This window comes from Carassius gibelio, chromosome A5 (genome assembly GCF_023724105.1).
Source record: "Carassius gibelio isolate Cgi1373 ecotype wild population from Czech Republic chromosome A5, carGib1.2-hapl.c, whole genome shotgun sequence".
Classification (NCBI taxonomy): Eukaryota; Metazoa; Chordata; class Actinopteri; order Cypriniformes; family Cyprinidae; genus Carassius; species Carassius gibelio.
In genome coordinates, this window is record NC_068375.1 from 7,731,379 (window position 1) to 7,852,650 (window position 121,272).

Here is a 121,272-nt window from a genome sequence, read left to right on the forward strand (position 1 = left end):
CAGTGCTCAGACAGCGGGCTATAATCAATATCAGACAGACTCAGAGGAACGCCAGGATCCTGTCCTCGTCCTCAGAACGCCTCTGTCCTCTGACAGATTAACACATTCAGAGAGTAACACCATACGGTACAATTATGAAAGATACCATTGTTCAAATGCATGTGGTTCTTCTCGTTTCTTTTTGCTTTACTGATTTTTATTAAGCAGATGTAAAAAAAAAAAATATCTTATGTTGCTTATTTAGATACATCCATGACTGATAAAACAAAAACAAACAAAACAAACTGTCTAATCTCAATAAAAGCTGCATTTATTAAAAAAAAAAAAAATCTAACATTTTTCTTTTTACAAATACAGGCTTTATTTACAATCTGGAAAACATAAAACAGGAAATTACAAAACGCTTCAATTTAATGACAAAAAAAGGACAAGACAAAGTAGACAATGTTAAATAAGGCTACATTAATATATTTAGACACTTACTCTGATATAAAACACATCTAAAGATTTATAGATCAACTCATCTAGATATTTTAAACATGATGTCATTTAGTATGAACAGAAATGCAGTATGCCTGTGTTATATACACTTTCAGCTCTGACAGGCTACTACTGCTTTACAACGCTTCTTCTTCAAACAGTAGAACACTACAGTCATGTAGTAAACATGAACCATCTACCAGGAGATCTGGGGTAAATCAAATAAGAGAAAAAAACAAATAAAATCACTACAGGTTTTTTCATCAGCGGACGTCATTCAAAGATTAACTGATGAATGCAGCATTGTGATTATATCAGAACAACTAACTCTTAAAACAAGCGTTCAGATCAGATTTAAGGGCAGTAAACGCGATGACGATAACGAAGCAGTGTGACGTGGGAATGTCCCGAGCGCGTGGCTCTTCATTCAACAAACAGTTCAAAACTTTCTGCTTCCTCAAACTCTGCATTCATCTCCGCGGCAAGAAGGTCCAGCTCCGACATCTGAAAGAGCAGGACAAAAATCACAACGGATCAGAGCAAATAAACAGGTGTTTGTGAAGAGAGAGTGCTGTTTGAAAGGCAGTCCTGCAATTCTATTGGCTGAAGTAGAAATGAGAGATGTGTGCTGCATCTGTGCTTCACATCCAGGAAACCCTGCGCTGCACTACAGCTTCATTACATGTGTTTCATCTTGTGTCTTCTCCAGATGTTCACTGATGGACTGGAGTGCTGTGGATTATTGGGATGTTTTTATCAGACTCTCATTCTGACGGCACCCATTCACTGCAGAGCATCCATTGATGAGACACTGATGCAGTGCTACATTTCTACAAACCTGATGAAGAAACAAACTCATCTACATCTCAGATGATCTGAAGGCGTGTATACATTTTCAGAAAATGCCCTAAATTATTTGGAGTTGAACTATTCCTTAAAGAGCACACACATCACCTTTAAACCATGTCCTCACCTTCATCTGTTGGACACGCTTCCTCCTGGCCGTCTTCTTCCCCAGACACACACCGGGGATGTTAGGATCGATCTCTGGAGGCTGGGACACGTTGTCATCCGCAGCGGAGAGGTGGAAGGAGCCCACAGCAGCAGTGCGCATCACCTCTGGCGTCTGAAGCCTCTCGAAACCAAACAGGGTGTCTGGGGTGTTGTGAGAAGAGGGAGGAGCAGGACGGGCGTTTGGGCTGCCGAAGGACCGGTCCCCCGGACTCTGGCGACTGTAGGAGCGCCGCACTCGTAGGGGCCAGACGGGGTCCTGCTCCGGCTCTCTGTGCAGAGCAGACACAGATGATGGAGACGGAGGAGGCGGGACGGGCGAGAGGACCGATGCTGCAGCTGGAGACGACTTCACCACTGCAGATGATCCAGACACATTCTCCTTGTTACTGTCACACAGCGCCTACAGGAACATTTCCACCAGATCACATCAGGCACTTGAGCTACAGCCCCAAAACTAAACAATCATGACACTGGGAAGGGTTTGAGAGACTGACCTGAGTTTTCCTGGGAGCAATCTTCCTGACAGTGATTGACCGCTTCACAGCCACAGCTGGAGCCTTACGAGCGACAGACCAGACATTATAATATTACACACATCCATTATCATGAGCCAAACCAGTTCACCGCTGCAGGATTCACTAACACCTCATAGCACTTACAGAACATCTGAAAACAGTTTTTAAAGTGTAGTCTCTACATTGTTGACCCTTGTGCGTTGTTCAAATTCACTACCCTTTCGTTATGTTCAGGATGAAATAATCATTTTTTTTTTTTTTACCTTGAATAACAGTCTTGGGCATGTCAAAGATTAATAAAAAAATTGACTTGGATGCATTGTAAATTTTTGTGCAACGTTAGATTTAAAACATTTTCTCTCTCATTTATTGTTGGTGGCGGTTTTTGCTCCATTGACTTCCATTATAACGACATTTTTTGATTGCAAAGTCATGACACCATATAATCAGTATTCTTGATGTTTGGTGGTTTTCCCTTTTGGGAAGAGGTAAAATATTTTCCTTTTTCAGTTGATCACAAGGTGGGTACTTCAACCCTTTAGATAGACCTTTCTGGCGTGTACAGGTCCTTCTCAAAAATTTGCATATTGTGACAAAGTTCATTATTTTCCATAATGTAATGATAAAAATTTAACTTTCATATATTTTAGATTCATTGCACACCAACTTAAATATTTCAGGTCTTTTATTCTTTTAATACTGATGATTTTAGCATACAGCTCATGAAAACCCAAAATTCCTATCTCAAAAAATTAGCATATTTCATCCAACCAATAAAAGAAAAGTGTTTTTAATTCAAAAAAAGTCAACCTTCAAATAATTATGTTCAGTTATGCACTCAATACTTGGTGGGAAATCCTTTTGCAGAAATGACTGCTTCAATGCGGCGTGGCATGGAGGCAATCAGCCTGTGGCGCTGCTGAGGTGTTATGGAGGCCCAGGATGCTTCGGTAGCGGCCTTAGGGTGTACTCACACTAGGCACGGTTGCCATGAACCAGGCCCGAGTACGATTGTCCCCCCTCCCCACTCCCCCTCTGGCCTGCACTCACATATAGCGTTTCAGCATTCGTGCCGGAGCACGCTTACGTCATTATGGTGCGATGGTTTCGGGATAAACAGGAAGAGCGGCGCTCTCTGAACGCAATGGAGTACATCGCTCTGTTTTCTTTGTGGATAATTTTGTGTCGTTTGGTCCACAGCCCTCTCACAGCCTGTTGTTAAACAGATGTGTCGCCTTAGTGGCGCGAAAATTTTCACGTAATCGCGCTGCTCGTATGAGGATGTTTGCAATGTACCAGCTGAAGTGCAGCAAGGATTTTGCAGTTTTTAGTTTTTATGCGTTTTGCACCTCTGCCGTAGACCAAAGCGACCCTTTCCCTGTCATGTTGGTTTTGGAGCGTCGCAAAACCGTGACGCAACGCGTCCTTTTCCGTGCTCCAGCACGGTTAGCGCTAACACTGCATGCGAACCGCGCCCGAGTCCAACTGAACCGTGCCCTGGCCCACCTCTTCCAAGCGGGCCAGGGCCGGCTAATCGAGCCGCGCCCGGGCACGATTCGGAGCACTCACACTAGGTCAAACGAACCGCGCTTTGGTGGTCAAACGCACCCGGGCACGGTTCAAACTGGCTAGTGTGAGTACACCCTTAACCTCATCCAGAGTGTTGGGTCTTTTGTCTCTCAACTTTCTCTTCACAATATCCCACAGATTCTCTATGGGGTTCAGGTCAGGAGAGTTGGCAGGCCAATTGAGCACAGTAATACCATGGTCAGTAAACCATTTACCAGTGGTTTTGGCACTGTGAGCAGGTGCCAGGACGTGCTGAAAAACGAAATCTTCATCTCCATAAAGCTTTTCAGCAGATGGAAGCATGAAGTGCTCCAAAATCTCCTGATAACTAGCTGCATTGACCCTGCCCTTGATAAAACACAGTGGAGCAACACCAGCAGCTGACATGGCACCCCAGACCATCACTGACTGTGGGTACTTGACACTGGACTTCAGGCATTTTGGCATTTCCTTCTCCCCAGTCTTCCTCCAGACTCTGGCACCTTGATTTCCGAATGACATGGAAAATTTGTCCAAAAGTCCAGTGCTGCTTCTCTGTAGCCCAGGTCAGGCTCTTCTGCCGCTGTTTCTGGTTCAAAAGTGGCTTGACCTGGGGAATGCGGCACCTGTAGCCCATGTCCTGCACACACCTGTGCACGGTGGCTCTGGATGTTTCTACTCCAGACTCAGTCCACTGCTTCCGCAGGTTCCCCAAGGTCTGGAATCGGTCCTTCTCCACAATCTTCCTCAGGGTCCGGTCACCTCTTCTCGTTGTGCAGCGTTTTTTGCCACACTTTTTCCTTCCCACAGACTTCCCACTGAGGTGCCTTGATACAGCACTCTGGGAACAGCCTATTCATTCAGAAATTTCTTTCTGTGTCTTACCCTCTCGCTTGAGGGGGTCAATGATGGCCTTCTGGACAGCAGTCAGGTCAGTCTTACCCATGATTGCGGTTTTGAGTAATGAACCAGGCTGGGAGTTTGTAAAAGCCTCAGGAATATTTTGCAGGTGTTTAGAGTTAATTAGTTGACTCAGATGATTAGGTTAATAGCTCGTTTAGAGAACCTTTTCATGATATGCTAATTTTTTGAGATAGGAATTTTGGGTTTTCATGAGCTGTATGCCAAAATCATCAGTATTAAACAATAAAAGACCTGAAATAGTTCAGTTGGTGTGCAATGAATATAAAATATATGAAAGTTTAATTTTTATCATTACATTACGGAAAATAATGAACTTTATCACAATATGCTAATTTTTTTAGAAGGACCTGTATATGGAGTATAACAGCAAATTATAGTGTGTGTGTGTGTGTGAGAGAGAGTGAGAGAGAGACAGAGAGAGAGAGAGTATGTGTGTGTGTGTGTGTGTGTGTGTGTGTGAGAGAGAGAGAGTGAGAGAGGTTGTGAGGGAGACCTTTGCACACTTACCTTGATGTATCTGAAAAAATCTAAAAATGCACCTCAGCTCTCAGAACTACATGGAGAAAATAAAAACAAAGTGTATTTATGCACCTGCTGCCTTTTGATGGTGGTGAGAAGTACGGACTAAACAAAAACAAGGTAAGTGGATTTAAACACCTCTGTGAAGTTGGCACCCCATAAAAAGATATAATCACCAAAACTATGCCATTCGTTTGTGCTGATTTGTGCCGCAGAAACGAACGTTTGTGCTGGTTTGGTGTTTGAGATATAAAACATTCTTTTTTTGACCGTGTGGCGTCACTCTCCTTCCAATGTCACCCAAATCGCTCCAAACCAGGGCAGTTTGTTTGTGCCCATTTGTGCCGTTAAAACAAACACTGTTTTCCTTCTGTAGATACATACACTCAGCCCCCCACATACTCCAAATCCACTCCAAATAGACTCGTTTGTTTGTGCCTCTTTCTGCTGGTTTGTGCCAGTAATATTTTCGTTTGTGCTGCTTCGGTTTTTAAAATATTAGACATTGAATTATAGATGATGACGTCACTCAGCCCCATACTCCTAATCCATGAAAGTGGTCTTGTTTGTGCGTCATTTGTGCCATGTAAAAACATTTGTTTGTGCTGCTTAGGTTTTTATGATATTACAATAATGTTTAGTGGTCATTTTCTGATGTCAATCAGCACCCAAAATCTTCTTTGTTTGTGCTTCGTTTGCCCTGTTAATATTTTCGTTTTTGCTACTGTTTAAAAAAAAAAAAAAACAGTAGCAAAAACAAAAATATTACCAGCACAAACAAAGCACAAATAAATAAGATTTGGGTAAATTTGGAGCATGTGTGGGGTGGAGTGACGCCACAGTCTATTTAATATCTTAAAAACTGAAGCAGCACAAACAAAAATATTACTGGCACAAACCAGCACAAACGAGGCACAAACCAACGAGTCTATTTGGGGTGGATTTGGAGTATGTGGGGGGCTTTATGATGGTTCTTTCTAAGGCACAAACAGCACAAATCGAGCACGAAGAAAATGCACCACCGGTTTGGGGCGATTTGGACGGCATGGGGTGGAGAATGACGTCACTTTCCTGAATCCAAAGTGTTATTTCTAAGGAAGAGGACAAGATGCAATCTTTATCGTAACAGCACAAACCGGCACAAACGAATGACAATCCATGCGATTTTGATGAGCTGGGGTGGAGAGTGACATCACAGCCAGAAACATCTGTTTCTGCGGCACAAATCAGCACAATCGTAGCACAAACGAATGGCATAGTTTTGGTAATTATTTCTTTTTATGGGGTGCAAACTTCACAGAGGTGGTTTAAACACTTGTATGCCATCGTGCTGGTCATTTAATGGTGAGAAGAGCAGCAAGCAACATGAGAAAGGGCTTGACTTGTACCGAAGTTTTAGAAATGATTATGCAGCTTGACCCCTCCAGCGAGCTACAGCTTATTTTGAAGTTGGTGTTGCATTTTGGTTCATAATACATTATGTTCATAAATCTGATGCAAAGTAGATTTCTTTTTTACAGAAAAACTGAAAGTGTATCATTGAAGGATTTTTAGGTTTTAAACTGGCTTTACCATCAAGCAAAGACGAGCATTTCACACACAAGTGTTTAAATCCACTTGTTTTTGTTTAGCCTGTACTTCTAACCATCAAAGCAGGTGCATAAATACACTTATTTTGTTATTGTTTACTCCATGTAGTTCTGAGAGCTGAGCTGCATATTTTGATTTTTTTTTCAGATACATCAAGGTAAGTGCACAAAGTTCTCTCTCTATCACATAATCTCTCTCTCTCTATCACACACACACACACACACACACACACTATAATTTGCTGTTATACTTCATATACAAACCAGAAGCTAAGTTTTAGTTTTTTGCACAGGTCTATCTAAAGGGTTGAAGTACCCATCTAGTTATCAACCGTAAAAATTACAAATTTGACCTCTTCCCAAAAGGGAAAACCACCAAACAATCAAGAATGCATGATTTTATGGTGTCATGGCTTTGCAATGACAAAATGTCATTATAATGGAAGTCAATGGGGCAAAAACAGCCACGGACAGTAAATGAGGGAGAAAAAAAAAAAAGTAATCTAATGCTGCACAAAAACTAACAATGCATCAAAGCCAATGTTGCTACTAATCTTTGACCTGCCCAAGACTGTGATAAAAGGTAAAAAAAAAAATCCAGTCCATTACACAATCACTTTTTATATTGAAAATAAGTTATTGTGTGTGTGTGTGTCCCCAAATCAGTGACATCATTTATGAACTTGGTAATTAAAGAGTTAAAATCTTGGGATTGAAAAAAAAAAAACATTTTGTAGTTTTGATCAGGACTGAGGTTGATTAATAGATTTATGCAAAAAAAGTTTGAAAATAATATTTATCTGACACATTTTTACAGCAGTTTAATTTAGTGGATGTTTTCATCCCGAACATAACGAAAGGGTAGTGAATATGCCCACAGTGTACTGTTGAGTTTTCACAAAATGTGTCAAAATAAGATGTCACCAACAATCATTCCATTAGTTGAAACACAGAGAAAGTTGTTGCCAAAATAGACTCAACTTTACACACTAGTGGACGAAAACGTCCCCAACAACGCTTAAAGAGCCACTAAGATGAAAATTCGAAGCTTCCTATCACTGTTTATAAGTCCTGTACATTAGGTTTAAATCCATCCAAGGTTAAAAAACATTGTCATTTTGTCAAAATATCATTTTAAAATTACCTCAATTGTCAGAGATCCCCAAACGGGATCACACAAAGCTGTTCAAAAGATTCAGTTTCCTTAAACCCCACCTTTCGGTAGCATACTGTGTTCTGATTGGTCAACTAACATAGTCAGGTTTGATTGGTTGCTCCGCACTCACCTCTACGGTAAACTATGCGTTAGCATCTGTTTGGGGTGAATTATGTCTTATTCCTCTCACCGCGAAGCAAACAGTAAAATAAAAAACTTGAACAGTCTCACTGCTTTTTCTTCTGTGTGTGTGTATTCAAGCCACGCACTTCAGTTTGAATCTGAATAGAGCGTTCGGCGCGGGGGCGTGGTCACATTAGATATAATGAAGGGGACATGAAAAACGGACATCGCGTTGTTTTCATATGGATTACTTTATCACAGAATATCTGTTTTCGGCAGCACTTGTTTAGTTTTAAAGTAGACATGTCAAGCTTTCTAAAGATATCTCTCTCATGTCTCTTCGTTGAGTATTCACAGAGTTACACTTCATTTTAATGACGTGTTTGTAAATGAAGATCAGCACAGACAAAGGCTGCAGACAGCACACATACTGATAAGACGCTCGGGAGAAAACAAACACATAACTTCATAATCATACTTCACGTTGTGATTCGGAGATGCTCGTTGTTAATGAACCATCTTTTATGGCCAAACGCTTTGAAAATCCCGCTGTACTCACCGAGATTAGAAAAGCAGTCATCAGTGAAATGTTGTGAACACAACAAAAGGGATTTGTTGTACTGCTCTGGTATTGTGGTAAACATGAATTTTAGCCATTGGTTCTTCTGATCTTCATTCTTTAGCAGTGAAAATAAAACAAACTTGCCTTTACAATTAAAAACACACTGTCTCCTCGACATGATGCTCTCACACCAACCAGAGCGTCTGTGTGTGTGTGTGTGTGTGGGGGGGGGGGGGGGCAGAGATTATTATGCAAAGTGCTCCTAGTGACGTACATAGAGATGGGCAAAAGATTTGAAATCTATAACGACTCGTTTCAGTGATTCAGAGTCGACTCCTTACTTTAGAAGCCAATAACTTTATAAATCGTGTACTTTTTGGTTTAATTGTTTGCACATTGTTTACACAGATGGACAGCTACATCATACACTGTAATACAGGTCATTTTTGATTTCCCATCTGTGTGGCTCTTTAAGGGTTAATTTTGGCAATAAACAAACAGTGAGTTCTTCATTCACTGTCACTTTAATTAACTGATTATTATTCATATATTATACACAATCAAACCAAAAATCATTAAAACACCATATATATATATTATTATTATGGTAACACTTTAGAATAAGGTTCCATTAGTTAATGTTAGTTAATGTATTAATTAACATGAACAAACAATGAATAATACATTTATTACTGTATTTATTAATCTTTGTTAATGTTAGTTAATGAAAATACAGTCATTATTTTTATGTGTTTTACTAGTGGGTAAATGACTCTAAATTTAATTTCTATAAGTGAGGAAAGCGAATACAGTTTCATACAGTGGACTACCAGTAACATTTAGGAGCAGAAATGCTTCAGAAACTTTGACATGAGCAAGTTCATCTGACATCATAGAGATGAATTTGTTCTGACTCGGAGTTCTTCTCATATGTTATGACCATTTTCTAAACTACAGAAAATAAACCGTGACATGATGAAGGCGTCTGAATAAATGTTGGTTTGACTCTACAAGCAAAAATGAACTACTATTATATACATATATTGATACCGACATATCGAGAGCTTCTAAACTATAAACTCATGTCTATTGTATATGTTCTGATCACCAGAGACTGGGTTTGTGCTGAAGAACTGAACTCACCTCAGCTTCAGGAGACAGGGATAATAACCTGCTGGATCTTCTTCCATCTGAATCTACGAACAAGAAGCACTGATCTCAGACTGTAATCAGATCGGATCAGATGAGAGAGTCACAGTAAACACACTCACTTCTGCTTCCAGCGCCGCTCTTCATCGATACTCGCTCGGCTTTGATGCTCATCTTGCTAAGCTAAACGAAGCTAAGCTAACGATCACAACATACAAGAGCTGCGCATTTGTTTTCCTAACACTGACCAATCCGTTAAACGTTCTGTCAACGTTATGTGGAATTACATAAAAACAAGTTTCTCTGTTTTCGAGTGTAAACGAATCTGCTCTTCTTTCAAATTCGCCCGCGCGGGGTGGAACTACACCTTCTACTTCCGGTACACGAGTCTTCCTCCGGGTCGCCTTTAAATGTTTGGACTGAACAGATGTATAGTGTTTTTTACATAGACAGTAAAAGAAATGCACACAGCGACCCCATTGGAACTCAATTGAGACAAATGAAGCCCAGTTTTAGCATTTTTTAGCACTTCCGTTTCTGACGCGCAGACTCAAACGAAGCTTGACGACGTCAGCAACCTGTCTGACAGATGTAAATCTTCTAGTAGCTGTGCGTGCAAACTGCCATCGTTAATCTTGCAGAGACGGCGAGCTTGAGCGGGGAGTTCTTTGTTGTGAGTGAGCAGGAGTAAGTATTCTGATTAATTATTTTGTATAGTATTTTAAAATGTAACGCCAGTACGTCATATTAAGTTAATTGCCTGCGAGCTTCTCCTCCTGTCTGTACGGTAATGCGACAGAGAGCCGAGTGGTTATGACGCAATCGTTAGCCTATTTTTTACAAAAACTGTTTATACGGGGCCATAATGTAACATAGAAGGTAATGGAGCCCTTTATACATTGTCGTGTATCTTTAGAAATAAATAATGGACAAACAGAGTCTTTAAACGCCTCAGATGTAAAGTTATTCGCTGTCAAAATGACGCCAAAATGAATGGGAGTCAATGGGAATGCTAACGCAAGTGAAGTTCTGCTAAAAGATGGCAGCCCCCACCCGACTTCAACTTCCGATTGAGTTCCTTGCCCCTTGGTTTTTTAGCTGTAATATACAGAGGTGAACAAAGTACACAGCTCCATTACTTGAGTGACAGCTGGTCAGATATTACTCCATCAGCAGTAACAGATATTTACTGAAGACAAAGTACAGATGTAGACTTATGCTCTGCAATAATACCAGTCATGAGAAACTGGTAATCCTTACATTAGTACATGATTCAGTCATCATATCAGCAGCTGCTTTAGTATCTATTAAACCAGCTGTACTGTATTAATGATGTTAATGATATCCAGTGTAAGAGGAGCTGAGAGGAACACATATCTGGGAAATGAAGAAGGGTTCACACACTCTTGAGTGTACACTGGAGAATACAGGTCGAGAAACATCACACAATATGACATTTATTAGAAAACAGTGTTTATTGTAACTCACTGCTTCATTCAGCACACCGTTTCATTTTCAAAAACAATGTCTGGCTTGAACAAGAGCCAAATACAGTACATTCTGCAGACAGGTCAGGAGGATCTTTAGGGCCGTACACAAGGTTTAAAAAATATATATATTTATATATATGTTTATTTCCATAAAACCTTTGATCTTTATAAAAATAACCATCTCACAAACCACCTGCGAAACATGTGCCGACTTTAATAAAAACATACTCATCAGATCTCTACAACTTAATAATAATAATACAGTAATACAGTAATAAAAACAGCAAGATGGATTTTTTAACAAAAGTTGTGAACATCTTACCAATAGTCATTCTGAAAGATACTAAATAACAGAAAAATACTCTTTTATTTTATTTACTTTGTTTAGAAATGACTACATTTTCACAAATCTAGAATAATTAACTCTTTCTATTAATTCTTCTCTCGCTGACATGTGAAAGGCTGAGAAATCGAGTCTCCCTTCCACTAGAGGTCAGCACTCAAGACCAGAAACCTGAAACAAAGACATTTAAGCACCCTTTAAAGAATGAACCTTTATAAAACCCTCTTCCCTTCTGACGGAGTAATCTACAGGAGCCTGTTTAAAGAGACTGAAAGGTTTCGGCTCATACAGTGATAAACACGCAGACTCACAACAGTGTTCAGTGCCCGGTGTGGTGATTCAGGGACTCTAGAAGGTCTGGTCATCATTGCAGGAGTCTGTCCAGTGTCCGAAGGCCTCACAGATGTCACAGTAGGGCCGCTGAAGGCTGGCGTGTCCGTGGCGGGAGTGTGGAGCGTCCGGCGTCTGCTGCTGCGTGGGACAGTCCTCGGACTCGTGCAGGTCAAAGCAGTCACAGATGTCACAGAAGAGACGCGGAGCGGGCTTCTTCTTCAGCACCGGCTCGGACGCACTGCAGCACAACACAAAAACATACATTTCATACACAGAAGGACATGTTTATAGTCATCACCAAGTCTATAACACGTGTGCGTACCCAAAGTCAAATAATAAAGCCGTTACAGCTACTAGTTAAGATGAACATACATTAGTGCGTTCCCATCGAGCGCTGCTTCTGCCATCTTCTCCAGTTTAGATCGGAGCTCCTCGTTCTTCCGCTGCAGATCCACGATCACAGAGTTCAGGAACTCAACCTGCGCCGAAGACAGACGTGAATCAGCAGAAGTGTGTCAGATGGGTGATTCATGATGTATAATCCCACAGACCCATTACATAGCTAATCAAATACCTATACACACTCAAAAGAAAACAATGGCTCAAAGTCTGTTTTATTAAACAGAAGCAGGTTTACACTGCGTCTGTAACTGGCTGATGTTGTAGGTCATAGATGAATACACACATAAAGAGAGAACGGTTCTCTGCATGTACCTGCCGCTCTGCAGTCTCCTTTGCCTCCTTCCATGTTTTTACAGCAGAATCATCTGATTGGAACACAAAACACTCATGCAAACCGCTCATGTATACAAATATACACACAAATAAATGTATAACGGTGTTTATATATTCTGAGAGTCACCTGAGGCGTCCTGTCCTGCGCCGCTGATCTGATCCTCAGCTGAACTCCTCTCCTGAAGCAGAGAGCTCTCACTCCTGTGCACCTTCAGCATCTCACCTGCTATCTGCTTACAAGAACCACCAACAACACTGAGACGTGCACACACACACACACACACACACACACACTCGCTCTGATCCACACAGACGTTACCTGGTTCCTCAGAGACTCTATTTCTGTGTCCTTCTCTAGAATCAAGGCCTTCTGTGTTCGGACAGACAGCTGGAGAGCTTCCTTCTCCTTCTCTGTTTCTTTTGTTAAAGTGCTCTCCCTGTGCAGAAGACAGACAGTGTGACGTGTGCCTCCTCCATTCATTCATGCAGGGTCACAACCTCTACATTAAAACAACACAGACTTCTGCACATGGTACGGTTAGAATTGCATTCAATTTCCTGTAGTTGCTCACCTCATTTTTATCTTCTTCAGTTGACTATTGAGGCTGTCACACTGCATTACCAGGGAACAGAATTCAAGATTTATCCCAAAAAATAAACAAATACAACATCCTTATTTTGCATTCTTATTTTCAGCTTTTAAAGGGATCATGAACTGCTTTTATTACTTTGTTCTGTTCTTTGAGGTCCACCTATGATGTTATCAAGACTTTTACATCAAAAAACATCATAATTTAGAATAAGCAGTTTTCTTTATATATTTTAAATATGAATACTTGCACAGCATTGTCTTTTAATTTCAATCTTTCTGAAAATCCTGTTTTGAATTGTGCCTCGTTTGTGAATGAATCTGCTGTAAAATGACAAACAAACAAGCACTGAAGAATTGGTGGGTGGAGCTAAACAGTCAGTGCTTTAGAATTGGTGGGTGGAGCTAAACAGGCACTGCGTTAGAATTGGTGGGCGGAGCTAAACAGGCACTGCTTTAGAATTGGTGGGTGGAGCTAAACAGGCCCTGCTTTAGCATTGGTGGGTGGAGCTAAACAGGCACTGCTTTATAATTGGTGGGCGGAGCTAAACAGGCACTGCGTTAGAATTGGTGGGCGGAGCTAAACAGGCAGTGCTTTAGAATTGGTGGGCGGAGCTAAACAGGCAGTGCTTTAGAATTGGTGGGTGGAGCTAAACAGGCACTGCTTTAGCATTGGTGGGTGGAGCTAAACAGGCACTGCGTTAGAATTGGTGGGCGGAGCTAAACAGGCAGTGCTTTAGAATTGGTGGGCGGAGCTAAACAGGCAGTGCTTTAGAATTGGTGGGTGGAGCTAAACAGGCACTGCTTTAGCATTGGTGGGCGGAGCTAAACAGGCAGTGCTTTAGAATTGGTGGGTGGAGCTAAACAGGCACTGCTTTAGCATTGGTGGGTGGAGCTAAACAGGCACTGCGTTAGAATTGGTGGGCGGAGCTAAACAGGCAGTGCTTTAGAATTGGTGGGCGGAGCTAAACAGGCACTGCTTTAGCATTGGTGGGTGGAGCTAAACAGGCACTGCGTTAGAATTGGTGGGCGGAGCTAAACAGGCAGTGCTTTAGAATTGGTGGGCGGAGCTAAACAGGCACTGCTTTAGCATTGGTGGGTGGAGCTAAACAGGCACTGCGTTAGAATTGGTGGGCGGAGCTAAACAGGCACTGCTTTAGAATTGGTGGGCGGAGCTAAACAGGCACTGCTTTAGCATTGGTGGGTGGAGCTAAACAGGCACTGCGTTAGAATTGGTGGGCGGAGCTAAAGGGCACTACTGTATAATCTGTGGGTGGAGCTAAACAGTGCCATAGAAGCAGGTGTTGATCATCTTCTATGGAGGTCGGAGTTCAGACACACGATTATGTCATAAAGTGGCACATTCCTCAAGCTGTCCTTTTGGCAGACTGGCTTCAATATAAGCTGTTTTTAGACTAACAGGAAAGTTTTGAGTTCTGAAACTTGCAGGATGATTTTATAGTACAATGACGTTTTCTATTTTGATTTCTGTTCATGACCCCTTTAAAAAATCCAGCAACTCAATGAGTCCATCACATACTCTTATAGTATAAATCTCAATTTATTTAAAACATATTTTTTTCCTGAAACTTAATAGTAGTCTTGTGTAATAAAGACTGCGGTGGAAAAGCTCCACAGTTCGAGTCTCTGATCAGAAACGGACAAATTAAGAACCATAAGTAATTCTAGTTTAATAGTGAGGAGTGGAGGAAGTCCAAGCACCAGAAGCTCATGTAAACAAAAAGGTGATTTAATTTACATTTTCTGTATTTTCCCAAATATTGTGTTTGTACTACAAATCCAGTTTGAATCTATAATCTCTTCTCATTTTGTAAGCTAGGGTTTGATGAAACAGCTTTGAGAAAGTACAAGACCGTTTCAAAAGGGACAACACTAGTTGGAGAAAGTTCAAAGATATAGACTTGAGTCTATTTTACTGTGCTCTTCATCAAATGTGAATGAATTTAATTGGATGATTACATGTGTTCTCAAACTGGGATAACCATGCCGTAATGTGTGACATTGTTCTACCCCAATATCATACCACATCATTATATCCTCCTCCATGTTACCTGGTTCCTCAGAGACTCTATTTCTGTGTGCTTCTCTGAGATCAGGGCACTCTGTGTTCGGACAGACTGCTGGAGAGCGTCCTTCTCCGTCTCTGATTCTCTCGTGAAAGTGTTTTCTCTGCGCAGAACACAGACTGTAAGATGTGTGCTTCAGCTGTCGTTCGTCTGGGGTTCAGCACAACTATACTGGAAACAATCTCTGTCTTTCATTACCTGTTCTTCATCTCCTTCAGCTGCTTGTGGAGATCGTCACACTCCTTTCTGAGCTGCATTGAGAGGGAAGCTAAATTAGTGATGAACACATGAATCATCACAGCATTGTATATAAAGCATCAAATATTTACAACATCGACCCGTTTCATTCAATTTGAGCATTCAGAAAATATAAAGATGAGTTCAGCTCAAGGATCTGGACACTGCATCCTTCAGTCAGACAAACTTCCAGATGCTAACTAATACAGTATATCATCTGTTACATCAGACGGTTAACGTACATCTTTGTGTCTGGAGTCTAGCTCCAGGGTTAGCGTCTTCCTCTCATGTTTCAGAGCCTCCACCGCCTGGGCTTTCTCTGTGACCGCTTCCTTCAGCTCCTCTCTGAAACAAAGCCAGCCGTTCCTCAAACTACACTCAGGTGCAGTCACACAGGACTCATACTTCACTTCTTCTTGAAACAGTTAGGAATTAAAGCAGCAATTCTCAACAATTCTCTCACCTGTGCTAAACAGCATGTAATTGAATGAAGGGTCTCACTCAGTTATGATTGCCCTCTATTAATTATTAGTCTTTATCTAAACAAAAATCATGCTGTACTACAGATACAGTGACAGCGATCTACTCTAGTAGACTATGTGGCCATTATATAGACACACACACATACACACAATCACATACACAAACACACTCACATATACATATATACACACACACACACACCCACCCACTCACTCACATATCCACACATACTCACATATACACACACACACACCCTCTCTCACATATACACTCACATATACACACACACACATACACGTACACGTACACACACACACACACTCACATATACACACACACACATACACAAACACACACACCCACTCGCACACACACTCACACGCACACACTCACTCACTCACAAACACATACACACTCACATATACATGAACACACACAAACACAGTTCAGCTAAGTTAATAATAGGTTAGTTCACCACGAAAACAACTATATGAGGAGTAAATGATGGGGGAATTCATTTTTGTGTGTGTGCATGAACTATATCGTTTGAGTTTTACATTATAATTTGAGACATTGGTTACTTGCTGAACCATGGCAGTCTTACCCATGATTGCAGTTTTGAGTAATGAACCAGGCTGGGAGTTTTTAAAAGCCTCAGGAATCTTTTGCAGGTGTTTAGAGTTAATTAATTGATTCAGATGATTAGGTTAATAGCTCGTTTAGAGAACCTTTTCATGATATGCTAATTTTTTGAGATAGGAATTTTGTGTTTTCATGAGCTGTATGCCAAAATCATCAGTATTAAACAATAAAAGACCTGAAATATTTCAGTTGGTGTGCAATGAATCTAAAATATATGAAAGTTGAATTTTTATCATTACATTATGGAAAATAATGAACTTTTATCACAATATGCAAATTTTTTGAGAAGGACCTGTATAATTCCCTTCTCCTCCGCTAGTATTACACATGACTGTATTACAGAGAAAGAATGATTCAGCAGAAGACTTTGAACTGAGAGAAAACTCTTCATGAATATGGAACGACTCCGATGTCACAACACAAAGATGAGCAGTATTGGGCTTCATGTAAACACTGGTGAAACTGAACTCAGTGTCACGTAAGTGTGTGTCCTCACATGTCTTCAGTGAGGCGGCTGATCTTCTGCTGCTCAGATCTCAGCATCTCCTCATACTCCCAGTTCTGCTGCTTCAGAGCATCCAGCTAACACAGATACACACACATACATCAGTGCGTTTCACACAAAATATCGTTTGGATGATAACTGACAGCATTTATTTTCCCTTGTGAAACGTTTCATGACACTTCAAACACTGTACAGCAAATCTTATAACCCTCCTCAGTGTTTTTAGCTGTTGAAGACGTTACCTGGTTCCTCAGAGACTCTATTTCTGTGTGCTTCTCTGAAATCAGGGCACTCTGTGTGTGGAGAGACTGCTGGAGAGCGGCGTTCTGCTTCTCACATTCACTTTCCCTGCAGAAGAGCGCACTTTAGTCATCATTTACCTGCCCTAAGGCTCTCCGTGTGACTCTTCTTCATCCACCAAACAAAAAGAAACGCTTAGCAGAATCTTCACGCTGCTTTAATCACATATCATACTTAAAAAAAGACTAAAATGACCAGTAGGTGGCAGCAAGCCGCTGTCTTACTGACCGAGTCATGAGTCATTTATTCAGTAGATCTGTTCAAAACAGCTGATTCGTAAGAAACTGTTTATTATGCAGGTAAGGGTCTATGAATCACTGATTCAACATGCTCAAAAAAAGAGAGAGCATTCATTACCTGTTCTTCATCTCCTTCAGCTGCTCGTGGAGATCGTCACACTCCTTTCTGAGCTGCATTGAGAGGGAAGCTAATTTAGGGCTGAACACATGAATCATCACAGCATTGTATATAAAGCATCAAATATTTACATAAGACACAACATCCACCCGTTTCATTCAATTTGAGCATTCATAAAATATAAAGAGGAGTTCAGCTCAATGATCTGGCCACTGCATCCTTCAGTCTCACCCCAGCTGTTTCTCTGGAGGTCTCCAGCTGCTGGATCCGTGTCTTCAGCTCCAGGCCTTCGTCCCGAGACACAGCGAGCTCCTGCTGCACTCCATCAAGCTCACGCTGTAGTTCCTGCACTCCTGGTGAGTGCTCCAGGCTTTCAGCTTCATTCTCAGCCTGGACTTGAGCTCGAGAGCGTCTGTCCTCCTCAAGCTGCTTCTGAAGCTCCTCTAGTCTCCTGAAACCAGATCGATTCAGTCCACAAACACATGTTGAAACACAGTCAGTGTCAGGCCCCACAAACAGCCCCCGCTCTGTTTTCATCACACGTATGAGCGCAGACCTCTCTTTCTGCTTGAGCTCCTCGTTCAGCTGTGTTATTAGAGCAGAGCTGTCTCCCGCTGATTTCATGTCCACCATGTCCTCCTCAAGTTTAGTTTTGTCTTCGGTCAGCAGCAGTATCCTTTCTTGGTTTGCGTTCAGATTTGTCTGTAAAGCTGAAGGAGGAAGACACCAGTCAGAAACAGCACACGTGAGTCAGGTTGTTGTCTGCTGGATGGGCTGGTTACTGACCGGCGCAGTGGCTCTTCATCTCCTGTAGTTCAGCACAGAGGGATGTGACCTGATCCTCTCTGTTCCTGAGCTCCTCCAGTAACTCTGAGACAGACAGCCCATGCACAGCTCTATCAAATCTGACAAATCAAGTCAAGACGTGACTCGGAGTAATCGTGCGTGCACATACCTTGATTAGTCCGAGCAGATTTGACTTGATCGTTAGACGTCTTCTCAAGATTCTGTTTCGGGGAAATGAAGAATGTGAATTCATTTGAGGATTAATCATAGGCTTAATTCCTCGTCTTTAGCTGTTAGTTACTTGTCGTATGGGAAGACGGCTAACGGCTGTCAAGTTCTCAGATACACAACAGTTTGTTTGGAGCAGCATTTACTCTGAAACACGCAGCACATTTATTTACTTGATGCAATTTGACAATAGCACTAAGCCATATTGTGATTTCCAGATTTTATTTCAGTTAATCATGCATCCCTATAATGCACAAACGAAATAATCAAACAATAAGAATGAACGAATAGCACAGGACTACAGTAAAAACCTGGTGCACTGCAAACAAAAGTGAAAAGACAAATGCAATTCACTGTCACTGAACACTAATGTCAAATCTGGCATAAAAATATAAGTATGGCTTCAGAACAGTTAAAATACTACTCAAATTCTTGTCAATGAGCTTGACAGGCCCAGTTTCCATGCATTTATGTTGAACGGAAAAAAGCAACTTGGACATCCAGCTGAAAGGCATGCGACACTTACAGGATTACATTTATGTTGCATAAAGTTCACTACTTAGTTTACTTCTCGGTTGTGCTTGAGGCATCAATGTTTCTTTTCTAAAAAAACACACCTATTATAGATGTTTATAAATAAATTATATCTAGACATCATGTGAATACTATTAATCCTCCTTAAATAGTGTTTAAAGTCCACTATATTTATTATTATCGATCTAAGCATTATTCATCGCTCATTATGGTTCAAGTCATCTTTGAATATCTAAAATTAAAAAGAGACCTCTTCAGGGGTTTGTTCTGTGATATCGACCCCTGACCTGCACGCGGTGTATAAGATGGTGCTTCAGTTGTGGTAAAACAGGACATGAAGACCTACCTTTTCTTCCTGAGATCTGGCTTGGCTCTTGTCCTGCTGTATTTGGCTCAGTAACCTCTGCATGTCTCTGTGCTGTGACTGCAGCGTCTGGAGAGCGGTTTCTTGCTCCAGAGCTTCTTGTGTCTTCTCTCGCAGCTGCTGGCCGATCTTAAGTCCCGTGTCCTCCAGCTCTCGGACCCGGAGCTCAGCGCTGTGAAGCTTCCCCAACACCTCCTCCATCTCCACCAGGTGCTGCTCCTCGGTCTTCTCCAGACTGGTGCGCAGTGTCTCTACCAGCCGTTCGTTCTGGAGCTGTGTCTGGTGATCGTTGGCTTCCCCTGTGCAGCCCGTGGCTTGAGAAGCATGCTTGTTAGCCAGAGCTTTACGCAGCTCACACGTGTCTGAGGCTCTGAGCTGCTCCAAGGCTTGCTGGTGCAAGGCCTCGACTGACGCTAGTTTAGCACGCCACTCCTCAACGATATTTGAATTCTCCTCCTTAGATTTGGCCAGCTGACTCAAAAGCTGCTCGTTATCCTTCGACAAGCGTCCGGAGGATGACTGGAGCTGTGACAGAGATTGACGGTGTTCCTCTTCTCGAGCCGCGAGCATCTTGTGCAGTGAGTCCAGCTCTTCCTGGTGACGGTGGCCCTGAGCGTCCAGCTGCGTGTGGAGGGAGCACAGCTCCTCCTGGAGAGCAGGAACACCGTCCTGTCCTGACACCGCTTCCAGAGACTTCCGGAGAGCTGCTACCTCCTTGTCCCGAGAGGCAAGATCCCGCTCCAACTCCAGGATACGGGACTTCTCCGAGACCGTGGCCACCTAAGAGTCAAAACTGGTGTTTTAGTGAGCGATGAGTGTGGCGTGGAGGAGTGAGGACTTGGTGATGGTGCGGATGTGACCATCTTTTCAGGTTAAGAAGGGGATAATGTAGTTCTTCTCAAATTATTGGAGTAATACCACCTAAAGCTACAACCCCAGTTCTAGAAAAGTTGGGATGTTTTGTAAAAGTAAATGATAAATCTGGGACATAATTGGGAACAATGGTGACTTCACAAGTGGGGGACAACCACCAAACCCGAAACTGATCATCTAACTTACAATCTCCTGATGTTTTCAGGTTCTCTACAGCTGTGGGAACCCCATATAAAACCAATCAGTGTTCTTCTATATACCTACACGTATAACAAGACACCACAATGATATCACAGCAGTTAGATGTTTAGTGCATGTTAGTAATCATTCCTAGTGTTAGCTATGAACTGGAGCAAGATCCCTGACACAGAAACAGATGTTAGCTGGAGCGCTGTGGGAGGTGTTCCCGTAGCCCAGAGGAAGATCCATTACCCGGGAGTCCTCTAACTGCCTCTGCAGATTGTCAGCTTTGGTCTTTTCAAAGAGAAGACTCTGTTCGAGCTCCTTCACAAGGGCATGCTCCAGCTGTGTCTGCGTCTGTTAGTAGAAACACAACCAGTGCCACCATCACACGCCTGATGCAGAGACGAGGAGGAAGATGTTGTGATGATCAGTGCCACAGCGGAGGAAAGTGTGAGGAAGCAGAGCAGCAGAGCATCATGCTGAAGAAAGCCACACGAACGAATAAACACCAGACACCGCAGACGCCACGCAGCATTATAGTGTTAGGAACAGAAACAAAGACTCGAGCGAAAAGAGAAAGAAGAGAAAATCTGATGACTACAAGTTATTCCTGATGACCAAGCACTAAAGTACAGCAGATCAGATCTTCATGAAGGTGTGACTTGTTAGGGATCTTCAGAAACTTATTCTCCCACACGGTTTAAAAACAGACAGGTTTCACATCATGTACGGCTTGATGATCGACTTCAGAGACGGAGATCATTCAGAATCCATGTTCTGTGTAATAATACACTTGTTTTGCTACGACTGTTGAGGTGTGTAAAGCATCTCCGCTAGAATTCTTGGTCTAGGTCTCTGACGTGCGTGGTTTATAACTTCACAATGTTTTCTAGAGTTATTTCTGAATGAGTAGCTCAAGTGTGCAGTGATGAAGGGTGCAGACAGTCAAGAGCGCTTGATTTGAGAACAGGACGAGGCCAGAGAGAAGAAACACAGACATATTACTACAGGAGTCCTGAGAGGCCATGGATTATGATTGTTGTTGCTTCTTGTTTTCTCCTGATTTTTATTATTCACAATGTTTGGTGAGTGTACTGTTGCTATAGTAACGCACATCAGTAATACGTCTACAATCAATAAATAAAGACTAATCAATAACAGAGACAGCATGCAAACCTTTTTTTGCGTAATTAACATGTTTAATGATCAAAGCGTTCACTTCAGAATGATGCAGAGATCCATTCTACAGTTGGTTTGTGATTTTTATTCGTCATGTAGGATACGCTGAATATCAGGTGGGTCACAAGACTGAACAGTGTGTGTGTGTGAGAGAGAGTGTATGTGTGTGACTGTGTGTGTGTGTGTGTGAGAGAGAGTGTGTTTGTGAGTGAATGTGTGTGTGTGTGTGTGTGTGTGCGAGAGAGAGTGTGTGTTTGTGAGTGAATGTTTGTGTGTGTGTGTGTGTGTGTGTGTGTGTGTGTTCCACAAAGAAATGTAGAAAACACAAAAGATTACAGCACTGTATAACATCACTTAATTAAATCATACACATTTTTACTAATATAAAATCGCATTTCTTATTATTATACATTTAACGATTCACGATAAAGATTATAAATAAGGGCAGAGATGCACATTACAACTACGTCCTTAAAGCGCATCCTAAACACAACAGAAGCCCCAGTTATCCCCGAACAGTCATGAACTTCAGATACAGGGTCAAACTGACACTATACAGTGACGTCAGCCTCGGGTTAATAAGCGGTTCGTTTATGATACAGAATGATAACAGATACACAATAATCATATAACCTTACAGGAGTGCTGAAATGCTGAATCAATAACAGTGTTGAACAGGAGCAGCGTCGTCCACCGAGAGGACAGAGCGGAGCGTTATTTAAAGAGGACGTTCACGCGTCAATGAGCAGCAAAGGAAGGAGAAGCTGTATTCGGATTACTTCTGTGTCACTGATCGGGCTTTATATGTAGTTTGAGGTCACAACGGGTTTGACTGAAATAATGATGCAACAACTGACATAAAACAATTGAACAAAAAAACGGATAAATACATAATGTAGGCATTGATAATATTCAAATCCAAACATAATCAAATTAATTTGTGTGTAAGGACAGTTTCTTAGCAGCTAGAGCTATAGCCCACAAGGATCCAGTGGCTGGTGTTACAGATAATACATCGTGCTAACTTTATTATTTTAACAGTCAATTTGCAAATAATGTGTTCAGATTTGTCGAACACACAACGCGCTGAATCTCCACGAATTAGTGCATTTTAAAAACGCTGGTTTGTTTCTGCCCACATTTGGGTCATATATGGACAAACCCAGCAGTTGGGTCACATTTTTACATTTAAAGTTTCACCCAAAAGTTGGGTCAGTCCATATTTAACCCAAAGTTTCTTAGAGTGTGTCATTACTGTGTACTTAATACTAATCGATGTCAATACCACAAGAAACGGACGTCTGAAGAGAAATTATATATGTATAATTTGGAAACTATTTGAGCGTTTACATAATCAGTGTTTTGATGCTATTTTATACGTATTGTTAAGTTTTATGAGTGGGCTGCTACACAGACAGCTGTTGGAGCACAGAACAACTTTTGAAATGTCGAGATCACGAGAAAACAAGAAAGAAACGTGATGATAATCCATGGCCTCTTAGTGCAGCTCTTGTGCAGATAATTCATACAGAATAATGAACTCAAAGCCGTATAATATGTTTAACGCTGAATGCACTGGAGGTCAATCAGTGGTTTTAAGAACCGCTGTAGGTCACGCATCTCTGAAGTTCACAGGTCACAGCAGGTTTGACTGCATCCAGGTCTAGTGTGAGCACAGCTTTAGGTCTGAATGTTCAGAGCAAAGATCTTCAAATACCTCCAGATCTCCTTTGGTGATGCAGGCTTCCTCCACCCGGAACTGCAGGTCCTCCACCTTCCTGTTCGGGACAATAATCACTGATCAGCTTCAGTTTCCATTCACACTTTACAATCTTACTTCTACATCAGCAGCATTTCATGTGTTTTTTTCCCCCCATCGTCTGCTGGTGCAACCATACAGTTATGTGTGTTGTTATCATACTGCATGCTAATTTATAAAGTTATCAGAAACAGAGACATGCATAACAAATAATAATTAATTTTAGATTTTTTGTCCATGCGTGGCCATGGGTCACCAATATGAACATGAGTTATCAATCCATTAGCTCTGAGGATGTCTATATGAGACTCGAATCATAACAGTCAGATGGATGTGATGCAGTGTGTATGTGATGATGACTGCACCTCTTCTCCTCCTCCAGCTGACCGAGCAGCTCCATCTTCTCTCGGTCTGCAGCCTCCACGAGCTCTCGCAGCTGGTCCATCTGAGCTCCGGCCTCCAGAACATACTGCAGCGATCCAGAGCAGACACACGCATCTCAGATCAGCACAACATAGCATGTTGTAGAGATAAATACATAGAAAATAAAAACTGTGCTCGTGTGATGAACTGAGAAAGTTAGTCTCCAAAGAGCGCCCAGTGGAGCCTGAGTTTCCCAGCTCTCTGTTAACAATCATCTGGCGCTGTCCCTGGTACATCCATGCGCTTTTGACACTAAACCCAATCCCCAAGTAAATGAGGTCATTAAATATAAAACTAGCAAAACGAGTAACAGCGTCCCCAGCACTTTTTAAAGGAAAGTTACGCCACTGATGATGCTTTAAACTGAATTCACAACCATCTGAAACAGAAAGTGTGAAGCAGAAGAAAGAAGGGGAAGGAAGGGTTTTAAAACGATGTTTCTTCCTCTTCATGATCTCATAACTGTTCTGTGTAAAAACACACACTTTCTTCTTCATAACAACAGTTTCTGCAACCGGCTCCAGCTTTTACTTCTTCTTTTCCTTTTTTCCCCACATTTTTGACTATTTAGAAACCAAAACATTTCTGTCTTAAGTACAAATCTATCTTAACCTTAACCTTCACCTTTTCTTTTTCTTCCAATTGATTTAAATGATTGAAATTTGCATAGATTTTTGTTTGTATCGTTGCATCTCTAGTTCGTACATGTTTTTACCAATACATTTCCATGACTTGAGACAATATTCATGAACTAATGTTCCCTTATTTAACAAGAGTTCATGTCAATTTATCATAGCGCATGTTAGCTAAAATAATTCTTCAGTGGACAGGTGTTAGACAGAGGAGGCTCTGACCTGCTCCTGGCCTTCTCTCAGTAAGCTCAGCTCCTGCTCCACCGCTCCCACGTGGCTGGTGGCTTTGGCCACCTCTCCTCTCTCCAGGTCCCGCTCGGCCAGGAGCTGCTCGATGTGCTGCTGCTTCTCCTTCAGCGCCTCCTGCAGGGCTGTGGTGCCGGAGATCTTCCTCGCATACTGCGCAGACGTCTCCGCCAGCTTCAGAGAGACACTCATTCAGCATCTGTCACATAGGACCTTCACTCTACAGATATTACCTTCAAATGTTTACCAAGAAGCCTGTCTTGAATCTCCACTGATATCAAAAATGGTTTCATTATTTAATTCAACTGGCTCAATCAATCAGCTGATGGGAAACGATTTTGCAATTGCACTTTGATGTTGGCACTGTTAAGCATGCTTGAGCTATGAAAGCAAAGGTAAGTGCACTCACCAGTCCTGTTCGGCTGGGCTTGCCACCAGCAGAGGAGGTCAGGGAGCTGATGGAGCTGACGGAGGAGGCGCTGGGGCTGTGTTTCAGGCCTGACGGTGTGCTGGCTGTCTTCGGTGCAGTGCTCTTTGCTTTGGCCAGGCTGGTGGAGGGAAAACCTATCCGGGTCACCTTGTGCACAGGAGCAAACAGACCATACTTGGCCTGACAATGGAAATACCTGATGACACACAAATGCATGCATGAAACCTCGGTTTATTCTGATAATGCACCTCTCCTGCACGGAGTGTAAATGAAAGGTACCTGGTTCCAGCCACAGTACCATCGTTCTTCCCCAAGGGCTCGTCCAGCTCAACTCCACACCACTCTCCCTTGGCAAAATCTGTTTCACCCAAGAAACGCACCACGCCAGTTTTCGAGCCCGTCACCTGTGAAGGAGACGAGGACTCAACATGCATGCTGAGGAGGATATAGATAAGAGCGTGTGAAATGTGTTGGAGCATGGCTGCACTCTCACCAGCACTCGATCGTTGATCTTCAGCTCGCGCTCTCCCTTCCGGAGCGAGCCGGACTCGGACAGGCTGGACACAGACTCACTCCTGGAGCGCAGCAGCTCAGACGCTGGAGCAGCACAGGACGGAGGAGAAGCCATCGTCTCGTCCGCCTCACCTTCTGTGTGGGACAGCTTGGAGGGCCGTGTGAAGATACCCTGAAGCGCGTCACACTGGAAGTAGCGCACACCTGACACCGAGCCATCGTTCTTCCCAATATGCTCGTCAAGCACGACTCCAGCCCACTGGCCCGGAGCAAACTGGGTCTCTCCTAAGAAGTGAATGACGCCCGGCTTGTTGCCATTCACCCAGACTCGATCGCCGAGCTTGAACTGCTCTCCTGCATCCGGGACCGAGGCTGAGGGTTTGTCAGCTTGAGCTGGTTTAACAGAACCTGCTCCGAAGGAAGAGAAGAAAACAGCAGAAACCAGACATGCACTTACTACTGCTACAAAACACAAAGAAGTCTTTTCTGCAAAGTGCAAACCACACCTGCATTTATCTGATCCAAAGTACAGCTAAAGCAGTAATACTGTGACATATTTTACTATTTAAAACAGCTGTTTTCTGTGTGAATCTGTGTTAAAGTGTAATGTATTTCTGTGATGCTCCGCTGTATTTTCAGCATCATTCCTCCAGTCTTCAGTGTCACATGATCTTCAGAAATCTGAATAGTAAGAAACCACCAGTGTGTGACTGGTAGTGTATGTAGATGTGTGTATATGATCAAGCGTGCTCTCACCGACAGAAGGAGAGGTCTTCGTGAGCCCAGCAGTGGATGGCCTGCTGATTTTGCTGGGTGCTTTCAGTCCCGAGGGTTTGGCTGTGCTCATTGTTGCTCTCAAACGCTCCGTCTATATGTGCACGCTTCCTCGCCAACAAACATTGACTGCTGAGGTCGGAGCAACAGTGCAGAGAAAAAAATGATTTGATAAAAGAAAGAAGTGAAGGAGAAAGGGAGGTATCGATGTCTGTGGAGAGAAAGAAGAGAGAAATACATCCGCGTGTAAACAGAGCAGGGACGTGTCTTCAGTGAGATCATGTAACACGCGGTTCAGTGGTCAGTTGGTGCGTCTGAAGGCGTCGAGCCGGTTTCACACTGCACACATAAGCAATAACGCGTTTCTGCAGCACCACAGAGCTGGACAGAATCAGTTTTGGGTCGCTACACTAGGCTCTAATGTTACGCAATGTTGAGGAGTTATTAAAAAAGAACTTGTAAAACAAGTGGCTCAATGATTCACAGTGATGAGAATCAACTCTTTCTGAAACACTGTGTCCAGAATGGATTCAGTCAAAGGAAACACCTCCTCTGTAACAGGCTTTTCTAGTATTCACTTCGGCTTCAACAAGTCTGCTCTAGAAGCATTCACAGCGCTTCTTTCACACGGTTGTACACTGATGTCATTGCTCGTGCATTTCTAGCAGCTCGGTGTCGTGAGGGATAAAGCCATATGTGTGATCATGTAGAGCGGCATGGGGAAGTTTGGGAAAATGTGAATAATTTTAACAAAATAAGGGAGATCATACAAAATGCATGTTGTTGTTTTACTTCGTACTGTTCCGAGTAAGATATTTTACATAAAAGATGTTAACATTTACTCCACAAGAGAAAGAAGGAAACACGATGCATTAAGAGCCGGAAATTAAAGATCGAGGTAAATTGTACTTGATTTGTCTTCCGGGAAACATGCAAGTGTCTTCTGTTGCTTCTGAAGGCCAGTATGGAGCCAGAAGAGTCTCAATAAAGATAAATGCACACACTACAGTCACATATGCACACATAGGATTCATACATGCACACACATAATTCATAAATACACACACAGGATACACAAATGCACACAAAATTCACAAATGCACACACAAAATTTAAAAAGCACAGAAGATTCACAAATGCATACAAAATTCAGAAATACACACACAATTTAGAAATGCAAACAACATTTACAAATGCACTCAAGATTCACAAATGCACAGGACAAGATTCAGAAATGTATTTCTGATGCACACACACATATATCTTGATTTACAAACTGCTTGCGGTCTGTGAACTTCACTGCATTTGTGTGTGAATTTTGAGACTCCCTTGACTTGGCTCGACACACAAATGCCTTTTTTTAAACAGGGAATGATCTGCAACCAATCAGATATCTCCCTTGTTTTAGCCAATCACAAGAATGCACCCCACGTGGGGGATTGTTTACTTATAAGCCAATCAGCGAACGACTCACTTTCCTCACGCAGCGAACGACTCACTTTCCTCAAGCAGCGAACGACTCACTTACCTCACGCAGCCGGCGACTCACTTTGCGCAGCGAACGACTCACTTTCCTCACGAGTCACGCAGCGAACGACTCACTTTCCTCACCCAGCGAGCGACTCACTTTCCTCACGAGTCACGCAGCGAACGACTCACTTTCCTCACCCAGCGAGCGACTCACTTTCCTCACGAGTCACGCAGCGAACGACTCACTTTCCTCACCCAGCGAGCGACTCACTTTCCTCACGAGTCACGCAGCGAACGACTCACTTTCCTCACCCAGCAAGCGACTCACTTTCCTCACGAGTCACGCAGCAAACGATTCACTTTCCTCACGAGTCACGCAGCGAACGACTCACTTTCCTCAGCGAACGATTCACTTTCCTCAAGCAGCGAAGTTGAGCGAACGATTCACTTTCCTCACGCAGCGATCAACTCACTTTCCTAAGCGAACGACAGCCGGAGACCCACTTTTCGCAGCCAGAGAGCCACTTTCCTCTCGCAGCGGACCACTGACTCTCTCTTCATGTAGGGACTGAATATTATAATTAAAGTGACTTCTATATTGCATCCAAAAGAATATTTAGATATATTTAAATATTCAAAAAGGTTTAAACATTTTTTTTATTATTTTTTACTTTCATTAAAATATTTCAATAAAATGAAATAATTGCCTATTGCAAATTTATGAATCCATGGTTAACTTTTTTTTCTGCAGTCACTGGGCTATATGTATTGAGACATTTTTAAATTTATATTTTGTAAAAAAATAATAAAAAATAAACCTGAATTGTAATCTAAACATCTGTATTTTCATACAATTTAATACAATTGCTGTGTGAACACGTTCATGTGATTGGCTTATAAGTAAACAATCCCCCCACGTGGGGTGCATTCTTGTGATTGGCTAAAAGAAGGGAGATATCTGATTGGTTGCAGATCATTCCCTGTTTAAAAAAAGGCATTTGTGTGTCGAGCCAAGTCAAGGGAGTCTCAAAATTCACACACAAATGCAGTGAAGTTCACAGACCGCAAGCAGTTTGTAAATCAAGATATATGTGTGTGTGCATCAGAAATACATTTCTGTATCTTGTTCTGTGCATTTGTGAATCTTGTTCTGTGCATTTGTGAATCTTGAGTGCATTTGTAAATGTTGTTTGCATTTCTGATTTTTGTGTGCATTTCTGAATTTTGTGTGCATTTCTGAATTTTGTATGCATTTGTGAATCTTCTGTGCTTTTTAAATTTTGTGTGTGCATTTGTGAATTTTGTGCGCATTTGTGCATCTTGTGTGTGTATTTATGAATCATGTGTGTGCATCTATGAATCCTGTGTGTGCATATGTGAATGTAGTGTGTGCATTTATCTTTATTGAGACTCTTCTGGCTCCATAGGCCAGTACTAAATGGGAATATATATATATATATATATATATATATATATATATATATATATATATATATATATATATATATATATATATATATATATTTCAACAAAATAATAAAAATTTGGACATCATCATTCTGTTCAAAAGTTTTCACCCCCCAGCTCTTCGTGCATGGTTTCTCCTTCTGGAGCATCAGTGAGTGTCTGAATCTTGTGTAATAGTTGTGTTTGAGTCCCTCAGTGTGTAAAGATGGATCCCAGAATCACACAGTCACTGATGGAAAGAGTTCAAATACACAGTTTAACTGTTCAGAACAAACAAGAGACTCATGAACAACTATTACCAAACAAACAAACAAACAAACAGTTGTGGATCATCCAGGAAACCACACACCGTATTAAGAACCAAACTTTTGAACGGGGTTATGTTAATAATTTCAGCATTTTTTTTTTTTTTGGTCTAAATGTAAACATCTTTTATGTACACTATCTTACTAACATGCATTTTGTATGATCTCTCTTATTTTGTTAAATTATTCACAGATTCTGCAAGGGTTCACAAACTTTTGCATGCCACCATAATCCAAGTTTATTGTCACACATTCATTTTGTGATCCATAACACACCACTGACAAACTGAATAAAGTCATCAACATGTAAAAGTAAAGCACAGCAGTCTTCATTGCATGAATAAAACACTTATAAATATATCCTTATTAAAGCCAGTTAAGATTAGTGAGTGACTTTTTTGTTTCTGAAAATATATTCCAGCTGTCTGTCAGTAACATATCAGTCACTGAAACACTGTTTCTTGATTTTATATGAGCATGCATCTGGCAAATCAACAGGTGCCAGACTCTCCATCACATCTCAACAAAAACCAGAAGCATTTATAACCCTGTCGTTAACTAAACACGTCAAGGTAAAGGCCCTCTTGTCGGTTTCCAACAAAAGAAATGAAGACATGAATAATTACTAGATATAAATTATTTATTAGAGTTAAAATAATATATATACACAATAACACAACAAAAACTGAATCAGCTTCTAAAAACAACAAAGGAAATGTAATACACACCCTGTTACATGTCCATTTGAAAGTATACGTGCAGTTTTTTTTACATTTAGTTTTAATCACTGAAAGCGTTCTGAGTTGGTTCTTGTAAAGTGTGGGATCTTTAGTGTGTTCTGCTTGGACACAAACAGCTCAAATGAAACCGAAAGGGACATACTGATATAAATAAATGTGGCTTGACCGTGGTTATGATATGCTGTATACAGAGACTCACACTCAGGAAGGCACACGAAATACTGAATGCACAAAAACACAGACTCTCCTCAACATCCACTGAAAGAACTTAAAGAACAGCCAATAATGAGCGACACCTCGTGTGATCGGGTAAACGTACCTATCAATCACACTTCCATATCTGAGCTCAGATTATAAGAAGAAATAAATCATTAATTATCCTGCTTGGTGCCACTGTTTAGATGTTTAAGACTTTATTTTGGGTCAAATTAAGAGATTAGTGTTCAGACTATATATATATATATAGACTAGAGATGTAATCTGATTCTGGAAGCATGCCCATCAATGCTTTTACAGTATACACTAACATGTGATTTCTTTCTTTGATATAAAGAGGACCAACCTGCTTTATTATATACAGCAAACAATAGTTATAAATCACAATGCAGCAAGATGAACACTATCCAGGCTTCTCAATAAATGCACAGAAGCATGCGTGTAATAACATCTCTATGATCTAGAATGAGTGAAAGTCAAGTCTGGAGTCTCAGTGGAGGAACAGGAGTCAGTCCATCACACAGAGATCATCTCGATTCAGCTTCTCTTCTTCATGTTCAGGTTTTACATCAGAATAATCAAATGCATGTAAACTCCTGTGTCTCCTAAACTGTGAGGACATGGTGGTTAAACACAGCTAATATAAAGCAGAAACTGGACCTGTAACGATGACAGCTCAGACTTCCTCTGTGACGAGCCTGAGCAGACACCAAAAAGTAGTTTTACTGAGGTATAAACCTCATCATCACAAGACCTTACAGGTTTGCTAATCAGTCGAGCTTCAAGCCCAAACGAGTTCGCTTTCCGAGGACATTTCTCGAGGTCTGAATCACAATCACAGCGCGTTACGGGAATGAAAAGATCTGACTAACGTGACTCTGGCCTCACAGACTTTATATCTAAAGCGGGGAAGTTCACTCGTGGCCGTTAGTTTCCGCTAGCGCGAGACTCGATCAAGCTCCATCTGACGGGGAGCACAGCGGGACCCGCAACGGAGGACTGAGGAGGGCTCACCTGCTGCTCCTGGCCGCGTAGAGCTATCACAGATCCGCTGCGCCGCGGTCCTCTTCTCCGAGTCCGCCGGGTTTAACCTGCTGCGCTCGAGCCTCTCCAGTTCAGCGGCGAAGCGAGTGACGTCATGACGCAGGCGCGCTCAGCCACCGCCCCCTCGACGGGAGCCCTGAAGATAAAAACACTCTCCTTTATATAATAGTGTTACTTTGTGTTTGTACATTTTATAATTTGTATAGGTTTTTTTTGTATTAATCTCTAATATCTCTCTCTCTCTCTGTGTGTGTGTGAACTACACGTGGGCTGAATTAAAGCATTAATTCAGCCCACCAGCACATAAACTTTCCAACACAAGGTAATAACATTTTGGACTTTGTTTACACCACACAGAGAGGAGCTTACAAAGCCCCCCCCCCTCCCCCACCTCGGAGCCTCAGATCACATCACTTTCATGCTAATGCCTTCATACAGACCGCTCATTAAAGTCGCCAAACCAGTTCACAAACAGATTAAAGTGTGGCCAGAAGGATCATCAGAGGTTCTTCAAGACTGCTTCAACTCAACTGACTGGGACATGTTTAACCAGGCTGCCACATGCAATAACACCACTGACCTCCAGGAGTACTCAGAGACTGTTACTGCCTACATCAACAAGTGTATTGATGATGTAACGATCACAAAAACTATCACTGTCCAGGCCAACAAGAAGCCATGGATGACGGGGGAGGTCTACAGACTCCTGAAGACACGCAATGCTGCCTTCAGAGCTGGAGATGAGGTGGGCCTGAGAAGAGCTAGGGCCAACCTGTCCCGCGGCATCAGAGAGGCTAAGAGACAGCACTCCAGGAGGATAGCTCACCAATTCAGCGACAGCAGAGACACTAGGAACTTGTGGCAGGGGATACAGACCATTATGGACTACAAGCCCCCACCACGGACCTGTGACAACAACATCTCTCTGCTGAACGAGCTGAACACCTTCTTCGCTCGCTTTGAGCAACAAAACAACACCACTGCACAGAAGACTCCACCTCCTCCCGGCGACCAGGTGATGACGCTGACCTCAGACAGCATGAGGAGATCCTTCAGCAGGATCAATGCACGCAAAGCTCCGGGTCCTAACAACATCCCTGGGCATGTACTGAAAGACTGTGCAGCAGAACTCACTGATGTCTTCACAGACATTTTCAACATCTCACTGAGTCAGGCTGTTGTTCCCACATGCTTTAAAACTACCACTATCATCCCAGTCCCGAAGAAGCTATCTCCATCCTGCTTCAATGACTACCGTCCTGTTGCACTTACCCCCATCCTCATGAAGTGCTTTGAACAGCTAGTCATGCACCACATCAAGTCTGCCCTCCCCCCCTCCCTGGACCCCTTCCAGTTTGCATATCGGTCCAACCGGTCGACCGATGATGCCATCTCCACTGCCGTCCACTCAGCACTCACACATCTGGAAAAAAAGGACTCTTATGTCAGAATGCTGTTCATAGACTTCAGTTCAGCATTCAACACAATCATCCCTCAACAGCTTATTTGCAAACTGATTCAGCTGGGGCTCAACACTTCGCTGTGCAACTGGCTGTTGGACTTTCTGACTGGAAGACCTCAGGCAGTACGGGTCGGCAGCAACACATCCAGCACCATCACACTGAACACTGGGGCCCCCCAAGGATGTGTGCTGAGCCCCCTCCTCTTCACTCTGCTGACCCATGACTGCACACCGTCACACAGCTCCAACCTCTTCATTAAGTTTGTGGATGACATGACAGTGGTGGGTCTCATTAGCAACAAAGATGAGACAAACTACAGGAGCGAGGTGAGCCGCCTGGCTGGGTGGTGCAGTGACAACAATCTCTCTCTGAACGTGGAGAAGATGAAGGAGATTGTTGTAGACTTCAGGAGAGCACACACTCAGCACGTTCCTCTGACCATCAACGGTGCGACTGTGGAGAGAGTGAGCAGCACCAAGTTCCTGGGTGTGCACATCACAGAGGACCTCTCCTGGACTGAAAACACAGCAGCACTGGCCAAGAAATCACAACAGCGTCTCTACTTCCTCTGCAAACTGAGGAGAGCCAGAGCCCCGGCCCCCATCATGTACACCTTCTACAGAGGCACCATCGAGAGCATTCTGTCGAGCTGCATCACTGTGTGGTATGGCGCCTGCAACGTGTCCTGCCGAAAGACTCTGCAACGCGTATTGAGAGCAGCTGAGAAGATCATTGGTGTCTCTCTCCCCTCCCTCCAGGACATTTACGGAACCTGTCTCACCCGCAAAGCCCTCTGCATCACAGTTGACCCCACCCACCCATCACACAGCTTCTTCAGCCTGCTGCCATCAGGGAGGAGACTGCGGAGTCTCCAGGCCAGGACCAGCAGACTGAAGGACAGCTTCATCCACCAGGCTGTCAGGAAGCTGAACTCACTCCCGAACCTGCCCCCCCCCCCTCCCCTCTTCTTCCCCAGGCACCACTGAACTATGAACCCCCCCCCCCCCCCCCTAATTATATGATGACATGCACGAGTCACTTGTGCAGCATTGGTCTGCTCACTCACCGCTCACCTCCTCATTCAGCATGGAACTACCTCATCAGTCAGTTAAATAACTGCTCTTGGTCACTTGTCACTTTAATCAGACTTAAGATATTTTTAATAAGTGATTTTTTTGCACTAAAAAATCTTTTAACTGCACTGTTGTTCACTTCATTGATTTGCACTATATCTGTCATTTACCTTGCGCTGCTTTATTTAACTTTATTTTTAACTTTTATTTTTATTATATGTCTTTTTTTTTATAATTCCCTTATTGTATAATTGTATCTACATTTTATATTTGATCTAGTTATTTTTTTAGGCTTTAATGTTAATGTTATCTGTATGCACCGGGGTCTGAGAGTAACGCAATTTCGATTCTCTGTATGTATGTACTGTACATGTGGAAATTGACAATAAAGCAGACTTGAACTTGAATTAATTGCTTATTTTGAAATATTTCTATTTTTTTGTATTTTCTTTTTCACTTTAATTTTAGTTTAAAAAAATTACTTTGTTGTTGTCGTGTTTTTGTCATTTTTATTCTTTTTTTAATGACCATATAAGTTTCAGTGCTAGTTTATTTAGTTGTAGCTATTATTTCAATTTAAACTAAATGAATGTTGCATTTAAATATAATAAACATTTATTTCAGCTAGTTTTTCAAAGAAAGGCATTTTAATGGTTTTAGTGAAGGATAGTAACACTGCTCTCTAGAGTGTAATTACATATTAATAATAACTAACCTCTTTTTTGTGCTTTATTTTTATAAAGCAGCTTTACACTGAGTTTATAGAAAAGTCACATTATATTGACTATTATCTGTTGTTATGCCCCCAGAGAGCAAGCTAAAGGTGAGAATAAAGTGACAATATTTCAGGTATTACAAATTGGCACAAAATAATCACTGATAATTCGATAATATATAAAGTTACATTTCTGTGAAATGCCTTTCTCCACAGACTTTCATTGTAAATGTATTATAGTAAACAGGTTTTAGTCATTCTGAACTCTGAACATTTCTATAACACCAGTTTTAATCATGTTAAAACTTTTAATTCAGTGAGAATTCTATAAAAGTCATCATGCCGTGAGATTACAGAAAACAGAAGAAACATTCCCTAGGCAAATCACATGATGGCAGTAAAAAAGATACAAAGTAGCACCAAAGTAGAACTACATATAAAAGGACTGTGATTAGAGAAAAGCAGTAAAAACACACAGCTTCCATCACTTCTTGTTCCGGGCCTGACTCCTCGGGGAGTCTCTCAGTAAATCTCGAATCTTGAGGTAAACCCCCGTGGCTTCAGCCACCTCTGTGAACTCCGGCGTGTCCTCAAACGGAATGATTCCCGCAGCGAACCGGCTCCGGTGAGGGACGAGACTCACTTTAGTCACAGCAGGCTCGTCCTCTGGTGTGTTCGTCTGAGGAGCGTCTGGAGCTTCATGATCACTGCACTCCTCGTAAACTTCAGACAGGACAGAGATGTCCCTCATCTCTGCTTGCAGATCGATGGCACCCTGCTCCGGTCCTTCGATCCTCTCCTCCTGGCAGATGTCGGGTGGAGACGGCGTGCTCCCGAGTGATGTGACCCTGGTGGAGGAGCTCGGGACGGGGCTCTCCGGAAGCCTCTGCTGCTGCTCCAGACTCCGCCCATCCTCAGACTCCTCCCCTTGCACAGGATTGGCTGGGGACCCGTGTGTGGGAGGAGTCAGCGGTGGAGTGTCCCTGAGGACGGGTGGTGTGGGCGGAGGCGTTCCTGGCGGGAGAGGAACACCAGAGCCGGGAGGGAACTGGAACCCATCGGATCTTACCTCAGACACCTGGTGCTCTGCAGGAGGACACACACTACATCATCATAAACGGTTTGTTTTCTCAGTGATGCAGTACAGTTTGAGCACGCTCCTGGAGCGCTCTGAACGCTCTCTAGCATCTTACCACCAACGATCAATCAGTGATCTGTTAAAGAGACAGCAGCCTTATAAACACCTGCTGCCGGTCACTGAACTGAATGTCTTCAGTCACTTTAACTTCAGGATTAATCTATACTTTATTTGTGCAAAAATTAACAAAAACTATGCAGTGTTTTAAACTTTTAAACTACAATTTCTGTACATGAAATTTGCTCAGGTGTATTTATTTATGCTGTTGCTAATTGATTATGGAAGAATTATTGGGTCAGATTATAAACTAAAAGTCTTAAACCAAAACTAAAAATCTAAATTTGAAACTTAAAGTCCAAGTCGAAAATTAGTTTGGTATTTAGGATTGGCCATTATCTGTTTAGGGTGGGGCACTTGGTCATTTAGCCATTCAGGATTTAGGATTGGGCATTTGAGGATTGAGGTGTGTATGCAAATTAGGAGGCGTGGCTCAAATACTGGAGGCTGGTTTGAAATGGCTGGTGCGCAGAGGCACCTTATGGACAGCAGAGGGAGCTCCCAGTGCTAAGGAGTAGAGTCCTGCACGGGTTCGGGGTCCGTGTATCTTTTGGTCATTCGATTTTCTATTTGAAAATAAATAAAGATAAATGAGAAACGATTTGATTTTCATTTTTTCGTTTTGTTTAAGAAACGGAAAACGAAAATTTAGCTGGATTTTTCGTATTTTTGTTTGTGGGTAAAAAATCAGATTATGCTTTAATATTTGTTTGAATGTGTGGGCGGCGCTGAAACGCCCCTTTCATCCCTTCTGTACTGCACTGACAAGCGGCAACTGCAAGCTCAGTTCATTTTCACCAGGAGAGAAGCGGCAGACGGCAGAGTTTATTAATCCTGCCAATTCTTTGCTAGTGGTGCTTGCAAGCTTTTTTATATATATATATATATATATATATATATATATATATATATATATATATATATATATATATATATATATATATATATATATATATATATATATATATATATATATTTTTTTTTTTTTTTTTTTTTTTTTTGACCAAACAGAAATTAATTTATTCAATGACATTTGAATTTTACTGTAAGATCTACAATGACAAATATGTGCAGATTTTTTGCCTACTAATTTTATTCTATGCCTATTTAAGAAAAACCTCACAGCCTAACATGTTTTCATTTGCTATACAAACAACAGCAACTGAAACTTTATCTTGTAGAGTGTAGTCTGCTGCACTTCTCCGATCGGCGGATCCCGATCCACAGCTTCCATCCCGATAACAAGAGGAAAGAGCTTCAGCTCCATCAGTTTGGGTCGTAAGACACCCTAAATAACATGAAAACTCAACAGGATTTGCTTTCTGTCATCTCAGTCTACATTAACTTCTTTCTGAAATGTCAGAAATGAACCAGGCTCATGCATCAGACGAACCATGTCTTGCTGGACATGTCTACTTTTAAAATAAGCCATTTAAATAGAATAATAATAATAATAATAATTTTATATTTAGGCCTATGTAATTCAAATGAAACCAACGAGAGGTGCAGTGTTTCCCGTCTGAACTCATTATCTGTAATGATGTCACACCGTCACTATATTCATACAGTCATCTACAGAATTCGTGAATTCAGTTCATAATTATAAGTAGCCTATAGCCTATAATTAAAACATTTAAAGTAGACTAATTATGGGGAAAACTTAACTTATATTAATATAAATTTTATTATAAATGTGGGGTTGGATTTTTCCCATTTAATTTTTTTTTTATGAATGGCCTAGAATAAAATAAGTAGGCAAAAAATTTGTAGTAGGCCTATATTTTATTCCATGTCGTTGTAGATCACAGGCTAAAGTAAAATGCAAATGGTGTTTTATGAATAAAGTTGTCAAGTCTGCTTTGTCAATAACTGCAGCAGCCGGAAAAATATAATATTATTTTTTTATTTTATTATTAATTTAATTAATTAATTATTATTATTATTATTATTATTATTTTAACTTGCAAGCACCACTAGCAAAGAATTGGCAGGATTAATAAACTCTGCTGTCTGCCGCTTCTCTCCTGGTGAAAATGAACTGAGCTTGCGGTTGCCGCTTGTCAGTGCAGTACAGAAGGGATGAAAGGGGCGTTTCAGCGCCGCCCACACATTCAAACAAATATTAAAGCATAATCTGATTTTTTACCCACAAACAAAAATACGAAAAGTCCAGCTAAATTTTTGTTTTCCGTTTCTTAAACAAAACGAAAATCAAACTGTTTCTCATTTATCTTTATTTATTTTTAAATAGAAAATCGAATGACCAAAAGATACACGGACAGTTCGGGTACCCACGGGTATTTGGCTGAAACGGGTGAAAAATATCCAACTGTGTCGGATACGGGTGCAGGTCGGGTCGGACACAGGGAAACACGGGTCTATACACGGGTTCAAAACAGTCACGTGCAAACGTAAAAATAGGCCTACGTTCCACTTAAAAAAAATAAATAAATCACCACTGCGCGAACGGCTGCATGAGTCATAGTTAACAGACGTTAAGATCAGTTAAGATCAGCCAGCTGTTTTTTTTTTTCTGTTGTTTTTGTTTTCCGTTCATATATATATATATATATATATATATATATATATATATATATATATACAGAATCTAAATTAAAATGTGTTTGATTTAAGCCTATTTTAAAATTTGTGTTATAAATTTATATTGCGCATAACACGATCGTTATAAAGGTGTTTAAACAACAATACACTTCCACTTGCATGTATTTGACAATCGGAATATCAGATATTTCATTCCATAGCTAACACATTTGTGAATATGGGCCTAATCTATCCAGGGTTGTTGTTTTTTTGACTTTGTGCAGCTCATTCACATGCGCGCTCTGGCGCAGATCCGCCTCTCGCGATGCTCAGCTGTGAACAATTAATAAATGGGTGAGTTCGACTTGAAGCACAACCTCAGACGGTGGTATGATTCGCTCTTTTGTTGTTCTGTTTTCTTTCAGGATCAAAAATACAACAAATGTAAGCGTTTATCTGTATTTCCGACTGTTGAGAACTATGCATTTATAAATCAGTCAATTTTGTATTTTATTATGAGATATTTTATTCTTATGTGATCAGTGACTGATGGACCAAAGAGCACGTATTTCGACATTTGCAGTAAAAAAGTGAAATATAAATTCTCAGAAAATGCATTTAATACCAGTATATTGAAACGTCTGTTTATATAGCCTACTCCATTAAAGCTGCAGTGGGGAACTTTTGACGCTCTAGCGGTTAATAAACAGAACTGCTTGCGTCTTGCGGAAGAACATTGTAGCCGGAACTACTTACTTGAACACAAACAAAGTTACGGACCGCAGCTCTGATTGGTTGTTTTTTACCGGGAGCGATGGAGTTTCTGCAAATGGCAATAGGACACTGGGAGGAGCCAGAGGAGCTTGATTTTTTCACAGATTATCTGTCTCATATTCTACTGTCAGGACATAATGACAGGTTTAACAAATATGTAAAAAAGATATTTTTACAAAAGTTTCCTACAGCACCTTTAATAAAGGAGTCCAGACATTGGAAAATATCAGTCCACATGGGTTTTATATTTAATATGAGGAAAATAGACATGCACGCATGCGTGATACAAAAAAATAAAAATTTTAGGTAGCAAAATATTTTTTAGTAATTCTGTCAATTACACTAAGGTTATTTCATTGTCTGCTATATATTTGCTTCTTATTTATTAAAATATGGGCAACTGATAGATAAAACATTGATCAAAATTAAGATACAATGTATAAAAACGAATATATTTTAAAGAGAGCTTTCCATAAATAACTTCTGTATGACCTGGCAATAAAATTAGAAAAAAGTGTGTCTAATGTGATTTGCTTAACTGATTTGATATCGGGTGCGGGTCGGGGTGTCGGTTCTATTTTAAGCAGGTTGGGTGCGGATTTTAATTAGTGCTGCTGTCGGAAAATGGGTCGGATGCGGTTTTAAACACTGCGGGTACGGGCGGGTGCAGATTTACAAAATCGGACCCGTGCAGCTCTCTGCTAAGGAGCACACTGTACTGAAACCAAACGGAGCAGGTGAGCAGCTTGAGCGAGGACTGTGTGAGAACTTCAACTTAATGACAGCTTTATAACACTTGTGGCCTCAAACACCGTCACCAGTGAAAGGAGTGCATCAGAAGGGAGTGTGAACACATCATTTGCACGTCTAGCCAGCATCACAGCTGCGGTTGTGTACCTGACTCGATCTCCACGTTCTCTGGACTCGATCGGTGTTTCTTCGTCTCCTGGGCTGTGGATTCAGACTCATGCCGTCTCTTACTGCAGCTGGAGCCCTGCTCATATTAACAAGCTCATTAAGGAAAACATGAATATCGCAATCAACTAAAAACAATCGATTCGACGGATGCTTTTACCGTCGGAGAGTTACTGTTTAAAAAAGCAGCAAAGTTTTGCTTCCACTGCCGAGGCTGCATCGGGACAGAGCCGAAAGACCTGTAGTCCTGTCAGTGATGAAACACACATTACAGTTTCGTCTGTTGTTGTTCTTATGATTTCTGTTGATCCTAATCACAGAATCAGCTGTAGTAAGAGCGTATGTTCACTCACGTCTCTAACGTTGACTGCTGCAGAACAATTGAAGCCGGGGAAGTCCACCAGCTTGGAGACATCGTAAGAGATCTTTTGGCCGTGGTTATCTTCGTCCTCATTGTTCGATCCTTGCAGAGACACAGGTTATCGTCTCTGAATCGTGCTAATGTCAGGGTCTGAACCCTACGACTGAGGGACTCGGACTCTTACCATCGTAGAGCGTCAGGCCGGAGACCTCCATCTCTGCCTCCTTCAGCCATCCGGGAGGATAGCCCAGCTCCCTCATGCGATAGATGAACGGAGGAAGAGTGTTTGAGGAGATCCCCAGAGCCTCCAGGAGCCCCTGACTACACACAGATCACCACTGATCTCCAATCACATTTCAGTTTTATTTAAACAATCTCTAGCGGACATCGCCGGGAATGAGACCACCTGTCATACTACGTGCTTTTATAATGAAACCAACTTTTAAGGCACGCTCCTGTGTCTAAATGTTTGCTTTTTATTAAAAACTGAAAGATTTGAAGAAGTGTGACGCGGACCTGAGTGTTCCTGGCTTGTACTTCGCGAAGCGCTCCTCGATCTCCTCTGCGTGGTAGCGCTGGTTGCTCGGACTGATGTTCTGCGAGAACTCCTTCCTCTTGTCACTGATCCGAGCCATGTCTTTGGGCTTGAACAGTCAGAGACACACTGATCAGTAAGTATTGCACAGAAACATGTTGATCTGTGAGTAGAGAGCAGCACCTGTGGACAGTCTCGCAGCTGATGGTCCTCAGAGCTGCAGTTAAAACAGCACGGTCTCGGCCTGTGAAGACAACACCGTCTCACAACACCATAAACACATCAACACTGCTGCTATGGTGAACTCTCGCCGTACCTTTTCACCGCTGTCTGCACCTCTTGGCCCTCGAGAGCGATGATCTGGCCAAAGATCTGCTGATATCTTTGCAAAAGTGATTCAGGAGCAGTAATGCATACAGACGTGAATCAAACAGACTTAAGCATTGTCTAGAGCGAGTGCTAAGTGTTCAGGATACTTGGGAACCTCCCATCCGTCGGTCAGCTGAGGGTTTTCATTCAGCAGCGGCTGGCCAAGTCTGTCAACACAGAAGCTGGTGAAGTACAGAACACTCCCGATCACCTACGAACCAGAACAAGAGGTACAGGTTTAGTGTGGTGACGGTGTCAGAATAACGTCTGCAGAACTCACACTGAAGGCGTTCTTCATGTGCTTGGAGTCACTGGAAGACTTCACTTTGTAGCTCTCCTCCATCACGAAGCCTGCGTGCTGTGAACACAAACAGCAGCGTGTGACGCAGAGCACTGATGAAGACGGATGTAAGAGATGTCAGTGAGCGTGAACACCTACATGAGGCTTGAGATGAAGAGCAGAGGCTTCTGGATCACTGCTACACTCTTCTAGCTTCTTCTGGACAAGACAGCAGATGAAGTCCTCCATCTCTCTCCGACACTGCCTAAACACACACACACACAAACACACACACACACAATGTTACAGTCACAGACACACACACACAGAGAGAGAGAGAGACACACACACAAACCTGGAAATGATGTTGTTTCCATAATTGATTTGACACAGTGGTCCATCGGTGTTGGAGTCTCCTATGTTGATCCTCCTGAACACAGATAGTCAGTAACGGTGAATGAAAGACCAGTCTAAACACACTCTGACATGAGCTGCTGACTCTTTACTCACGCGGGACGACTCAGTAGGTGTAACTTCCTCTTCAGATCCTCATGTGGGTCAGACTTAAGGCACAAACTTATAAAGAGTCAGGTCTGGAAACAGATGACACTAAAGACTGTTTAACCCTGAACAGATCTGATATATCATCAGCAGAATGGGAAAGGTTGGAGTTTCAGTATGCATTTTTTATTTATTGCTGATTAAAACATTACAAAAACAGCATAACAAGTGTTATGGATTAAATACCATAATATGAATAACTTCTGTGCTGCTGGTGCACACTGAATCCTATTTCTATCGCGACTCTACTGAGCTATGTTTCTCTGCATGCGCTTGTGGTGAAAGTGTCGCGTGATTATAAGGATATTCTCCTCCTTGAGACGCGCGGCAGTTTCTAATGTGTCCCGCAGCCGCTCCTCGTCCTCGACGCCCGCGCGCTCCGACGCGTCCTCCTCGAACTGAGCGAACAGCTCGCGGTCCCCGAGCTCCACCGCAGACATGTTTGACGCAGCGTGCGATGCGCACGGCTAGAACAAATCCTGTGACGCACTGATGCGTGTCCGCTGATTGGCTCGGAACCCGGAAGTAACGTCCGTTTGAACCTGTAAACAAACACTTAATAGCTAGCTAAAGCGGTCTGATTCACTGTTCCTCCAGAGATGTATCTGACTCTGGATATAAACCCTCATCTAGTTCAGTGTTTTAACACGTTTTTTTCATGACCTCCTCTCATAAAACACGATTCGCTTCTCGTGTCTCATAAAAAACTCGTTTAATGGCACTCAGAATTTACTTGGACCAGCTCAAAACAGCTAAGACTAGCAGTGATCTTAGACTGGTTTTAGGTTTTTTTTTTTTGGCGGATAAGAAAACACGAATTTCATCGTCCTTCAGTTCAATTCAATAATTTCTTTGTGTTCTGGTTTGACTGTACAATTAATGCAAATATATTTCAAAACCGACATAAAAAAAAAAAAAACTTTACAAAAGGTTTTCTTTGAGACTGTCTTAATATAAAACCAAAACAACTTGGATTTTAATTAGAATAAATACTGTCAGGCAACTATACTATCTGTAAAATATATAGCCTATATACATTAAAATAAAACGCAAGCATTTAATAATCAGTCAAGGTGTTTTTTCATTGGTGTGTAGTTGACCTTCCACTGGAACACTCATAACAACCATTTCTAATCGTTAATTTTAGTATCCATATTTCCTCAGGTAGATTAAATTAGAAGTAGATCAGCCTAGGCTTAACTCACCGATTAAGGATCGTAAGATCATAGTTATATAGAGACGGGGCTTAAATTCTGATTCTGGCTAAATATCAGTGCAGCGTTTACGATGTAGATCATAACATACTTCTACAAAGACTTGGAAGACTTGTAGGACGTCCATGACATGTGGAATCCCTCAAGGCTCAATTCTGGGACCGTTTATGTTTAGACTGTATATGCTCCCACTGAGTTAAATAATGAGAAATATCAAATTTCCTTTCACAGTTATGCTGATAACACCCAGATTTACCAAGCCTTATCACTTAAGGACTTAAATGTTTTGTTTACAGTCAAGACTTGTTCATGCCTTTTAATGTATGATTACTTTTTATAAATCACTAAAAGGCCTAGAACCTCAGTACATTGCAGTTATGGGTTTAGGTTTGCAGATACGAACCTAACAATGTTTTTCTATGTTTAATTATTTCATTGTTCTAAATGTAAATTGGTGTTACTCTGTTTTTTGGTTGAAACTGATGTCAAACTTGCATCTTTAATATATTTACGTAGTAACGATTTTATTAAAAGCACTACAGCATTCACAATATATCATAGACCCTGGTACGCCTCAGTCAGTGATATATCAGGAATCACTAGCTTTAGACAGGTTCAATACAAACACAGTGAAATATACAATCCTGTTTCCCAAAATCCAAACAAAAGCTTTACAATATTAAACACAATTTTCAGAGTCCAAGCAACGCTATATGCTTGAGCAATCAACTGTATTTACAGGTGAGTTTTCAAAACGGATTAAAGGACAGACTGGATGAATCATACATGCAAGCTAATGCACCAGCATTCTCTACAAGCAGGTACAAATCAGCTTTACAGCGGCCAGAGTTTACAGAAATGAGAAGCTCAGACACTGAATGTTCAGAGAGCATCCATGCCCTTCAGGAAAACGAGGAGGAGAATCCAAGGCCCATTCCTCTCTGCGTGTGTGTCTGTGAACGGGCCATCTCATACTGGACGTCCAGATTACGAAACATCTCTTCCTGCTGCTGCAACGTTCTGAGTCCTTCTTCATTAGTAGCTCCTGATGAGCAACCTTCTTCTTCTTCTTCACCCTACGGTGAACACAACAGGGTCATCAGCATCCACCAAGACACTCAAAACATCCATGTTACTTGCAATAAAATATAAAAACTGGATGAAAAGCAAACTAAACAAAAATGAGGAATGTTGCCTTGAAGTTGAAGCACTGAAATAACTGGAAATAAAAACAAGCGAAAAATAAAATAAAATTTTGAATAAAAAGTAGAAAAGGATAAATCTTACTTTGATGCCCATAAGTTTGCGAAATTTCACATTTTGGTCTTTATTGCCAAAATTTAGCTTCTCCCAGAGCTCAGCTGTTTGAGACTTCTTGTTTGTGTCCTGCAACATAAACACACATTAATGCTGAACATCTTGAGACACATATAAGACACATAAGAACGAGAGCCAGCTAGTACGAAATCTCTTATCAAGGACAAAATGAGCACTAAAGAGTATTCTTCTGATGCCTTATGGTTTCTGTTTGGTTTGATCGTTCATAAAGCTTGGTGTGAAGATGATCTGAACCAGTTTTGGTAAAAACTGTATGAATTGTTTAGAATGGGTTCACGTGATTTTGACAAGAATTTAGTTTGTCACATGAACACATTGAGCTTGTGTCACGTTTTGAATAAACCCAAACGCACAGGTGAGCTGTCGGTGGAGTTAGAAAATCCAAATTTGCTCTGGTTAATGTTCAGACCATCCTCTATCAGTTTTCCAAATTTCATAACGTTCCCATAAACTGTTACTTTGGGCTGCTACAGACTCGAGAGCAGAGGAAGAGGAGGAGGATTAGTACATACAGCAAACAGACACATACCTGTCATATTACATGAAAGTTATAATGTACAGAACAATTGATCCTCGTGATATAAGCAGGTATCGTATAACTCGGCAACACAATTAATTATATTATCAGTGGCTGTGCTTGTCCTCACCCCTTCTTTCTTCCCCTGCCACAACTTCTTCCTCTTCTTCTCCTGCTCTGCAAACTTCATGGGGTTCACCGCTGAGGGATTGTAGAAGCTTGGCACAGCGATGCCCGTCTCTGCCAGTGTTTTGGCCTGAAGCGCTGCCATCTGAGCGGCCATAGCGATCTGAGGAGTGACCTGTGTGCCGGACGCCAGCAGCGCTGCCACGTTCAGACCAGGACTGGGTGCAGAGACCGGATCACACGAGAGAGGAGCTGCTGCTGCTGGGGAACCAGACATCCATCAGAGAGATGAAGTGTGGAGATCAGATGAAGATCTGTGCTGATGAACTACTGTACCTGCTGCGCTCTCCTGTAGACGCTTCTCCAACAGCTCCTTCTCTTTCTGCTCCTGAAGCTTCTTAGCTCTCTCCAACCTGAGAGTGAGAGGAGAGTATAAACACATGGCTTCTCATCGACCAGAAGAGTTCAGCTGTGGTCTAAATCAGAGCTTGATTAGGGCTGCAGGACAGAACCAAATTAAACTAGCCTCGTGTGATACTTATCATCTGCGATAATAACATAATAGTTGTTTTAATGATATGCGAGATGACATTATCAGTGAAAGACCGAAAGTCTATTTGTGTGCTGAAGTGGATTAGAAAGCAGGTAGAACAGCTCTGTAATTAAAAAACTAAAAGTGCTTTTAAATGTATATTTTTCAACAATACACCTGAAAATCGATACAAATATGAGCTACAAATTTTAAATTGATCAAATCTGATCTAGATTAGAAACGACTCATGCTGCATCTTTATTGGGACGGTGATTAAAATACAGTGGCTTCCTCCAGCTGTGAACAGAAGGATATTCACTTCCATTATTCATTTGTTTGACTTGGGCTTTGTTTTTACATTTCAGTTTCACACAGAAATGTGCAGCATTTTGTCTGAGAAATAATAAAAAGACACTATTTAATTTATAATTTTTCTTAAATCTAAAAAAACAATATTGTGTCGTGAATTGTTTTCACAGTTGAGTGAATCGTACATCATCTCTATTATATAGTTATGTAATATTACACTCACAACAGTGCCATTTTTTCTAAATATCAGCATAATAACAAGAAGTCAATAGTGAGTGAGTTACATTTTAGACAGAATAGTGTCTGTCTTTATTTCTGTTTCACCAATGAAAATTGATCCAAACAACCCAAGCATGTGAAAGCATCACACAAAGGCGTTTCGTTACTGAATGAATTCGTTTTTGAATGAATCATTTGAGTCAAGTGTTCAAAGATGCATTTATAAAGACATGCTTGATTTGGGAGTGAAACCGTGATGTGTTTAGTGTGAAATCATGCTAGCTGTGAGATGTTCAGATCTGCTAGAGTTCGTAAACTAAAATGTTATGATATTTAGCCGACTAAAACTGTACATTAAGTCAGTCAAGCTAAATGGCTGTACCTTCTGGCTAACGCCTCCTGAGCATCCATGGCTGTGTTTCTGCCCCTGAAGGTCACCGGGCTCACTGACCGACTCAGACTCTTCCTCCGGGCTTTCTCCGCCCTCTTCTTCTTCTTCTCCCTAGACAAAATGACACCATCTCACAGTTTTATCACAACCTGCACTGCCATTCAGCTTCATCAAAGTCCAGAGCACACAGTGTTGCTGTGACCTGCTCTGGCTGCGGCTCCTGCTGCGGTGTCTGTGTTTGCTCCTGGAGTTAGAGCGAGACTTCGCCCGTCTCTTCTTCTCACGACTCCTCGACCTCGACCTCTTTTTGTCCCAGTTTCGATTGTGATGTCGCCTACAGTGAGATAGCAGCTGACATCTAAGCACTCTAAACCTGAGTGGTAGCATGGATTCAGCTGAAGTGCTGACGGAAATACCTTTCCCTGGAGCGTGACCGTGACGGGCTCTTCGCTCGGGAGGACTTCTTGTCTTTTCGTCGATGGCGCTCCTCCGTGTCTTTATCGGACGTCTCCAGATGATCCTCTGATCCGCTATGACATCGCAGAGCTTTCTTCCGTGCCTGTTTTAAGAAGAATTGGTCTCTTTCAGGAAAATAGTGCAATAAAGAGAGTTAGTAAGTTGGTTTGAGAACAAACTAATTTAAAAATAATAATAATTCTGACAAGAAAAACTGTTTTTAAACCTATGCCAACTTCCAACAGCGTGTAAGGTTACATTTAAAACATATGAGTGTTTTTAACCAGCACATTTAGATTCAGTCCATGCCCCCGGCCCTTTCTTCTTTCTCTGTTTCTCTCACACACGACCGCTCACAAGTCTGGGATCAGAAGGATTCAGATCAGAGTGTCTTCTGCTCATCAAGACTCCAGTTATTTGTTTATTAATGTTTTTCTTTTTTAAAATACATTAAAATCTGATGTATTTCTGTGATGCTCCGCTGTATTCTCAGCATCATTCCTCCAGTCATCAGTGTCACATGATCTTCAGAAATCAGAATAATATGATGATTTACTATCAGAGCTGAAACTGTTCTGCTGCTTCAGAATCTTTTGGAAACGGTGATACTTTTTTCAGAATTATTTGATGAATGAAAGGATTTATTTAAAATAGAAATCTGTTCTAACACTCTACAGTTCAGACGTCTGGGGTCAGTACATTTTTCTTCTCTTTTTTAAAGAAATTCAAACTTTTATTCAGCAAGGATGTGTTAAATTGTTAAGCAAATATTTATATTTTAAAATAAATGGTGTTCTTTTTAACTTTTTATTCATCAAACAATCCATAATATTTGTCAGCACAACTGTTGATAACTTTAATAATAAATCAGTATATTAAAATGATTTCTGAAGATCATGTGACACTTTATACTGTAGTAATGATGATGGAAATTCAGCTTTGCTTCACAGAAATTATATTTTAAAGGATATTAAAATAGAAACTATTATTTTATATTGTTATACAATGTTTGCAAGATTACTGATTATTTTCTGTATTTCTGATCAAATAAATGCAGCCTTGAGCAGAAGAGACTTCTTTAAAAACATCAGTCTCACTGACGCCTAACCTTTGAACTACAGTGTGTTCAAACATAAATGTGAACATGAAATCAAAATGAACCCCATTTACTTGCACATTCCTGGTCTTGAGCTACTCGACTTAACGGTTCAAAACATATTCCCAATGTAATTAACGCACAAATGTAGTTTTTGTCATTATTACAGGCTATATTAAAATAAAAATACTTCAGAAACATAAATCGTGAAATGTGAAGAACACTTTCTGAATGCACTGGAGGTGTCTTGGTTCCCAGTTCAGAGGCTCAACATATTCTCACATTTCTGAAGAAAGCTCTTGGTGTGTGCAACGTCACGGTTTTAAACAGACTTCACGACTGTGCAAATCTGCATGCATTCACATCAGAAACAGACGCTCGTTTTCTAAACTGCAATTCTGCAGGTGTCTACAAAAAAAAGGCAGTAACTGGGGTTGTGAAACAAAATGGTTTTGTTTAATAAGCAAATAAGTTTAAATGACTGATAGTTACCTGTCCAGGTAGTAGGCATATAATTTTGCTATCTGTCAGCAGCGTCTTCTGTTGTCTCTTCGTGCATTAGCACGCTGAGTGTAATTTATTATAGAAATGTTATCATATGATCTAAAATACAGAACGTTAAAAAAGCTCCCAAACAGACATTTCTCTCCCTCTGTAATCTATATTTAATAAACTCAAGATGACATGCAGTTGTGAGTATATCTGCTCTCAGTCTGGCATCTAATCTGCATACTTACCCAGCTCTAAAACTAGACATGCCAGCTGTAAAGCTACTGGTGATGATGTGACCAGATTAATATAGGTCTACATGACATCGATGCACTAAAGTTAGTTACCTCTTTGCTTCCGCCGTGACTGTGTCTGTGCCTCTTGTCTCCTAGAAGACAGAAAGACACAAATTAATAATTAATTGATGCACTGACAGATTCATATTGCCTCCATTTGCCGTTATTTTTTGTGCACAAAGATGTATTTTTAAGTTGCTTACGGCTTTAACAGCTCTGTTCCCAACCACTAACAACCAATAAAAAAAAATAACACACACATATATATATATATATATATATATATATATATATATATATATATATATATATATATATATATATAAAATAGACTTTTCTAACTGAAAGAGGTTCAGATGATGACATTGCCTGCGTTACATGGAAATAAGAAATAACCTGGATTTGTGTATTTAAAAAGACAAAAGCCTTCCAAAGACATCATAATGCATGACTAAATAACTTACTGATTAAATCAGTTCATCAGTGGTTCATGCAATGGTGACGTCCTGAGAAAACACTGTGTGATCAATAAATGAGTAAATGTAGTCTGATTTAGAGTTTTAAATTTAATTTAATCTAAATACAGCAGGTAAGGTCTCTCCAATCATTCAACTTCGCCCAAGTGAAAAGACTTTTTAATTTCGCATGTCAAGTGATTGTTTACATAGCTGTAAACTAAGAATAGTTAGGAAGACGTAGGCGATGGTTTTTGTAATGAGAACGACTGCGACATGCTCGTTCTTTGTGAACCTGGTTTAGCCCACCTGACTTCCGCTTCCGGTCGGCCGATCTCGATCTGGACCGATGTTTGGAGTTCCGTCGCTCCTCATCGGTGTCCTCGGGCCCCTGATGGGACACAATCACAGTCACTCCGAGAGTTACAGGAGGTTATCGAGTGTTAGCCACTAGCGTTAGCTCTCTCAGAGTCAGAACTGCTGGCCTAAGACTGTTATTCTCCGAGCGCAGAACTACTGTGTGAGGAATTACATGCTTCTGTCGAATATAACCCGCACCAGACAATAATCAAACACAAATACTTGCCTCCATGATGAGAGTAAACAAAGGATCTCTCTGTGGTTCGTAGCAGAACTCGAGCTCCTGTCAGCCGTTTCTCCTGCGGCGGAGCAGTGCCCGGATGTTCTTCTTCTTCTCCTCCTCCTGAATCTCGCGGGACGCTGCAACCGCACAGCGCCCCCTGCGGCCGGGCGGACTGACTTTTTCTACTTATATTTCCTCGGCGGTCGGCATCAGTCACCTTCTGCTCTGGAGTGTGTATCAGAAAATAGGTTTACAAACTACATCACCCGTTCTCCCTCCTTTATCCCGACACACAGACGCACTCCTCATCCCTGACCTGCCTTGCCTTGCCTTATAATAAGAATAAGAACAGCAATAAGAAGAACAATCTCTAATGAAACGCTTCTAATTCTTCAGCTACAACATATACATTTCCGATCCAAACTAAATTCTCCTTTAGATTCTTCCCATTCTCTCAACTCTCCTGCAATACTGCCTTAGTGGGATGTGGATTATTATGCCCTTGTAAACCTGCCCAATAGTTAGCCAATAGCTTCCTTCTCAACTCCAGTGGCGATGCCCCATTACATATTCTCAGTGCCTGTTCCTGGACTACATCTCACTTTTTCAACTGCAATTTAGCTGCAGACCCAAATACTACACTACCGTAATCTAAGACAGACCATATTAGAGCCACATTTATTATTTTCAGTGATAATCTGCTTGCACTCCATTCCCTTACCCTCAAACATTCTTGCACTTTTCCTCTATTTTCGTGATATGATCTGCAAATGTTAGTCATGAATACAAATTAATTCATAGAAATGTAAAACTTCCAACCCTCTTTAAGTCTCTTCCATATATTTGTCACAATGTCCCAACCTCCCTTTATCTTCTAGAACTTTCCCAAATACATAAGTGATCATAATAATAATAAAGCGCAACGGACTTATAACATTCCCTTGAGGTGTGCCATTTTCAGCTGCATATTGATTTGGTTCTTCCTATTTCATCACAAGAATTTCCTCCAGCTAGTCCTCTTTGCTTGGTGTACTGTTCTTCTAACTACTTCTTGAGCCTTCTTGGATAAAATGCTGCAAATTCTGTATTATTTTAAGTATTCTGAAAGCTTTATTTATATCTCTAATTATTCGCACCTTCATTCCAATCTATATGGAGGTCCCATCCTAATGAACATTGCACATCCTTTTCCACCCTCTTCATAATTCCTATCTTTCCAAACTACTGTGCATCACATAATCCAAATTTGGTTTCAGCCAAGTTTCCTGAATATACACCACATCTGGTCTCTCATCTGGCTCATTAATACAATATTTAAACTCCTGTCCATTGGCCAAAAAGCTCCTGGCATTCCACTGTAAAATAATAACCATTATTGTTATTACCTACTTGACTTGACTGATTAGTAACTTAACCTTAACCTCTGCTGTACTATTTATCACACCTGCTATGAATGTTATCAAATCTGTTTAGTTTTTTTCTTCACATAGATTCCTATCGTCCACTGAAAGCCACATTGTGGGCACCACCACAGTTACAACACTTGCTTTAGTCATGGTCCCCACCACATCTTGCACATCTTCTCTGCCTATTACAGTTTTTTCCCAATATGACCAAACCTTTATCAATTAAAGCATCTCATTGGTTTTGGCATGTGCAACCTCACTGTGTAACTTATAAATCCCCCCAAAACACTTTCTCCGCATAATCTTATATTAATGTTAAGAAAATAAACAAAACAGGTTTTCACATCATATCAACAAGAAAAAATAAAGTGTGCAAAATTTTATAACAAAAAGCCTTAAAAACTAATTTGAAGAGGAATTTAAAAAATCTAGATTGTAATGGGATTCTGTTTACAGATCATTTAGAAGCTTCCTCTGAATGTTTAATGGTAACAGTTAATAAGATTAAGGGTTGACTTTAGTAAAAATGTCACAGTCTCATTAACTTTTCAATTATGGAAGAGGGACCATGCTTTAAAAAAAGTGGTTAAATCAGGGTTAGCTCATGATAGAAAGACATTTCAGCACTTACGTAATAAAGTAGTAAAGTAATTGAGAAAAGCAAACTTTTGTATTGATCCTATAGATGATGCAAAGGGGAATAGTAGAGAAGTATGGGAGAATATCAATAGAGTGCAAAAGAAAAATAATAAAAACGATAAAGGTATTGAATTACAGGTTCATGGAAGTTTAATTCAAGATAAGCATTACATTGTTAATTTATTTAATATTTTTTTATAGATTTCATTCAAGATTTAACACAGGGATTTGGTTTGAGAAGTAAGGATGTTATATCACCAAATCCTGATCTTACTGTTTTTAATATTTCTGAAGTATCTGAGCCCTATATAATAAAAATTAAGCCAGCTTAAGAGTTCTAGGGTCAAACATGTTTTTGATTCTGACTCTTTATTTGTTAAAAAGTATGCAAATGTTCTTAGTACACCTATAACTCATCTGGTTAATTTGTCAATAAAACAATGTCATTTTCCAAGTGCCTGGAAGTCAGCATTAATAGCACTTATATTTAAGACTGGTGATACTATAGACCTATCAGTATTCTACCCATTGTTTCTAAAGTTGTTTTGCATCTAGGACATTTTTTATTACATCATATCCAGTTTGGATCACTATAACTTACTTTATATACTTTTAAACAGGCTTTATACATTAATGATCTGCCTACAGTTTGTCCATAGGTCCAGGTTCAGATGTGTAAGCTGCCCATGCCACACACACTCATGCAACCCATCAGAGATGCAGGCTTCTGAACTGAGCGCTGATAACAACTGTAGTGTATTTACGTCTGCCATGGATCTGAGGAATCACTGTCTCAAGGTTCTGTTTCCAGAAGAAAGATTTTATTTTCAAGAGAAAATAAAACTGAGAAAGCTCTGCAGAACAGTCTGTCGAGTCTGTGTCGGTTCTCTATTTTCTACACTGCTTCTGAAGGCGTGCCCATGTTCAATACATTTCATACATATGGTTCTGTTTATCAACTCTTTTACCTTATATGGCTGTCTCCAGCTTGCTTATAGGATGTAGAATTTATTTGAAGTGAAACGATATATATTCATATATTTTGTCTTATGTCAAATAGGGTGTGCAGATGCACCATATACTATACCCCTGTACTCTCTGCACAGTCCATTCTCATGCAGGCCTCTACATACAGTCAAATGCATGATTATAACAGTAGAATAACTTGATACATAAATGGCTAGATTCACATTGATTATGCCTGATTAGTTTACATATTGACCAATAAAAATCTTCCACATATTCTCCCCTTTGAGACTTAGTACGTCTCACATTTGATTATTTTTATCCAGAGTGCTACTCCATAATCCAGTCATATTAGTTACACTACCTAGTGACTAAATAAGTAACATTATACTATCACCAGTGACTAGATTATGAAATTCCACTCTGAGGGATTACTGGACCAAACATCTCTCTCCTAATTTGATGAGGAGGGAGTAAAAGATCCAGTCTCCCTAACCCCTCATTAAAGATAAAACAATGTTCAGCACTTCAGCACATATGTAGTCTCCAAAAGGAATAAACATCAAAACATAAAGAATGTAACATCACAAAAATAGAATAGTTGATCTTCAGTCCATATTTTTTGTGCACTGTAGAGGCCATTTTGGTTACTCTCAAAAATCAATTTCCCATCATCTTGACATCTTTGAATTTAATTTACTTAGCTGTGGCTTTGACTAGTGACCTCAATATAGGAAGTACACAGTAAAATAGTAATCCTCCTGTCAGTAATGCAATTCCTAAAAACATTCCCAATTTAGTTATAAACTATGCTCCCCATGCTCTTAACTTTAAATCAAACCAGTCTTACAAATTCTTCATCTGCCATTACTTGACATTATCTTTCTACTTTTTCTTTCATTTGTTGGTTCACATCTGCTCCCAAGTGTTTTGATCTCAGTAGCAGTCCCATCACTCTCTCATTCCATCTTCACCAGGGAGACTCTTTGTGAGTCGTTGCAATGGTCTTTCCCTCGTTGGCAAGGGTGGGTCGTTACTAGCACGCCCTTCATCCCTCACTTCATGCTGTGTGGAGTTGTTGAAGCTGGTTGGAGTATTTTAAGGTTAGAGATGTGAATTCAGGTGTCATTCATTGACCTTACTAGAACTGCTGTCACCTGTAAATGGCAGTGGTGGACAGTAACGGATAGCTTTACTTCGTTACTGTACTTAAAGGTGCTGTAGGGAACTTTTGTAAAAAAATATTTTTTACATATTTATTAAACCTGTCATTATGTCCTGACAGTAGAATATGAGACGGATAATCTGTGAAAAAATCAAGCTCCTCTGGCTCCTCCCAGTGGTCTTATTGCCATTTGCAGAAACTCCATCGCTCCCGGTAAAAAATAACCAATCAGACCTGCGGTCCATAGCTTTGGTTATGTTCAAAATGTAGAAAAATTTATATAATAAGCGAGTACACCATGAATCCATTTTCCAAACCGTGTTTTTGGCTTGTCCTGAATCACTAGGGTGCACCTATAATAAGTGTTTATATTCGGACTATTTTAGATTGCTTCGGGAAACCGCGGCAGAGTAACCCAGTACCTTTGTGATTCTTCATAGACATAAACAGAGAGAAGTAGTTCCGGCTACGATGTTCTTCCGCAAGACGCAAGCAGTTCTGTTTATTAACCGCTAGAGCGTCAAAAGTTGTTTTTCTTAAACATCGGAAAGTGTGATAAAATAACTATATTTTATTTTGATTTTTTTATTATTATTTTTTTAGATTAATGTTTCCAATATGTATATTGTATATAATGTATAGGCCAAATGGGTTTTCAGGGAAGTTGGACAATAATTAAGACTCTAAAGACTCTTATGTTTAATAGGAATAAGGGATGATTTATGAGATATCTGTACTGTATTTATAGTTAATGATGACATTCACAAATTGAGTTTGTAGTAAACAGAACATGAACACGAGTGAGCAGCTGATGATACTGAACTGCAGCACGTGCCGGTTAGAGCGATTCTCGTTCTCGAGTCAAGAACCGGTTGCATCGGTTTTCGGATCATCAGTACACTCAACCGAGAATCGTTTCTGTCGGACGCGTCCGAATTGAGAACCGATGAACTGATGATACTGCGCATGCGCGATTCAGCGTGAAGCCAACTTACTCACAGCATATCTGAACCGAAGGGATTCTTTTGATGATTGATTCTGATTCTGTACTAGTAATGTTATGAGCGTGGGTATTTCGAGGGCTTGGATGAAGGGCAATCTGGCGAAACGTAAATTCATTTAATAACAAATACATCGCAATGGATTATGTTTAGTAAGTGGATCATGGTTTCTGCGCTGAACACCTAATTTATTTACTTTATATCTTCAAGACTTAAATCCTCATATGCACATTATTGCTGTTACTGTATTTAGGTGTTGTTGCAAAACTCAAATGTAAACTTTTCATGATTATGAGGTTTTAACTGACTAAAGTTATGATGACTGACTTTATATATTTGAATGTTTGATAGACGTGACGCCATTACGTCATCGCCAATGACGTCATTACGTCGAGCGTGAAAGAACCGATGAACCGGTTTTTTCAACCGGTTTATTGAATCGAACCGTCCGAAAGAACCGATTCGCGGAAAAGAATCGAACTTCCCATCACTACTACATTACAGAGCATAAGATCGTACTTTTAACTTCACTACATTTCATAAAACATATGGTTACTCCCTATAATATATCACGTGCTCTGACAGGCAGAAGCGGTGTCTGGTTCATCATGAACGAACCGAGTCTTTTCAAAATAAACTTTTAAGGTGCGTTCCATTCGACCGTAAGTGTACTGCGAAGTGGACTTCACAGGGTATTCCGCCATTTTAAGTGAGATTCCAATCCGAAGGGAGCGAACATGTTCAGTTCGAAGGTCACTGCGCACGGCACAGGGAATAGGGGAACATCGATACATCAAAGGTATGATAATGTAAAAGCGACTAGAAGCAGATGAGGCTCTGCCATTTTTCTTTTTTTTTACTTTATTTTCCTCAGTGTTTACTACGTATACAGCTGCGCGCGGGAAGGAGGCGCAGGCTATGCAATTATATGACCATTTATTAAAAACACACATATAGACACACAGTTAACCAAATAAAAGTTTTTTTTCATATTTGCATGACAGTTACAGAAGGGCTTCAATTATGTTAATAGTTAAGTAATAGCAGTAAATTAAAATGTATAATAAACAAACTTTTTTCATTATATAGTACTCAATGTTTTTTTCTTTTTTATTGCATAGTGTACCTACATATTTTAAATGTGACTGTAAATAAAAATTAAAATATAAATGTAGTCCTATATATTTGTTATATAATAATCTGCGCGACCCCATCGTTGACTTTCTTTGATGAGGTTTTAAGGGCGTTCCAAATGAGCGGTTATTGTCAGTGAAGTCCACTTCAACTGATATACCGTGCTCAGGGAGTAGGGAGCAGTGAACACTGCGTAGGTAGGGACCCTGTCGAATGGAACGCACCTTTAAATCGGATCGCAAATCACACCAAACGATTCGTTTAGGAATTAGAATGATCCGATTGCAGCTGTTCTGGAGTCGACCACTCACTGATTCAAATGAACCGTTTAGTGCGAGTCAGTAAAAACCAGGAGATCTTGTGAGCGCGCGTCTGATGTTGATAAAAGTAAGTTATTAAAATCGAAATTTAGTATTAATTATTGTAACTGAAAATCATATTTAGATCAAAATTGTCAGTTGTTTGGGAACTAAATCCGCTGTAAAGAGTGATCTATTTAAGCCCACTGAAATGCTCGAGTGCAGACAATGCACATCAATCAGAGTCTCTGTGTTTTAGGTAAAAAAATAAAATAAATAAACACTAAACTAACACAGATTAAATAAAATAACTTGTGCATGTTCTAATTCCCCGCTGCCGTGATATTAACAGTTTTATTAAAATGCTACCATGTCCTATGTGACGTCTGTTTTTATATTGTTTATCAACAGTAACGTTATTTTGTTTTGATTAACTAGACGAGTAGACAGACATGAATGTTTATTCATAACCTTACTGAAAACAAGTAAATATTGCTGTCTAGCTAACAAGCTTGCTGATACTAAGTTGAGGTAAGTTTTATAAATAATGTCCAAATATTTTTATTCAACCACAGACAAGATTTGAGAAGGAAAAAATAATTAAGAAAATATAATTATATTTTCCTTAAAATGTTCTTCCTAGCTTCAGGCCTTATTATCATGTCATATATATAACTGTGATGTTCTGTAAAACAACAAACTTTAAAATACTTTGTTCTTACTGGTGAAGATCAGATGGTCATCTCTGTTTTCTCTCAGGTACATCACAGTGTAAGCTTCACAGTGAACATTACTCTCATCAGCGTAGTCCATATCAACAACAAAAATATATTTTGACTCCATATAGTGGTTATTTTGGAAAAAATCCCAGGTATTTTGAGCAGTAGGATTATAAAAAAATATATGTTCTAATATAAAATTTAATTAAGTAGCCTATATAAAATTGCAAACATCAATCTTTCAGTACTTTTTTACTTAAGTATAAAAAATTGAGTACTTTTGTACTTTCACTTGAGTAAAATTGAAAAAGGAGTACTTTTACTTTTACTGGAGCAATATTTTACTATACGTATCTGTACTTTTACTCAAGTACTTGATTTCTGTACTTCATCCACCACTGGTAAATGGAAAACTTCAGAGTTTTCTGTTAGTGATATCAAGCATGCTAATTTGCTCATCTTGCTAGTCGTCCTTCTTGGTGTGACCTGTGGAAATGTAATGTGGGTTGAGGGCTGTCTTGGCCCCTTTTTGAGCTTTCACAATTCCGGTGCTGTCCTTACAATGAGAAAAGAGTGAATCCCCATTTTCTATAACATAATAAAGAATTTGGTTTTACTCAGTTTTTAGCATCCTTACTATTTTTCAATTCATTTCAATTTTATTCTCAACAATTTGATAAACTGAGTTCCATTATATTACTGGATAATTTCCTATCTCGCTCAGTAGCATAGGCCTTTTGACCTGGAAAACACTCAACCCACTTTATTTATTTTAACAGTCAGAAAGACAATATTTTATCCTTTTGCCACAATCAGCTCCATAATCTTATGCCGAAAATTATCCCCCAACAATGACCTAGGTACTGACCAGGAAACTTAACCAAATTCATCCATGGTCATTATTTTACTGGGCAGAAATTTGCCCTGTGGGCCCACATTCTGTTTTGGCAAATTGATTGAATTGCCTCTGTGTCTCGTCAGACACTCTCTTTCATGTCATACAACACCATCATTCATACTTTTTCACACACTTTCACACCCCTTTTTGGTCAAAAACATATTTTTTTCTCAAAAAGTCAGCTGATTGTGAACTAAATTATTTTAGCTGTGGAATGGCACATTTTGTGTAGGATAACATGAACCTTTTATGTTAGACTCTACTTAGCATAGACCTGGTATCATTCCACATAGTTTCTAGATGTCACGCAACTGGGCAACATCAGTCACCATAAAGTTTAGTGTAACACCGCTGTATAAACCTCTTTTTTTCCTTTCTTTTTCCAAAATCTAATAGATTAATTTGTTTAGAATATTAGGCCTAGGCATTGGGCATTTGAGAGAGCCAATTATAATTTCTCAAATGTCATGTGTTTGTCTAATTTAAAGTTTAGTCAAATACTTTTTTTGATTATTGCTCATGAGCAACTTGGATAAGAGGATTGGAGATCTCTGCATTTTCTCTGCATATTCAACATTTCCATCTTCTTATTCCCAGTGAATACAGCATGTGACAGACTCCAGTTCATTGCGTCCTTTTGTCAAGGCACTGTTCCAGAAGTCATCTGAAATTTGAACACTCAGAGACTGTATTAATCAAATGCACCTATGTAACTTCTGACCAAATTGTGTCTGAGCAGTCAGCTCTTTTTCTTATTTTCAACCTCTTCTTTCAGTGGTCCCTTAGTCAAAACAAAATCATCTGGTTGAAAACAGCAGTTCTCTTATTCTATGTTAGTTAAGCAAGTTCTTCAATGCAGGAAAATAGCAAGCATTTTTTTCTTCTTTGCAAAATGCAGAAATCAGCTACCTTTATTATCCAAGTATACTGCAACAAAACAAAATACTCCTTCCATGACATGCGTATGGTAAAATAAAGATTTCAATCATCATTTTTCTTCTATATTTGCATACATGATTCAGAATAATCTGGTATTGGTGAATTAATGTTTATCAACCAATATAAAACAATCCTATTATTTTAAATATAATAATTTCATTAAATATTTAAGCAACTAGTTCCATTCCCATTGTAAAATGCCTATGGCTTTTGAATCAAAATTCCTATTAACTTGGTCACCCAATCTTGCTTTCATTCCGCATTGCACTACACAAGTTATTTTATTTAATTTCCTTTTATAACTCAAGCCCAATCTTTGAATCTTAACTTGGATTAACTTTCATACTGTGTCCCACGGATAACAATATACAAATTTTAGATGTCTTCACATATTAGATATAAAGTTTTAAGCATATGCAATCCTTTAAATTCATCTATTAATATAAGTTATTAAATAATAAATGCATATACTATTTTAATTAATTTATTATTATTTCTATATTCCGCCATATATGCCATCTCTATATTAGTCCATTTCTTGGAACATTTTTTTTTTTTTTTCTCTAAAACAACATTCATATAATTAACTTTACTATTTTAGGGCTACTGCACTCATCCTTTCTGAACACCATCCACACCCGTCTCTGTAACCTAATCACTCCCAAGTGATGGTCCAGGAGGGGAGAGCACCTCTTGCTCCAAAAGATATAGAATCTGTTTTCTCAAACAAACACAGCCAGTCACACAGACACATTTAAACGTACATAAATACAGAGTACTCTACACTCCTCCTTCGCTCTTTCACTGGTGCACTTTTTCAACACAGTAAAAAGCATTACTTTGCAGGATTTCTGCCTTCCCGTTTCAGACCTCTGTATCTTACTACATATACAGAGCGGTAGCCAAAGGACTTTTCCATGCTTTCCATACTACATCTGGCTCACGTGTATTGCTGTACCTTATAGGCCCAGTCCACACTGAACACAGACCATTGCATGCAATGTATTTCTGCTTACACTATCCAGATTAAAATTAGACCTTTTTCAAAGACCTTTCAGTAAACCAGATATGTGCATGCAGTTTTTCTTCTGGAAACAAAACCCTCCATTTTTATTTAATTAGTTCTAAATTCGAAAGAGCAGATTTTAAGTGACCTTCCCGCTCTGAACTGACCGGTCAACAACACACACTAATTATATAAGCAAAAATGCTTACCTTATTCTATGGTGGCCACCACTGTGTGTGTGTTGCTCATCAGCCAGCCCAAAAGCGATCGTCCACTCCGCTGCTCCTTTCCAGTCCCTTCGTGGTCACCAAATGTAGTGTATTTTCTTCTGCCATGGATCTGAGGAATCACTGTCTCAGGGTTCTGTTTCCAGAAGAAAGATTTTATTTTCAAGAGAAAATAAAACTGAGAAAGCTCTGCAGAACAGTCTGTCGAGTCTGTGTCGGTTCTCTATTTTCTACACTGCTTCTGAAGGCGTGCCCATGTTCAATACATTTCATACATATGGTTCTGTTTATCAACTCTTTTACCTTATATGGCTGTCTCCAGCTTGCTTATAGGATGTAGAAGTTATTTGAAGTGAAACGATATATATTCATATATTTTGTCTTATGTCAAATAGGGTGTTCAGATGCACCATATACTATACCCCTGTACTCTCTGCACAGTCCATTCTCATGCAGGCCTCTACATACAGTCAAATGCATGATTATAACAGTAGAATAACTTGATACATAAATGGCTAGATTCACATTGATAATGCCTGATTAGTTTACATATTGACCAATAAAAATCTTCCACACGACTTGGGTTGTCCTTGTCCTCTTTAGTCCGGATTGTCATGATCCGGGTTCCTCCTTTCTCTGTCCCCCTCTTGTGGTTATCCTGCACACTCTTTCTCTACACCATCACTTTAACTTCATTAGTCCCAACTGTTCCCACTTACCCAATCCTTCCATCTGTTTCCCCTTTTCACTGACTCCTCCTGCTATTTCTACCTCCGCTGTCATTAACCCCTTTGTCAGTTTATTCCTAGCGATCAATGCTGGAGACGCATCTCTTACCTACTGAATCAAGTCTGTCCTGTCCTGTCCTGTGCGGTTTGTCTGGAAGTAATTTCCCTTCACGCTCCCTACTGTGCTCTACCAACTCAGAAGCTGTGGTTCTGAACGGACGCGGTATCCATCCTACAGTACCCACGCTCTCTGCAGGCTTTGCCTCTCGCCGTACCCTCTGTCGGAATCTCCCACTGCACCTGGCTCGGCTGCCGCTCATCCCGAATCCGAGTAACCTGTTAATCTGCTACCTTTAGTTAAACCTCAGGGTTTACGAGCAAAGATTTCTGTTTGACTGATACCTCTGTCTCCAGAGTGGATTTATGTTTTCCATTTGATTCTTTGACTGCCTCATTTACATTAAAAGACCGTGATTGAGAGTCTCGCCTTTTGGTCCTCTTTTCTCACCCATAACACGGATGGGATTCTAGAACTTCAAATTTTGATTTGTCTGGCCACAGAACAGTTTTCCACTTTGCCACAGTCCATTTTAAATGAGCCTTGGCCCAGAGAAAACACCTGCACTTCTGGATCATGTTCAGATATGGCTTCATTTTTGACCTATAGAGTTTTAGCTGGCAACGGCGAATGGCACGGTGGATTGTGTTACATGAAATCCAAAATGAGCCAAAATTTGGCATAACATTTTAAAATGTCTCATTTTCAACATTTGATATATTATCTATATTCAATTGTGAATAAAATATAAGTTTATGAGATTTGTACATTATTCCATCCCTTTTTTGCTCACAATTTGTACAGTGTCCCAACTTTTTTGGAATCGGGTTTATTAGATTAGATTAGATTCAACTTTATTGTCACTGCACATGTAGGTACAAGGCAACGAAATGCAGTTACCATTTAACCAGAAGTGCAATAAGCAGTAAGTACAGAATAAAGGTCTATAATATGTACAATAACTATACAGGTAAGTATTATGGACATAATTTACAGATATTAAATACTATAAGCACGATATACAGATAGGTGTACTATGAACATACTATACAGATGGGCTATGTAAAAGTGTATGTACACTATAGGCAGAACTATGAACATAATTTACAGTATTGCAATGGACAGTAAAGTGCATAGAAAAAAAAAAAATTTCAATGTGCAAATGGATTATACATTGTTCCTGGATGAACAGGCAGTAGTGCAAGTAATAAGTTACTTTTTGCTTGTTGTGAGTAAATAAATAAATCAGAGTGTTGAAGAGGGGGAGGAGTCTATGTGTGTGGTGTGGGGGGGTGTTGAGGGGTGTCCAAGGGGCAAGGAACTCGACCGGAAGTTGAAGTCGGGTGGGGGCTGCCATCTTTTAGCAGAACTTCACTTGCGTTAGCATTCCCATTGACTCCCATTCAATTTGGCGTCACTTTGACAGCGAATAACTTTACATCTGAGGCGTTTAAAGACTCTGTTTATCCATTATTTATTTCTAAAGATACACAACAATGTATAAAGGGCTCCATTACCTTCTATGTTACATTATGGCCCCGTATAAACAGTTTTTGTAAAAAATAGGCTAACGATTGCGTCATAACCACTCGGCTCTCTGTCGCATTACCGTACAGACAGGTGGAGAAGCTCACAGGCGATTAACTTAATATGGCGTACTGGTGTTACATTTTAAAATACTATACACAATAATTAATCAGAATACTTACTCCTGCTCACTCACGACAAAGAACTCCCCGCTCAAACTCCCCGTCTCTGCAAGATTAACGATGGCAGTTTGCACGCACAGCCACTTAGAAGATTTACATCTGGCAGACAGGTTGCTGACGTCGTCAAGCTTCGTTTGAGTTTGCGCGTCAGAAACGGAAGTGCTAAAAAACGCTAAAACTGGGCTTCATTTGTCTCAATTGAGTTCCAATGGGGTCGCTGTGTCCATTTCTTTTACTGTCTATGGGGGTGTCAGAGGGCAGAGTTCAGCAAGGAGACAGCTTTAGGGAAAAAGCTGTTCCTGAATCTTGTGGTCCTTGTCCGGAGGCTCCTGAAACGCCTTCCGGAGGGGAGGAGGTTAAACAGTTCGTGGTCAGGGTGAGAGGAGTCCTTGAGAATGCTGCGAGCTCGACGTAGACAGCGTTTCTTCTGGATGTCCTCAAGAGCAGGAAGTGGTGTCCCTGTGATGCGCTGGGCAGTTTTCACCACCCTCTGCAGTGCCTTGCGGTCAGCCACTGAGCAGTTCCCATGCCAGACTGTGATGCAACTGGTCAGGATGCTCTCGATCGCACACCGGTAAAAGTTCACCAGGATGGTTGAAGACAGCTGGTTCTTCTTCAGTGTCCTGAGGAAGAAAAGGCGCTGGTGAGCCTTTTTGACGAGGCTGGAGGTGTTTGTAGTCCAGGACAGGTCCTCCGAGATGGTGGTTCCCAGGAACTTGAAGCTGGAGACACGTTCAACAACCATCCCGTTAATGTGGATGGGGTCATGCGTGCTTCCTTTCTTCTTCCTGAAGTCCACAATGAGCTCCTTGGTCTTATTGGTGTTAAGGAGCAGGTTATTGTCAGCGCACCATGTGGCCAGGTGCTGTACCTCTTCCCTGTAGGCAGTCTCATCGTTGTCACTGATGAGGCCAATCACTGTGGTGTCATCTGCAAACTTAATGATGGAGTTGGATCCATGCACAGGCTTGCAGTCGTGGGTGTAAAGGGAGTAGAGGAATGGGCTCAGCACACAGCCCTGTGGTACGCCAGTGTTAAGTGTGATGGTGGTGGAGTGGTTGTGGCCTGACCGAACATGCTGAGGCCTGTTGGTCAGAAAGTCCATAATCCAGTTGCAGAGGGAGATGTTAATGTCCAGGTCTCCAAGTTTTGTGGTCAGCTTGGAGGGAATGACGGTGTTAAATGCTGAACTGAAGTCAACAAACAACATCCTAACATACGTGTTGTTATGGTCCAGGTGTGTGAGTGCAGAGTGCAGCACTGTGCATACTGCATCCTCTGTGCTCCTATTTCTGCGGTAGGCAAATTGGTGTGGGTCCAGTGTGGGTGGGAGGCAGTCTTTGAGATGTGCTAGGACCAGTCGCTCGAAGCACTTCATAATGATGGGTGTGAGTGCTACGGGGCGATAGTCATTGAGGCACGTTGGGGAGGAGTGTTTTGGTACTGGCACAATGGATGTGGACTTAAAACATGTAGGCACAGTTGCTTGGGTGAGGGACATGTTGAAAATTTCTGTGAAGACCCCTGCAAGCTGCTCTGCACATGCTCTAAGCACACGTCCAGGAATGCCATCCGGGCCAGCAGGATATATACTTATGCTAAGACAAAAGAACAAGCTGCTATCAAACTAACTGCTGCATTGAACAAAGTCTAAGACTGGCTTTTTCATTCTTGCCTTACTCTTCATGTGAGTAAAACTGTGAGCAGTTCAAGGAGAGGTAATAAATGTTGTTGAGGAATTTAAATAATTGAGTATAATTATAGGTTCTAACTTAATTTAAAAAAAAGAAGAAGAAACATTAAAAAGGTCTCTAAAAGTACTAGAGCAAGCTTAATGATCTTCAGGAATATTAGGCACCAATTACTTGTGGCTGATGCTAAACTCTTTATGCATACAATTATCCTCTCTCATTTATCTTACTGTGATGTTGGTCTCATATAAGTATAACTACATTTAAACCATTATATTGGGTACTGGAGGAGGGTATGGTCTCCGTGGACCAGGTGATCGGGCTGACAATGAGTTTCTCTGGGAGTACAGCTTCAGGCTCTTCAGGGCTTTCCTCAGGTGTGTAACAATGGGATAAGGCGTCAGCCTTGACGTACTTGGATCCGGGTCGATAGGAAATCGTGAAGTTAAAGTGGGTTAAGAGTAAGGCCCAACACGCTTGTCTGGGGTTAAGTCTCTTAGCCATCCACAGATACTCCAGATTCTTGTGGTCCGTAAGTACCAAAAACGGATGTCTCGCTCCCTCCAGCCAATGCCTCCACTTCTCAAGCGCTAACTTGATGGCTAGAAGCTCTCGGTTGCCGATGTCATAATTCGCCTCTGCCGGGTTGAGCTTGCGGGAAAAGAAGGCACATGGATGGAGTCTGCTGGGGTCTCCTATGCTGCTGAGAAAGCACCGCTCCTACTCCTGTGCTGGAGGCATCAACCTCCACAACGAAAGGCCTGTCGGGGTTGGAATGGACCAGGAGAGGAGCGGTATGTCACAGTGTCTGGGTTGTGTTCCCTGGGGTTCCACTAGATGTCCTCCTTTCTCACGGTGTCTGTCATCAGATCACTTCCTGTTCCCTTATTTGGTCACCTTCCTCCTTGTTGTGTAATTGATTGTTTCCCCACCTGTCTCCTGTTTCCTCATTATCCTTCTGTGTATAAATACCCAGTCTGTCTTAGTCTGTGTTACGGAGTCCTTGTTTATGTCTTATGATAATTCATATCCGTCAACTCTTGTCTTGCCTTGCCGTGCTTTTGTTATCGTGTCTAGTTTATGTTTTGGATTATGTTTGGTTTTGACCCCTGCCTGGACTGTTACCTCTCTGGATTATCCCTTAAATAAATCATGCTTACCTGCAATTGGTTCTCTCGCCGTGTTTCAACCATCACGTAACATGACAGAAGGACTCCGTCTCAAAGAGAACCAGCGGTATGTCATTTTTCCGTTCCCCAGCCAAGATGGCGGAGAGGCGAGCCAGATATCTGAGGTTAATCGCCCTCCGCCAAGAGGACAATGAAGTGGGTGCCCTGGCTCAGGTGTTCTGGTCCCTGGCAGAGGGCATGGGGTACAACGACACGGCCCTTAAAGATTATTTTAATGGCGGTCTGGATGATCCAGTGTCTCCGGAGGAGATGGCACAGGTAGAGACACTGGAATTCTGGGAATTCGTGCGCTACCTGCAGCATCGGGGTCGGTGGGATGCCCCAGCCACTCCTGTCTCTTCCAGCGGGGTGGTCGTCAGCCCAGCACCACTGCACAAGATGGCCGCCAGCCCAGCGCCACAACACAAGATGGCCGCCAGCTTAGAGCCACAGCACAAGATGGCCGCCAGCCCAGCACCACAGCACAAGATGGCCGCCAGCCCAGCGCCACAACACAAGATGGCCACCAGCTTAGAGCCACAGCACAAGATGGCCGCCAGCTTAGAGCCACAGCACAAGATGGCCGACCCAACGTCTGAGTCGCCAGTCAAGGTGCCCCCGACTCGCCATCGTAGAGGGCGGAGGAAGAGGGGACAGGATTCTACCGTTCCTCAAAGCCTGGAGAACGTTCCCGAGCGGGCTGCTGCCATCCAGGGGGACGTTCTCGAGCGGGCCACTGCCGTCCAGGAGGACGTTCCCGAGCGGGCCGCTGCCGTCCAGGAGGACATTCACGAGCGGACCGCTGCTGTCCCCGAGGCGGTGCCCGAGGTGGTGCCCGATGCTGTTCCAGTGACCGAGCTGGTGTCCGATGCCGAGGCGGTGCCCGAGGCTGTTCCTGAGGCCGAGGTGGTGTCCGATGCCGAGGCAGTGCCCGAGGCTGTTCCTGAGGCCGAGGCAGTGCCCGATGCTGTTCTGGAGGTCGAGGTGGTGTCCGATGCCGAGGCAGTGCCCGAGGTCATTCCCCATGCGGTAACAGATGCTGTTCCGGAGACCGAGGTGGTGCCCGATGTCGAGGCGGTGCCCAAGGCTGTTCCTGTGATCGAGGCGAGGCTCGATGCTGTTCCGAAAGCCGAGGTGGTGCCCGATGTCGAGGCGGTGCTCGATGCTGTTCCAGAGGTCGAGGCGGTGACCGATGCTGTTCCGGAGGCCGAGGCGGTGCCCGATGTCGAGGCGGTGCCCGATGCGGTTCCGGAGGCCGAGGCGGTGCCCGAGGCCGTTCCCGATGCCGTTACAGAGGCGGTGCCTGAGGCCATTCCCGATGCAGTGTCCGAGGTCGCTCCCGATGCCTCGACCGAGGCGGTGCCCGAGACTGTTCTAGAGACAGTGCCCGAAGCCAAGGCGCCTCAGGTCTTCACAGACAGTCCAGAGTCGGGTCAGGTTCCAGGGCTCTGGCTTTGACCACACGGATATGGTGGTCATCTGCTCCGCCCTGGGGGACTCTGGCGGCGACCACAAGGACGTGGTGGTCATCCGCTCCGCCCTGGAGGGCTCTGGCTTTGACCACACGGATATGGTGGTCATCTGCTCCGCCCTGGGGGACTCTGGCGGCGACCACAAGGCCGTGGCAGTCTTCCGCTCCGCCCTGGAGGACTCTGGCTTTGACCACATGGCCGTGGTGGTCTTCCGCTCCACCCTGGAGGTCGCTGGCTTTGACCACACGGCTGTGGTGGTCCTCTGCTCTGCCCTGGTGGGCGCTTCAACATGCCCTTCTTGGACTTCTGTCTGGTGTTCTTGGTTTCTGTTTTGTTGGTGGCTGTTCCCCCCAGTTAGTCTTGCCCTCCATCCCTCCCCCTGAACCTCCTCCGTTCCTCCTCCCTCCTGGTTCTCCCTGTTTTATGTTACATTTCTGGTGTTTATTCCCCATGTTTTTCTTTTCCGGCCCTCCGTCCCTCCCCCTGAGCCTCCACCTGTCCGCCTCCCTCCTGGTCTCTGTGTTGTGTCTTGTCTTGGAGCGTCTGGGAGCCGCTCCGTAGAGGGGGGGGGGGGTATGTCACAGTGTCTGGGTTGTGTTCCCTGGGGTTCCACTAGATGTCCTCCTTTCTCACGGTGTCTGTCACCAGATCACTTCCTGTTCCCTTATTTGGTCACATTCCTCCTTGTTGTGTAATTGATTGTTTCCCCACCTGTCTCCTGTTTCCTCATTATCCTTCTGTGTATAAATACCCAGTCTGTCTTAGTCTGTGTTACGGAGTCCTTGTTTATGTCTTATGATAATTCATGTCCGTCAACTCTTGTCTTGCCTTGCCGTGCTTTTGTTATCTTGTCTAGTTTATGTTTTGGATTATGTTTGGTTTTGACCCCTGCCTGGACTGTTACCTATCTGGATTATCCCTTAAATAAATCATGCTTACCTGCAATTGGTTCTCTCGCCGTGTTTCAACCATCACGTAACGTGACACGGTAGGCTTATCGTTTATTAAGGGCTTCCGTAGCCGCAGGGGTCCAAGACAGAGACTTGGGCTTATTTCGGAGGTGGCTCATAAAAGGACAGGTGATGGAGCTGTAGTCTTGGATGAAGCGGCGGTAGAAGTTGGAGAAGCTGAGGAATCGTTGGGGTTCCTTTATGGTAGAGGGTGTTGGCCAGTTCCTGATGGCACCTTCCCCTCGTCCATTCGGATGCCACTGCTGTCGATGTTATAGCCAAGGAACTGCACTGAGGGTTGATGGAAGGAGCACTTTTCCGCTTTCAGGTAGAGTTGGGATTCCCTTAGGCGTTTCTAAGGCTGGGTACTGAACTTCGATGCCAAACTTCGGTTCCAAAAGCCAAGCAGCCGTGTTTTTTTTTTTTTTTTTTTTTTGCCAAGTGGCTGTATCTGTGTGAGCTTGTAACATACGTGCAAGTAAGGACCTAAATTCGTTTTTTTCTCAAAACGTTTCCGTTTTACAATGCCAAAGAGGTCTAAAGTGTGGCTACACTTTATAAAAGTGGATGTCTAATCAGCAAAGTGCAACATATGCGATAAGAGTATTGCAACCAAAGCCGGCAATACCACCAATTTAATGAAGCATTTGTTTGGATGAGTGTTTTGCCCTTCCTCCCTGTTTAGTTTGATCTACTCTATTGCGTATCTTGAAACACGCCCCCTTTCATGTCGTCTAAAAAACAGAGAGAGAGAGAGACAGATTTATCCGGTACAGCGAATTTCTCTAAGCAGCAGGCCACTGTATACGTTCACTTAAAACATAACCGACTGTGTTTACGAGAGTACTTGGAGAGACAATTATTTTGATATAATTGTGTGTGTATGTGTTAATTCAGAAGTTACGATACGCAAAAGATGAATTCATTCTCTGTACGCGCATTGTCTGAAATGCTGCTCGCAGCGCGTGCTTTGAATGAGTGAGCGCAAGCTCCGAATGCGCGGAAATTGTTTAAAATGCTTGAATCAGCAATATTTAGAAACATGTGCAAATGATCAGCTACGATCCGTTTCACCCCCTCAAGCAAGTGAACAACGCGAATCAAGTTAGGATTTTTACATCACTATTCACGATAGCCCATTGGACTGGAAAAACAATAGCCCCAGGACGTGGGGCTAATGATTTTGTGAACCCTGCACCTCAGATCTATCCAGTTTGTGAAACACTGGTTTCATCACTGGTTTCGTTAAACAAAATAAATTATTATTTTAAAAGATTGACTCAAAAGAATCATCGGTTCACTAATCGGATCATGAACTTGTAATACAGAGCCAAAGATTATCTATTATTGAACATCTCGTATTACTTCAAGTTCATCTGTAAAGCAAATAAAGCTATTGTTTGAGTTTATAAACTTGTATTTCATGCATGATTCATATGGATGTGCTAACTGAATGCAAAGTGTGAGTTCTAGAAGAATGTTTGTGTATTGATGAGCATGTATCTCTCACTAGTAGTTGCTAAATGAACAGATGCTGTTCTTTTTTTTTTTTTTCAGCGGATATTCAGTTGCCCTATTGGTTAAAATCCCCAAACTGTTTACTTAAATATTAATGCACAACCAGTTGCATTAATAATGTTAGCCTAAGTGTGAAGTGTTACCAGAATTTGTTTTAATTAAGGTGAAAAATAAGTTTTGTGTTTAATGTATTTGTTGATGTTGAAATGGATTTTAAAACATACGGTATCGAAAAAAGTATCGTTATGAACTGGTATTGAAACTGAGGTATCGAAATTGGCACCGGATCGAAAGATTTTGAACAATACCCAGCCCTAGGCGTTTCAGGACCTCTGCAACGTGGTGACCAAGCTCCGGGAGTAAATCAAGATGTCATCAATGTAGATTAAGACACATTTGTGGAGAAACATCCGGAGCACCTCGTGGATGAAGTCCTGGAATACGGAGGGGGCGTTGACCAGGCCATACTGTATCACAAGGTACTCGTAGTGTCCAGTAGGTGTTATGAAGGTTGTCTTTTACTCGTCCCCCTCACGTATCCGGATGAGGTTATATGCACTGTGGAGGTCCAACTTGGTGAAGACTGTGGCACCACGGAGGTGTTCCAGATCTGCTGGGATGAGAGGAATAGTTGAGAGTTGATATCTGAACTTGACTGTGATGTTGTTGAGAGATCAGTAGTCAATACATGGCCGCAAGTTTCTGTCCTTCTTCTCCACAAAGAAGAAGCTTGGAGCAGCAGGGGAAGTTGATGGATGCATGTAGACTTGGGCCAGAGCCTCCTTGATGTATTCCTCCATGGCCTTCTCCTCTGGGATGGAAAGGGGATAGATCCTTCCCCTTGGCACTGACGCACCCGTAAACAGATCAATGGCGCAGTCCCATGGCCAGTGTGGAGGCAGCTTGGAGGCTCTCTTAGGGCAGAAAACATCACTGAAGGGGGCGTAACACAATGGTATATCCACTGCCTGTTTCTCAATCAGACTCTCAATGGATGTACTGCAGACAGATAGCTGTTCAGGAAGTGGAGAGGATGGAACAGGATGGAATAGACAGTCATGGAAACAGGTGTCGCCCCACTTCAGGATTTCGCCGGTTCTTCCAGGAGATGACAGGATTGTGCTGCTCCAACCACGGGCGCCCTAGGATCATGTCAACTGTGGATTCCTCCAGAACCAGCAGATGGAACTTCTCTATGTGAAGTATCCCAGTTTGCAGTAGAAGTGGGCCGACACTATGGCGAACCTGTCTCCTGCTTAGCAGTCTTCCAGTTATTGAAGAGAGATGAAGAGATGAAGTTGCCGGCTGACCCAGAATCGAGGAGTGCATTGACTGGAATGGAAACATCAGCAGCAGTAAGTGTTACAACAGTGGTGAGTGGCTTCATCTGATTTATGGAAGGAAAGATGGCACTTACCATACAACAAAGAGGATGTATGAGGATCTGGAGAGGATATGCCCAGGAGATCCACAGTATATGCACAGATTCTGGGTTAGCCTTCTCTGCCATTTAGTCAATGTCAGACGAGTAGAATCCACTTGCATGGGATTGTAGGCTGGTTCTGGAGGGCTGACGGGTTCTGGTCGGCAGAGAGAGATGTTGTGCTGACGCTGGCCCTGGTGCTCTTCGAGACACCACTGCATATGAGTGGCAAAGCGTATGGAGAGTAGGGTGAAGCGTTCAAGCCCGATGGTATCCTCGTATGCAGCGAGATGCAACTGCACTCATGGACCCAATCCTTAATGATAGGTAGTTAATAAAGCTTGTTCATTCCACCCACTTGTGGCCGCAATAGTTCAGAACCTATTAGCATAATCATTCAGTCATTATGCCTTGGTTTAAATTTTAAAGTTTCTCACCGATAGATGAATCCCAGGCGGGTCTTCTGAAGACTTCTCTGAAGTGTTCAACAAAACTGGATTATGACTGAATGACATGGTTATTCTGGGTCCAAATGGAATTGGCCCATTGAAGTTCTTTACCTTGCAACTGTGAGATGATGAATGCTACTTTTGATCTTTCGGTGGGATATAAGTGCGGTTGCATCTCCAGGATCAGCAAGCATTGAAGGAGAAATCCGCTGCATTCCTCCGCCGAACCAGAGAAGGGTGCTGGTTTTGCCATGGGACTGGTGTGCTCAGAAGGTGAAGAAGTGGTGGCGTTGTTACCGGAAATGCTTGCTGGTGGTGAAGGTGATGGATTACTTGTGAGTGTTCGCCGCAAGGCGATGACGAGGTCCTGAAAGAGGTCTGGATGGCTCATGCTTGTATCAGGCAGTTGGGTCCGGTCTTCTGTTACAGTACAGATGGGTCAGAGATGGGAGATCACAGGTAAGGTGGTTTATTGACACAAGCAGAGGGGTTCTGAGAACACAGGTGTGGTAAACAGCTGAGGTATTTGTGACTGGAGAGTGACTGAGTAAAGATACTATCCTTAGAATTGAGCAGAGTAGAGATCAGAATGGCAGTAGAGGAGTTTGAGACATTGGAGACACACACACACACACACACACACACTCATGATGGTCACAGGAGGGAACTTGTAAACGCTAGAGACAGGTAAGTATCACACTGGTAGTCCTTAAAGTAAGCAGTTAGGTGAGTCCTAGATGCGAACGAGACCAAAGAGTGGCTGTGTGTGTGTGAGTGACTTTTATGTGCCAGTGGATTAGAGTGCTGACAAAGGGCAGGTGTGTGTGATCAGGACTCAGGTGAGGGAGTGCGATGTGATTGGATGGTGTTGGAGCCTGGCGTGTCTGTGAAACAGCTTCCGGCTTTGCTACCGTTCGGACGTTCTAGCTTACTGCTCTGCGCTTTGCTTCTTATTTCTGTACTTTTCTCTGATTTTTCTAAGATTTTTACTTCAGCAGATCAGCACAGTGCTCAAACAACAGATTTTTGGCACAAACACTAAAACTAAAAACATTGGGACTGGAATAATACTACAAAAAGAAGACTTTGTCTCCCACTGCTAACAGCTTACATTCCTGTGACGGGAAAACAACTGCCTACATTCAAACAGAAGAGAGAGAAAATGCCTCCTGTTGGATCTACTTGTTGCATGAACTGCTGCAAACGTCTACAAAGGATTGTGATTCTTGAAACAAAGTTACTTTCTGGACTTCCAAAATAGACGGAACACTCTGCAGACCGTCGTCATGGACCCCCTCAGCATACAGCCGGTGAGTCCCATGAATCTTCTGAATCTCAACAGTTTATACCAAGTGTAGAGGAACAAGCCAAAACTGATCACCACACTAATCGATGGCACAAACAGGGAGCGAGACCCAAAGGAACACGAGATAACGGATTGTCACAAGTTTCTCGTATTGCTTCCATAGCTTCCTCTAACCCAGATTCGACTATGACAAGGCTTGTAAATACTGGTATTCTATCACCCCCTATACATCTGGAGTACAGATTTGAAGCATTAATAAATATGGGTGAGGAATCCCCAAATGTGATTAAACATGGACCGGATCAGCCAGCAGCTAACATCGCTACTAACAGGCGCTCAAGGTTGAGCAGACAGCGGCATTCAGCTCAGAGCGCAGCCGAGCCCAGGACTCTGATAGTGGGTGACTGTTATCAGAAACATCCGTAGCAGGACTACAAAAACATGCTGCCTTCCTCAAGCAATGGTCTCTGATGTGAACAAGGAACTTCAGAACATTCTGATGAAGCACAAGACTGCAAATCAAATCATCATCCATGTGGAGAAGAATGATATTCGGAAAAAGCAGTCAGAACTCTTTGAAACACTTCAAAGACTCAAAGTTTAGTCGTTCATCAGTGGACCACTCCCAGCAAGGGGAACAAATATGTTTTCACGGTTGCTTGGGATTAACACATGGCTACAAAGATCTTGTAATACAAAAGGATTAAATTTCATCTACATTTTCTGGGGCCATAGACAATTGTTTAAACCGGATGGCCTCCACCCAAACAAACTTGGTGCAAAAGTTTCTAAGGACGATATCTACTTCTCCTCTCCGTCATCCTTCAGCAGAGTGTGTCAATCCATTCAGCACACACACACCGGGTCCGAGTCATCATGTGGTTGACATATCCCACAAGGACACTGCCCAAACCCTCTATCTGCTGAAGGTGAACCAAAAACAACTGAAAGCAGCTCTCAGTGATATGTGTCGGGTCGCCGCTATAATAGCAGCAACATTCACAAATGCTTACAGAACAAGCGGAAACCCAGTGTGCCTGTAGCTTTCTCTATATCAGTTTTATCACGTGATAGAAAGTCTAAGGCCTTCTCAAGCCGAAGGGCAAACTCAACTAGTCTGCGGCCTATTATGCATCAAACTAAGATTGATGTAAAGAGACCAAGCACTGGCATCAAGTTGTCACTTTTAAACATTCGCTCACTAAAAAATAAATAATTTCTAATCAATGACTTTATAACCCCAAAGACGTCATAAAGTGGAACTTAGTCATTTTCCAAAACTGCTAAGCAAATATATACAGTTTCAGTACATACCACATAGAGACGTCGTTGCTGATGCTGCTCTTGTTAAATTTCAGCCTCTGGATCTGATTCTGGATCATAAATATACGCTGAATCTGACTGTGAGCCATGGTTTGTTTTGGATGAAAGTTTTTTTCCTCACGGTAATGTCACGCTTCCAAACGCTCTCAACGCAAAAGGCTACTCGCGCTTGTGATTCTTTAGCTCCGCCCACACGTCACGCCTCCAGATGCTCGTGTTTTTCCGGGAAAAATCGGTACAGACTATCTTTCTCTTATGAATATAATAAAACTAAAGACTTTTTGGAGTTATGAAGGATGCAGTACTACTCTATAGGTACTCAAGATTAACAGGATATTGAGTGAAAACGAGCATTTCACCACCCCTTTAAACTCAAATGGATACCTGGACAATTTTCAATCTGGTTTCCGACCACATCACAGCACAGAGACAGCACTCATTAAGATAATAAATGATATTCGCTTAAATTGTGACTCTGGCAAAATATCGGTGCTGGTATTGCTAGATCTCAGTGCTGCGTTTGACACTGTCGATCATAACATACTACTAGAGAGGCTGGAAAACTGGGTCGGGCTTTCTGGGATGGTACTCAAATGGTTCAGATCATACTTAGAAGGGAGAGGCTATTATGTGAGTATAGGAGAGCATAAGTCTAAGTGGACGTCCATGACATGTGGAGTCCCACAAGGCTCAATTCTTGCGCCGCTCTTGTTTAGCCTGTATATGCTTCCACTAAGTCAAATAATGAGAAAGAACCAAATTGCCTACCACAGCTATGCTGATGATACCCAGATTTACCTAGCCTTATCTCCAAATGACTACAGCCCCATTGACTCCCTCTGCCAATGGATTGATGAAATTAATAGTTGTATGTGCCAGGACTATCTTCAGTTAAATAAGGAAAAAACTGAAGTCATTGCATACCTTGACTCTAGGGGTCAAACAACTAAAAATCAAGTCAGGAATCTTGGTGTGATTCTGGAGACAGACCTTAGTTTCAGTAGTCATGTCAAAGCAGTAACTAAATCAGCATACTATCATTTAAAAAACATCGCAAGAATTAGATGTTTTGTTTCCACCCAAGACTTGGAGAAACTTGTTCATGCCTTCATCACCAGCAGGGTGGACTATTGTAATGGGCTCCTCAATGGCCTTCCCAAAAAGACCGCTAGACAGCTGCAGCTCATCCAGAACACTGCTGCCAGGATTCTGACTAGAACCAGAAAATCTGAGCATATCACACCAGTCTTTAGGTCCTTACACTGGCTTCCAGTTACATTTAGGATTGATTTTAAAGTACTTTTACTCGTATATAAGTCACTAAATGACCTAGGACCAAAATGTATTGCAGATATGTTCACTGAATATAAACCTAACAGAGCACTCAGATCACTAGGATCAAGTCAGTTAGAAATACCAAGGGTTCACACAAAACAAGGGGAGTCCGCCTTCAGTTACTATGCTGCCCGCAGTTGGAATCAGCTTCCAGAAGAGATCAGATGTGCTAAAACACTGGTCACATTTAAATCTGGACTCAAAACGCATCTTTTTAGCTGTGCATTTATTGAATGCGCACTGTGCAATGTCCGAACTGATTGCACTATATTTTCACTGTTTTATTTTATTTTAGTTTTTTATGTAAAATCATTTTCTAACTGTTTTTAAATGTTTTAATAATTTTAAAAGTTATAAAATTGCTTGTTTTATTTTCTTCAAGGTTATTTTACTTTCTTTTATATAAAGCACTTTGAATTACCATTGTGTAAGAAATGTGCTATATAAATAAACTTGCCTTGCCTTGCCTATATATACTACTTAAAAACAAGCTGTGATATTATTCATAATGGTAAGTTGTTGACATTTAAAAAAAATATATATATATATATTATTTGCTAATGTGTGTTTGATGTAGAAAATATTTCATGATCTTGCACCACAAACTTTTAAGCAATGTGTGACTTTCTGTAAAGACAATATCAGGCAGACTAGGTCATCAGTTAGAGATGACTGTTCAACTAAATTTCATAAAACTGTTTTTGGACAGTCATCTTTTTCAGATAGATGAGATGGCATTTAATACCTGTAATGCCTGTAATACCCTTTCTATATCAGAAAGTGTTCAACATTTAGTATTTTTAAAACTATGCTTAAGGTAGCCTATAGCTTAAGGTAAGTCAAATATGTGATCATTGACTTGGCTTTCTAATTTAATGTAGTATGATCTGGTATAGTATGTATTTTGCTCAAAATTAATAAAAATTATTTAAAAGCAACTCAGATATGACTCTGCTGCAATAATTAAATATGTTAAATAATACAAATATCCTATATGTATTCAAGCCCATTTATTAACCAATTTGCTGCTGACCTTCAGTGATCCAATTCAACCAAACTAATAAGCAAAAATAACACAAGATAAACTAACATTTCTTCTTCTTTTTTATTGCTGAAAAATGTTGAACTTCCCTCTTCTGTGTTCAACCTTACAGACGTGAATTTGCATTTCCTTCTGCCCGAGGCGTTTTGTGTGAAAGGGCTTTTAAATATGCCAATAATATTTATTGGCATATTTAATTTTATATTAAAAGTAAACAAGCAAGTCCATCCCAGATTTAAAAAGTAATGCAAAAGTAACATAAAGCATTACTTTAAACAAAAAGTAACTTAGCAACGTAATTAGTTAGGCGGTAACACTATATTGTAATGCATTACTTTTAAAAGTAACTTTGCTTAACTCTCATTAAAACCTCCTACTTCTCCTTTATTCTTTCTGAAAAGTTTCCCCTGTCAGCATCATCTGAAGACTCATCACTTCTTTCTCCTTTATTTCATTTATTACTCAACTGACCCCATTTTACACTTCACTTCCTTCGAACATCGTTATAATCCATTTCCCCCCGCCTACCTACCGCCAGTCCATTCAAGGAGCAGTCACACTCATCCGTCTGTACTTTCCGATAAATATGATAATCTTTTATCACAAAACTTTTTCAGCCCACATCAACTGTGTACAGTAGGCCTGCGTACATCCGTGCGAAAACTGGGGCGGACATAATTAACCTCACTGAATCTCATCAATGACTAGCACATTTACAACCTAAATGAATGAACAGTATCATTAGAGCTGAGTACAGCCATGTCCAAAGGTTTTGAGAATGACACAAATATTCATTTTCACAAAGTCTGCTGCCTCAGTTTTGATGGCAATTTGCATATACTCCAGGATGTAATGAAATCAACCATGAGAGAGGTTCAGTTGCTGTGAAGAAGGCTTCAGGGCACACAAGAAAGTCCAGCAAGCTCCAGGACGGTCTCCTAAAGTAGATTCAGCTGTAGGATTGTGTCTCCAGCAGTGCAGATCTTGCTCAGGTAGGTGTGAGAGCATCTGCACACACAGTGAGGACAAGACTTTTGGAGGATGACCTGGTGTCAAGAAGAGGAGCTAAGATCCCACTTCACTCCAGGAAAAACATCAGGGACAAACTGGTATTCTCGAAAAGGTACAGGGATTGGATTGCTGAGGACTGGGGTAAAGTCTTTTTCTCAAATGAATCCCCTTTCTGATTGTTTGGGGTATCCAGAACAGTGTTTGGGAACTCAGTGTCCTTGTCATTCACTGTCGTAACTCCTCTTTTATCCTTCCAGAGCTCCTCCGTGGGACTCGAGACCGGTGAGTTGCGCAGGTGTCGCTCATTTCCAATCACTCCACCGGCCTCCACCCATTCCCACAGCTCTCAGCCCCGCCCCAGTCGTCACAAAAAGTAACATCTTTCTCCAGATTTCTGTCAACATGGGGACAGAAGAGCTTTCAATCAGTAAACGGGAAAAAAGTAACTGGCTTTACTTGTTTGAAAAAGTAACTCTACTTTAATAAAGTAAATTATTAAATTAATGTGTTACTTTAGTTACTTGTAAAAAGGTAATCTGATTACATAACTCGTGTTACTTGTAATGCATTACCCCAACACTGATCTGGAATAAAGCTTGTCAAGAGTAGAAAAAGTGAGCGATTTCATCAGTCCTGTGTTGTGCCAACAATAAAGCATCCTGAGACCATTTATGAACAATAAAGACCGGTACAAAAACATCCTAGGAGAGCGATTTCTCCAAACAATCCAAGAACAATTTGGTAATGAAAGATGCCTTTTCCAGCATGCTTTTATTCTTTTTTTCTTAAAAAAAACAACAACAACACATTTACACATTTTATACTTCAAGGAAAAGCACTTATCATCAGTTTTGGGAAGGTTACTGTCATGATTCTGCCCTCGTGTCATTGATTTTTCCTAGTCTTGAGGCAGGATCATGGCAGACCCGTGTTTTGTGTACAAGCGCATGGCCTTGTCTTTGGGCCATGTGCTTGTGTTGTCTCGTTCCCTTGCCCCGCCCCCCTTGTTAACCTAGTCGTGTCTTGATTGTCCTATCTGTAACACCTGTCGTGTCTTGATTAGTACCCCTATTTAGCTTTCCTAGTGTGCTCTGTCTTGCGTCGGTTCATTGTGTTCTTCACCTGTCATTGTGATTGTACCTGTGATTGTGCCTTAAGAAGTGTTTGTATTACCGTGAGTGTTTGTTTATAGTTAGTATTTAGAGTCCTTATTTATCTTGTTAGTCCAGTCCTGTTTTAGTTATTTAGTCTTTACCTTGCTCCGTGTTTTCCCCCTCGTGGGTTTTTGTTTTCCCCTTTTTGTAATAAACCCTTTGTTTGAGAATCCCTGTCTGCACCTGAGTTCCTCCCTTACCAGATCCTGACAGAATGAACCGACCAGAATGGAACTCAGCGGACAGGAGGCAATGCTGGATGCCCGTGCCAGCAGCGTCGAGAGCTGGCGTGCCCGTGCCAGCAGCGTCGAGAGCTGGCGTGCCCGTGCCAGCAGCGTCGAGAGCTGGCGTGCCCGTGCCAGCAGCGTCGAGAGCTGGCGTGCCCGTGCCAGCAGCGTCGAGAGCTGGCGTGCCCGTGCCAGCAGCGTCGAGAGCTGGCGTGCCCGTGCCAGCAGCGTCGAGAGCTGGCGTGCCCGTGCCAGCAGCGTCGAGAGCTGGCGTGCCCGTGCCAGCAGCGTCGAGAGCTGGCGTGCCCGTGCCAGCAGCGTCGAGAGCTGGCGTGCCCGTGCCAGCAGCGTCGAGAGCTGGCGTGCCCGTGCCAGCAGCGTCGAGAGCTGGCGTGCCCGAGCCAGCAGCGGTGGGCGTGCCCGAGCCAGCAGCGAAGAGCGCTGGCGTGCCCGAGCCGGCAAAACAGAGAGCCGTATGCAAGTCGGCAGTCGTGAGAGCGCAGGAGAGTGCCGCGGCCGACTCTGCAGCAAAGACTTTAGTTCAGTGTATCTCATCTCGTAAGGAGATGCCAGTTGTCCTGGCTGCTAAAGCCTTTTCTGATTATTTGTCCCATCTTGTCCAAATCCTAGAAGTCCCCGTCAGTCCTGTTTTGTCCCCTGACCCTGTCCCCAGAAGTCCTAAGTGTCCAGCCGATGTGGCCCCGTGTCCAGCCGATGTGGCCCCGTGTCCTGTTGATGTAGTCATGTGTCCTGTTGATGTGGCCCCGTGTCCTGTTGATGTAGTCATGTGTCCTGTTGATGTGGCCCCGTGTCCTGTTGATGTGGCCCCGTGTCCTGTTGATGTAGTCATGTGTCCTGTTGATGTGGCCCCGTGTCCTGTTGATGTAGTCATGTGTCCTGTGGATGTGGCCCCGTGTCCAGTAGATGTTGTCCCCCCGTGTCCAGTAGATGTTGTCCCCCCGTGTCCCGTAAGTCTTGCCCCGCGTCCCGTAAGTGTTGCCCTGCGTCCCTTGTCTGCTCCCGTCATGTCCCCGGTCAGTTGTCCCGAGACCCCTCCCCGCCCCTCACCACCCAGACCTGGCCGTACCCCCCGTCGTCAGCCTTTGTCCTGTCCTCCTAAGATCCCTACCCCTCCCACCCACCCTGGTCTGTCCCCCATGAACTTTGTACTCCCGCCTCCTCCCCTTCCCTGTTTGTTTTTTTTGATTTGTCACCCTAACCCTGCCGTTGTGTACTCATGTTTGCCTTTGTTGTTATTTGTCATGTCTTGTTGGTTTGTGTCTGTGTCCCAGTCTGTTATGTCAGTCATGTCCCGTGTTTGATGTTCCCTTGAGGAGCGTCTGGAAGCCGCTCCTTAAGGGAGGGGTTCTGTCATGATTCTGCCCTCGTGTCATTGATTTTTCCTAGTCTTGAGGCAGGATCATGGCAGACCCGTGTTTTGTGTACAAGCGCATGGCCTTGTCTTTGGGCCATGTGCTTGTGTTGTCTCGTTCCCTTGCCCCGCCCCCCTTGTTAACCTAGTCGTGTCTTGATTGTCCTATCTGTAACACCTGTCGTGTCTTTGATTAGTACCCCTATTTAGCTTTCCTAGTGTGCTCTGTCTTGCGTCGGTTCATTGTGTTCCTCACCTGTCATTGTGATTGTACCTGTGATTGTTCCTTAAGAAGTGTTTGTATTACCGTGAGTGTTTGTTTATAGTTAGTATTTAGAGTCCTTATTTATCTTGTTAGTCCAGTCCTGTTTTAGTTATTTAGTCTTTACCTTGCTCCGTGTTTTCCCCCTCGTGGGTTTTTGTTTTCCCCTTTTTGTAATAAACCCTTTGTTTGAGAATCCCTGTCTGCACCTGAGTTCCTCCCTTACCAGATCCTGACAGTTACCTCTAGAATGTAACAGGTTACAGATTACAAGTTACATTATTTAGAATGTAATAAATAGTGTGACTATTTCAGTTACTTTATTGAAGTTGTAGGCACTTCTTATCAGATTGCAGAATAATTGGAAAAGTAAAACAAATGGTTTTATCCAAAGAAATATGATTTTAAGGTATGAATACATCATTATATCTCCAAATATGTGCACTTTTGGACTAAAAGCCCAGGTGTTGTGCAGCAAAGCCCTGTGACCAAAAATAAATGAGAGCAAAAATGTGTCTAGCTATTCTTTTGGAAATATCAGTAACTAGAGATCGATTTTGCATTCCTGAAAGAAATTAAGATGTTAGTGTCTTTGTAACCAAGCGTTATCAGAAACAGTGGTTAAATATCAAAGCAATCTAATCTGTCTAATCATTGAAAGCTTCTTAAGTTCAAATAAGATTCAATAAATACTCAGTGTTACCACAAAAGCTGCCAAACAGCTTTCACTGTCTAGTCACTGTGTGGTTCATTTATTTTCAAGCATTTTTTTTCATATTGTTTGTGACCTCTTTGTAGATTATGCATGAGAGCTATCAAAAAAAGGTGATTATAAGAGAATGAGTCAAGTCAAGTCACTTTTTTTCTACAGTGCTTTTAACAATATAGATTAGCCACTTTAAAGTATTAAATAGGAACATAGTGTGACAATGCAAAAGGAAAATAGTAAACACTCAATTTATAGTTAAAGGGCAGTTCATCATTCAATTCAGTGATATCATTATCCAGCTCAGTTCGGTTCAAATAGTATCTGTGCAATCAAGTCTCTGGGGCTTATCTAGTTGTCCTGGTCTCCGCTGTCACAAGAAAGGGATGTAGAGGTCCTTTCTAGGTGTCGATCCACCATCTGGTCTGGATACGTCTGGATACATATTGGATCCGGGTGACTGCAGTGACCCTGCAGACTGGATCTGGTGGCTATGGTGACCTCGGAATAAGAGAGAAACAGACTAATATTAGCGTAGATGCCATTCTTATAATGATGTAGCAAGATGAACCCCACAAGTACATTGTGTTTTATTATAAGTATAAGTACATTGTGTCTTCTGCTTTATGTTACACTCTCAGATATACAAAAGAAATCTATTGTATCTCTTGCTCTGGCTGCTGTATATAGACCACCAGGGCCATATACAGAATTCCTAAAAGAATTTGCAGCCAAGATGACCCAGGGTGGAGTTGACAGCAGGAGGAGCCATGATGGAAGAGGGGCCGACGACACCCGGAGGCCGACTGACAGAGACTGCGCCGGTGGATCAGAAGCCCAGGTTGGAGCCAAGCAGAGGGAGAGCCAGGGTAAAGCAGAGGATCCGGAGGGCCAAGGCGGAGCAGAAGGCTCAGGCGACCAAGGCGGAGGTAGGGCCCCGGAAGACTGCTGCCGATCTGGAGTGACTGAGGAAGAAGGCGGAACCAGAGGGAAGGAGGGACTGACTGGCACTAGCGGAGATGAGATTGAGGAACTGACTGGTCTAGGAGGAGGTGAGAGAGGGAACACTGGAGGATCAGGGCTGGAAAGAACCAGCAGAGAAGCAGGAGATGCTGGGCTGGACTAAACCAGTGGAAATAGAGTAGAGGAACTTTCTGGCCTAGTAGGAGGTGTGAGAGGGAGGCTGGGAGGGAATACAGGAGGATCAGGGCTGGACAGATCCAGCGGAGACACAGGAGATTCAGGGCTGGACTGAACCAGTGGAAATGGAGCAGAGGAACTGACTGGTCTAGGAGGAGGTGGGAGAGGGAGGCTGGGAGGGAATACAGGAGGATGGAACCATTGGAGAAACAAGAGATTCAGGGATGGCCGGAACCAGCGGAGACACAGGAGATTCAGGGCTGGGCGGAACCAGCGGAAATTGAGCAGAGGAACTGACTGGTCTAGGAGGAGGTGGGAGAGGGAGGCTGGGAGGGAATATAGGAGGATCAGGGCTGGACAGAACCAGTGTTGTCGGCTCAGACAGCCTGTCAGACGTTGCTAGATGCTCAGGCTCCATGGCGACGATCAGCTCCATCGTGTTGGGCTCAGGCTCTCCATCTGCGGTTGGCTCAGGCAGTTTTCTGTGCAATGGGATGACGGCTGGCTGGTCTCTGGTTCGGGAGTGGGGCTGGAGATCAGTGTTTGGAATAACGGCTTTTAAAAGAACGGCGTTAGGTAACGACGTTATTTTTTCAGTAACAGGGTAATCTAACTAATTACTTTTTAATTAACGTTACTGAACGTTAAATGCGGTGCGTTACTATGCATTTGTGGCATAATGAGCTGAAAGCCCACACGCAGTTTACGTGACGTCATTAATTTGCGCTGGCATATAGGCTCCTTGCGCGTCTTTTGTGAACGCTCGCCTGTTTGCTTTATGCTGCACGCTGCTGTGACCATTTTCAGCGTGTTCTCTGTGTACCCTCACCTGTTTGCTGCACGCTGCTGTGACCATTTTCAGCGTGTTCTCTGTGTACCCTCACCTGTTTGCTGCACGCTGCTGTGACCATTTTCAGCGTGTTCTCTGTGTACCCTCACCTGTTTGCTGCGCGCTGCTGTGACCATTTCGGACGGACAACAATTTCCCATTTGCGTTTCATTACAATTGGCTTCATTCGGATGACTGTTGTGCGGGCATCTGTGGACTTCAGGTACGGGTATGACTGGTTTTAATTTATTGTTGTCTTATTAAAGTGTAGCGACTGGTTAGGTGGCAACTTTCCTGCAATTGTTTTGATTAGTTTGTGATTTGGTGGAAGAATGACGACTGTATTAAACTATTGAGGGAATATCCTTTTGGGTGCCTGGCCTCGCAGCTACGGAGAACTACAGTTCGTGCAGTGTCACCGCTGTTTTGTTTATAGGCCATCTGATACTGCTGTAATACAATGTGTTGATACATACTGCTGTACATCTTTGCCTACACACACTTTCTAAGTGCATATTTTGCCCATATAATAAGATCTCGAATTATATTTTTTTGTTGAAACCTCAAGCAACTCGTGGTTTTCTTTCTTTGGGGTTTTCTTTATTTTGTATAATTTTTCATGTCTAAATTGTCATTTTTGGTATAATATCTGTGAATTTATTTATTTCATATATTGTTTATTCATTTGAAGTGTTGATTTATGTATACAACGTAATAACTGTTGTTTTGTTGATTTTTGTTAAGTTTATTTTTCAAGATTTGTTTAATGGCTTTTTTTGGATTGGATTGGGCCCATTAAGGTTGAACGTCAAGACCTTTAGGTGGATGAGTATTTGTCATCCACCTGTTAGCTTGTATAACCTTTTTTTTTGTATTAATCTTTTTCTTTTCTGTGTGTGTGTGGTGTGGAGTGTGTGTTTGTTTTTTTTAGGAGCTGCGGCCTTTTTGGCTTAGGAAATTGATCGTTTCCCTCCTATCTTTGGTGGTGGTGTCTACAACGTGTGCTGTGACCGATCATTTCACTGGGGCTCTTTGTGCTGTGAGAGTGAGTGTGCAGTGTGTGTGTGAGGGGAACGTACACATCTCTCGTGAGGCCGCAGCTTCCTTTTTGTGAACATTGCGTTTGTGGTTTGTCATTTGTCTGTGCATGGTTTTTATTATAAATTATAATAAACTTTTGGTAATTTTGTATAAATACCTGTGTCTCCATGTTTTTCTGTCTTTAGTGGGGAACCTGTGTGTGGGTATATTATTCCCTGGGTGAAATTCCCAGGGTGGCGTAGTCTAAACTAAATTCTATAACATCTATTGTGCCCTTTGTCCCTGTGGTTGCCACACATTGATTTAATTAACTATGCAATCTGAACGCACCCCTGGCTCACACAGCGAGTTAGCAGGTGGGTTAATAACGAGATAAGCGATTATGATTGGCTAAGGCAGAATCATATGTTTCATGGTAGCCAATCAGAGCCAGTGTTTTTACACACATGCCGGCACATGAAGCATTGCAGCGGCGCCAAACACATGCACACACGCAACAGCTACACAGAGATTCGCAGCAGCAGCAGAAATGGCGAGTCAGGAGCAATACGATGAAAAGTTGGCATTTTCAAGGTGGAGATATAGGCACTACTTCAAATTCATTGTGGTCAAAGGCAAGAACGTGCATGTAATGTGTACATATAATGTGTGACACACACATCTACAAAGCTAGTGGCCAAAAACACTTTTCTTACAAAGATAATACTTGAAGTGCAGGATAAAACTCTTGCTGTCTGTTGACGTGCAGTAAATATCGAACGTTATGTATGAACTCCTGTCTGTTCTACTCATTTCAACTGACTTGTGAAAACTGCAAAAAAAAAAAAAAAAAAATCTCTGACATATAGCAACTTTTTTTTACAGTAATGCAAATAGTTACTTTCCCTGGTAACGAGTTACTTTTATTATAGAGTAATCCAGTTACTAACTCATTTACTTTTTGGAACAAGTAGTGAGTAACTATAACTAATTACTTTTTTAAAGTAAAGTTCCCAACAGTGCTGGAGATATTCTCTTCAGAGGGGCAGATGGTGAACTAGGATTCATTATTCATCAGCACCCACTCCACGAAGGCGTCAAAATCCTCTCTAGGACCGAGGAGGTTATAAAACAAAAAAGGAGTTTAATGAACATCAAAAACATCATCAGAGGTAACAGACAAAAGTAACGTTGATAATCACGGACCACGAGGAACTAAACAGACAGGGTTTTAAACACAAGGGAGGTAATCTGGGGAATGGAGAACAGGTGGAGATTAATCAATTAACCAAACAAGAAACGGGACATGAACAAAATAGGGAAACACAAAGTCTATGAATGTAACACACGCTCCCTAAGGTCACTAGGATAGAAAAGTCCACTAAAGGAGATTTTTCACATTTGGCTCCCAAACTCTGGAATAGCCTTCCTGATAATGTTCGGGGTTCAGACACACTCTCTCTGTTTAAATCTGGATTAAAAACACATCTCTTTTGCCAAGCATTCGAATAATGTATCTCTTAAATTGTGAATGCAGTTGTATCTGATCAAATGTACATTCTTATTCTTTAGCTTGGGTTAAACTAATTAATTTTACTTTGTGGAAAAGCAGCTAAGCTAATGATGTCTCTATTGGTTTCTATGTTTTGCCACGATTTAAATCCCTAGGATTTACACCTCCAGGATTTACACCTCCAGTCTGGATCCAGAACACCTGAGAAGTGATGATGCTGGCCCCTCAGAGGACCTCAGATGATGCTAACCCAGAATCAACAAACAGAACTAACAAAAATTGCTACAAGTGTGACTGCATCATATAATAACTGCTGTTAATAATGTTCATCGTCTGGCTGACTACATCTTGTATTTATTTTTCTGAAAAATGCTGTCATATGCGCACAATCTGACAGTCATCACTTATAAGCTACTACTAAATATTGTAGAAACATAATTTTCTGTAAAGTTGCTTTGTAATGATTTGTATTGTAAAAAGCGGTATACAAAATAACTTGAATGAATGTTGTTTATAATATAAATAGATGAATAAATACCTAGGGTTATGTTTGTTTTCTTCTAAAAGAGTAAAGATAAGTAATTAGATCTAACAGTTTTTAATGATTTTCTGTAGGATAGGTGTAACAATTTACAAATCTCCATATTCATCGGGAAGAAGGAGGCGGGAACCGGCGCACAATCAAAATCATTTTAATATCCAAAATAAACACAAAACAGCGCGTCAGCCCCTCACGGCGACTGACGCGCACAAATAAAAGCCAAACACATACAATAATGTCACAGGCCTGGTCCTCTCTCGTCCTTCACGGTCGTCACTCCAGTTTTATATCCTTCCATCTCCTACGTGGGACTCAAGACCGGCGGTGGGGCGCAGGTGTCGCTCATCTCCAATCACTACACCTGGCCTCACTCCTCGTTCCCACGCCTCTCGGCCCCGCCCCACTCGCCACATACCCCCATCGCCCCTCGCAGGCCGGGGGGTACCCTCGAGACTGCGCTCTACTCCCCCCCCCCCCTTCCCTCCGGCGGGGACCGCTCACGGGGACCTTCAGGAACCTGGGGGTAGGACAGACGAGGCGAGAGAAAAGGAGATGGAAGGAGGAGCGACAAGGACGAGAGAGGGGAGAGAGGAAAAAAATCCGGTTCCCAGACGCACTGCTGCTCGGCCCTCCACCAGCTGGGTGATCTCCTCCGCGGTGCCTGGCGGTGGCACTGGACGGCCCTTGGCGGACGGCGCGACACTCCTCCGCCGCCCGATGGACGGCGACGGCTCCTCCGGTTTTGGGCAGCCGGCAGGAGTCCCCCGTTCCCTGCCCCTCCGGATTCCTTCGTGGAGGCAGCAGGCTCCGGCCCCCTGGCGAACGGCGCCGACTCCTCCGCTCCCTCACGGACGGCAGCAGCCCCTCCATATCGTGGGCGGCCAGCAGCGAGCTCGCCCGTCCCCGGCAACTCGCTCCAGCCCACCGCCTCGAGCGTCCCTGGCGGCACATACCTCGCCTGCTCGAGGGCACCGCGGATTCACCACAGTGGCGAGGGATCTTCAGCAGCGCGTCCCTCCTTCTCCCGGGTTTCGGCACCACTGTAACAATTTACAAATCTCCATATTCATCGGGAAGAAGGAGGCAGGAACCGGCGCACAATCAAAATCATTTTAATATCCAAAATAAACACAAAACAGCGCGTCAGCCCCTCACGGCGACTGACGCGCACAAATAAAAGCCAAACACATAAAATAATGTCCCAGGCCTGGTCCTCTCTCGTCCTTCACGGTCGTCACTCCAGTTTTATATCCTTCCATCTCCTACGTGGGACTCAAGACCGGCGGTGGGGCGCAGGTGTCGCTCATCTCCAATCACTACACCTGGCCTCACTCCTCGTTCCCACACCTCTCGGCCCCGCCCCACTCGCCACATACCCCCATCGCCCCTCGCAGGCCAGGGGGTACCCTCGAGACTGCGCTCTACTCCCCCCCCCCCCCTTCCCTCCGGCGGGGACCGCTCACGGGGACCTGCAGGAACCTGGGGGTAGGACAGACGAGGCGAGAGAAAAGGAGATGGAAGGAGGAGCGACAAGGACGAGAGAGGGGAGAGAGGAAAAAAATCCGGTTCCCAGACGCACTGCTGCTCGGCCCTCCACCAGCTGGGTGATCTCCTCCGCGGTGCCTGGCGGTGGCACTGGACGGCCCTTGGCGGACGGCGCGACACTCCTCCGCCGCCCGATGGACGGCGACGGCTCCTCCGGTTTTGGGCAGCCGGCAGGAGTCCCCCATTCCCTGCCCCTCCGGATTCCTTCGCGGAGGCAGCAGGCTCCGGCCCCCTGGCGAACGGCGCCGACTCCTCCGCTCCCTCACGGACGGCAGCAGCCCCTCCATATCGTGGGCGGCCAGCAGCGAGCTCGCCCGTCCCCGGCAACTCGCTCCAGCCCACCGCCTCGAGCGTCCCTGGCGGCACATACCTCGCCTGCTCGAGGGCACCGCGGATTCACCACAGTGGCGAGGGATCTTCAGCAGCGCGTCCCTCCTTCTCCCGGGTTTCGGCACCACTGTAACAATTTACAAATCTCCATATTCATCGGGAAGAAGGAGGCAGGAACCGGCGCACAATCAAAATCATTTTAATATCCAAAATAAACACAAAACAGCGCGTCAGCCCCTCACGGCGACTGACGCGCACAAATAAAAGCCAAACACATAAAATAATGTCCCAGGCCTGGTCCTCTCTCGTCCTTCACGGTCGTCACTCCAGTTTTATATCCTTCCATCTCCTACGTGGGACTCAAGACCGGCGGTGGGGCGCAGGTGTCGCTCATCTCCAATCACTACACCTGGCCTCACTCCTCGTTCCCACACCTCTCGGCCCCGCCCCACTCGCCACATACCCCCATCGCCCCTCGCAGGCCGGGGGGTACCCTCGAGACTGCGCTCTACTCCCCCCCCCCCCTTCCACCAGCTGGGTGATCTCCTCCGCGGTGCCTGGCGGTGGCACTGGACGGCCCTCGGCGGACGGCGCGACACTCCTCCGCCGCCCGATGGACGGCGACGGCTCCTCCGGTTTTGGGCAGCCGGCAGGAGTCCCCCGTTCCCTGCCCCTCCGGATTCCTTCGCGGAGGCAGCAGGCTCCGGCCCCCTGGCGAACGGCGCCGACTCCTCCGCTCCCTCACGGACGGCAGCAGCCCCTCCATATCGTGGGCGGCCAGCAGCGAGCTCGCCCGTCCCCGGCAACTCGCTCCAGCCCACCGCCTCGAGCGTCCCTGGCGGCACATACCTCGCCTGCTCGAGGGCACCGCGGATTCATCACAGTGGCGAGGGATCTTCAGCAGCGCGTCCCTCCTTCTCCCGGGTTTCGGCACCACTGTAACAATTTACAAATCTCCATATTCATCGGGAAGAAGGAGGCAGGAACCGGCGCACAATCAAAATCATTTTAATATCCAAAATAAACACAAAACAGCGCGTCAGCCCCTCACGGCGACTGACGCGCACAAATAAAAGCCAAACACATAAAATAATGTCCCAGGCCTGGTCCTCTCTCGTCCTTCACGGTTGTCACTCCAGTTTTATATCCTTCCATCTCCTACGTGGGACTCAAGACCGGCGGTGGGGCGCAGGTGTAGCTCATCTCCAATCACTACACCTGGCCTCACTCCTCGTTCCCACGCCTCTCGGCCCCGCCCCACTCGCCACAATAGGTTACTTTCCCGCCAAGCAATACGGAATACCTATAGTTTTTTTTTCCTTCAGCTGTGCTCCATTTGTCGGCCTGCTCTCTTTAGGTTGTGAGTGTGCTTATTATTCCATGGCGTCATACTGGTTTCCTTAACCTTCCTTAAGCGTAAAGGAGCAACTGTATTTAAAATGCTAGAAAAGAGAGAGTCCATAGTTTCTGTTACATCATCAAGTTGTTCTGAGGTTTTGGATATGCTAAGGATACATCAGGAAGATTACTTACAAAGCAGAGTTTTTGTGGTAGAAGTGATGGTTCTACCATACTTGTAGCAAGAAGTAGAATTTACAGTTTTAGCTATTTGAAGTTTGCGCAAGTCTTAATAATAATCTGAGATATCATCGTCTGGCTGCATAATTTCAACACCATCAACATCAATTCCATGTGACAGTATTAAATCTAGAGTATGATTTCGACAATGAGTAGGTCCTGAAACGTGCTGTCTAACCCCAATAGAGTTCAGAATGTCTATAACTGCTGATCCCAATACATCTTTTTCATTATCAACATGGACATAAAATCACCAACTATTGAAACTTTATCTGCAGCCAGAACTAACTCAGATGTAAAATCACTAAAATATCTAATAAAGTCTGTATGGTGCCTTGGTGGCCTGTATACAGTAGCCAGTACAAACATAACAGGGGATTTATCATTAACATTTGTTTCTCTGGATAATTTTATATGAAGCACCATTACTTCAAACGAGTTATACTTGAAGCCTGCCCTCTGAGAAATCCTGAAAACATTGTTATAGATTGAAGCAACACCTCCCCCTTTGCCTTTTAGACGCGGCTCATGTTTATAACAGTAATCTTGGGGGGTGGACTCATTTAAAATAATGTAATCATCAGGTTTTAGCCAGGTTTCTGTCAAACAGAGCACATCTAGATTATGATCAGTGTTCATACTATTTACAAAAAGTGCTTTCGTAGAAAGGGACCTGATATTTAATAAGCCAAGCTTTATCATTTGTTTATCCATATTGCATCTGTTTTTTATTTGTTGAACCTCAATTAAATTGTTAATCTTAACTTGTTTTGGATGTTTTTTGTATTTTCTAGTTCGGGAAACAGACACAGTCTCTATAGTGTGATATCTAGGTGAAAAAGTCTCTATGTACTGAGAATTAACTGACCTCTGTGACCTGAGGCCAGGCGAACTAAGCGAACTAAGCAGCTGCTTAAACAAGTGATATAAATGAATGAATGAATAATGAACGAATAAATGAATAATTCAAGACAAAAAAAAAAATTATTTACAAACAACTGCTGCTGTGTCTGCAAGCGTTTGAGTTTGAGTCATAGACACCTCGCGTGCATTGACAATTCGCACCGGCACGCAAGTGCACATCACTGTAATAAATGATAAGCCATATCACAAAAAGGATGTATTCCTCTGGTGCCTAAAAGAGAAAGAAGAAAATGACATAACGTTGGCTTGTCGTTGGACATTCGAGAGTCTCAAATTTAGGGACCGTCTCTAAAGTTACATGCGATATTGTTATACACTTTTCTAATGTCAGTAGCATTTGAGGAGAATGACTTACAGTCATAAAAACAACTGTAATTGTTCATCTAGATGTCAGCTATAATGCACAATTGAATATAATGTTGAATATTTATTAAAATAAACTGTAAAGTATATGTAAATTATGCTACTTTTTCACATGGGCTCAAAGGCAAATTTGAAGCTCAGTAGCATTTGAGGAGAAAGACTTGCAGTCACCTTATACATTTTTTATATATATTAAAATAAATTATAAATCATTTAGGTAAAAACGAGGCCCGTTTATCACTTTCAGGCACATTCCTGTTAAAGTTTTTTTTTTTTTTTCAGGTTCCCTTATGAAAATGACCCATGGTTTTATCAATAACACCACAAATCATCGTTCTTGTAGCCATGGCAACTGCAAATTAACCATGGTTTTGTTACTTCAAATAATAATTTACAAAGAAGTATTAATATACTGTAATATTTTTTTGTTGTTGTTGTTGTTGCTATAAAAACAGACCTAAGCCATCAATAGCCTTTAAATGACTTCATATAAATTATTGCATTATATAAAAAAAATATTAGGCAATAATGATTGGTTAATAATAACAGTGTTAAAATACATAATGTAGGCACATACAAAAGAAACAATTTATGTACATGTTATTACAAATGCCTGCACAGGGAGCCAAATGCCATGTCATTGCTGCTGTTACATTTTTGCTGTAGATGACACAGGCTTTATAATTTCTTCAACAAAAAATGTGCATATCACAACCCATACAAAAAATAAACCATAGTTTTATCATAGTAAAACTGCTTAATTTCCCATTGCATGATTTCTGAATTCTTAATACTATGAAATAAATTAGTCATAATAAAGTTATAGCCATAGGTAAATGTTGAATGGTACAATTGTAATTAGTAAACAATACAATTTATTATTTTACTTTTTTATTTGATTAAAGTTTTATTTTCACCCCTATAGTAGTTTTTTTTTCCATCTTCATATTTGAGGAAGGGGGGCACAACAATACAATCCTGCTGTCCTGATGTCATCAGTGACTTTGCCTCCTGAAAAGCTAGCAAGGAACAATTTTGAGGTCATTGTTGAATCCTAGCTGTTCATATGTTTGCTTTCATTGTGTAAGTTTTTAATTATTTGTAGCATCATATTTTTTATTATATTAATGTTTGTCTATTTTGGTTTCATTTAAAAGATTGCACATTTAATTCCCATTTGCATTTGGACATTTGCAAATTATTTATTTCATGTTTTGTGACAGTTTGTATTCAGAAGTTTAAGAGTGAATACATGACCTCACTGTATTCATTTATAATGTAACATTATAGTGTGACATTTGTGTCAATAATCTTGAAGCACAGGTGACTCCGCATGGTGGGAGGGGGGGCCCCCAAATCAAATTCTGCTTAGGGCCCCCAAGAGGCTCGGGCCGGCACTGCGTGAGGGAGCTAGCAGACAGTCGGTTTAGCCAGTCTGTCTGCTTCCTGACCTGGGCCCCAGTTAATCAAGTACAAACTCTAAGATTATGTGCCATATTTCTAGAGAGAAAAGCAGTGCCACCCCAGGAGGGATGAAGAACATCTCTTTTCAACAGGGCAGGTCTGCCCCAAAAGCTTGTCCAATTGTCTATGAAACCAGTGTTATTCTGCGGGCACCACTTAGCCATCCAGCCACTGAGAGATGAGATCTGCTATGCATCTCATTACCACTGTAAGCAGGGAGGAGAGAGCATATAACACTGTTTGACATCATGCTTGCAAGTTCACACACCTCTCAAAGGCGTATATCTTTTGTGCCGACGTGAATAACAATCTTTCTGAATTTACGTTCAGTATTAGCCAAAACTTTTACATTTGTTAAGATGTCATGCACTTTGGCTGGTGTCTCTATTTTCACAGTCCGTATAATATAATCACCAATATCTAGGTTTGATGTTTTGATCGGAAAGGAAGTGAGTGATCTTGTGGAAACATGCATGTTATCAGCAAAGTGACTGCAAAATTCACCACTCTAAAATTAAGGTCTTCCCAGTCATACTCATATCTAGATTATTGAGAAAGAAAACCCCCAGCTCTGCTGTTATCATGTGAAAGCAGCTAGCAATGATGCAAGATGTCACAGTGATAGGTTTCTTGTACTGTTGCAAAAGTGGATCATTTTGTGCGAAAGAAAGAATTTAACAAAGAAAAAGAAAGAATCTGGTAGAAATCATGTTACGATCAAATTTGAAAAAGGTCCTCATAGTAGCTTGATTTAAATAAGGTGTGTTTGAAAAAGTGCAGTACATATATTGCTATAAGTGTGTATCGAATTCGAAGAGAATCAAAAAACCTTAGGTCATAAATGAACATTAACAACCTCAGCAAACCACCTAGTTGATATAAGACTTCTGTATGACATCAGCAAAGTTTGGAATTTGCGACATTTTGCAATTAGACATAATGTCAGCAATAAGCAAGAGCGTTCTCATTACATCAGAGCTTTAGGTGTTTTACCGGGCGCTCTGAATGGGTAGGAGGATCACAAACTGTGACATCATCAAGTTTTTTTTCAAGTCTTAAAATTCCATTTTGTTTTGCACTGACCTATGACATTTACCATAGTTACATTTATTTATTTGGAGCATCAAAACCACATCGACTGACAATAAAATTTACACTCTGATTCATGGAACAAACCACAAAAGTGTTCCTTGCAATAATTCTGATATTAGATAGCATATTATTTAGAAATACCCAGAGGTGTAAAATACTTGAGTATCTGATTACTGTAATCAGTACCTGATTACTGTACTTAAGTATTATATTAGGGGATTTGTACTTTACTCAACTACAATTTAAACTGACTACTTGGTACTTTTACATGATAACATTTCTGAAGAAAAAGCTGTTTTTTTACTCCTTACAATTTTATTTCATCCTGAAAAGTACATTATATTTGAATTTTATCTTATGCACATTAAATATGGTAAACAGAAGCTCAAACGTGTGTGCCTGACGTGAGAACTAACGATCATTGTTTTCATGCATCAAACACACATTTCTAGTTCAATTATGACTTTCATCAGGTAAATCTCTGGCTGTAAAAGTTCACCATCAAATCTGAGAAGGCAAAGTTGCGTTTTCCTGCCCAAAAAAGTTTATTGATAAAAAAGTTTTGATAGAGCCATTAGCTATGTAATATATTAGCTGAATGCACATAATTGAGTGCAAATAAAATCAGGGATGAGAATTTAAATACAATTAATATGTTTGTGGGGTTTTTGTAAATTAAATGTTACAAATCTCCCAAAAAGTGTTAAAATAAACATTATATGCTAAACTAATTCTTATTTATGTGTAGTTATGTTCTAACCAGGTGGTGGATAAGTTATATTTACAATATGTCATTATATGAATCATTAAGTAATAAAAGAATAAAGTGGCCTTTAAAAAAGTTAGTCGTATGTTTTAATTCTATGACTTTCCTCATTAATTCACAGCCTCTCCATCACAGCTTGCTCTTCAAAGGGATAGTTCACCCAAAAATGAACATTCTCTCACCATTTACTAAAGCTCTGTCATCCCCGATGTTTATGACTTTCTTTCTTCACATGAACACAAGCAAAGATTTTTAGTCCAAATAATTCAAGGGAACATGACGGTCAAGATTAAAATATTGGTATTTGTATTTTCTTACATTTCGTTTCACTTAAAGTTACAGGTTGTAGGAACTGCCACTAGAGGGCGCACTATCAAAACAATAACAACCGCATGTTTCGATGACTCTAAGAAGGAGCGGGGAATGATGGGATTTGTTGTCTTCCACCCAACCGCTGACGGCCATCAGATGGATAGATAAATCATGGATTTAACGCGAGTTCAATGATTAGTGCGAGTAGATTCAAGTCAATGCAAAGGCGTGATCAGACTATGGGTCAGACATGTCCTCGCGCAGATCTAAAGACGCGATACCTGGGGGTTTGTCATGTATGCCCCATAATACTAATCTTGTTTATCATTATAATAGCATACGTTTTCTGTAAAGATACAAATCAAAACAACTCACCTATCGAGTAAAACACAAGCGAGACGGCATCTCTTCCTAGTTGAAGTTTGTCGCGAAGCTACTTCCGCATTTGTCCACGACACAATTGTCGTGTGGTTCCTACATCAGTAAAGGCGGCAAAATAATCTTTTATCTGCTAAAAGAAAATCATATATATAATAATATATACATATATTTTTTTCTTTTTGTTGGTGTTCCTATGGGTTTCATTTTAATTGTTATTGTTGAACTAAATATACATGTTTGACCTGTGCCATTGCGTTTTTTCATTCTCTCCCTTTAACCATTCTGTTGTATTGTCTGTCAGAAAAAAAAGTACTTCTACTTCTATACTACTTGAGTACAATTATGATTTTGACCAGATACTTGTACTTTCACTTGAGTAAAATTTTTGAGTAATTTTACACCTCTGGAAATACCATTAATATTCTAATAGTGAACATTTTGATAAGTTTGGACTTTAAAACCAATACAGTGTTTTAGATTTGTTTTCAGGTATTTTGTCAGAAGATTTGGTACACTATTCCATAAAAAAAACAAACAAAAAAATGTTTATTTGACTATTATTTAATATGTCAAGCTTTACAGGTTGAATTAAGTGAAACATGTTTCATTAGAGTGTTTAAAATGTAATGTTGTTTAATGTTTCTAGCATTATTGTAACACCCCAATTGTGTTTTGACGTTGTTGCCTTTGAAGCGTTTTCTAAATAACTTTCCTTTAGCATGTGATCTTCTATTGTGCCACCTATATAATTATAGTAGATATCTGCATATTTAAGGTATAGCACAGTGTTATTCTAATTGTATATTATAAATTATATCAGTTAATGAAATTAACAACTATGAAATCTAAAAATATATGGAAACAAAAAGGTCTTTGATTTGGAATTTTCTGAATGATTGTGCATCATACACAAAATCCCCAATATTGCTTATAAACTGATTATTTAGATAACGAATGAGCAATTGGAGAGCTTAAATATGGCTAAACACATGTACACACATCAAGAAATCGTCTCAACATGGCATACAGAATAGAGTTTTGCATCGCTGGTAAGTCTTGTTTTCAATTTTGAGTTATTTGTAAGGAAAGAGACAATATTAGAATACTGTTCCGTCATTAATGAATAAATACACAAAAACACACGTCATACAATATTAGCACTCTAGTAACTACTAGTAACTAGTAAAATTAGTAATACATTATGTATAATTAATTCTAATGTGAAGGTTATTGTAACTTTTTAGTAATTACTGAAATCACTGTAAGCTTTTTGTAGGATTCTGGGTAGTATTTCCTTTTCTTAGATTTGGTTATACTTGTGTCTTTACTAGTTGGTTACGGAGATCTTCACTTTAGAAACTAATTATACATTATGCATAATTCAGATTAATTCAACCCATATAGCTCTTAGTAGTTATAAAAAATAGTACTTACTGATTAGCTAATAGTGACTATCACTTCAACTGAGCGCTATTACTTATCAAGTCATTAATCAGTGTTTCCTGTAATATATTAGTAGTTACTAGAATGTTTTTTGTGCATAAGTTATTTGTTCCTGTGTGATTATTTATTAATGACAGAACAGTATTTCTAAAGTGTTACCCCATAAGTCATGGCATTTCCTCATTCTCTCAGCTTCTATGAAAAAACTAAAAACTAAACTAAACATAAGTTAATGATCATTTAGCTTAGATTATTTTAGTTTCTAGTTCAAATCCCCTTGCCAAAGTTTCATCTATTTTTTTTTTTTTTTTTGTATTGTTTTCTTGTTTTTGTAGGTTTACTCCTGCTGCTGTCTTTACTGCACACCAGTCAGTCTGCACATATTTTTGCTGTGCAGCATATGGCAGATCTGGGCAGAGATGCACTGGAATGTCTGGTAGGTTTTTTAAAAGCCTGTATCTGCTGTATGAACTGAAAACACTACATTTCCGTTCTGGTTGAGCAATCACCTACTAGTGGGTTGATAAAGAACATTACCCAAAACATATCTTAAGGCATATCATATGAAGGAAACAGCAGGCTTGAGCCAGGAAATGGCTGAAAAACACAACTATTCTTTGCTCTTCTCAACAGTTTATTTCATATGATGGTGTTAGACAGCTTTTTTTTTTTTTGAGGGGGGCGGGGATGGAGTTATTAAAAGTGACTGGTTGCTTTTTTTTTAAAGAAGAATGAAACAATGTCGAGCATGAGGAATCACGCAGGCTCCCACTCAGCTGGATGCATTAAGCAGGCAGAGGAGCATGATCATCTCAACTGCAGGCTCATCTCCACATTCAGATCGTACTTTCAGGAGGCAGTTAATCTGAAGAATCATCCCACAACTCTGAGCGACAAGCTGAAAGCTATCCTACAGTGCGTTGAAGATCTAAACAATGCAAAGTGCAATGGAGATTCAACAACCTGTGAGGAAGCCTTTCCAGGCATAAAGGAATCTTATAAGAATGCAAAAAAGCTGAGAAGCCTACTTGAGCTTTACCGACAGTGGATTGTCAAACCCATGCAGTGATGGCACTTAGTGAGAAACGTTCCATCATTCCTATTTCTACAGATGCTTTCACTATTTATTTTTGCTGGTTAAATTATTTGTTTCTAGAAATAGTTTTTTTGTTCTTAGTATTTATTTATTTATTTATTTATTTATTTATACAGATTATCAATGTTATCTGCTTATTTATATGAAATTAAAATGCTCCTTTTCAATAAAATCATTGTCTGCTCTATATTCCTTGTTCGTCTGTCAAAAACTCCAAAAACTTTATGATGTGCTTACTTTTGGTGAAACGATTTTACACTCAAAAATATTCAGCAGATTTTAAAGCTGTAAAATTTAGGAAATATACCTTATGAATCAAGAAAATTTAACTCAGCTAGTTAAGGTAACCCAAATATTTGAGTAAGCCGATAAAAAAAAAGAAAAAAGTTAATCTAAACATATTTACTCTGAAAGCACAAAAATTTATAATATTGCAAATGAAAGCTAATATATATGAATAGTCTCTTGGCTGGTTCTCCATAACCACAGGCCCTGTTTTTCACCACAATGGTACCCACCCTCCCAAAAAATGGCAACATACTGTAACACCTAACTTAAACAACCCACATTACCTGAACTTACCCTATTTATTAGTCAGAAACAAATGTCTTTTTGTGAGAGAGGGGGAAAAAGATAAATGTAAATACAGAGAAAATTATCTGTGCGATCTTAGGCTTCAACTAAGTCTATAATTTATGTGATATTCAAAGATATTTAATACATCCCACGTGTTCCTTTGACCTACTTTCTGTTTCCCCTTGATTATGTTAGTTAGGTTCACTTGTGTCTAGTTAATTAAGTCATTTAGTCCTTCTCTTGTCTTTGTATTTAAGTTCCTTCCTCAGTTCCTTGCGGTGTTTGGTTGTTGAATGTTCTGAATGTCCTGTGTGTTAGAACTTCTTCATTATTTGGGTTACCATTAAAATGATTTATTTATGTGATCTTCATTATCATCTTCATCTTCTTCCTAGCAGCAGCGTGACAGAATAACCGACCTAAAAAGGTTAAGCGGTGTTTGTCCCTGTTTTGTTTTTCATTTTTTTTTACATTTTCTTTTTTTATTATGACTCATTGACCCGAATATCTCCTTCTCCTGTTGGAGCAGGGGGATCTACCTCTTGAGGTCAAAACAGCAATCTTTGTGGGGATTGCCAACCATGCCAGCTACCCAGATCAACTGCCTCTGCAAGAGACAAGAGTCTGCGGCGACCGACGAGCCACTGCATATAGGAGCAAAAGAGCTGAGGTCGCCCCGGAGCCAGAGCCTCAACCAACATCTGAACAGGTAAGAGAGCCGGCAACAAAGCCCCCCACGGAGGATTATGATGAGGGTGCAGAGGAAAGCCCCGCCCACTTTGCCACCGCTGATGGTGAGCTGCAGCTGGACTCTGGATGATTTGATAGGCTTTTATTCCACATCTCCTCTCCTGTCTTTTGAACTCTTCTGAACTGTTCATCTGTTCAATCTCAAATTTTTCAAAAGCTCGTTGGTGTCTTTTGCGGTTATTAGAATATCATCAAGATAGCACACCACACCCTCTAATCCTTGCAATACCATATCCAACTGAGCCATCCTGTTTTGTAATACAGACAAGGGGTGCGGCCCATTCGCTGTGTAATACCGGAGAAATTACTCCTTGTTGCTTAAGTTCACTCAGTTTTTTATTGACAGCCTCCCGTAGTGCATAAGGCACCGGCCTCGCTTTGCAAAAGTTCGGTTTCGCCTCAGGCGAAACACGCAATTTGGCAGTTACCCCGTTCACGCAACTTATTTGGGAGCTAAACACGGCTTTGTGGTCGGAGCAGATTTTCTCAACCGGATCACTTATGTGATTCACTCGAGACCAATCCAAATTTACCACCCAGATCCAATTGCGACCCATAAGAGCTGCAACCCAGCATCGCGAATGAAAAGCAATTTTTTTCCTAGACCGATGCTGCTCCTTTGGCTTGAAATCATTCCGCTTATTATTACAGCCCCGTTCCAGATGACCAGTTTTTCCGCATCCCCGCTACTGTAACTCTTTGAACTTGCAGTCGCTCGGTCCATGTCCTTTCCCTAGACATCTGTAGCACTCTCTGCCGGTGGTGCTCCTTGACTCTGATCACAAAGCCCTGGTCTCACGCTGCTTCACTCCCCGCAGGCGTAGATGATCCGTCCGCAGGTACGATGTGGGCGGTCCCTTCTGCATAGACTGCATGTCACTGGTTGTACACTCAAAATTGTTGGTTATTTCCACCATACGTGCCCATGTCAGACCTTCATCACTAGCAGCATTTAACAGTTTTCGGTGCAGTTCATATCAATTATGCCACACACGAATTGGTCTCTTAGCTGCTCCTCCAGGCTAGCGCCAAATTCACAGGTGCAGGCCAGCCCCTTTAAGCTAGCGGTGTAATCCCCTGAAGATTCTCCAGCTTGCTGTCGACGATTTTGGAACGTGAATCTTTCAGCCAACACCTTCTTTTTTTGGTGTATAAAAGTCTCTTAATGCCTTCAATAAGACAGAGAATTCTGTCTCGCTCACCTTGCTAGTTTTCTAACGTTTCCTTCATTTCGTCAAACGTTAATCCCTTGTCTGTACTTGTAGAGCGCCGAGCTTGCTGTTCCCTTTTTTTTTTTTTTTTCACGGCGGGAGCTACCCGCTTCACAACACAACACATCAAATGTCCATCCTCGTCGCCAAAATTGTCATGTATTTACTAGCGAAACAAATACAATGACGGATAGTCTTGGATTTATGTGTTTATTTGCTGAATTAAACAAAAAAGATTGATCAGTTAGGAACTAGTACAATTTAACTGTACTTCTCTGGTATACTGCCCACACAGTGTGAGGCGCGCTGCTTTTTTCTGTTGCTCTCAAAACCAATCACAAACACTGTTGCTCTCACAGCCAATTACAAAAAAGAACAAAAGACAACTCAAATAAAAATTAAACAGTATAAAAATACAATTATTAATACACAACAACCATGGTTATAGTTAGCGTTACCACTTCTGGTTTCCTGATGTATGTCAGTGCTGTTTATAACAGACTTCTGTGCAGAATTTGAATGATTCTCACTAGATCTCTCTGTAACCTTATCATTGGGGAACAGTTAATTCAACGCTTCTCACCGGATCTCGCAGCACTGGTGCATCTGTGCAGTAACAGTGTTGCAGAATCAACTTTTGCTCCCAAGTAAAGCTGTTCCGAGCCCAGAGAAGTTTGTTTGTGTCGCGATCCGACCTGATAAACAGTCCACACTGCGCAGCTGAAATGTAGTGTGGATTAGTTCTGATTTCGATTCGTTTGCCATTTGATGTTTCTCAAATGCAAGAGAAATGTAAGAGCTTATGAGTTAGGTGACCTGGTGCCAGTGCGACCCCTCACAAAAATTAGACACACTGGCAGAAAAGATGGTCGCAAAATGTGACCATTTAGTCACCATCTGGAGCCCTGTGTAAGTTTGCTCTGAATGCCATTTATCAGAATTTTTTCCTTCAGTTAAAGACCCATCTCTTTAACTTGGCATACATATAATACACTATTGCATTTCTATAATTCAAATCCATTAAAGGATTGTTAGGCTGCATTAATTAGGTCAACTGGAACCAAAACACCCAATGTGCTCACAACATCATAAGAAGAATGGCATCTATGCAAATATTAGTCTCAATTATTCTTATTCCGAGGTCACCATAGCCATATGTATCCAGTCCGTATCGAGATCAGATGGTGGATCAGCACCTTGAGAGGACCTCTACAGCCCTGAATGTCAGCGCAGACCATGTCAATTAGATGAGCCCCAGAGACAGATCCCCTGCGACGACCTAATCACTTTGATAGCCATCGGCACAAGACCATGGAAACCAGACAATTCCTCTGCACCTGTGTTGCAGCCTAGAAATAAACTATGTCATGCTGGTTTTGTCTAGCCAAAGGAGAACTGGCCCCGACTGAGCCTGGTTTCTCCCAAGGATTTTTCTCCATTCTGTCACCGATGGAGTTTTGGTGCCTTGTCACTGTCTCCTTTGTCTTGCTTAGTTGATTGCACAGACACTATTGGAAGAGAAATTAACTGGATGATGACATCACTAAATAATCAATGAGCTAACATTAGCTCAAAGTTATTCTTTTATTGTCTTCTTGCATTATTGATAATCTATTTTCCTGTTTGACACTCTTAAGCTGCTTTGACACAACCAATATTATTTAAAGTGTTATACAAATAAAGGTGATTTGTCTTTACTTCAGTGTGAAGATTATATCCTTTCTGTAATCTGAATCAAGAAGCCTTACTGTAGAAGAGACCTGGCATTGGAAGAATGCCTCTAATCAGTGCTTCTGCTGTGATAGCGGACACACATACTCATAAGAGCATTTCTCCTCTTCTCATTACTGTTAATGACAACTCCCTGGCCCCATGAGACAACCTGCCTATCGTCCCTTCTTGTTTTCCAGAGGTTTCTCAGCCAGACTTGATGTGGTGCATGAGTAGCCGTTCAAAGCACTTCATGAGGATGGGGGTAAGTGCAACAGGACAGTAGTCATTGAAGCAGGATGGAGATGGCTTCTTCGGAACTGGAATGATGGTGGTAGTTTTGAAACATGTGGGAACAACACCCTGAATCAGTAAGATGTTGAAAATGTTTCTGCTGCACAGTCTTTCAGTATACGCCCAGGGATGTTGTCAGGACCCGGAGCTTTGCGTGCATTTATCCTGCTGAAGGATCTCCTCATGCTGTCTGAGGTCAGCGTCATCACCTGGTCGCCGGGAGGAGGTGGAGTCTTCTGCGCAGTGGTGCTGTTTTGTTGCTCAAAGGGAGCTCGTTCAGCAGAGAGATGTTGTTGTCACAGGTCCGTGGTGGGGGCTTGTAGTCCGTAATGGTCTGTATCCCATGCCTCAGGTTCCTAGTGTCTCTGCTGTCACTGAATTGATGAGCTATCCTCCTGCAGTGCTGTCTCTTACTGTGCGTTCACACCACCGGCGTCGAGAGCGTCAAAGTGGCCGGAAGGCGGAGCGGAGCGGTGCGGCGCGACTTGGCCGTTGAGAGCGTCGAGGAGATTTGAAATCAAGGCAACTTTATGGTAATGAGCTATGACGCAGTTGGGCAGCAACCAATCGGAACATAGAAGTCCACCGATTGACAGGATTCCAGAGAACGCAGCTCCGACCACCAGAGCTGTAGTCAAGTCCGGCTTTGTCGAGTCCAAGTCAAGTCCAAGTCCAGGACTAGTCGAGACCGAGTCAAGACCGAGTCCAAAGAGGTTCGAGTCCAAGTCAAGTCCAAGTCCAAAAGTTTCGAGTCCAAGTCCAAGACCGAGTCCAAATGAAAGAAAAAAGGGTCCTCTTCAAGACCACATACTTAACTACTGATAATGTTTGTGATGCGAGAGAAAGCATATCTCCTATTCTAAGAAAATCATTTTACATTATTATTTGTAATGATCAAAAAGCATGTGCAAAGTAACAACTCTGTAGGACAGGGGTCTCCAAACTACATCCTGGATGGCCAATGTCCTGAAAAGTTTAGCTCCAACTGGCCTTAAAACACCTTGAAGATTAGTATGTCTAGTAAGAGCTTGATTAGGTTCCAGTGTGTATAATTAGGGTTAAAGCTAACAGGGGCGTTAAAGATCCTGGGCCCTATGCATAGGCAGTCCTGATGGGCCCCCATGGCCCCCACCCATGAAAATATCCAGGTAAAAAATATATATATTTCAGATTCATACTTTTCAAGGGCCCTCTCTTCCTTTGGGGCCCTGGTAATGAGTACTGGTTTTACCCCCAGTCCGACCCTGGGAGCTAAACTTGGATAAACAAACAAAGTTTGGAACTGTAAGGTCAAATAATTTTTATGTACTTTATTTTTTGTTGACATTATATCTGTGGTCAAAAATGTATATGACTATGCCTAATTGGCACAGAGCACAGACACACGCAAAGCTCGGGATATGACAAATGCGCACAGCAAGGCTAGAATGGATACGTTTGGCTCTACTGGCCATGCGCACATAAATACAGCGAAATTTTTGTCATACTGTACTAGGGCTTGCATAGACTAGTCGAGCACTGTCGAAAACAATCGACTACTCCAGCATGTATTAACCATAATGCATACAAAGTGTTTGCAAGTACGACGTGAATTTTAGAATTACAATATTGCGTGGAGCTGTTACTATATGACCTTATCTATGTTGCATGTAAAAAATAAAATATATAATGTAATAATTAGGGTTGTGCCTGAAGCCGAATACCTTATTCGGAATGGCAAGGATAATGGCTTAAAAAACGAATAACGCTCAAGGAATAATTCTGCCTGAATACTCGGCTAAAGCTGACACAGTCTGGTGTTTGCTAGATAACAGGTGAGCCATGGGATCAGCGCCAGGAGTGAATGAATGTAAACTTTATGAGTGAAAAGAGAGCAAATCAAACACCGCATTGTTGTCCTCTCTGCGCATCTCTCAGAAATCAGAGCGTTGCAAGAGTAATTTTACCTATAAAAATACATCATAGCTACACGTTATATTATTTGTATATATTTAAAAGGCAAATATTGAAAGCTTAGGCTACCATGATATGAATGAATGGAATAAGCACAGCGCGCTCACCAATCAAACAGCTGCATTGCGCGTCTCAGTCTCTCAAAAACCAAATCAGTTCTCTCTCAAGAGTAGGCTAATAATCAGCTTCGATACGGATACATTGTCTACTTGTCCTACATGTTTGCATCTTTACCTTTTGCTGGTTTGCGCGGCACACACACATCTGTTTAGTGAAGTTCATTAACATTAAGACTCGCTCAAAGTGTTCTGCGTAATGAGAATGTGCGCATTGAATGGATCCAGTCGTGTTCAAATGATCACTAAATGTTTGTCATGACATCTCTCTGCTTGCATGATAAATATTATTTTAGAAATTAATAATTATTTCAGTTTAACACGACATACTTGTTCAGTGATAACTACGAAAAAATATATAAAAAGTCATAACAGTCTTATCAAGTAACTGTACGATGTTGTATCCGAATGCAGATAGGAAAAATTTTGTGATTGTTACAGATACAAATACTGGCTGTTACATGAAAATGTAAATATGTAATGTCATATATAAAGTTTTTAAAATGTACATATGTAATTGTTGCATAAGGCTATACATTAATACGCGTTTATTGATTAAAAAAAGGCTACCTCTAGTTCAAAGTTGAGAAGATTCACATTCATGTCATGTCTATGCATTGGAAACCACAGGTGTAATTTTGTTTCAGTGATCACAGGTTTTGTACTTGTATATCAGTGATCACAGGTGTATTCACTTTTGTTGCACATATCTTTAATTGTAAAGTGATCAGATATGAACAATCAACATTTATAGCTGGCCCTTTTTATTTATTTGATTTGAATTAAATTAATTTTAAGATGCCAATCGTCTCACCTGGCAAGTATAGACAACTTCAGTCAGGGAAGTGAAACACTCTCACTTGAAATGGATCAGATGACCATGAGATCATAAGCAGATACTGCTCTATATGTTCCCCATTATGTGCTTTGTTACTAAAAAAGTAATCTCAGACAGCTCAAGCTAAGGAAGCTACAGAAGAAGCAACATGAGGACAGGAAGGTACTGAGATGGCAATGGGTAACCTTTCTGATGTGTGGTCCAGATCTACTCTACCCTGTGGTCATGGCATGACACTTAGAACATGAACACCACCACATTTCAAGAGACCTTTATCTCACTTTGGCTTGTGGTTGTGCCACCACTCCTCGATCACTCTCAGTTCTTGGTCAGAGTATTCTAGTCAGAAAAATTCATTGTTATCCTCTTTCACATCTAAAACATCAGCAATTGTTAATATGACGCTGTGAGCTTTAGACGAGTGTGCACACGATTTTTCCAAAAAGCTTATACTTCGTTGAATGAACAGAGCACTGCACGTTTCAAAATTAAAATGCAGCGGGTATGTTTTTATATTAATTTTTTTAAAGAAAGTTAAAAGCTTGGTTTAATTGTAATTTAGTCTTTCTTGCAATGTCTAATAAAGTAGTGTTTATGAGGTGTGCTTATTTTGATTACAGCTGTTACCAGGGAAACCGCTATATCTCCTGCTCCAACAGCGCCTCTTGCATGCAGAGAATGAATTTGCATTTGCAAGTCTTTCTGAAACACTGGTTCTGTCAAAAAACAAACAAAAAGCATGCTTCAGAACTGTTTATATGATAATCATCCCCGCAGGAAGGAGGGGTAGGCAGCGCCAGCAGAGGAAGCAGAAGCGAGGTTGCAGTGCTGGTGCGCTAGCCACACTAAGAAAGCAGCCACACAAGCCACCACTTCCAAGCATTTTTTCTTATTATTACAAGATCCTTCACTAATAAAATGGATGAAGTGAGACTACTGGTGGCTAGGAACAGATGCGTTCTGCTCATCACAGGAACCTGGCTCAATTCATCCATTCCATACACGGCTATCAAGCTAGCAGGACACACCGGCATGACAGGACCACAGACTCCAGTAAGAACAGAGGAGAGGGCTTATGCATTTACATAAACAACAAATGGGCTACTAATACAAAGATGGTAAGCAGTGACTGCTCCCCGGATCTAATGTATGTGACTGTTAAATGCAGGCCCATATATCTAACCAGAGAACATACTGTCTTCATGTTAACAGCTGTATACATTGCACCAGATGCTAATGCTAGTTCAGCCCTCAGATTGCCACCAGAGAAACAAATGCACTGGACAAGGTTTATTCTAACATCAAGATGGGCTTTAGAGCCAAATCATTACCACATTAGTGATAGTGATTTGTTTTTGAACACCAGAACCTGGAGCAGTACACAGCAGCGGTCCTGTGATATATCAAGCACTGCACATATACTGTCACTGTGGACAAATACATCCGGGTCTATCCCAACACAAAGCCCTATATGACAAAAAAGGTGCTGCGCCTGCTCACGGAGAGGGACACAGCCTTCAGGTTGGGCGATCGGGGGCTATATAGTGTTGCCAAAGCTGATCTGAAGAGGGGGATCCAAGAGGCCAAGGCTGTCCATAGGAGGAGGATCGAGGACTTCTTCCAGAGTAACAAAGTAACAAGGCACAAAATATTCTCAGAGATCCATCTCAATCAAGAAACATTCACTCTGAAGTGCTGCCCTCAGGCAGATGTTACAGAACAATGAAAACTCAGACTTAAAAACTGTTTCTACCCCATAGCCATAACTAAATTGAAAACAGCAAGTATTTAAACACTTAGCCATTATAAGCAGTTTTACAGAAAATACATGTCTACGTTACAATTTAGAGTGATCTGTTATCAGAAGTAAATGATAATAAATAAACGAACGGTAATAGAATCATACAGTTAGCTAATGTAAATTAAATTCATGTAGAAGCTTATTAAAGCAATTAATCAAACATGAACTTCCCTGAAACAACTTCCTGAGGTTCACACGCTTCAGAACCTTACGAACCTCGTCCTCTGTTATGGTTTCGTGCTCTCATCACTGACACAGCTGTTCCCTTCCTCAGTGCGCATTTAATAGGTTGTTGGTTAGTTGCCATAGCAGTTTTCCTAAAAACATGCATAAAATCTGTTTAGCTTATAGGCTAAAGTAGAGTCAACTCTCATCATGGCGAATGGTTTACTTCTAAAAGCACTGATAGTCCTCAGTCCCTGCCACAGGTGGCTTGAGTCATTCAGTTGGAAATGAGACTCCTTGCTTTCTGTAGTGTTGTTCTAACAGTTCTCACTGTACGCAGGAGTGCATAACATGCTGCTTTGTAATCAGTCATGTCTCCCAAAAAGAGCCCTGCATTGTACCCAGCCTTGCGCACATTCAATGCTGCCCGGATCATTCTATCAACCCATGGTTTCTAATTTCAACTAGATGAGCACCAGAGACAGATCCCCTGAGAAGACCTAGATAACCATCAGCACTGTAATATTCAAGTTGCTGAATATAGATTTGTAATTCTGATATGTTATGTAATTCCTGTGTATAGGCACTAGGGTGCAATGGGTGAATAGGACGTGTTGTATGCAAACAGATAATAAAATTACAAAAAAAAAGAACCAGGTGTTGAAGCTGATCTAAGACTCTAGTCATCTTTTCACAAATAATACATGGTGTCAGAATGTTTTGCGAAGATGAATGCTGCAGTATTGCCTACACCGCGAATGCATTGGGAATCACAGAATCTTCCAGATGTATGGAGAAAGTTTAAGCAGCACATTGAACTGATGCTTTTGGGACTGTTTTGCCGCAAGGAGGAAATCGAGAAATGCAGCTACCTGCTTCTATGGGTCGGGGAGAAAGGATGGGATATTTATGACACTGGACTCTCACCGATGATGAAGCTAAGTTGCTAAAAACTTATTACAACAAATTTGAAGCTTACGTAGTACCAAAGGCGAACCCAAGTTTTGCTAGATACAAGTTCAATGAAAAAACACATGTGTGCCACAGAAACATTTGATCAGTCTGTCACAGAACTCAGACTGCTCATTAAAGACTGTGGCTACACCAATCCAGAGGATATGGTGAGAGACCGTGTTGTTTCCTGCATTTATTCCCCACACGTTCGAGAGAAATTACTTAATCAGGGTTCTGAATTAACATTAGAAAAAGCAATCAACATTGCCAGATCGCATGAGATTGTGCATGCTCAGATGAGAAGTATGGCCACTGGCAGCAAGAATGCAAATCAGGAGCAACAAGTGCATGGAAGGAAAGCATGCAAAATGTCTCAGAGCTGTCAGAAAAGCTCAAAATCAAACAGCGTGCATACAGAACACTTCCATACATGCGGATAATACAGGAAAGAGCACAAAAGAAAAGAGACATATCCAGCAAAAGGAAAGCAGTGTGCTAAATGTGGAAACTCAAATTATTTTGCAAAGGTTTGCCAGTTGAAATATGGAAAAACCTGAAGACGGATACCCAGATGTGAGTAGTGATTTTTTTATTGACTCTGTCACAAACACAATTAATTCATCTGACCAAGCTTTTGCTTAAGTTGAAATAAAAGAATATGGCTTAAATTCAAACTGGACGTGCGTGCTCAGGTTAACTTAATACCCGAGAGAGGTTTCAAAAAAATTCCAACAAAGACAAAGATGTAGCCTACACAGAAAAAGCTTACAGGATATGGTGGACAGCCATTGTCAGTAAAGGCACATGCCAACCGCACTGCAAATATAAAGAGAATGCCATGCAACTACGCTCCTTTATTGTGGACACCCAGTCACCCCCTGTGCTTTGGTTAAAAGCATGCTTAGACGTGGACATCATTAAGTTGATGCTGTCTGTATCCTCCCCAGAGAAAGATTCTGAGTCCATTATAGATGAAATTGCTGATGTGTTTGTAACCCAGGTTACCAACACTCAGATGAGCTGGGAGTAGTTATGTTCATGAGCTCTGAAATAGCCAATAAGAGCATATTGTATATATATATGAATTGACCAATCACGAGTGAGAACGTTAGATAGAATTTTTTTTCTTCCTCACGTGATTGGTGAGTGCGTGCTCTCTCTCGCTCTCTTGCTTCGTTGGAACAGAAGCGAACAGAGGTGTTTCAGTTCTCTCCGATTGATATGGAAAAATGTGATTAATCAAGTAGCAATATTTGATTAAAACACGAGTGATAATCATTTAAAGACGCTGTATCGAGACTAGAAGCAAAGTTGATAAAAATAAGAGACTGTTGAGTCGTTTTGAATTTCGATTGCAGAGAGGAGGCCTCGTTTTAATGCATACGGGGTTATCCATTAATTAAGTGTTTCATAAAGAAGCAAAAGACGTTTTCGATCGAAAATCAATTTCAGGAAGTTGAGGAGTGAAAGACGAGTGGACACTGAGTTTGAACTACAAGAGATTAAGACAGTCGATCCCATCCGTGGTCTTGGTGAGTTAACTATTTCATGTGTTACTCTGTGAAAGGTTCACATAAGTGAAAAATGAGTAAAGATGCTGTTATTGGGTAATTGATTGTGAACGTTTTTTTTCCCTTCTCTCTTGTAAGACTACATGGGATACATTTTATGTTTTTGTATACATTTGAAAAAAATGTAATTGTAATTTTGTCACATTGTTAGACGTAGTTATATGTGCTTGTTCTGAAAATTATATTAATGATGATTTTATGACCTTGTTATTCAAGGTCAGGTTTTTTTTCCTTGTTTTCTTTTACTTCTGGTTCGAGTTCATCATTGCCTTATCGAGTGTGTGCTGATAACTCTGAGATGACGCTGTTTGGAGATCGATGTTTCACGGAATGGAGTCTCTGGATTTCGTCCAAACTCTTGTGTTCACGGAGGGAGTAAGGACTGGCGAGCCACAAGGAGTTTCCAGCAAGTGCTACTGAATGACATCGACATTGCTGTGTTGAACTGGACGGTAGGAAAGTAAATTAGCAGGACAAACAGCGCATTTAAAAATTCTCTTTGGAAGGATCTAATTGGAAGAGACTGAGTGACTAACTATTCTGTTGTGATTACTGAATTCAGCCACATTCACAAGTTTGTGAATGAAACATCAAGTACTGAAACACAAAATTTGAAGATCAAGCTGTGAAATTATTATTTTTTCTCTTACTTGATCAAGGGTATTAGCTTACATGTGTATATATATATTGTTTTTTTTTAAATTGAGAGAAGAAAGGGAAATTTATTCCTTGAAATACAGAAAGTGTATCCAGTAAGGGTTAAGTGTAAAATTTACCTGGAATCAGAGTTTCACTCAAAGAGGTGAGCACAGAGTCATTGATACACATTTTTTTTCTGTCAGAAAAAAATGTTTTTTTTTATTAAACGGTACACAGTACTAAAGAGTACACAAAGGGTTAACTTCTCATTTACTGATGAGAAGTTGTGTCTGAAGAGGAATTGAAGTTGAGTTTTCTGAGTTTTCATTTGAAGCCCTTGAAATCTGTAGAGGGAAAGAATATATTGTCACAGCCACTTGCAGTAAAATAGGTTTACTTTTCATTGGTTGAGAAATAACGCATTGTATTTTTTTTTTTAAAGAATTTGTATTATTTTTTTTTATTTTTTTTCTCTCTCATTCTTACAATTGTGGATTTCAATTGAGGCAAATCGTTGCTTTTTGACAAATAACACTTGAGTTAATCACCTTACCGTGTCTGAGTGATTCATTGTTGTTGTTGAGATACTTATTCTCCGTAGGCGAACCAGAATCTCTGAACACTGGCCATATTCAGAACCCATCGTGTCTGCAGTACTTGGTGCAGCGGGTTACAGAATAAACTTGGCGAGCCAGCCAGGAGAATTTGGGGTGTCATACAACAACGGTGACCTCAGTGGGTGAGTAGTGTATACAGTGAGGTTGGTGAGAAATATGGATATTGTGAGACGAGAGAAAGTAATCGTTCCCAATGCCGTTTTAGTGAGCGGTATAACACTCTCTGAATCCGATCAAGATCTTGAGTCATGGCTGATGCGTTATGGTAGCATAAAGCGAACCTTGCTTATTGATAGCCCTGCCTCAGAATTTCACAGACAGGCTATCATAGAGTTCCAATATAGATCAGCCATGGATACACTGCGACCCTTGTTGCCATTAAGAATCGTTAGTACTTCTCATGCAGATGTAATTTTTAATTTGCGTGCCCTGAGCAGTGTTTACACACATGCAACTGGTGATGACATCACTAGAGACTATTTGGAGGAATTGCAAGAAATTGCTAGAGTAAGCGGAAAACCTTATCAGCTTGTGATTCAAGAGGAGCTAAGGAAGCTTAATGCTGCTAGCTCTCTCATTGATTTGTCACCCACGCCTAGTGATGGTCCTGTTGTAGCTGAGTCTCAAACTCCCCAATTATCTCAGTCACAGGGAGCAGGCGTGGAGGCACTTGCTTCTCCATCTACAGACCAAGTGTTCTTTCCGAATGTTCAACAAACCAAGGAGCCAAACCTGACCAAGACTAATGGGGCAGATGCAGTGCCTATGTCTGCTGCCTTGTCCATGGATGTGTTAAGTCCCCCTAGCGTGCAGCGAGTAGTGGTCGTGCATGTTGTGCGGACTACTGATGCTGTATCAGCTCAATATGTCCCTGTGCGTTTGCGATCGTTCTCAGGAAAAATCCCCAGACCCCCTAACGAACCAGATTACGATACTTGGAGGGCGAGTGTTGACTTCTTGTTGGATGACCCCTCCATTTCGGACTTGTCGCATACCAGGAAAATCCTGGACAGTCTTTTGCCACCTGCGACTGATGTAGTAAAGCATATTGGACCTCAAGCATCTCCAGCAGTATACCTGGATCTGCTTGAGTCAGTTTATGGTTCAGTCGAAGATGGTGATGAATTATTGGCACGATTTATGACACTGTTGCAAAATCAGGGGGAGAAACCCTCAAGCTATTTGCATCGTCTGCAAGTCATGCTGAGTGCAACAGTGCGAAGGGGAGGCATTTCCGAAGCAGAGCGCGATCGCAGCTTGCTTAAACAATTTTGTCGAGGATGTTAGGATAATCGATTGCTTTCAAATTTGCGCCTTGAAGAAAGGAAAACCAGCCCACCTTCATTTGCCGAGTTAGTAGTGTCTGTTAGGGCTGAGGAAGATAAGCAGGCTTCCAAGGAAGAGCGTATGCGTAGCCATTTGGGAATGAACAAACTGAGTTCCCAGTCTGTTAAGCCAAAAGCTACTGCACATCAGCTGTCCACTCTTGTTGCTGGGGTGGGAGGTGCAGCAACTGCTGAAGCGGATGTGTCAGAAAAGGCAATGTCAGGCATTCACACGCAGTTGACTCCTCTGAAAATTTCAGTTTCTAAGAGAGGGCAGGCTGATCGCAAGGAAGCTGAAGAATTTTCAGCTTTAAAAACAGAAGTGAATGATTTGAGAGCGCAAATACAGGCTATGGAGTCGGTTGTGCCTAAGAAATTGTCACACTCCGACTCCAATGCATCTGAACTTGCAGAGTTAAAGAAACAGGTGGCTGAGTTAAAAGCTCAAATGGTCACAATGGAAGTGCAGAAAAACCAAATGCAAAAAGCGAAGGGGTCTCATGGAAATTTTGAAAATTAACGGTTCAGACAGGTTGAGTCAAAGGAATCGAAGCAGTCTTTGAATTTGGTGGGGGCATGTCGACCTCGTCCCGGGTATTGTTTTCACTGCGGTGAGGAGGGACACATTGCTGTCCACTGTGAAAATGAACATGACCCCTCCAAAGTGGCCAGAAAACGCAGTTTGTTGAGGGAGAAGCAGGCCCAATGGGACTTGCAGAACCAAGAGAAATCGCAGAAGGGAAACTTCAAGCCGTCTCTGCAGTAGGGCATGCAGAGAACGGGGTTGAGTATTGGTGCCCTAAACAAGACCAGGAAACTTCTAACTGCTATTCAAAAGGTTCTATGAGAGGGAGGTTACCAAAAGGGTTAATTGGAACAAAATGTACGGCTTAGGTGTGCATTGAGGGGATGAAGGTGAATTGTTTGTTAGATACTGGGACCCAAGTGACCACAATTCCTTCATCTTTCCACAAAGCCCATCTGGCAGACCATCCAGTGGTGCCGTTGAATGCTTTGTTAGCTGTAGAAGGGGCCAACGGACAGTCTGTTCCCTATTTAGGGTATGTGGAGCTAACTTTAACCTTTCCTAAGGAATTTTTGGGTGTAGAAGCTGTAATTGACACCTTAGCCTTGGTGGTCCCTGACCTGGTAGGAGTGCAGCAAATATTAATTGGAACAAACTCCCTTGACACTCTGTATGATATTCATATTGAGGGTGATGATGTTGAGCCTAACTCAACCTTCAGTGGGTATCGTGCTGTACTTAAAATTCTGAGTGCCAGGCACCAGCAAAGGTGCGTAGAGACCTTGGGGCGAGTGACCCTGGGAAGTGACCATGCTGAAACTGTGCCTGTGGGTGGAACAGCAGTAGTTAATGGAGTTGTTTACCTGACTAGCTGCTTTCCAGAGAATGTAGCTCTCATTGGGTGTTCTGAACTGTCCAACTTACCAGGTGGTTTAGTCATCGCTAGTGGTCTACACGCACTGCCTAATAAACGTTTTTTTCATGTGCCTGTGCTGTTAAGGAATGAGACACATGCTGACATTTCGGTCTCTCCTAAAACAGTATTAGCTGAGATGTATGCCGTTCAACAGGTTATGGAAGTCCCTCAGAGGGATGACCCATCACAAGACCTGGCAGAACCGGCAAAGCCACATATAAACATTGATTTTGGTGACTCACCTCTGCCGACAGAATGGAAGAGTCGTATATCCTGAAGTTTTCGCCTTGCATGATATGGATTTTGGCCATACCGACAAGGTGAAACATTGCATTAAGCTCAGTGATGAGACTCCCTTCAAACATAGACCCAGACCGATTCATCCGCAAGATGTTAGTGCAGTCAGGAAACACTTGCAGGAGTTGTTGGATGCCGGTGTAATCAGGGAGTCTGAATCTCCATTCGCATCTCCTATTGTTGTGGTGAGAAAAAAAGATAATTCCGTTCGGCTTTGTATTGATTTCAGGAAGTTGAACGTGCAAACCGTTAAGGATGCCTATGCCCTTCCAAATCTTGAAGAGGCATTTTCAGTGCTTACTGGCTCCAAATGGTTTTCCGTTCTCGACCTGAAATCAGGATATTATCAGATTGAAATGGATGAGCAAGACAAGCCGAAGACAGCTTTTGTGTGTCCTCTTGGGTTCTGTGAATTTAATAGGATGCCCCAGGGGATAACTAATGCGCCCAGTACTTTTCAGCGCTTAATGGAGCGCTGTATGGGGAGCTTGACCGGAGCGAGGTACTGGTCTTTATTGATGATCTAATTATATTCTCAGAAACCATTGAGGAGCATGAGCGCCGTCTAATAAAGTCCTCAACCGTTTGAAAGAGTACAGTTTAAAACTTTCTCCCAACAAGTGTAAGTTTTTTCAGACATCCGTACGGTATCTGGGTCATGTTGTGTCTGAACATGGTGTGAGTACTGACCCTAGCAAAATTGAAGCCGTAAAAACCTGGCCGAGACCACAAAATCTTAAAGAGTTGAAATCCTTTTTAGGATTTGCCGGGTATTACCGGAGATTCGTGCAGGACTTTTCCAAAATTGTCAGGCCCTTGAATTACCTCACGGCAGGGTTTCCTCCTGTTAGGAAGAAAACCAAATGTAAGGAAGTAAATCAACCCTACTTTAATCCAAAAGAGCCGTTTGGGGACAGATGGTCTGTGGAGTGCCAACAAGCATTCGAAGCCATCGTCGACAAACTGACAACTGCTCCAATACTTGGCTATGCTGATCCAAAGCTGCCCTACCTGTTGCATACCGATGCCAGCACCACCGGGCTCGGTGCTGCTTTGTATCAAGAGCAGTGGGGACAGCTGAGGGTCATTGCATATGCCAGTCGTGGTTTGACCCGTAGCGAGGCTAAGTATCCAGCTCATAAATTGGAATTTTTAGCACTGAAGTGGGCGGTGACAGTTAAGTTTAGCGATTACTTGTATGGGAGTGAATTCACAGTTGTGACTGACAGTAATCCCTTGACATACGTCCTAACTTCAGCGAAACTCGATGCCACAAGCTACCGGTGGTTGTCCAGTCTATCCACATTCAACTTTAAGATTCAGTACCGGGCAGGTGCCCAGAATCAGGACGCAGATCGGTTATTTTGACGTCCCAATGGAAAACTTACAGATGACCCCGAGTCTCGGAAGGAATGGGAACGCATTAAGCAGTTCACATTAAATCATATGGAGGTCGATCAGGGTCAGGAGGTTGTGCTTCCAGAAGTGGTGAAAGCCATTTGTGAGAGGCATCAGATTGATCAGCCCTCATCTGTTGCCTTGGTCGAGTCCCTTGGCGTGACTGCAGATGCGTTACCTCCGGTGTTCATGGATGAATGTGATCATGGTCTACCTTCTATTCCTAGGTTGTCTGAAGATGATTTAAGGTGTAAACAGAGAGAAGACCCCGAGATTAACGAAGTCATTAGCTACCTTGAGTCTGGCCAGAAGCCTCTTAGTGTGAAGGGTAAGCCACTAAACATGGTTTTGTGGCTTAAGGAATGGAACAAGTTTGAGATGATAAATGGGCTATTGTATCGTAAGCGTGTGGATCAAGAAAGGGTCCAGAAACAATTAGCATTGCCCAAAAGTCTCAGAGAGCTTGTGCTTACTTGTTTGCACGATGATATGGGCCATTTAGGCATAGAGAGGACTCTAGATCTTCTTCGTTCCCGGTTTTATTGGCCACGAATGGCCAATGCTGTAGATCAAAAGATCCAAACTTGTGAGCGCTGTGTCAGGAGGAAGTCCACGGTCCAGAAGGCTGCTCCGTTGGTAAATATACAGACTAGCAGACCATTGGAGCTAGTCTGTATGGACTTTTTGTCAGTAGAACCTGACAGCAGCAACACGAAAGACATTTTGGTCATTACAGACCACTTTACGAAGTATGCAGTCGCAATTCCGACCCGAAATCAGAAGGCTTATACGGTTGCTAGGTGTCTTTGGGACCGTTTCTTAGTGCATTATGGTTTCCCAGAGAAGTTACACAGCGATCAAGGGCCAGATTTCGAGTCCAACATCATACGGGAATTGTGTAAGATTGCTGGTATACGTAAAGTTAGAACAACGCCCTACCACCCTAGGGGAAACCCAGTAGAGCGATTTAACAGAACACTATTGCAGATGCTGGGTACCCTAGAAAACAAACAGAAATCTCATTGGAAAGAGTATGTCAAGCCGCTGGTGCACGCGTATAATTGCACCAGAAACGATGTCAACGGTTATTCACCATATGAGTTGATGTTTGGCAGGCAGCCTCGGTTGCCACTGGACATTGCTTTTGGTCTATTGAATGATGAAGCTTGCCACTCCCACTCAAAGTACGTAACCTTTTTGAAGAACCGGTTGGAAGAAAGTTACAAGTTGGCTTCAGAAAATAGCAAGAAAGTGGCTGAACGGAACAAAAAGAGGTTCGATAGAAATGTGGTGGTTTCTGCTTTGGAAGTAGGTGATCGGGTGTTAGTGCGAAATGTTCGATTGAGGGGGAAACATAAACTGTCAGATAAGTGGGAACCAAACGTGTACATTGTCTTAAAGAAAGTACACAATGTTCCAGTGTATACAGTCTGTCCTGAGGGGAAGAATGGTCCTGTCCGCACTCTGCACTGAGACCTGCTCTTACCTTGCGGGTTTTTACCTGGTGTTGAGTTGGAAGACACTACTTTATCCAATGTGCGTTCAAAGCGTCAAACAAAACCTCACTCGGGTGCACAAAAAGCTGATGAGACAGAAGTTTTAAATAATAAAGAAGACTCAGACAGTGAATCCCTTTGCTGTTTTGTACCTAGAGAATTAATAGACGTAACTTCTCGTTACATCCCACCTGAGAGTTCTTCCTGTCATTTGGAGTGTTCCCCAGTTGCAGATTCAGTTGATCTTGATGCAGCAGGTTCTAGTCAACCAAATGTTGATCTTCTGGAAGAGAGACCACAGGAAGTTAGTGAGGTAAATGGACAAACATGTTATGAAATGAGTGAGAACTTACCTGTAAAGGATGGAGTGGAATCCGAGAATGTAGAGGGTGATCTTGTAGAACATGGAGCAGACAACCCTGTATTAGTCTCTGGGGAGGTTGATTGTGACACCTCAGAGGTTGTTAATGGATCTCCTGAGACACTGAGTGATGTAGTTGTGAATCCAGTTGAAGAACTGAGGGTTGTTCTGGATGAGGGGAACAATCCTGCACCTGAGATTGTACCTGAAGTGGTTTCAAGGGAAGGGATGCTAGAAGATGAAAACACACAATGTGAGGGGGTAAGACACTCTACAAGGCAGATCAAACCCCCAAAGAAATTTCACTATCCTCGTTTAGGGAATCCTTTGATTTCTGTGGTTCAGTCTTTGTTACAAGGACTAAGTACTGCTTTTGCTCAGTCTGAGGAAAATTCTGATTTATTTTGGAATAAAGGTGCTGTGGTACCGGGTGACCCCTTGTCAGTATTTACTACGCAGCCTCATACATGCCCGAGGACGTGCATATGATTAGAGGGGGAGGGTGTAACCCAGGTTACCAACACTCAGATGAGCTGGGAGTAGTTATGTTCATGAGCTCTGAAATAGCCAATAAGAGCATATTGTATATATATATGAATTGACCAATCACGAGTGAGAACGTTAGATAGAATTTTTTTTCTTCCTCACGTGATTGGTGAGTGCGTGCTCTCTCTCGCTCTCTTGCTTCGTTGGAACAGAAGCGAACGGAGGTGTTTCAGTTCTCTCCGATTGATATGGAAAAATTTGATTAATCAAGTAGCAATATTTGATTAAAAACACGAGTGATAATCATTTAAAGACGCTGTATCGAGACTAGAAGCAAAGTTGATAAAAATAAGAGACTGTTGAGTCATTTTGAATTTCGATTGCAGAGAGGAGGCCACTTTTTAATGCATACGGGGTTATCCATTAATTAAGTGTTTCATAAAGAAGCAAAAGACGTTTTCGATCGAAAATCGATTTCAGGAAGTTGAGGAGTGAAAGACGAGTGGACACTGAGTTTGAACTACAAGAGATTAAGACAGTCGATCCCATCCGTGGTCTTGGTGAGTTAACTATTTCATGTGTTACTCTGTGAAAGGTTCACATAAGTGAAAAATGAGTAAAGATGCTGTTATTGGGTAATTGATTGTGAACGTTTTTTTTCCCTTCTCTCTTGTAAGACTACATGGGATACATTTTATGTTTTTGTATACATTTGAAAAAAATTTAATTGTAATTTTGTCACATTGTTAGACGTAGTTATATGTGCTTGTTCTGAAAATTATATTAATGATGATTTTATGACCTTGTTATTCAAGGTCAGGTTTTTTTTCCTTGTTTTCTTTTACTTCTGGTTCGAGTTCATCATTGCCTTATCGAGTGTGTGCTGATAACTCTGAGATGACGCTGTTTGGAGATGTATGTTTCACGGAATGGAGTCTCTGGATTTCGTCCAAACTCTTGTGTTCACGGAGGGAGTAAGGACTGGCGAGCCACAAGGAGTTTCCACCAAGTGCTACTGAATGACATCAACATTGCTGTGTTGAACTGGACGGTAGGAAAGTAAATTAGCAGGACAAACAGCGCATTTCAAAATTCTCTTTGGAAGGATCTAATTGGAAGAGACTGAGTGACTAACTATTCTGTTGTGATTACTGAATTCAGCCACATTCACAAGTTTGTGAATGAAACATCAAGTACTGAAACACAAAATTTGAAGATCAAGCTGTGAAATTATTTTTTTTTCTCTTACTTGATCAAGGGTATTAGCTTACATGTGTATATATATATTGTTTTTTTTAAATTGAGAGAAGAAAGGGAAATTTATTCCTTGAAATACAGAAAGTGTATCCAGTAAGGGTTAAGTGTAAAATTTACCTGGAATCAGAGTTTCACTCAAAGAGGTGAGCACAGAGTCATTGATACACATTTTTTTCTGTCAGAACAAAAGTTTAATTTTTGTAATTTTTTTTTTTTATTAAACGGCACACAGTACTAAAGAGTACACAAAGGGTTAACTTCTCATTTACTGATGAGAAGTTATGTCTGAAGAGGGATTGAAGTTGAGTTTTCTGAGTTTTCATTTGAAGCCCTTGAAATCTGTAGAGGGAAAGAATATATTGTCACAGCCACTTGCAGTAAAATAGGTTTACTTTTCATTGGTTGAGAAATAACGCATTGTATTTTTTTTTTAAAGAATTTGTATAATTTTTTTTTTTTTTTTCTCATTCTTACAATTGTGGATTTCAATTGAGGCAAATCGTTGCTTTTTGACAAATAACACTTGAGTTAATCATCTTACCGTGTCTGAGTGATTCATTGTTGTTGTTGAGATCCTTATTCTCCGTAGGCGAACCAGAATCTCTGAACACTGGCCATATTCAGAACCTATCGTGTCTGCAGTACTTGGTGCAGCGGGTTACATGTTTATAGGCATTGGTCTGTTTCCTGGAGAATGCAACATCCAGCTTGACCCGACAACCGTGCCAGTCATTTACCCACCAAGAAGAGTTCCTTTCACCCTGCAAGACAGGCTGAAAGAGGAGCTGGACCCCATGGAGAAGCAAGATATCATTGTGAATAAGACAGAGCCAACAGATTGGGTAAATGCCCTCTGTGTTGTCTAGAAGCCCAAGACTGGTAAACTGAGACTATGTCTGGATCCACAGGATCTTAATAAGGCTATAAGGCGGCCAACCTATCCTCTGCCTACATTAGATAATATCACACCAAAGTTGGCAGGAGCCTGTTACTTCAGCGTGATGGATGCTAGATCTGGCTACTGGGCAATCAAGCTTTCTGAAGAAACATCGAAACTGACCACTTTCAATACAATCTTCAGTAGATACCGATTTCGTTGGTTACCCTTTGGCATTCTCTCAGCCCAGGATATTTTCAAGCGGAAAATAAATGAGATTTACAAAGGTCTGCCTGGAGTTGGGGCCATTGTGGATGATATCTTGGTCTACAGAAAGACTTAGGAGGAACATGACCATAATCTCAGGAGGATGATCTCGGCATGGTCAATTATCTTTCAAAGTTTGCACCAAGCCTTTCAGACATTGTACCTCTGAGACAGCTACTGTGGCATGACAGTGAGTTTGTATGGGACAAACAACATGAAGGAGCTTGCAAAAAGATGAAAGACATCACTACCTGGGAGCCAGGACCTGTGTTAGCATTCTAGGAAACAAGCAAAGACCTCACGCTGCAGGTGGAGGCCTCCAAATATGGATTAGGCAAATGTTGCTGCTGGATGGTAAACCACTCACATACAGGTCCTTCTCAAAAAATTAGCATATTGTGATAAAAGTTCATTATTTTCCATAATGTAATGATAAAAATTTAACTTTAATATATTTTAGATTCATTGCACACCAACTGAAATATTTCAGGTCTTTTATTGTTTAATACTGATGATTTTGGCATACAGCTCATGAAAACCCAAAATTCCTATCTCAAAAAATTAGCATATCATGAAAAGGT

General features: G+C 41.8%; 3 protein-coding genes and 1 pseudogene across 14 annotated transcripts; all 4 read right to left on the minus strand.

Annotated features, from left to right (window-relative positions):
* Positions 1–213: 213 nt before the first annotated feature.
* LOC127991041 (sororin-B) lies at positions 214–10,230 on the minus strand. Of its 2 annotated transcripts, none has more exons than XM_052591544.1 (5): positions 9,702–10,230; positions 9,574–9,626; positions 1,989–2,051; positions 1,454–1,894; positions 214–1,318 (listed from the first exon to the last, which is right to left on the minus strand). In XM_052591544.1, exons 1-5 carry the CDS (start codon positions 9,751–9,753, stop codon positions 1,220–1,222), a joined length of 708 nt encoding a protein of 235 aa, XP_052447504.1. In that variant the 5' UTR covers positions 9,754–10,230; the 3' UTR covers positions 214–1,219. The 2 variants fall into 2 exon arrangements, with proteins under 2 accessions (XP_052447504.1, XP_052447505.1); XM_052591545.1 differs by having other exon boundaries at positions 226–984; positions 9,702–10,219.
* An 805-nt stretch (positions 10,231–11,035) lies between these two features.
* LOC127990924 (CAP-Gly domain-containing linker protein 1) lies at positions 11,036–31,983 on the minus strand. Of its 11 annotated transcripts, XM_052591534.1 has the most exons (27): positions 31,817–31,983; positions 26,587–26,815; positions 25,811–26,238; positions 25,597–25,721; positions 25,297–25,513; positions 24,864–25,061; positions 23,952–24,055; positions 23,545–23,605; positions 20,898–21,002; positions 19,575–20,372; positions 18,636–18,687; positions 18,467–18,550; positions 18,237–18,390; positions 17,912–18,131; positions 17,681–17,733; positions 17,266–17,371; positions 17,015–17,100; positions 15,636–15,738; positions 15,355–15,407; positions 15,142–15,259; positions 13,053–13,093; positions 12,800–12,917; positions 12,608–12,710; positions 12,460–12,512; positions 12,118–12,224; positions 11,724–11,983; positions 11,036–11,583 (listed from the first exon to the last, which is right to left on the minus strand). In XM_052591534.1, the coding sequence occupies exons 2-26, from the start codon at positions 26,675–26,677 to the stop codon at positions 11,761–11,763; spliced, it is 3,801 nt and encodes a 1,266-aa protein (XP_052447494.1). In that variant the 5' UTR covers positions 26,678–26,815; positions 31,817–31,983; the 3' UTR covers positions 11,036–11,583; positions 11,724–11,760. The 11 variants fall into 11 exon arrangements, with proteins under 11 accessions (XP_052447494.1, XP_052447498.1, XP_052447493.1 ...); XM_052591538.1 differs by lacking the exon at positions 20,898–21,002; XM_052591533.1 differs by having other exon boundaries at positions 11,036–11,983.
* Positions 31,984–35,385: 3,402 nt separating this feature from the next.
* On the minus strand, positions 35,386–43,100 carry LOC127991067 (zinc finger CCHC domain-containing protein 8). The gene is made up of 14 exons (XM_052591546.1): positions 42,934–43,100; positions 42,578–42,618; positions 42,423–42,497; positions 42,227–42,332; positions 42,068–42,145; positions 41,895–41,998; positions 41,735–41,800; positions 41,602–41,662; positions 41,400–41,527; positions 41,068–41,204; positions 40,876–40,985; positions 40,683–40,769; positions 40,505–40,601; positions 35,386–36,183 (listed from the first exon to the last, which is right to left on the minus strand). Exons 1-14 carry the CDS (start codon positions 43,066–43,068, stop codon positions 35,582–35,584), a joined length of 1,827 nt encoding a protein of 608 aa, XP_052447506.1. The 5' UTR covers positions 43,069–43,100; the 3' UTR covers positions 35,386–35,581.
* A 1,240-nt stretch (positions 43,101–44,340) lies between these two features.
* Positions 44,341–50,799, minus strand: LOC127991083 (arginine/serine-rich coiled-coil protein 2-like; annotated as a pseudogene).
* Positions 50,800–121,272: the final 70,473 nt, after the last annotated feature.

Coding starts and splice junctions, on each gene's coding strand:
- LOC127991041 (XM_052591544.1), bottom strand. CDS start 9,753: ATGAGCATCAAAGCCGAGCGAGTATCGATGAAGAGCGGCGCTGGAAGC. Junction 2,052..9,573: donor CCCTGTCTCCTGAAGCTGAG/GTGAGTTCAGTT, acceptor GTCGCTCGTAAG/GCTCCAGCTGTGGCTGTGAA. Junction 1,319..1,453: donor AGCGTGTCCAACAGATGAAG/GTGAGGACATGG, acceptor TTTCTTCATCAG/GTTTGTAGAAATGTAGCACT.
- LOC127990924 (XM_052591534.1), bottom strand. CDS start 26,677: ATGAGCACAGCCAAACCCTCGGGACTGAAAGCACCCAGCAAAATCAGC. Junction 21,003..23,544: donor TCACCAAAGGAGATCTGGAG/GTATTTGAAGAT, acceptor TTCTACTAACAG/ACGCAGACACAGCTGGAGCA. Junction 18,688..19,574: donor CCAGATCTCAGGAAGAAAAG/GTAGGTCTTCAT, acceptor TCCCCGAAACAG/AATCTTGAGAAGACGTCTAA.
- LOC127991067 (XM_052591546.1), bottom strand. CDS start 43,068: ATGTCTGCGGTGGAGCTCGGGGACCGCGAGCTGTTCGCTCAGTTCGAG. Junction 41,663..41,734: donor GTGCAGACAGCGGTGAAAAG/GTACGGCGAGAG, acceptor TTGTCTTCACAG/GCCGAGACCGTGCTGTTTTA. Junction 36,184..40,504: donor GAACGTGGAGATCGAGTCAG/GTACACAACCGC, acceptor GTCCTCCTGCAG/AGCACCAGGTGTCTGAGGTA.